Below are 144179 nucleotides of genomic sequence, written 5' to 3' on the forward strand. Positions count from 1 at the left end.
GAATTCTCCAGCTGATGGCAGATTTACACAAAATGATCTACACTTGACCAGGGTCTTAAATTCCCTCTGAAGCCAAATGCTGACACACCCTGAGTATCTTGTCAGTGCAGGTGTTGAACCCTTCACTGAATTCACAGGGTGCAAGATAATCCAAGGTCACTAAGCCTGCTCCAGAATGGAGGTCTAGACACGCAGTGCAAATCAGACTGGAGGCATTATGCATTTAATAAAAGTGGAAAGGAAGAAACTCATCAGGCTTTTTATCTTCCAGGAGAGCGTGCTCAAATAAAGTCTTCATTTATTTGTGGCCAGTGAAGTACTCATCAGCTCAGTGATCCTGAACCTTATCCTCCCCTTGCTCTGGAAGTGTTACAAGTGAGAAATTAACTGACAACTACTAATGGGATTAAAAGCTTTTAATCTCTAGTCACCATTTCTATATCGTCCAAATCCCAGTGACTGAGAAAATGACCTGATGTTTTTACAATCTAATGGGGTGTGTTGACTCACTCAGTACTTCAACGTCTCATCTCCATCCCCACAAGGACATGGACCAAGATTTGGGAGCATGCAGCCCTGCACTACTGGCTTACCTGTACAGCCTTTGTCAGTCTGTCACTGCTGAAATTCCACCTTCAGATGAGCAGGTGCAGTGGTGTTCTTCATGGAGGACAAGTGCAGAGGTGAAGTTCCTGGTCCATTAAAGTCAATTAAAACATACCATCAGCTGCTCGTTAACAACATGGACATCAGACTTTGCTGGCAAAGGTGGCCCATCCAGACAGCTCTAATATAACGCTGCAGCACTGTTCATGAGCTATTTCTGTTTTGACAGGAAGAACCAAGAAACCTCCATCACCTGCCACTACTTTCCTCAGTCAGTGAAGTCTTGAGCAGCACCGCAGCTTCTGCAAACTGATACAGAAGCACTTCAGATCCAGTTGTTTTTGACCCTCCTCTTCCCTTTACCCTAAGTGTATGTTAAGAGCAGCCCATTCTCTGAACTACCAGTATTGGGCATGTAATTAAAAAGGGGAAATGGAAATCAACATTTTCTACTCACTGTAAAACAAGAAAATATTCTTCCCTGGCACAAAAGCAGTGGTCCTAAGTAAAGTGTCTTTTTGAATAACAACATAATTAGGGCAAAAATCACCAAAAAAAGGTGTCCCTGCTAGGGCATTTACCTTCTCTCAGATGCATTCCATATAGCCTGTGGCAGACATCACCGATGACCAGATAAACATCACTTTTAAAACTCCCCCAAATACAGTCACTCTCCAGATGTACACATATATGACAGAGGAAGAAACAAGCTGTAAACAACAGGCAGTTTCCACCCGCACTATGGCAATCCCCTGCTAAATATGACCAAAGCCAGGGAGTTCCCCAGCCTGTCAAAATCTTCAAAATCTAAAGAACAGTTCCTGTCTACAATAGCACAGAGGAAACCACTTAGCAATTGCAAAACTTCAAGGACAACAAACCCACAAAATATTAAAAATATATATTTAAACATGAGCTTTGATTAACATGTTTAATAATCTGCTACTTTACAGGACAGTTATCTAAAAGCTGGGCTTCAAGAGAAACATTCAGCCTTAAACAGGTCCACACCTAAGACCCTGAGACATCAAAAGCCGGGTTTGTTTAGCCTACCAAAAACTTCACAAGAAACTCAGAGTTGTGGTTTTGCTAAAAACGGACTTTGTACATAGGGAAGGGGGTCACTGTCTTTCCACAGTGCACTGGATCAGCAACAGCCATTCTCAAATGTGTGCAACACCCGCAGGCAAAGGCAGCACTCAGTTCCATCACTGTTCCCTGTTTCTGGAATTGCACACTCACATTTCCTCCCTCCAGCGAGGTCTCTGGGACTGCTCTGCAGTGACACTGCTCTTCCCTCCCACAGAACAAGGTGTTACAGACACACATTGGGGGAAAATCCCCACTCAAGGAGTAACCCAGACCTGTGCACAACTTCTGGCTGCACATAAATTCACAACTTGGTGCTTTCCAGGAAGGACAACACACAGCTGCAAAGAATTATCACTCTCCCCTCTCCTGACATGACACGTGAGTGCATATATACCACAAATTAAAAATTAACCTTTTCCTATTCCCAGGAATAATTTGGGAAATTTAAACCAAATAAGAAAAAATAGAATTCTATTTATTTCATTTGCTCCTTCATTTCAGAGAAGTTAAAATAAGTGTCAATACAGACACAGCAATTTTTCTTCCATAGGACAGCAAGTCTGCTGTAGCCATGCAATTCAGAACTGCATTTCATGCCTGCTCCATCATATTAATGCAAGTCAGTCCAAACCCAAACCTCCAAAGACAAAGGAGGAATCCACGTTTTGGAGAAAATGAAGTCAAAAAAGAAGTCTCCACGTTGCAAGGTTCCTAAGCAGAGAGCAAGGGGGTCATTTCCATCCTACCCATGGTATGAAGGGCTGGTGCTCTCTGCTCTGAGTTCAGTGCTGCCCATGCAGGACATGGCCAGGTGAGGGGCTGTGCCAGACTGCAACTCCGACTGTCTGGAATGGCGTGCACCAAAAACAATTGTAACAGTCATCTAGCTTGAGTCCCCAGAGGAATTCACTGTAGGAAAAACAAGACTACAGGAAAGATTCCCAGACAAGGCGTAAGCAGGGGAAGCAGCCGTCACCTCCTCAGCGGGTGGGGAAGCCCCCTCGATGGGTCCCTCCACGGCCCCCTCTGAAGCCGCCCCGCTCACTGCGGAAGTTGGTTCTGTTCCTCTCCCTGCCCCTTTCTCCTCGTCCTGCTGAAGTACCTCCTCTTCCTCCTCCCCTGGGAGCACCTCCACCCCGGTCAGACTTGGACTTGGGCGGCGGGGACTTGGGCCGCAACCTCTCGATCTCCTCAGTGCAGCCAGTCAGGTGGGAATTGGGAGCCGTGAAATACGAAGAATACGTTTCCACGTTGAAGTTGCTGTTTGTGAGAGTGGGTCCCACTGTCAGCCAACCTCGGGAACAAAAACCACAGTCAGCAGAAACAACAACAAACTTCAGGCTTCAAGGCCACAGTTAAATTTCTCCCAGTAAATGAACACTCAAGTGACAGGGAGAAACACTCACCTACACATGAGCAGCACTGAACAGAATGAAAAGTTACCTCTAGAGTTGCTACAAAGTTAAGATTACAGTTGGGTATTTCTAAGGGCTTGTTTTTCTTTTTAAATTTTTTATTACAAATGGCTGTGGCAACATTCACACTGTGCTTTCACAGACCCCTACTCCTTCTTCTTACACCACAACACTTCTTACACTACTTGTCCTTACACCACAACAGTGTTTTTAAAAAATATAGAAATTCAACCAGAATAACTTGATTCTGTAGACACTGACATACAAGAATCCACTGCAGCAGCACTGAAGGAATACCTGAACATGTGTCCTGATCCATGTATTTCTTGCATTTTGCATCATGCCAGATGCAGCACCCACTGTGAGATACTACGACTTCAGACACTGGCAAGAGCATTAAGCTCATAGGGGTTGAAAATCAGTTGGAAAAAGAAATCACTTCTCTGAGAAGCGTAAACATATGGGAGAAAAGGAATCTCAACTAGATTTCGTTATGCTCACTGATGAATTAAACACATGGATAGGCAAAAATATTGGTTAACAAAAACCTCTCTTCTGGAAAAATTATAGAACTGATAGTTCTCATAAACTTTCTGAACAACAGTTCTGTGACTGACAGATCTTACATCCACCAAAAATCTATCTCCTTCAGATCTGCTGTCTGACCCGTGACATACATCTGGAAACCTCTTTAGGACCCTGAAATGAATTTTACTGTTTGATCAAAAACAACATAGCAGTTACCTGGTCGAATTGTGCTGTCTCTCCCGAAGAGGTGAAGCCGCCGTCGCCCAAGGCAGAAATGCTCAATGATGTGAAAAATCTCCACAGGTTTCTCTATGTTGCCGATTTCAGGCTCCTCAGTGATGATGAGGTCAATGTCAACATTGGCATGGATGAAGTCCCCGTCGGTGCTGCGGCGCACGGTGCCCTTGATGCCCATGAGGCAGTGCTCCTGCAGACACAAAGAGCTGTCACGTGGCACACCTACTGCTGTGCCAGGTAAACACAAGGGACAGCAAGGGCAGTTCTAAGCACATCCCACTCCTACAGGAGAGAAAAGTCCTAAACATGAACTAGAGCAGAAAAGCTGGAGCTACCAGAGGAGACAGTTGAGAACAAAGCAGAGCAGTACTTTAAGCTAAAGCTTGATAAACTACACTATGAGGTGGTAAAACTCAAATCAAGGCTAAAGTCAGCTACGTGGACTTCTTCAATTACAGAACTTTAGGCTGGAAAGGCTGAGAAGTCTCCACAAGGCAAAAGAGAAAAATGTGATGGCAAGAGCAAGGAATGGTTATTAATTATGATTAATACCTGTCTTAGCTTTCTGATCCTAGCTTTATTAATATAATAATTTTTAAAGTTTTCAGCCATGAAACAGAAAGTGGAAATAAGATGTACTTTTTCACACTGTACCTATGTTAATAAAATGACCCTCAGAATTCCCCTCAGATTCCTTTCTAGAAGATATTACTGCATAAAACCCCACAACTTCTGTCACACTCTCAGGCAGCTCATCAACATTAGAAGTGTTCTTGAGCTGTAACATGCATTGTTTTCCTTCCTTCTACAACACTGCAGGCCCATTTAAGTGAGTGATATGTGGCACCCATGAATGAGGATTGTTCCAGGATGAAAAGAGGCTCCTACATACTCATTTCAGAGCTCTGTTTCTGGGAATATCAATCTTGGATGAGCGATGTTCCCCAGGGTCAAATGCTCTGACTCACTAAGCGCCCCCAGATGGCTCAGGAAACAGTCACAGACAAGAGCACATAATCATTCCCGAAATTTGGAAAGGGTTTGTAGAGTTAGTAGGTAAACATGAAAGGTATAACATCAGACCTGTCAAATCTATGCAGATGGTACTGCACTCATGCAGCACGGGTTTGGAGCTACAATTTACCTAAGTGAAAGGCAAAACATTGCTAAGCAAATCACCCACCAAACCAAGCCTCCTCAGTCTAGTCCTTAGGAGAACTATCCCAAACATTTTACTTCCATACCACATGGTATGTCATTCACAAATACTGGGATTCTCTGACAGGTGGCACAGCACCGAGCATCCATGGAGAGATGCCTCAGCCAAACAGAACAGAACACATATGCTGCTCTAAGCACTGGCAAACACAGCTTGCAGCAGTGTTTGTTTGTTCAGAGCATACTCACTCCATTTTCAGTGCTTATCACAAACAGTGAGTTCAGCTCAACTCTCGATCGATAAACAAAGGAATTCCCCCATATCAGAAACTATTTTTCTCTGCTAAACAAAGATGCAAAGTCCCCTCAGATCCTCCTGTGTTAGTTTTAACCTTGCCCTCATGAGCAAACTGCACATATTTGCAATACTATATGCAAGAAACACACAATATTTATACTTATAAATATTTATAAGTAATACAACATGCTTTCAAACAAACTTCAGATTAATGTAAATGCAAGTCAAAGAAAGATTCCAGATATCCTAAAGGGAAGTTTATACTCCTAACAATGGCCAATTTGAGACAGACTTGAGGATGTTTAATGCCAGTGAATGATTAATGAATGACGAAGGACTCCTGAGATTCACTGACAACTTAAAATGAATAAATTGCCAACCAGCTCTCTGTACTCAGTAAAACTTCCAGTTACACTCACATATACCCAAACCAATTATTTATGAGTCCCATTTACATTTCTCTAAGTTTCTGATCAACAGACATTTGAGTCGCAAACCAGAAGACTTTTCTTTCTCTGCACCTCCTTCAATACGCATCCTCCACAAAGCATCTTAAAAAAAAAATTTGGTTTAAACCAAGCTGACCCATTCTGTCACTTGTGCTATACAATCACCTCCAGGAAGGCAGGAGATGCTCTAGTTCCCCCAGACCTCTCTCTGGTCCAAGCTCTGGGCGCACACCTCGTGTGCATTTAGAACCAACAGCCAATCTTCTATACTTATTTTTATTAATAGATTCAGTTAAAATCTACAGATTTAAAAGACTTCTTTTGACATTGACTTTAGTCAAATTCTATTGCTAAGTTTAGTTAGCAATAGAAGTTCCAAAAATTTTTGTTCCATAAGTTCCACATTTTTAGTTCCATAAGATGTACTTTGCAGAACAGAACTTGCAAGTCTTCCTGTTGGCTTTCTCACAAGCCAGTCACCAACACTGGCTGCTGTCATCAGCACAGAGAGGCAGAATGGAAACAGAGGAAAAATGGAGCTAATCCTTTACCTTGGTTCTTTGGAAGACAGCCTTGGGGTCTAGAGTCTTGGTCTTGCCAGGGTTGTTCTTATTTGTTTTAATCCAGCAAATGTCCTCACATCTTCTGTAACCCCATTTGCGCAGACACTAAATGTTATAAACAAGTAAAACAGTTCACATAGACAAAAACATCAAGTGACCTGAACATTCACTTAGGCCCTTGACTTTTCTTATTCAAGGACTGTCCAGCTACTATAAACCTGTCTATGACCAAATCCAACCTATCTGGCCAACTTCAGACCGAAAAACAGCCAAAGCAAACAGATCAGTAATCACAGGCTGCCCTTAAACAGTTGTCTGTGAATTGTTTTCATGGAAAGCACTGCTTGAACTAAATAAAGAATGTTTCAGCAGAACAGGAGCCAATTGGGAATTCTTAGTGCAGCATCCCCAACACAAGCAGCATTTCCCTGTCATGCAGAAAGATGACAATTGTATCTCAATTTATGAAACGGTAGGACCTTTCTCCTAGCATGAACATTTCTGGCAGAAAACTACTGAGACTTCTGTTAAAAAAGCTGTAACTTGGCAACCTGCTCCTCTGTCAACACACATACATCAAAACCACGACCCCAAGGAATTATGCTTCCTCACATAGTCAATGATGACTCAGCTGGACATTCACTGTATCTAAACAGTTAATGCTATTTAAAATCACATATCCTTTAACACAGTAACAAAACATCCCTCAGTAGTTAGGGCTGAGAATTCTATACAGAGAAAAGTCAAAGATAAAAATAAACTCTTAAGCCTGTCCCTGATAAATTGAATTAAAACAGCATCTTACCACTCGGCCGAGATCCAGACCCTCGCCTGAGCCGCACCACAGAAACACAAATGACCTTGGGGCTGCAATTTCTTCAATTTCCAATTTCATGATCTAGTAATAATAAGTGCAATAAAAGCATTTCTGAATTAAATACAAATCACCAGTTGCATCGGGAAGAATACTAAGTCTTGACGCATTGTCACAGAAACCATCAGGAAGCACAGCTGGGGACCCAAGGGAAGCAGGGAACTAATTTCTTGTTTTGTTTTGCTTGTGTGCATGCTTTTGCTTTCCCCATTAAACTGTCTTTGTCTCAAGGTTTGAGTTTTCCAGCTTTTACCCTTCCAATTCTCTCCCTGATCCCACTGGTGGGGGAGTGAACAAGTGGCTGCCTGAGGCTGGGCTGCTGGCTGGCATGACCATCAGAAACAGAAATTCTACCTGTGTAAGACATTCTAGACTTAAAAGACCAATACAATCCACATTATCTTCTCAAATCTCTGCTTCATTTTATCATTCCACTGGCAGCAAAAATACTTAATACAGAAGCAACAGTACTCTGTTTCTTTTCCTCTCTGTAAGTACTTATATGAAAATCTCAGCTTAATTCCTATCACTAAATAGGAAAGACATTCTCGCCATTTTCACTTTCAGAAAAAGCAGCCAGAATTTATGAGAACAGAGATTTAACAATGGCAAATGAGTAACATTCAACATGAAATAACTTTGGAATGCAAAACATATGTTAGTCATCACAAGTTGAAAGGATTAATCTCTAACTTGCTAACACATCAAATCAAGCTCTATTCAATGCTATTCTGAGGAAAAATAATGCAGTAGGAGCCATTCTAAGAAGCTGTAACTCCACACTAGGAGGATGAGTCCTGCCTCCCACACTCCAGTTTTTCTGTTAGGATGGAATGTTTTTTCCCTGGGCACCACTGCCAGGCATCATTTTTTAATAAATACAAGAGAAAGACTTCCACAAGTGAGGTTTATCTATTTTGTGAAGTTTCTAGGGATTGGTTTGACCATCAAAATTTCCTACCCAATCAATACTTGGAGAATGGAGGAATGTCACTAAAGCAAACTAACCTGCACTTTTTATGAGAAGACCAGCATATTAAAAAGCATGCCTTAATAATCTCAAGAATTTCAAGAAACAAGGGAATCTTTTCAATGGACATTCAGTATTTCAACAGCCAAAAATCAAACTGAGATCTCAGTGAAGGTAAGGGCAGAGAGAAAACCCACTATTACTAGGTTCAAGTTTTCAGCCAGGCTCAGAGAGAACAAAAAGTTGTATTTACTAAATTAAACCCTCAAACTATTTGCTTAAACAAATGTATGAAACATTCTTCACAGCAAAACGGGTACTTACGTCATCCCAGGTCCAGCATTTTTCATTGGCAGTAATGCCAGTCTCTCGGTAATATTCTTCCAATGGTGGCTCCAGGAGAATCACATCAAATTTGGACTTCAGTTCCCTAATATCGAAGGCTTCCAAGTCTGCTTGCAAATACCTGTTTAAACAGAAGATGCCAGAGGTGCAACAGTGGCCTGAGAACTACACTCCACACAGCACTTCTGTGCAGCCAGTTAAGAGCAGGGTCTCCCGGGTGGGTTGTACATCTCAAATGCTCTAAATCCAGAGGAGATCCATTACACATCCTCACTTAATTGAGGCTGGATGCTATTGCACTGTGGTTTTTAAGTAGTCTTAATAAACAGTTTTTAGGCTTCTAACTTAGCAAGTAGGAAACAGATACCCATGCAGACTGTACAACAATACCTAGTGCATACTCACTGCATTTTCTGTACAGCCGTGGACTATAATAGATAATAGGAGGAAACATAAACATTTAAGAAGCAAACACTCATTGCCTGGCTAACTGCGAAAGTGGCATATTTTTAGAAGTATTCCAAAGATTCTAAATGCTGGAAACATTGTTACTTTTTATATAGTATGTATTTCTCTATTCTTGTACCAAGCAAAATCCCCCCCGCCTTGATTCTATTAAATACATGCTCACACACACTCTTATGACTCTCCTTCACACCTGCACACCATTCACTGCTCTATCACTATCAAATAGACCACCACCTTCCCCTCCCCAAAAAGTGTGTGGAAAAGATTACATGTGTACTTGGTGTTGTCAGAAGACAGCATTTGATTACTGGTTTTCCCTGTTTTGTACTTTAAGACCAAAACGTGCCTAGCTTAAAAGAGCAGGTTGAAGTTCTGCAGTTTGCACTCAGTTGTTCAGACAACTATTTCATAGGGTTTTATGTGACTATCATTAAATAAGGTGGATTTTTGTGGTACAGATCGAGACTATTGCACATGACAAGCCTACAATTAAGTTCAGAGAGGTCTGAATCCCTGGAGTAACATGCTGCACACTGAGGCTGTGTCTGACATTAAGCAAAAACAAGGACAAATGACTTTCAGTCAGCCTAAACATTTTTGTCTTAAACTCCAAAATAACATGTTATTGATGTGGACACTGAGATAAGAGCTGAACACAATACAAAAACCAGCTGCTACAAGAAAAGCTAAGGTTATATTAAGAGGCAATTTTTTTAAAGCTCTTCTTGTTATCATAAACCACATGATAACGTGAGTTTCACCACCACATAATATTCTCTTAGTTCCCAAATTAAAGCCTGCAGCTAAATCAGTTGACAATTTGGTCTTAAAAAATCAAAGCTTTAGAGACTATAAATAATCACACACTGGAAAGAAAATCTGGTTTATACACTGTATTAAACATCTAGATTAAACTAACAAAACCAGAGTGATCTTATTCTTCTATGTTTCAATTGATTCATTTGTATATACAAACAGAAAGAGAAAATGTAAATTCCAAGCAGGTGCTGAAGATAGAGATTTGCAAAGCAGACAGCTAACTTCAAACAGGTCTGGAGAAGAAAGGTATTTTCCACGAGAACACTTACATGGGAGGAGTGTTAGATTTAGATATCAGCTCATCCTTCAATCTGATGAGCTCTCTAAGTTTTGGATATTCTTCAAACCTATCTGCTAAGCCTAAGAAGAAGAAAACATGAAGTTAACAACTACTTAACGGAATAAATCTCTATCAATTAAGCATTGTCCAGTATTCTGAATAGGTCCAAATATTAATACTTAGCCTCATTTTAATTTCCATTAGAACAAAGCAAACCTTTTAAAGCAGTTTCTCTGTTCAGTACTTGACAAAAAGCCTCCTGCCCTCACCCAGCTAATCAGGGCTGTTAATGATTCAGGGTCTATGCTCTGATCTTCTCTAGAGCACTACAGTGGATCAGGAATTCACAACTCCCGTTACCAGAAGGAAACAACCTTTCATTTAAACTGAAAGTGCCAGGATGATGAAAGAAGTTATTTTGGCTTTTCCCCATCCATAAATTTCTATTAAGATCTAATTAACATTAATTCACAGCACAGTCTGTGTAATCTTTGACAGCTGTTTCCAAAGAGGCACCTGGGGTGTGGCTGGTTCCCTGAGGCAACCCTCACACTGGGATTTGGTGCTGTGGTGGCAGTCATGAAGATCCGAACACAGTTCCTACATTTAGCTTTATGATGTCAATTTTCCAACCTTTCATGTGCACAGAATGCAAAGGAGAGAGCCCTCATTAGATCTTTTGCAGCAAATGTTGTAAAAAGGAAAATATACTTTGAAGTATATTTCATTCTCCCTTAGAGACAATGGGTTTGCTACTGCCAGCAGCAGGTTCAGCATATACCAACAAAGTGCCATTCCTGCTTCCCAAGCAGTATGACTTCAACGTAAGTAGGAGTTATTCAAAAGGCTTCATGTTCATTTAAAAGTACAACTTGGAATGGTATTAATAAATTGGTGGAAAAAAACGCACCCAAACCCACAAACCCTTCATCTCTCTCCTTATTTTAATTCAAACTTCTTAAGTTCCAATCCTAGGAATGGAATGATAAAAGCAAAATTCTCAGTACCTAACCTTTACTATCTCTTGCTACTTGTGCATAAAACATCCAAAAGTTATTTCATCCTTTTCCTTACATATAACAGCTTAAAGCTACTGCTGTGTTCTCCCGATTTCCACCACTGTGCTGCTTCCAGCTATTGTGAGTCCAATACCCCTGGGCAACAGCAGCTAAGCAATAGACGCAAAAGAATTTTCAATCAAAAACCCTCGAACTAACCAAACGCAGACCCACAGGTCTCTCCCTCTTTTCCAACAGCAACATCAAAAAGATACAGCTGGGTGTTCTCTTAGAACCACTTGTTTTCCTTTGGGCCACGTTCATTCACATATAGCACCTCAGCAGAAATGTGATCATAGTGTAGAAAACACGTGCTCACCAGTGTGCAGCAGGACACAGCTCAGCCCTGTTAAAGGCTCTGGTCCAGCTGCTGCTGCGGCTGGGTTCATCTCCACACCAACACCTGCCTGCCTCTCCTGTCCCTTCCCCACCCATTAAACAGCACATAAGTCATGGCACACAACAGGGGCTGCTGTTTCTCTGTACTCATTTCCAAGAAGATGGTAGAACTGCCTCAAGTACATAACTGTGAAGGCCAAGGGCTTTTGAGATAAAGATCCAAATGAGTCAAACCAGCCCCTTTTTCTTTAAAAACATCCAAATGTGTTTCATAGAATCATTCACAAAATATAGAAAAGAATAAACTAAAAGCCTCTGGAGGCAAACCAAACCTCTTTGGGCTGCCATCTAAAAACAAACCCCCTTGCCTTGGCAATCTTACACTTGATAAAATACAGAGAATTGATGCATAAAACTGCAGAGGGAGATGTTCTGCTCCTTTTAAAAACCAAATGCCAGGCACCTATTCTGGGAAACAGGACCAAACTGTGTCTTAGTTTTAGCAAGTTTAAGTTCAGGCCCAGTGTAGCATCATTTCAGTTGTAAGTTATGTCTGGATACATGTAAACTTGAAAAGCAACGTCCTCTAAACCTGGGCATTCTAACGAGCTGTCAGCAGTTACCCAATTGAGTTGAGACACATTATCCATATTGCTTCCTGACTTAAATGTCAATATTTCCCATACTTTACATGCTTAAGAGGCAATACAGCCCAGTACACAGGTGAACTGCAAACTTCCAGAGGTTTCAAGATCTCCTCATTAAACTCATCTACTTTCTGGAATCAAAATAGCTTAGGTTGGAAAAAAAAAAATCTTCCTGGTGAAATACTTTCAAGCAAAACCAAGGGTAAGAGCAGCCTTGATAATAATGACCTCCTAAGTAACTGAAAATAAAACCATTCAGGTAGATGCCTATAATGATATGTATGCACACTGAGACAAAAACTAGGAAGAGTTTGTGTATCTACAGTTCCCAGAAACTGTAAGGAATTACAAAAGGGGAAGAAAAAGAAGTGCTATTGAATCAAATGACTCATCTTCAAACAGTAACTGGCTGTGACATACCAACGTCTCTGATGAAGTTCTGGGGTCTGTGTCCTGTATCCACAAAGTGCTGGCAGTAATCATTGTGTGGATTTAAGCTCTGAGTGCCCTGAAGAACAGGAAGAAGTTCAGTGAGAGCAACAGGAGATAACTGGACATACACAGACACATTGTATCTGTCAGTCTGATAAATGAGAAAGGAGCAGATTATCTTTTCACCATGCCTTCATAAATTTCACTGGTCAAGACCATCCTTTTAGTTCCAAACCTGGCCCACCATTCCTGCAGCCCATTGCAATGTGCCTCAGAATAATGCAAACACAGTTACAGTCAGATCTGTCACAGGCAACTTCTGTACCTGTGAGTTCCAAGCCACTACTTCAGCCTTTAAAGCTGTATTTCAGATCCCGTCAGTTGCAGAAACAGTTTAAGACAACTAGGCCAGCTTTGACTACACTTCCAATTGCAAAAGCAGCTCACCTTAAGAAAGGTACTGGAATCTTTGTAAATCTCTTCTTCATAAGGCAGGTTTTCTTCATCTTGCTGCAGCTCTACTTCATCCTTGGAAATAAAGCAGGTATTACAAGTGTGCATACAAGATCAAGCTGTTTCTGTCCTTTCCTTAAGAAGCAGATCATAAGGAGAAGTGGACTGTCTACAAACAGCAGATCCAGCTCCACTGTTTGAGTGGGAAAAAAAAATTACCTGCTCCCCAAAAAGTCTGCACCTCTCTCACTAACAAGGAGAGTGTTACTGGGAAAGGCCTCTGAAAGAAGAAAAAAGTAAGAACCCCTTCACTTCCAGCCCCTGACAGTGCTTTACAAGGTGTAGAACATTTTTGTCCCACAAAACTTTTAACTTTTTTGGACTGAATCTGCAGCAGAACTTCTGAGCATTTATATCTACACAGTCATCTCTTATTTTCCAGCCTTAGCAAAGTCCACACTTTGAAGAAACAGCTCATGGTACAAGTCAGTATTTCATCTGGACTGTTCTTAAATGTAACTTTAACATTTCTCTCCTATAGCCCCAGAATTTACATTATAACTAGAGAGCCACCAACTGTTCATTCAACAGATTTCTGGGATTCAGTGATCTGTTACACCGAAGTACTCTGAACATCCAACACAGAACTCAGAGAGAACAGAAGGAGAGACTCACTTCACAACACTTTCTGCCTTCCCACTAATCCTGGATCAACCCAGTATATAGATTTATAGAATGCAGAAGTACAACTGAAGAACCGCCATATTATTACAGCTGTATTTACCCTATGCTACATAAGCTGTCTGAATGCAGAATAAAAAAATCAAGTGCCGTCCCTCCCAATTTTGATCCCTCTAAATGTCGAAATCTTCAAGTAAACTTCTGTTATTTCCACAGTGGAGCTTTAGACTGACTTCTGAAATGCCTGATGCGATAAATAGGTCACAACTTCCCCTTCCCTATTCAGGTGACGAACTTAGAGATACACAGTCTTTTTGCTTGTCTGTTTAACCAGATCAAAAAAAAATATTGCAATCAGAAACAGCAAGAGCGTTTGTAAGGAAAAGAAATGTACAGACAAGCAGTAGCAAGTGTTATTCAGGCCAAAAAAATAAAGCTGAAAGCTTGAGTTTTACTAAAAAATGCTTATGCCATCATAAGTTACACCCATTTCCCTCTTTCATCTTTCTCTTTTGATGACAAGTACCAGTTAGATACCCGAATGATCCCAGTTCTCTTTTTGCCTTCATAAGTAATTTAAAAAGAGTCTTGTGGCCACAAACAAAAGCCCACACCATCAGCTTTCAAAGGGAAAGGACACAATCACAGCAGAGACAGAATGACACCATCAGTAGAACAAGATACTAGGTTCTTGTACATTAATAATTTGTGTTTTCCAAAGCATCTGCTATAGAGCTGCTGCATTAGGGAAACAGAAACGCCCCACAATATTCCAACATAGCTTGTTTCAAATGACTGGAGATACGCAGAATTCAAGATTCAACCAAGTAAGCTTTCTTCAGCCTCCACAACAATGGCACGGAAGCATCCCGAGCCTGCAGGCTGCTGCTTGTACAAATGAAGTAGAACAGGGTAATCTCAAATTAGACAGACAGCAAAACAGAACCACAAGCAGTTTTGTACTCCACACTCATACAGGTTCAAACAGATACTCATACAGGTTCAAAGAATGGAGTCAAATCACCTAGGGAAGGCAACAGGTGGAACAGCATTCAGAGCTCCCAGAGGGTGGTGAAAAGCCACACAGTGGCAGCAGAGACTCTAATCCCATTATATCTCACTTCCAAATACAGACCATGGAGCTCAACTAACCCTGGGACAACTGTTACAATTCCACAAGAAAAGAGTATTTTAGGAGCTCTCCAAAACACAACTGAACTTTCCGACTTTAAAATATCCATTATTCATTGTTCCAATAGTGCATCTCTTCCCTATCACACACCTCCCAAGGCTGGCAAGGCAGAGCCAGGCTCCAAGACCGGAGTCAAGCTGCCAGACTGGAGTCAGTGCTGCCCTTTGTTCTCACATCAGCCTGAGCCTTATGAAGAATCACCACTATAAATTCACATTTATTCTACAGAAAAAACAAAAATAGACACATACAAATTTAAAGAAAAAACACCAAAATTAAAACACATTGCTTTTTTTCTTGTTTTGCATCAGATGTTCCTACATGGCTGAGAAAATTAAAATACTCCACCTTTTATTTTAGAAATTGCTCTCACACAGGTTTGAGGGTACATTCACTTCCACCAAATCTGAAGCCAGGGCACAAAAATTTTAAATAATTTCAGAAGAATTATCTGATCCCATAATACAGAACCCAACACTGCAAGTCAAGGGTACAGACACAAGTCCCTTCACATCAGCAATACCTCTGATTTTCTGAACAAAACTGGCAAACTTGCAAAACTCGTCCACAACACTTCTACTTAAGTCTATTACTGCTTTTGTCTAAGTTGCATTAAACACAATACAACAGGGCTTGACACCTTAACGATCCAGATTTTTGTACGAGTTCATATTACAAGACTAAATTTAAGCAGGCTCAGAGAGATCAGGAAAATGCAGGTGGAATTTTACTGTTCTTATCTCCTCGCCAACAGAGAATTAGCAATGCCTGCAGAAAACAGCTGATGACTCCGCAATAGATGTTCTACTCTGGGGTTTCAGGTTTCTTAAGTCTGTTCATCTACTCGACTGAATTTAGTCTGAGCTACTGTTACTAAAATATTCTTCCATTTCAACAATATAGATGTCTGGCCACTTGCAAGTGGTCACAGCCCACCTCAGAGTAAGTCTTCTCCACAATGATTAAGAAAATCTTAATGATAAGATTCATGTACTTTGCCGACCTGAGTAACATACCCACCTATACTTTATAGGTAATTAACATTTAGTTCTTTAACTATGTACTTGGTGAAGAAGTAAAATTAATTGATATTAACTGATCACTACTGCAAGAATAAAAACACTGCTTCACAAACAGCCTTCTTACTCATGGTGACCATTTCTCTACTAAACAGACTATATACAGACTAACACTTATCATGTTAAAAATAATGTCTGTCCCTTCACAGAGAGACTTTCAAATCAACCATCAAAAACCATCCTATCATACATTAATTTTTTGGTTTAGTAAGATAAAAAGTAGACATTATTACAGGAAGATTTACAAACCTGAACACAAATGTAACATGATGAAGGCTTTGTATTTAAAAAATTACTATTTCAGGCATCCAAGAGAATAGCAGACACTGAACTATTTCATAAATACACTGACATTGATTCAATTTAACCACAGAAACAAGGTTATTAGGACATGGAAAAAAGGAGGAGTACATACACTGCAACCAGATCCCAAACCAAATCATAAAGACAGCTGTATCATAATCATGCCTTTGTTTAAGCTCTATCTCTTATCTTGGCCAAAACATCACATGAGGAGAAAGCTGTCACATAGCTTTGGGATGAGCATTTGAAAAGTGAAGGGCATGAGAGTATGACACTTCAAGGACCATGTAGGCATGGAGGCATTTTGATTTGTTTTTTTTTAACCTAACTCTTCCTGGACATTTTTGACACTTAAAAGAACATCCCAAACCAAGCCTCTTACTTCCAATTCCCTTAGGATCCATTGTTTCTTCCACTCATCCAGAACTGCATTCCTTGGCACTGCACAGATGGGCCAGAAGACACTCTCAGCCTCCCTTGTCTCATCCCATGGCCTGTGCCTGCTGCTAACCGCAGGCTTTCCTTTTGACACAATGAAATTCTGGTCGAGATTCTTTCTGTGTTTTCCCAAGCACTCACATGTAATTTTACCACTTCCTCCCATAGCCAGCCATGGCTCAGTGCTGTTCCCTGTGGGCACTTACTCCTAAGCCTGCCTCCTCCTAGGAGCAGCACTAATTAAGCCTCCTTAACAACACATTGGAGTTTGGTGAGTGTACAGTTCAATGCACCTAGGTCACACCTGAGGTGAACCACATAGAATCTATGTCCTCTCTCTTACACTTCTGCAGTGGAAGGCATCAAGGGGAGATGCCACTGTGGAATATACATATTAAAGGATGTATACGCATCACATTTATTTTAATATGCACACAAAATTTCTAAGTACCTCAGGGACACAACACCAGAGAAAAGTAACTTTTTCCTTTTTTTCTTACCTTATATTCTTCAATCTCTTCCTCATCAGCTTCTCCCTCATCTGGATATTTACGTTTTGCATTTGGTGCAGAAGTATCATAAGCAGCCCTATGAAGAGCCAAAAATCCTCATAAGAAAGTTTCTATCTCCAAAGAAAAGTGTTCAGGAATCTTTGATAATATATCTTGTCTGCATGTTAGGAATTTGAAACTACTTCAAAACATCATACATGAAAAGCTATTCCTCTCTCAGTATATTTGAGTTCAGCACAACTTATTAAGAATAGAACTCTTGAAAAGAGTAATTCCCTTGCCTTTCTCATTTTTCTGCTCTCAAAAGTACAGCTTATTTTAACCAATGCAGTATATCTACAGAATTAAGCTCACTCCCTTCCATTTCTCATTTTTCTGTTCTAAAAGGTACAGCTTTTTTACCCCAAAGAAGTTTGTCTACAAAATTAAGCCTGTTCACACACATGTAAGAATTGATAAGCAGTAGATGCTCTGTCCTAGACATATCTGTAGTTTCATGAGAACTTTCGAACTGAACTGTCCGGAACTGTGCTTAGCAAAAGCATGAAGGCTCTGGGACCCAAGCAGATGGTCCATTCTAAATTCAGATCTAGGTTTTCTTACACAGTAGCTTTTTCACACCAGAAACAAAAGTTAGCCTGTATTTCCAATGTCCTCTTACAAGGGAATAACTAGACCCTACTCGCCTTAGTCGCGGCTCTGATTTGACTGATTACTGAATTTCCTTTCACCGAGTGCAATCCCATCGCACTTCCCGGGCCTGTACTCCTATCGAGCCCCCAGTTTTGCACAGCCACCGCCGTCCGATACCGACCTGCAGGTCTCCCTGGTTTCCGCGATCTCCCGCTGTTCATCCTTGCTGTTGAGCACGGCGCCGATGCTGTCCGCGTTTTCGGCCCCCAGCTGCACAGCGGGAAACACAAAGTCACGCCGCGGCCAGCCCAGACCCTGCCCACACATAGCCCGCGAGCCGCCCGAGGCCCTCGGCCCCGCAGCGCCGCGGTGTCTCGGCTGTTCCCGGCCGTACCTGCTGAGCGAGGAGCTGGCGGCGGAGCTTCTGCCGCTCGCGGATCTCCTGCAGGCGGCTGTTCATGGCCCACACCGGCCCCGCGCTCCCGCGCTCCCGCCGCCGCCGCCGTCACTTCCCGCCCGCGCGTCACTTCCGTGCCGAGCAATTCCCGCAGGGAGTGCCAACACACCGCCCGTTTCCGTGGGATGCGGGTGATGTTCAGGTGTAGATGTCAAGTTCACGTTCACTCAGCCGCTGCGGTGCACGGACCACGCCTGAGGCGACACCCGGCTCAGGCCGTGTCACAACTGTGACCACTTAATCAACTGGTCGGTTTTTCTAAAGTCTATCCTTTATATCCAATTCCAATATCCAGCGTGGTTATTCGTAGGTTAACCTTCCTATCTTGCTTCATCTTCTGATCCTTTAGAAACTTTCGCTGTGAGAGAAGAGAATCTTTGAAGCGCTTTTCATCTGATTTTTGGTATCTTTTCCACCTCCTCCTATTTCTCCTCTCCTCTGTACTGTCTGTCTGGGAATGTATCTATTCCATATTTTATGCTGAGTTTCTGAGAACTATTCAGAATGCAGTGAAGAATGAAGATGGAAATAAAGGCCTGAAATAAACGTCAGTCCCTACTGTCACACAAAAGGAAACTTAACAAAATAATAAAGAAACATTACAAATTATCTCAGTTATAATTAATGCTGATGTTTGCTCTCCTGACACAGACCAATTCTTCCTATAGTTGCCATACTCAGTGATGTGGGCAGCAAGAGCTGAAAAGTGACACTCATGTCCCTGCTACACACAGCATGCTGTTCCTCTGCTGGTTTCTGAGTGGCAGATAATGACACACTTTAGTGATACAAGATGTTATTCTCCTTTTTTTGAATGTGGTTGTCATGGTTTGACGCTGGTGCAATGCCAGCGTCCCCATGAAAATACACCTTCCCAAAATAAATGCTGTGAGATGTTATCAGGAATAGAGCAGAGCAGGCCCAAGCTTAGAAATAAAGGAAAAAGACTTTATTAAGCTACTTCTACTACAAAAGACACACACACTAAATCCAGGATGAAGACCCTCCAAAACACTCCTCCTCCCCCCACCCAATTTCCAACAAACCACAGTGAGACACCACCCGGGATTCCTGATCAAGTTGCCACCCTTCAGATAATCAATACTCAGTCCATCCAGGGAGAGAGGAGTCTCTCTTACACCACAGACCCTAGGAAACACAATTGCCACCCTTCTGTGTTTCCATGTCACACATGGCAACTGCCTGGAGAAAATCTGTCAGTGTGACACTCTCCTTTCCATGTCACAGTGCTCTCACCACCATGCATGGACAGACGGCCTATAGGGCTCCTTTAAGGATGCTTTGCCATGGACCCAAAGAGAAAACAGTTCAGCTTTTCATTTTGGGACCACAGTCCCCCCCCATTTTCTTCCTCCCCTGGGGCCGAGGGTCTCAAGAACAGAGATCATCTTCTTCCTGAGGACAGAAGGCATCACCACACCCTCTTCTTCCTGAAGACAGAGGGCATCACCACACCCTCCTCAGCTTTTCTCTGTTCACTCCATTCCTGTGCTGGTATAGTCGCTGAAGCAGGTCTCTTGGCTCACCATTGCATCCCCCTAAAAACGCAGTCTCTGTTGCAGGAGGAATTGGTTCAGTCTATGGCTAACAAGAAAAGTCCAGCCAAAAGCTACTCCATTATCTCCTCCCACCTAAAAATTTCTTCTTCTAACATCTCAGGTCCCAAACTGTCTCTCCTCTCTTTCAAATCGAGGAGGAGTAACATTTTGCAAAGCTTTCATTTAACCCAGGAAAGGGTTAAAAGTCTCGGACTCCCCGGACAGCTGAAATCTCCGCTCAGGACTACAACTTCCATGATGGCTGGGCACTTCCTCCCCCCCCCCCCCCCCCCTCCACCGCCTTCTCCTTCTCTTCTGCCGGCAAATTCAAAGTGCCTACTTCTACGAGGCCACATGGCTTCCCCTCCCCCACCTAGCCTGTGGCTAAGGCAGGGGAGAGTCTGTCCCGCCTACCAAAGAGAGCATTCCCCTGGGAGTTCTTGCTTTTAACCCCCTGTGTTCTCAGAGGCATGTCCATACCTTCAGTGGTCACTCCAGGTGCCAATATCCAAACCTGACCACTGACTAAGTTAGGCTTTGACCCTAACTTACTGAAAAAATTCACTTCCGTGTCAAACCACTACACCGGTATATATTGTGTACATGACAATGACGTTATGAAGGTCACATGGTCACACTGAAAACTGGGAAAGATGCATGAAGAGAAGGAAATTAAAGAAGTCCAGACTAATACAAAAAGAAACCATTTGCAGCTACTCACATTTCCATACAATATCATAGAAATATGAGGGAGCTTTTGAAATGTTAAAATCCTACAATACCAAAAGTTGTTTTTTTAATATATTTTTAGGGAATACATTACTAGTTATACTGTCTTATCCATGGAAATATTATGAGGAAAGAAATGCTCAGTAGTTGTCTCATGCTACTGTATACTGCTTTGATATTGTTGGCTGTAATGAATACAGTAGAAGTCTCTGTGCAATAACAAAATCACTTCCTCCTGGATGTGATCTGATGAGGTTTGTGGGAGCCTGCACTCCATTTTTAGAACTCATTGCTAAGATGAGCTGATCTTTACAAACATTAATGCTTATGAAGATGTTCTGCTGTATATATGCACTCTTTCAAAACAAAAAAGTTGTATTTTTGCAGAATGCTCCATGCCTTTCTTCTTCTGTGTGCTGTGGTTTCAGCTCTCTGAGCCTTATATCCAGCCTGTGTTTCAGTTAAGGTAAGTATCAGACAGAATTCTTGCTGCTCTAATGGTGACTAAAGAGTTTATGGAACTGCCATCAACTCTGATCCATTATCGAGACTTTTTCCTTCATATTTATGAAGCCAATTGTTTCCACATCCTGTTTTTATTTAGCTGATTATCCCTGAGTTCACTATCTTTCACTTCTCTTTTCTGACACGCATTCAATCTTTTTAGTTATTTCTACTGTTGTGATAATTTTGAATTCAAACTGTCCTCCAGCCTACTTGTAGCTACTTCCAACGTCAGGTGGTTGTGCAATAAGCAGATATTCTCTGCCACTTTGTTTTACGGCATTATAAGACACTATTAACACATTTACGGCATTATAACCAATTATGGCATTTATAAAACACTAACAAATAATGACACAATTTCACACCCATTTGGGAATTGAGTTACACTGACATATATTTAAGTCTAGACTACTCCATTTAGCAAAAAACTGCTACTTATTTTATATCAGTAGAAATTATTATAAAAGTTACACAGAATTAGAGCCAAAATGCTTAATTTAGCACTGTTCTCTCATTTTAATTGTTTTTCATATCACAAAACTCAAAGTACATTGTGCCCAATTAGATGCTGAATAAATTCATAAACTAAAAGCACCAAAGGGATCAAATCGATGAAATGAGAAACTTTGTCTCTGAACTCAAAAAGGATGATTAGAAAAACATAAAATATAAGAACCTTTTATAACAGAAAAACAGATGTTAGCAGGGACTAACAGCACATTCTTCTTAATGTCCGTTTTCCCCATCTTTCAATGAAGTACCTAGATCTACCTCTTTAGCAATGTCTTTATAAATTGTTACCTCAATATTGGAGCCTATTTTGAACAAGTGACAGTATCCCAACACCCAGTGACCGTGACTGTGTTTGCTTTTGTACCCCTGTCTTACGCTTAGGCAAATCTGACTTAATGAGCCTATTGCAAAAACACCACACCCATGAATCTGTACAAGCTCACTGTAGCTTCGTTTAAAAATTCGTTTAAAAATCTATTGGAAGGAACTAAGCAGCAGCAGAGTGTCTATCAGGCGAGTACTGCCTGTCCTTGGTAAGCCCGCAAGCATCCAGCCAAAACAGAGCCTTCATAAACACCCTGCCACTGGCTGTGGATAATTTGCCCGGCATGTGCTGCGATTTCACACTTCATCTAGATCAAGTTGCACTGCCACTTGATCCAGCCTCGGACATGTCCTTTGTGATGGACATCGAGCCTTGATGTTGGAGGTGCTGCCCCTGCACCAACTGATCATATCTGGATATGACCATTGACAGGAATTTTCAAAGAGATTCGGTAACTCCTTTGCTTTTGAATGGCATTGTATTTCATTCTATTTTGTCAGCAAGAATAAGTGACTTGCACACAAAAGTTTAAAAAATGATAATATATTTCTAATTCCCCTACATGGAAGAAACTTATTTAATGACTTGAACTAAACATTTTTCTGGCTTCCTCACAAGCAGAAGAAAACCAGCAGGATTGGAGCAGAATTAGAGAAGCTTTTTGAACAAAACGTTGCTGAAAAATATGGATGGGTCAAGAGAGGGTTTTAAGACCTTGCACTGGATTTGTTTAACTGCTGGGAATAAAAATAATTTCTGATTTTAAAAATTCCTCTGATCAATATGTTTTCTTCTAGAAATGTCACAAATGACCAAAATTATAGTCTATATTCTTAATTCAAGATATCCTGTTTACAGCTATTCAGACGACATTAGGAAGCATTTCTTTAGGAGAGGGTTGTCAAACACTGAGCAGGCTCTCTGGAGAGGGGATCAATGCCCCAGGCAACCTGTCAGTGTTTTAGAGGTGTTTGGACAATGCCCTTAACAACAGTCTTTAACTTTTGGTCAGCCCTGAAGTACTCAGGCAGTTGGACCACATAACAGTCTGGTCTAGTTAATTCTACTCTACAAATTCAGTGTGTTAATTTGTATTGCAAAAGATAAGACTTGGCCTTTTTACATTTCTTCCTTCAAATCCCACTTCATTTGGAGACCACAGGCTTCTCACCACATTCAGAGAATGCTTTTCAACAGAAATGTCTGTGTATATGCCTTAAAATACAGCATGTGAAGAGAGGGTGGAGTGTAGCTTTATGTTGCAGTGCATCTAGCCATGTATTGACTCCTTTTCACTTAGACACTGTCTCCTTAGTGAGGCAGGAGTAAATCTCTAGTTATTATACAATTCAATTATATTATTTGTTCTACTACTGAGCTGAATTGGATCTGCTCAAGGGCAGCAAGATCTAATGACATGACATCTCCTGGCTTTACTGTTACAAACCAAAGCATCAAAGTGTGAATTGGTAATGCTTTGAATAACAGAGAGCCATATTTCTATACCTCTCAGTGTTCACCGACTTACAGACTTAACACTACAAGCAACAAAATCAGAAAATATTATGTATCACTTTCCTGCTTTTTCTATGTTTTTCACAATACATTAAAATTATACTGCCAGTTTTATCTTACAGCCGTAATCTGTGTCCCATCATGGTTGCAAAACAAGACCATTCATTTTTATGTTTACATGTGGCCCTGGTAAACATAAAAATTAATGGGCTTACACTTCCCAATGCACCTAGACTTCACAACAATGAAATGCAGAATTCTGAAACAGATACTATTAAGAAATGCTTTGAGAAATTTCTCTCTGAGCAAAGAGAAGACAAATGCTACAATTCCAGACATAAATCATTGGAGGGAACTACCTGGATTGTTTGTGAGAGAAGAACACTGTCTCAGAGCTGGTTTGTTTGTGCTGACTGGCAGTAAAGAAGACTGAATGATACTGTACAGAATGTGACAGGATATGGCAGCTTTGTACACTGAAAACCTCCTGTGTCTGATGTCTCCGTATTCCAGAAAACTCATCCTTATTTATTACCTGACATACTCAGTACTTTGGTTTTCAGTATTATTTAGTGTCTCCTGGCTACCTCCCCAGCTAACTAAATGAGGTATTTTCCATCAGCATGTTATTTGTACAAAGTATTTTAAAATATAGCTCTGAATTTATCGTTTATCTTCTTGTTACTCCAGAATATAGCTTGTAGTTAAATCTTAGAGAAAGGAGTTTTTCACTTTTCCTGGATCCTAGGAAATTCAGAGAGAAATTCAGGAAGAAAAACCCACACATACAGGAAAAAAAAAAAAAAAAAAAAAAAAAAGTGAACACATGGACTACAGATCAATGAAATAATTTTCCCTGGGAAGTGGTGGATTTCCCAACATTGGACACTTTTAAAAGTGCTGAACCATCTGTTTAGGTTGTGTTTTTGCCAAGAAAGTTTGGATCAGATGGTCCTTGAGGTCCTTTCCAACATGGTGTTCTACAATCCTATGATTCAAATTGCAAGTCCACCCTCTACAACTCCCAGCACAAGTTACTTGATTTCTAAGGGCTAAATGAAGGCTCTGCTGAAACTAATGGCAACATTCTGAGACCTGGTTCCAAAACAGAGTAAAAATCATAATAAAGCCAGGAGAGGTTTGAAAGTTCACAATTGATAAAGTTAGCAGTACTTCTACTTCAGACAACTGGACATTTGGTCTGGTAGGATTTAATGGCATACCATTAGGAGGCATTGTGTAAAATAACAATGTTTAAAAGTCTAAAGTAAAAAAAGTAGAGTGTATTGTAATACAGTACTTATTCAAAAAATAAATGGAGTGCTAAGCAGATCAATATGAAAACAGAAGTCATTATCTATGTTTTGTATAGCTCTACCTATAGAAAAAAAAAGTGTTCTTCATAATCCAATGAGCTTAATTTTAACTTTTCCTTTTACTTGACATATCATTATGTCAGCCAAGATGGCTAAGTATGAAAACTGTAAGTTGGAACATGTAATTCCACAGAGCTGTTAGATTATCAAGGAAATAGCAATGGGGAAATAATAGGACAAGAGGGATCTGAGGAGATAAGAAAGTCAGAAGTGGAGATGAATAAGGGAGGATTTAGACAACAATGATGATTATAAAAAAGCTCTTTGTTTTGCCAGTAGTTCCAGCAGTGGAACTTTCCTGCTTTGCGCCCTTGTCATCTGTGACCCTTCCTACCTGCATTCTGTGAGAATGAAGGCAATCTAAGTGCCAATGTCTGTCACAGGTCTGCACAATGCCAGTGCTGTTCTAACTACAGGAGACATAATTCAATAGTGCAAAGATAACTCTGATCCCATCTGGTACAGAAACTCCTCAAAACTGTACACAGGATCCCCACCTTATTTATTTTAAAACATATGTGTCTGCATTGTAAAATTTCAACTACATTGTTGAAAGGAGGCACAAATAGCAAGTATATCTCTGTGTATCACTTTATAGCAATCAGTGTGAAATGGTTGCTGCAGCTCTGCATATATTTGTGAAAGGAAGCTAGGAACTACTGGGATCTGTATTTTTTTAAATGGTACCAATATAGGCAACCTAAGGCATGTATTCATAATGCACAATATCTTCTCACTAACATCAGAAGATTTCAAGGTAATTATTAACCTATACAGCCAAGAGACCGTGGATTATAAACACTCATCAATATATTCCCCTCCTTAACAGTTCCCAATAATTCAAGTAAAACAAAAGGCAATTTGAAATTAGTCCTCATACTTTCAATACAAACCAATAAATCCCAGTCTCCCTGAGTCAAGTAAGTATAAACTGTTTTTTTTAGCTTTCCCTTCAGTAAGTATGAGAATATGTGTTCCTTTAAAAAAATAATAATATTCTTATCCAAAACCATTACTAATGATAGAAGAATGAAGCCTCTGTCTTTCTCAGAAAACAAATATATATAAAATAGGTAGGATTAAATTCGGGTAATGTTGACCAAGGATCATTGCATATATGTAGCTCAGCACTAAATTAATTCCTGCATCACTTTGAAACTGCTGTTGGAGATAGTGTAGCAAATAGCAGAAATGCCTCATTCCACTGCTGCTAATGGGAAGCTGGGACTTGAGCTAGGTGGAAGACAAAAACACAAACCAACCCTGCCTGCCTCACTTTCTGTGGTTTGGGATTTTCACTGCACTTACACTTTACAACAATGAAATGCAGAATTCTGAAACGGGTATTATTAAGAAATGTTTTGAGAAATTTCTCTCTGAGCAAAGAGAAGACAAATGTTACCATTCCAGACATAAATCATTAGAGGGAACTACCTGGATTGTTTGTGAGGGAAGAACTTATTTAAACAAGTATATTTCTAAAGCATTGTTTACCTCAGGGAACCTTCTACACATGAATGTCAGAGGAAATTGTAGAAGGTCATATATCTCAGCTCTGTGAACCAGTTGTCCTCAGTGACATGGGATGTTTTGTATAAATAAGACTTAATCCTGCTCTGTGGCAGGCTTACCTAATATTGACTCATTTGCAAGGGCCATCTTCTATATGAAAAAGAGTCCAAAACATATGTTTTATGATAAAGAAAACTTTTTTTTTTTTCACATTTTGTGTCCCTTAAAGGACTGACTCACTTACCAAATCTTACATAGACTCAGGGTAGTGAGTTTGGAACCGAAGTTCCATTTCTTAGCAAAAATCCACGAAGCTTGTTTGTTAACAAATGTGATTTCCTATACCATTTCTTCAAAATATCCTCCTTGGCATATTCGTGCCTCTTTAAATATACTTATCTATAGGCTGACTACACAGCCTCTCCTTTCACCCATTTAACAGTCTGCAACATATGGGATGTTGTCTTTACTTCCCATTGTGAGCATCAGGAGATAAAGCAGCACCTCTGCTGCATTTTCACAGGCAGGCTGGGGCTCTCCTGCTCTCGCATTCCAGTCTCACTCCCCATTCTGCCACATGGCACCGCACACTTGGGATCTGCTTCTGTGAGAGGAGCATAAGGAGTGCTTGGAGGTTGCTCAGGGAAGCAATATCAAGGCAGGCTCAAACCTCACAGCACTGGGAGTGCATGAACAGGCCCGTATGCTGTGCCAATTGCATGTTCCTGGGTGTTGCTGAAATAGTAGCAACACCATCGACATTCTGTCTCCAGTGCTCCAAAGTGTTATACCTGGTACTCCTGTAACCTGCTTTACACATGCAACAGAAACTGGTCCCCAGTTTTAAACCTTTCAGTTTTAACTGCAGTTACTTCTTCATGTCTGTGGAACCCAGTGTTGAGCACATACACACATATGTATTGAACTCCTTCAGGAAATCAAGTTTCCTTATTGCCTTGTTCCAGGAAAACAGGTTCGGTATTCCCTTATAATACGAACTCAGCTCCCTGAACAAGAAAGCACTTAACACTTTAAAAAAGCTTTTTCTGTGATCTCATTACTGTGCACACTGTGTTATGTGTTAATGGAAACCTCATCAATTACCATCTGTTCAGCTACATCCTGTGCAATGCAGGGTCACCCTATGGAGTTTATATGGAATTAGGGACAAAAGGCCTATTCTCTTCCACATAAGCACAAACCCAAATTAATTTTGAGTCAGACTTGACAACATTTCAAGTTTCTGCTGCTCATGTAGTTAAAAAGAATGACACTAATGAATAAAATTATTTTATAAGAGCGCTGACTTACATCCTAAAAATATTGACTCATTTCTGCACCCGTTCCATGGCTCATTTTGCACATGGAAGTCTCCTTTGTGTGAAGCTTTGCTTCCTCTCCTAGTCCTGACTTCAGCCTGGTATTTGATCTCACCCAGTGCCCACTAGGTCATGTGTACAAGTTCTTCCATTTATTCCAGCACTTGATCTATTTGCCCCAGCCTAGTTAATTATATGAAAGAAAAAGTACAAAATTATAAGCTAGACAGTAAGGAAATAATTTCATTTGGTGCCTGGCAGTTTGATTATATTTTCTCTGCTTTGTACTTCTTTCCTGGGAGAACTTTTCACATAGCTCATTGCCTGAAGTCAGCTCTTGGTCTGAGCTGTGCATCTGTGCTGCTGCTTGATGCTAATGTGGGCAGGAGAGAATGCAGGAGAGAATACCTTGGATAGGGCTATCAGTGGCAGTGAGACAGGACTGAGTCACGCCTTTACTTGTCACCAGTATTTTAACTGAATTTAACAATCAATTAACTGAATCAACAGCTGGAAGTGCTCAGCTTTTCTAAAATCTCTGCTGACAGCACACTGCATGAATGACTCAAAAATAAAGGTAAGCAGTTTTACTGAACACAGGAAGAGGCTAATCAGTGAATTTTCCTATTGATTCAAATGGCAGCAGAATTAGACTGATTCTCCAGTGGAATTTTAAATGCCGGGTATTAAATGTTTTGAAATGCAGGACTACTATTTTTGTACTGTTGACCCTCACACATCAGATATTTTCACCTATTCACATGAACCACTCATTGAAAATTAGTCCTCTAATAACCTGTATCCTCACACGATGCAAAATCAGAGCCAGCCACAGGGAAGAACTATCAATTGCTTTTAGAAAGCTATTAGGATGAAGGAAGCTCTTGAGTAAGTTTCCTTTAAAGCCTTGCATATTATGAAGAACCCACACTGCTCTGTATTATATGAATATTTCCATTATTTCCATTTCTTGGGTAACCTAAGGAATCTATGCACGGAAATGTGAGGAGAGCAGGGGGTGTTGAAGTGGTCAGATCCATTCATAACTATGAATTATTTATTATTCTTTGTTTTATCAACAGTTTGGTGTTGGGACTATCAAAAATCAGTAGAGAAAAAAGCAGTCAACTCTGTGGAATTGTACAGAAACTAAAACCTATTCTGGCAGATGATTTCCAACTGCTGACAAGGAAGTTGCTAGTGCACAGCACAGATTCCCTAGCTTTGGTCATGAGTGTTGGTCTATGGGACTGCTGTCAAAACAAGCTAAATACTGAGACTAAGTATTGGAACCATTTTGCAAAATGGGGAATGGGCCTCACCTGGAGCCAGTTCACCCACTGTAATGTCATCGTAATGGATTATGTTCCCTACCAATCCCAAAAGACCATAACAAGCCTTTGCTTTCCTATAAAAATACAGGCCTTGTTAAACACAGATTACTGACTTACAATCCCCCAGTGCTGCAGCAGGAGTTTAACTAGCAGTTTCCAAAGATTTATGATTTTTCAGCACTTTTTGCCTTTTTTTCCTGAAAAGCTGGATGCTGTAATTTCAGAATCCAAGTTATATGTAACACCCAGATTGATTTTGAGGTTTCCAAAGAACTACTTGCCTATTTTCCTAAGAAAACATATTTTTTCTTTCCTTTTCATTTGCAATTCCTTTTTCATTTGCATTTCCTTTTTCAAAAGCAATTCAATTTGTGAATGAGTTTTCAACAATTTTGTAAAGCAGAGAGAACACTTTTTAAGGCGGCTAAATGCACTAAGAGCATTTCATATTGGCATCTTTCTAGAGCTATAGCAGAGTAATAATCCTCTGTTTCTTGTTTCTAAATATGTGAAGGTAAAGTCCACCCTTAAAGCATAGTGCAGTTTTTTACTATTATGTTCCAAAAGAATCAATGTTCTCAAAACCACAGTCTATAAATGTAACTCTTGCTTTGTCTTTGCTCTTTCTAATAACTTTTGAGTGATTGTGACTACATGTGACAGAGGCAGAAGTCACAGAGATAATGAGCTTCCTACAAGTGTGATAAAAGCAGTCAAGCAGATCAGAGTGATTCTCTGCATGGCACCTGTAAGTGCCAGAGCCGCAGGACAAACTGTGCATGTGCTCACACTGTTCAGACACCAGAGAAACCATATGGGGGAAACACTCAGAAATGCTCAAGCCAAGACAGAAGCTGCAAGACAAATGCAAAGCATACATCCTGCAAAAAAAAAAAAAACACCTCCATCAGCTCCAGGATTCCTTAGAAGAGTGCCCTTCCTCTTAACAGTGAGTTTACTATCAATGTCTTGAATGGACGCCAGACTGAGTCCCTAATTTGTAAATTGTAACAAAACCTTTATTTCCTGTAGCATTAACAGACCTCATATCATAGGGGAAGCTCATTTATAGTTTCTAAAACAAATGAAGGCTTCTTCTTATAAGAGCAGATCAAAAAGAACAATCATGATAAAAATTAAAATTGTCAAGAGTCAATCTGTACATGTGGATCCTTCCATTAAACCTGAACCCTGTCTTGGGAGTGAATCATTATGACACTGCTTTTTTTCTTCTTGATGCTTTTTTGAAATTGTAGTTACTTCCAAACCTTTTTCCCTGAGTAGCTTGCCCTCTTTTCCCCCACCTCCTGCTGAGTACCATTTTGCAAGCTCAAGCACAAATACCTCTACCCAAATAGGTAAAGAAGGTTCACTGCACAGCCCACACACCTTGGGGAGGCCAATGCAATCAGAATACATAAATACGTTCCAGGCTTAAAGCTTTGCCCGAAGCACTTTGCAAGACTCATCACACTCATTTGTTTTCTTTCCCCTGTGCTGATCAAGAGAACCCTTTTTCTTCCAGGCTACAGAGGGTTGGAAAAAGAGCTTAGGTCAGGGAAAATGAAATATTGCTGTTACTTGATGCCAAAAGGTGTTTACTAGGCAATGAAGGAAACCTTAACCAGCTAGGCTGAGCATGATTTTAACTGGTCCTTCCCAAAGGATAAAAGCAAGCAACTTGTCATGACAGAAACAGAATTTCAGACAATTTAAAAATGGCCATAATAAGTTGTTTTCAGGCTAATGTCTTGTATATAGTCAAATACTTTGAAAACAAATGAAATTCTCACCAGTCTTGATGTTTTTTAAAACAATGCATATCCATATCCCCAGAAGAAATCTTAGCAAGAAAGAACAATCTGTGTGTTTCTGTCCACAAAGAAGTGCAACAGACGCTGTGATAGCATAGTTTTCATGTTGCTGTAGAAACCCCAGCAGAGTATGCTTTAACTGTGTGAGTGATTAAAATGCAAACTGTAATGCTGCAATAAAGAATTAACCACAGATGAGCAGAACTAAGATGAACACAGGCAATCCCAAACACTGTGTTACCTGCTTTCCTTAGCATTGTAGCTCTTGTTCTTATAAACAAAAGTTTAAATTGATAAAGTTGCATTTTGCACCTTTTGAACAGTTTGGAGATTGCTAAAAGAAGGGCACAGTTCACTGGATGTATGTGGCACTCTACATGGAAAGGAGAAATCACCCTCTTTCTTTTAGACTTTTGTCTCAACAAAAGATAGTGGAAATATTCATGTGCTCACTCAAGAAGCAGATTAACACTTTCCAGACAAATAAATTAGAGAGGAAAAAGGATTTTATGGAGAGGTGAATCAACAGACTCACATTACAGACAAATTGCCAAATAAAGCGTATGTGCTCCATGAGGAAGAATTGGACCTCAAGAATGAACGGCAGAGATTAAAACCAGCAGTAAAGTAAAACATAGTAACTGACCCGAACTAACAACCGAACAATATGAGACAAAGAAGCCATCTGACTGACAGCCATCCCGGTGGGACAAGGAAATCAGAGATGATCAGGTCATGCAGACCTCTGCAGCGCTCAGAAATAAGCAGATTATTACTCAGAGCACATGGGACTGGGATAATGTTAAACCCTCGAAGACATTTCACGGCATTTGTTTCCAGCCCCTTTGTTCCCCGCTAACACGTCTGGGGATCTCTCCATTCTCTGTGCTGCCCCGGACGGCGCAGAGGGCCTGCCTCTTCCCCGGAGTTGCGCGCCCCAAGCCAGGCTCTGTCCCGGCTCCTTCTGCTCTTTGTGAGGCTATCGGAGGTCCCGAGAGAGACAGGCACGGGACGAGGGCAGAGAGGGTAGCTGTTAGGGGAGTCCCAAGGCCAGGGGTGGGACGAGCCTGCGAAAGCTGCGGTGGGACCACTGGCAGAGCAGAACCCGGAGGGACGCCGGCGAGGGTGAGGGATGGTAGAGAGGTGGTAGCCCCGAGGCTGGCGGGGGAGCGGGAGGGAGCCCCGGGGCCAGGCTCGGGGGACGCACCCCCCTGTAAACCCCGCCGGGGATGCCCGAGAGGCCGTGCCGGTGGCCAGGCGGCCGCTCCGCTCCCCGCCGCGCTGGGCAGGCTGCGGCAGGTAGGGAGCCGGCAGCGCCGGGGCTGCGCCTCTCCGCGCCCGGCTCGCCCTGCCCCCGCGGGCCGGGCAGCCGGGGGCGGGCGGCAGGGGTGTGCGGCGAGGGGGATTAGCGGGACGCCGCGGCCCCGCCTTCCCTCTTCGCATCCCGGGAGCGATGAGAGGGGGAGATGGACCCAAGCCGGCGGGACTGGCACCATGACTTTCGCCGGCTTCGTGGTGGCGTTGGTAATAGGGGCGATCCCCGGAGCCCGCGGGCCGGGGCAGGTCTCCGCCGGCCTTCCGGCCGCCCGCGCCCCACAGCCCCCCGCCGGCTGCCCCGCCGGGGGCTTCCCTGCGGCCCAGTGCCCCTGGGCACCGACGGCACCTCCTTTACCGCGGCGGGGGGCGGCGGGCCGGGCGCCGCGGGGCCGCCGCAGCTCCTGCGCCCTACCCGGAGGCGCCGAGGGGCGACCCGGCTGCGCCCCCGGGGCCGGCCGGGGCGCGGCGGAGCGCGGCCGCGCTGATTTCGAGCGAGGTAAGCGGGGAGGGGGCGAGACCGAGGCAGTGGGTGGCGGCAGAGCGGAGCGGGAGAGTGATGGGGCTGCAGGACGCGGCGGGGGGGAAGACAGACACTGAGAGAGCCTTAGCCGGGCGGCGGCGTTCTCCCATCCTGTACCCGGTTCCCTGCCGCTGGAGGGAACGGGGAACGAGGGGACGGACACCGTCTGCCGAAGTGACAGCCAAAGCCGTTCGCAGAGGAGAGTTAAACTCGTGCATCAGAGGATGCAGGGGAAAGACGAAGGTCCCGCCTGGGTTTATTCCGCCACTATTCTAATACTGGGTAGGTGAATAGCGTTTCAAAGCTGTGCCATAAGCGTTGAGTAGGCTCAGTTTGACAAGGCTGACTGGCATTCCTTTTTTGTAATCGGGTTCACTTACCGGGAAAGCACTTGGTCTACAGAAGTGAAGTGGCAGAAAGAGAAATAGAAGGATGCCTGTCTCCAAAGATGAACTGTTTACACAGTATGACTTTCTTTTCCACTCCCACATCTTAGGATAATGGGGTTCACAAGTTAGTGCTGGTGCTCAACAACATCCGTGAGCTGAGCCAAGAGACTTGTGCTCCCCTCACACACTCCCCTGCTGAACTCCCACTGACTTCAGTGGAAGTCTTCACTGTGTAAGGATTGAACAGCAATTTCAGCATCCAGCTCTTGATCAGCTTTACATTTCATCAATGTTGGCATTAAATAAATTGATGAACAGTCCGGTTTTGAATGACTTCACATTTTCTCCTGCATTGCTCTGGTATTATCTTCTACCTAATAAGAATTGTGTCCTATCTATAGCTATACTAAACATGACCAAGTGTAATTGTTGAAATGAAAATAAAATTCCCTGTTTAATTGTCCTTTTTACATCTTTTGTAATGGCACAAAGTCAGCAAGGAGGTTGATCATTAATATTACTGTTTTTTCTGAAAGCTGACTTTGGGTTGTGAGGGTTTTTTTAAATTAATTTACTTTCAGATGACTGAAAAGGATTCCTATCCTTCTCTTCCAACAGTATCTATAGAACGTTTGTGAAAAAAAAAAGCTAGTTTGAACAACATGAAAATTATACATATTGGTACAAAATACCCCATGAAGAGGATATGGAGGCACCAAGGTTCCTACTGATCATTTACACATTAAAAAAATGCAGCTTCCAAAGCTGTGCTCCAAGTCAAATGTACTCCTTCAAGAAGACAGAATGATGTTATGCAGTACAGATGTTTCCCTGAGTAGAATACCTGGCAGCTGTTGGCATGGAGGAGAAAACAGATACCTAGACACAGATGGAAAAAAAACCCAGAAGCCTTCATGCCCTTTAACTGATCTCACTTTCAGAGAGGGAACCACAGATGCTTCTCTAATTTAGCCCAGCATATTAATAGTTTTTTTAAGAATTCTTCAGTCTGGTTCCCAAAATACTTTATGAGGACTTGGTCTAATATAATAGTGAAGAACACAGCAGTTTATTGCTAAGAACCCAATCTTGCACTTAGTAAAGTAAGTTTCAGAATCCCCTGTGAGTTCAGCATGAAGGGGATTTAAGCAAAAAAACAAAAAACAAAACAAAACAAAACCAAAAATATTACATGATTTGGGTTTAACTGTGTCTCTCCAGTCCTTTCAGAATGCTGCTTTGTTCCCCCAGAAAAAGGAAATCCAGACTGGCCCCTGCTAAGAGGGCACAGCTACTGCACAATAGCTAATACTTTGTAATGGACAGATCATCTGTTCCTCTTGGACTCGGTGGTAAACTCCAGTGGCATCACCAGGGCCAATGTCTGTCCAAAAGCCTCCATGGGGGCAAGATGAAAGAATTCGAGAGTTTGTGAGATGGCTAAAGGTGGAACATGGACACAAATCAAGCCATTTGTCCAGAAATAAAAGATTGTTGTAACATTCCCCCTGAAATATGTTCCTTTCTTACAAGAAGCAAAAAGATGCCAGTGAGGCAATGCCATGATGTGGTTATAGCTAGAGAGGGACAGACTGTTCAGAGAGAAACTCACTGCACCTCTTGCTTTAGTACCTGAGCTAAGGAAGCCTATACTCAGTGTTAGGCACCTGCCACAGCTAAATACAATACCATATTCAAAGGCTTACCTGTAAATCTCAGTTTTTTTCTAGCTCAAATATTATGACTTATCAGCAAAGTTAATTGCTAAACTTTGTGCCTATGTATATATTAAACTGTTTTATATTTAAACAGTAAGAATGAATTCTTTTAAAAGTGCCTTTGCAATTATACTGTACAGTACTAGACTAAAATCAGTTTTACTGTTTAAAATAATAGGTTTTGGTGTTTCATTTCCTTCCTTCTAAAAATATCTGGGTAACATTACTTATTCATGCCTTGAAAGCAAGTAAATGAAATACAAATATATATAAATTATCATGATTAACCAAGGATATCAGAGAGGACAATAAATGAATATGAGAATACTCTCTACACAAAGCCTGTATAAGTCCACCAGAATTTAGTATTTAAGTTGCTGCTAATAACAACTTACCTGTGGTGTACTCAGGTTCCAAGAACGAGGCCTACCTAGCTCAGTTCCTGGGAGCAGCTGCTGCCCTCACAATGTTTGTGTGGCACATAGTTACAGTTTTCTGCATATGTTGTTCATGCTATGTTGTTACACATCTAATTTAAAGCACTTTGAATCAAGTGGGTTAATTCTTTGCTCTTCTATTATGAAGAGGAACCAATACAAAACAGGGTAAATGCCTTTGTCAGAGGTCAGTGGCAGAACTGGAAATAAACAACACATCTCCAACCTTTAGAACCTTTCCATTAAAATTGCTTTTATCAAAAGGTGATTCCACTAATGTCAATCAAATAAAGCTTCAAATAAAACTTTTGTGAGAGAAGAATCAAGCCTCAGGCTCATAATCTAAAAACTAGATTATTCCCCCTACCTGTTATACTATAGCCCAAGCAGTTGATGGAATGACTTTGGGGCTTTGGTTTTTTTTAACTTATGATTAGAACTGAAACCTGAATGTCCATATTTTCCTTCTAAGAAGCAGCTCCTCTGGAACCATTCTTACCAGAGCTGCACAGGGTGAGACCCCTCATTTTCTCCAGCTCTGCCCACATAAGACAACTGCAGTCCTTCAGAGCCCCTTACATTGCTCAGTTTCAGTTTAGTTTCTCAAAGCCTTAAACCATTGATTGCTGACATGATGGATCTCAGTGCTGCAGAGGAGCCAATGCAGCACATTACACACTCAGTGTATACAATATTTATGAAAGTTCTAATATAAGGATCCTTGAGTATGCAATACTGCTAGTGATCCTCAAGATAGTTTTTAAAAGTAGTTCTACTGGAGGCACCCTTTTTCAAGGTTAAAATGCCTGGAGAAAATAACTGTAATTTTAGACTAAGAGCAGTGCTCAGGAAAGTGATAGACAACAGCATTCATTGATCACAGTGAGCACCGTGCATAATTATGCTGAAGTTAACAGGATTCATTTATTTGATTTTAGTCAGGCCTGATCCTGGAAGGGAAGTTTCCATTCATTTGAACCAATGTTAGGTTTTACCTGTGCTACATGCAGCTTTTTACAAGTACCTCATACAAACTAGTGAACTAGTTTTATTCTGAAACTGGGATAGACCCTTTTGTATGTATTATGGATCATCCCCATGTATTCTAAATACTACAAGTAATACTGTGGTCCCATGGGAAACTCTCACACTTGATGTCAATTTGGACTTTCTGTAGCACCATCCCACATTGGAACACCTTGAACAATAGGGCAGAAATAAAAATATTCGTTGTTTTAACAGATTTCCGACTTCTTTTGCTTTGCTTTAAATCTGCCATTTCAGAGCACACTGCACCAGGGTGAAAGGCACAGGCAAATTTTACTTCTGATTCCTACTTTCCCAGCCTACATTTACAGCCAAATTGCAAACCTTTGGACAGGTGTTTACCAAGAAACTGTGGCACGCCTTTAGCCAACACCATAAACACTACTGCTGCAGCACTAACACATACAGCAGAAGTGGGAGTGATTCCCATTCTATTTGCAATTCAGCCACACAGTAACGATGCTTGTTCCCAGTGAAATGTAAAAAATAAAACAGGGTTTATAGTTACCCAGCAACTCTGGGTATACATGAGAATGTATAGGAAAAGAGGCCAAGCACAACAGTGTAATTCCTTTGAAGTTCTTCTGCTTTTTTGAGTTAATTAAAAGTTGGCTGGGTGGTTTTCCTCCCCCTGTTTTCCCAAGTGTCTCATCTTCAGCCTATATGGCAGGTGTTCTGGAGCAAGTCTCAGCAGACCCACTGGATATCCTTACTTCCTTGCATTTGCAAGTATAACTTAATCTCCTTTCAATGGTGATAGCAGATAGGAAAGACTCTGACTTGGGCAGATACCAGGACAACTAAAATTACCAAACTGTATGTAAACAACAGGAATTGACCGTCAGTAACCTCAGCTAAAACAAAATTACAGTAAATGCATACATACTTTCTATGTATTTATACTCATTTTTATAAATGAATGAGTTTCTGTCAAGACAGCAGATTGTATTTTTTAATAAAGGGCTGAATTAAGCCTGTCCTAAGACCACAGTATGTGTCTAGAGCTGTCTCATAGGCCTGCTTTGTGTCCTGTGCCCTAGTTTCTAACTACTGTGGGGTCACATCACCTCTCCTCATCCTCCCTCTTCCTAACCAGTGCTGAGGAGGGCAGAGCCATGGGCAGGATCCTGGTGCTACTGTTCCCTGTTATTGAGCTTTGTGTTGAGGCAGGGTAGGTTTGATAAGCACTTTAAGCAGAGGTTTGATACCATACTGAACTGGTGGAGAGCAGAAAGAGTAGATATTATTGCATTAGCTCTACTCCCAACAGGTTTAGTTTTCTTCAGCAACTAAAAGAGCTGAAAAATTATAGCTTAAAATTTTGAGATGCTACTATATCTCTGACTCTAGAAACCTAGAGCCTCCAGTGTATACACTTAAGCCAGACATGTTTTGTAAGAAGGAACGCAGACACTCCTCTGCAGAGTTGTGCTCCAGGGGCAGCACAGAGGAAGCCCCTGAGACATGTTTGGCTGCTTGAGGCGTTACATTGGAACAGCAGTAGACTTAACCAGTGAAAATAAGAATTAACCTATATCCTTTCAATCATGCTAAATATTAAGTTTCTTGCTTCCTATGAAGTGAAAAAGTATTTCCTGGTTATTTTACAAAGCAAACACTGACTATCTTGCAATTAAAATATTAACACATAAACAGATAGTTGGTTATACAGCATAAACACACACGATGGCAGATCATGCTGTTATCCTGCAATTCCCTAGGATCAATTTACACAGGAAACACAGAGCTGTGTTTCATCATGAAGAAAGAGTTTTATATACTGGAAAGAAAAACTAAGCTACTGTAATGAAAAGTCTTGAGGTTGTGTTTTATGAGGTATCACTACTGTAACTAATGTATCTCTTGATCTGGTAATATAACTACCAGGTGTCTGAATACTGCAACATTTTGAGTAAACAACAGAGAAATAATTTTCTCATTAGTACCCTTTGATATGTTTGCTACATAACTTAGTCATATGACAGAGGTTGATACATACTTTGAAGTGTATATACATTATATTTGGTTACCTCCATTAAATGGCAGGTTTGATATTAGCTACATGTAAAAATAGGCTTTTTATTTCTTTCTAGATTAATTTGTCAGGTGAAAACCAAGAATATTTACAATTGGTTACAAAATTACCTTTAGCAATCCTCTTGTGTGTTTTGCTGTATATACATGGCTAAGTTCTTCCACCACTGTCACTGGGAAATCTGTAAATACAGAAAGAGGAGTGAGTCAAATTATGCCATGGAGACTTTAGAAGAAAATTTTATTCTTCAAGTATTCCCTTATTCAAATATTTGTATAAAAACATTATGTAATGTGTACTCAGGAAGCACTGTATTGATTTCAGTAGGTGTCATGCAGCACTGTAAGCAATCATGCACTAAAGTAAACTTATTTTTGGAGATGACATCTTCAAACTTGCTTTCTGGTATATCAGAAATCACTTTGCTATGAGTGTAGTTGACGTTTCAAGTGAAAATAATAGTCTATACAAAAGTCTGGTGAAGAACAGAAATAAACAGAATTCCAAACTCTGTCTGCAACACATACAGAAAAACACAAACAGAAAAATTCTAAAGACAGATAAATGATGTGCAACATGTCTACAGTATAGTTATATTTGACTCAGTAATAATCCTCTCTCAGGAATGATAGCTCACTCTATAACATGAGTCGAATAAATGTTGTTTGTAATTTAGTGCACAGTAAGTTACTGCTGAGAAAGTAAATAGGAGGTGAAAAGGAACATGCCAAGCTTAACATGAGGTTAATTAATTCCTTGAGTTATTTGGCAGTTGTTTGGTTCTGTGGTTTTATAAAATACACTGAATTAAACCCAGGACAGAAGCTGAGAAGAAAAAGTGGATCTACCTATTATTATTATTATTAGTTACACAAAGATGAATACAGACACAATGAAATGTAGGCACAAGCACTGACTATCTTCATCCCATTGCTAAACCCCTGCAAACTGGATGATGGTGTAGCTTCTAAGTAGTCACAGAACAGAGGCAGATGGATTAACTGGGATTTCAGGCAATACGAATTCATACAGCTGGGCTATGTTTGATAATTTAACAGAAATGTTTCTTGTTGAGTTACTGCTCTGTCATGATTTTTTCTGTTTCTGTGTAGTTATCCCTATGACCAGCTTTTTCCCATCTTTGCCAGTGGCACTTCAACAGTAGATGCATCAGACATCTCAAGTAAAAATACAAAAATGCAAAATCTGCTAATTTTCTTAGATTTCTGTGCTCTGTAGCTCTCAAGAAACACTTTTTTCTTACCCACTTCTTTTAGACAATTCGTTATGCTTTTTAGCTTGCTTTGTCTGAGAGCTTGGTGAAGACCTCTCATGAATTAACAGAACTACATGCAGTGCTTTTGTCTGAGAAAAGTATGAACAAATGCATTCTTTGGATATAATAAACTGCTGTCATCAGTGACATGCATAATGTAACATGGGTCAGAGCAAAAGCTATGCAGTCCATGTGGTTATTTTCTGATTCCCTTAAGGTCAATGCAATTCTGTGAAAGATAAAAGTATAGCATATTTTATACATACATACATACATACATACATATATATATATATATACATCGTATATATATATATACACGCATACACATATATATACATACATATATATATTTTGCTCATTTGGGTAGAGGAAATCACATTTCAATAATTATGTGTCTATAAATACTTTGTTAGATCTTTAAGCTGTAGCATCAGAAGGATCAAAAATATGATGTAGTTTCAGTATGAGGAGAATAATGCTTTCCTCATGTTAAAAAAGTGTTCTCTTAATTTGTGCATCACTGTATGAGAATGTTAGGTGTGCCAGAACGTTTCTTGGAAACAGCTCAGTATCCATGAAACAGGAACTCAGGGAAAATGAGGTTCAGAGTCTTCTGTGTGGGATGCATGGACCGAGCAATAGAGTATCTTGGAGGTGTAATTGTTTTATTTTTAATTTTTGGTAACTAGGGTCAGTGAGACTCCAGGGAGGCAAGAATGAGTTTGAAGGTACAGTGGAGGTTTATTTGAATGGAATCTGGGGAACAATCTGTGGGAACCATTGGGACAATAACGACGCGACAGTTGTATGTCGACAGCTTGCACTTGGGTAAGTTTCAGTATAATCTACTTTGTAGATCCTGAGGGCTTTTTGTGTTTGATGATTGCTTTTTCTGTTTGAAAGTGAATGCTGAAGTTGTTCTGCTCAGAATACTTTGCTGGCTTCATCTACATTACACATCAAAGAGGACAATCAGTATTTCCTCAGAAAGCTGAAGATAGGCTCTGGACAGGAGCAGACTGCAAATGCTTCGCTTTCAAAGTGAAATGTGTGAACAGGGCAGCAAGCTTCAACAAACTGCTCTACTGGACATCTGGGAGATGTCCACATGGACAGAATTATGTAGTCCAGTCCTGATCTCACACATCTAAGTGTGAGATTAACTAAGCCAATTAACAGCTCCAGTGAGGTTATTGAATCTATAATGATGTAAATGTGGCCAGGATTAGACTCAACATGGGCTCCTAATCACAGGAAAATTCCTAATTCTCAGGGGCAAGGGGTTATCCTAGTAATCACCCAAATGACACCTGGAACTCATCCTACATTTTTGGCATATGGCAACACTTTAGAGCTACAGTCATACTGGACAGGTTGAAAATCCCTGCACTGTCCTCGCTGACCACTACTTCCCACTGCTGCCAGAATGGAGTTAATCAACAGCACCCTTTAGCATAATTTGGCTGCCTTTATTGCCTTTCTAATATTTCTTTCACTCACATACCAAAGCATTGGTTTTGCTTGCTACAAGCAGTAAGAGGCTTTTATAGCAGACTTGCACTGTGACATTCCTAATGATTAATCCACTTTTTCAGACTGCTAGCCAGAATTAAATCTAAGCTGGTTTATAATGTTCAATAGTAATCTGGATGCACCATACCAACTTATAAAAATATAAAGATTAGATGAGATAAAAGTTCAGCCATCTGGAGGCTGTGATTTTGCTTATGACTTCAGCTGTCTACGTGGAGTAGCTTCTTCCCTCATTTTCATGTAAGTCCTATCTGCTTTCCATACTCTGAACATTTCAGGTGAACAAGGCCGCTGTTAGCAAAAGTAGTTCAGCAATATGGGTGAATGGTTTTGTCTTTTCAACAGAAATAGCTCAAAGCTGAACCCAGGCCAAAAAAAGCCCCAAGTAAACACTAGCTAAAAGTTGGAGCTATCTTGAATGTTTTGCAGAAATTTGGATCTCTGTACTACCAGGTGAACTCATGAGGTATTACTGGTGCTTTTCAGGTGCTCCATCTATCTATTCCTTTGATATCACCATATTTGGGCTTTGTTTTAATTAACTTCATTGTGCTTTGCAAGGAATAGAAGATGGCTCTGTAAGTGTTGCTGTAGATTCAGCATAAGAAAGAGGGCTGTTTATAAAATGTTCTAGGTGGATGGGAATGGCTGAGTAAAGAAAAATGGATGGGGGCCTAATCTAATGGAGTGTGAGGTGGTTGCACTACCCCATCATCACAGCCACAATACAAGGCATTTATGGGCAGAGCATGGTACATCTTCATGGAGTAAAGGACAGAATAAGGGAGAAAGGCCTGATGGCATTACCCCTCCTGGAATTGTAACTGCAGGGGGCTGGTACTGTAGATTCACCTATGGACTGTGGACTCTCCATTGGATTTTGTAGTTAAGAACTGGGAGAGCATGAATGTAGCTGGCTCTGCAGCAATACAGTCACTGTACTAAAATATCCCACAACAAAATGATGAGAACTGGGTCACATCTGTTACATTTCTTTGTGCAGAAGACAATGCTGAATTGTATGAAAATGTGATGAATTTACACTACTGAAGAAAGCTCTTTCTTTTCTACTCCAAGATTTTTATATGAGAAAATGTTCCCACTTCCCTTCCTCCCACTCTGATGCCCTATCTTGATTATTTTTACAGGGAAAAAGGTACAGCAAAACACATACCCTTTTCTGGATTAGGCCTTATTCCTGTTTTTTGGAGTGAAGTGCATTGTTGTGGTGATGAAGAAAATATACTGTTATGTGAAAAAGACACCTGGCAAGATGGGATATGTCCTCAAAAAATGGCAGCTGCTGTCACATGTAGCTCCTCCCTGGGTAAAATATACATATGTTTTTCTCAAGTCCTTGTTTTATTTAAGTAGAAGTTGTAATAATTACAGTAATTAAATTAGAAAAAGTGTTAAAATTTCTTGGAACAGATTATACAGATTGAATAACTGCATCATAAACTGCTGCAAATACCTCAAGCAGCACCTAGCTTAGCAACTTTTTACCTTTCCATAAGCAACAACAAATTGTTTCTTTCAGATGTAGGTTGTGAGAAAGAATAAAGTAACAAGAATCTCTGGGTGTAAAATGAGGACTGTTTCCCTGTGTTTTTTTAATGTCAAAATTATATTATTAGGAAAACAAATATCATTAATGTTTTTAAGATATTTGATACTATATTAATCTACATGCTAACTAAATGGGCGGGCATGCCATCAGATTTAAGATAGTGCTGCCTCGAGGAGGGCTGGGCTGGCAGTGCTGGGGAGATGGCAATGCCAATCTCTTCAGCTGAAACCAAAACGTGTAACTGCAGCCAGTTCTGTGCTGCCTTTCTTCTCCTACTTATGTTTTTATCCAAAGAAGTTGGGTGCATTTTTATCCTAAAGATTTATTAATAATGAGCAATATTTTGATAAATGTTTTTTAAAAGAAATTTTTTGTCTTAGAAAACTATTGAGTAGAGGGAAGGGAGAATCTTTTCAAGCTAGGAGACAAAGAATGAAAACAAAAAGAGTTTTACCTAAAGAAACTGAAAATTAGAAATGTTTTTCACATTTTTCAGGTTCTATTGCAACTAGCCTTTAAAAATATTTACAACCCCCCCCATATTTCATATCAGTGACACACTAATGTGATATTGGAGAAATGCCCTCAGTATTGTTGTTTTGGGGGTTTTTAATAACCAAGAATTAAATAGTAGCATTAATTGGTTGGACAGTTATACAACTATTACTCAAATTTAAATCATTTGGATGTTAAATATGGTGGAACTTTAAAATAACCTTGTTCACATTACAGCAAGTATGGGGTTTTATATGGCTTTAAACTGTTTCTATTCATATAGATTTATTTAGTAGTGATGCTTTCAAGACAGTTTCTTGGTACACCAGAAGAGAGCTACGGATTTTAGAAGACTGGAAGCAAGCAGGGAACAATACTTGCACAATTCAGCTGACACTCCAGAGTCAAAGAGATTTCACTGCTCTGACTGGATTTTCTAATGGAATGAGAAAACCCAAGGATTAATTTTTATTTCAGTGTCTGTCACATAATTTTTACCTCTTCAGATTTTATCCAACTTTGCTCGTACTTGTAGAAAAGTAGCTCTACTGACTGATTCAGTATTTGGCCTTACAGTGCTAAGTGTATGTGAATGCTGTGACACTTAGGTAATTCGATCAATATGGTTACTTGTATGTGTACAATTTTTCAGCTTGTGAGAGCGGAGCATAACGGAACTCACTTTACTTTCAGATTTTCTATCTAAGTACAAAAAAGAAAATGTGGTTCTTGAGTGATGTCAGAGAAACCATTAAGCCATCTTCCTCCTTCTTTACTATCAGAATGATATTTTAGGACATGAATGACCTGTTCTATATCCTGTGTTTGCTCCCAGGCCCTGTGTTCACTCCGATCCGGCTGGCCGGTGGGAGCAATGCCAACGAAGGAAGAGTGGAAGTCTACCATGGTGGCCAGTGGGGCACAGTCTGTGATGACCAGTGGGATGATGCAGATGCTGAAGTTGTCTGTCGGCAGCTTGGCTTTGGGTTTGTTTTTCTACATGTTTGTTATTCCAACAGCAAAGCAGGAGAGTTATCAGACCCTCAGCTGAAGCTAGGAGAAGCGTAATTGTCAAAAAATGCTCCTTTAAAAATCATACTGATACTTTGGAGCAGTAACTAAGTTTATTTATAGAAGATTCAGGTACAGTGACATTAATTTCAATTCCCTGGAACCAGTTTTCAGTGTCATATGATAGGGCCTATTTTGTCTGTTTGGCCAGACAGATAAAGAATGTCTCAGAATAAATGTTGACTTTGTAGTGAAAACTCACTACAATTCCTGTAAAGTTTCAATCCAAACCTGTAGGTGAAGAAATTTTTGACTGTTCAAATCCTTACAATCCATTTTACTGCAGAGTCTGACAGCCTCCTGGCTTTGGCACAAGAACTCTACTTTGTCAGGAAGGGTATGTTTTTTGGCATGCTTGTGAGAATCTCTCTAGATTTGTTTAAATCATGCATCTCTGAAGATTGTCAGTTTGCATACACTGAGCTAGAGATCTCTTTGAAGTTTTGACAGTTAAGCTTGTCAGTGATTTTGTCTGAACTAAGCATGGTCCGAAATACAGCTACAGCAGCGGAACAGGATTTTCTTGATTCACTTTCTTAACAGCCGGGGGGATTTTGATACCCCATGGAAGATAAGTATTGGTATTTGCAGAAAAATGCTGCAGAGGTGGGAGACTAAGAGGAAAACTACTGGACCAGAGAGGAAGGAGATGAGGACAATTGGGATGGAAGGGCAGTAGGGTTGAAGAGGGAAAGAACTAGGAGCAAGAAGCAGAGAAGATGCTGGGTGGTACCCCATGCAGGAGAAGGGGATTATGTCTGAGACAGATTGGATGAGAACTAAGCAGGTAAATGCAGAGGCGACTGAAACAGAAATTGCCTGTTCAAGCCTGCTGGGACTACAGTGAAGTGAAAGAAGTGGTATTGAAGGTAGAAAGTTCTGTGGCATTAATGGGTGATTCCCAGAGTGTACTTGTTTAGTAACTGAGGCCTTGAGCTGCCCATGCCACCCAAATTAGCCCAGAAGGATGACAACTGTGGACTAGTCTAAAATATTGTAGATCTCCTGCTGAGCCAACACAGGAACCAATATGCTTCTCTGACACCAGATTTTTTCCCCCCAGCTTATTTTATGTTGTATTTCTATATTCCTGTACATTTTCAATTGGGAATACCTAATGGAAAGTCTATCTTCTTGCAGGCTTTTCTTGCTTTTGACTTGAGCTGCTATTAATAGGTTTGGGGAGTTATCAAGCCCTGCTTTGCATTTCTGTATACTAATGACAAGTGTAATGCTCTTAGCCTGCATCCTCCCTGACGACACTAAAACTTTTTATTACTTATATTTAATCATCACAAACTGCAGTTCTGTAATGCTTCTAATTTTATTAGTTTTTCTGAGTAAATCAATTGTATCAAGATGGTGCTAAACCTGCTAAGTCTTTCTGAAATATGTCTAGAGATTTAGAGATTTACAGAATTTCTCAAGTAAGCAAGATGTCACAACAAACATGCTAATTAATATGAAATGAAACCAACTTACCAAGAGTGGCAGTAGACCTGTTCTGAAGAACTAAAAATAATCCAAATTTGCATACTGTTAATACATCTGGAAACATGCCAGAAACTGTAAAACTTCTCAGTAAGTAGGTTCCCACACCCCTTTAACTTTTCTGTAGCACTCCTGTAAAACTCCAGAATATGAATCTACCATTAATAGGTGGAAAATAATGGTAACATCTTTTATTATTTGGTTTCCTAAATAATTTTTGCTTGACACAAATTCCCCTGGTTATAATGTTGGGATGTGTTGTATCTGCCTAACTCCAGAGACTCTTACTGGAATATGGTATTAATTGTAAAAGCATTCAGAGCAGTCCATCATTATATCTTTGATTTCAGCCAGATGCTTTGAATAAAGATTTTTTCCTTAATATTTTCGATATATTTCTGCCAGCATTTTTATCAGATACACTGGAAAAACAATATGTTTTTTTAGTTAATTTAAACTAATGCTTTAGATAGGTAAATCATTACAGTCCAAAATTTAGACATTTCAATCTTGCCATTTCAAACTAGAGTGAATATAGGAACAGAGAAAACATTGAGTCGAAAGAAACCAAACCATGGCTAATATTTATATATTAAAGACATGATATTTTAAACAGAATTAGAAAAATCCTGATAGATGATATAGGGTTAAACACTGCATAATTTCTGTAATTATAAAACAATGGAGTGTTTTCAATCAACATAGTTTTTTGTGCTCAAAATCCGTTCTGCTGACAGAGAATATACCCCATACAAGGCTAGTCATTGATCTGCCTCCTGTTCTTATTTCTATTGCTGATGGGTGATAATGACACTTGTCAAGTCACTTAAGATCTCTTTGCTGTGGTTTTCACAGGACTAAATAGGGAACAATCACATTTATCTGGGTATATGATTAATGTGCTTTGAGGTCAACAGGTGAAAGTCACTTTAGAAATATATATTGGATTATTTTTACTATATATAGATATTAAATGAGTATTAAAATTAGAATCCTCATACCCAAGCTGTTCATCTGTAATCTCTCCTAGGAAAGTTAAAAGTCAAAGGCACAGGAAAGGAAAATCTCCAGCTTGCTTCCTTCTGACTGGGTGCTCCTTGCATTTCCACAGGGGTGTTGCCAGGGCATGGAGCCAGGCTTACTTTGGAGAAGGCTCTGGCCCTGTGCTGCTGGATGAAGTACAGTGCACAGGAAATGAACTCTCGATAGAACAGTGCCCAAAAAGCTCCTGGCAAGAACACAACTGTGGCCACAAAGAAGATGCTGGTGTTTCCTGCACACCTCTCACAGGTACTCCAGTGTTGAATCATCACAGGAAAAAATGGGACAAAGGCAGAGTTCACAGCTCTGGAAAAAACTTCTGAAGTTTGCAGAGGCACAAACCCAGACGGGATGCAGTAAAGGCAATGTTATTGATTTTGCTTTAGAATAACAACGAGATCTAAGAAACACTGATCCTTGTTTTTGTTTTCCCTTGTTACGGGCACAGATGGTGCACTGCGGCTCACAGGTGGGAAGGGCAGTCACGAGGGCCGCCTGGAGGTCTATCACACAGGGCAGTGGGGCACGGTCTGTGATGACGGCTGGACAGAGCTGAACACGCAGGTGGTTTGCTGGCAGCTGGGATTTAAGTAAGATTACTGGATATTGGATATCTGACTCTGTGACTTGAGCATGATGACAAACAGTTACATGGACCCTATTTAAAGAGTCTGCTTTTTAATATTAGCTGAGTGCTTCAAAGAAACAACCAAGTTAAAATCCATTAAAGCCTGCTTTCCTCAGTTTCACAGAGGTATTTAGGCCTTAGTTTAGGTAGGAAAACCTTCAACAAGCATGATTTAGCAGCCTTTATTCACTGAGTTCCTTCCAATTCTCTTTCTTTGCTGAGATCAATGCAGGTGCTATAGAGAAGAACTGATTTTGATTTCTATTTCCCCTATAAAAGTTTGCTTCTTCTAAGTCTTTGCTTGTTGTACAGTCATTAATGACAGACATTTTCAAGGTGTAAGTCTTTCTGCACTACCTCAGAAAAATCCCATTTGTTTTATGCATTCAGTCTTCCTTACTTTTCCTACTGATCTCTGGCTACAAAGATATACTCTCAGTAGGTGACTGAAGTCTTGACTTCAAATTGTAACAGCTGACATTCAAAAAAGGATTTTGTCTCAGACTGTGACATTTAAATGTATACAGAATACTAAGAACATGCTTAAAGCCTCAGAGTCATTGAGCCAGCCATATGCTTGGTTGAAGAACAGCCTTAATCAAAGGCATTACAAAGTTTATACTAATGTAACAGTAATTCCTTAAAAAAAAACATTACTGAAGAGGCAGCATATGGTGCTCTCACTGAATTTAGTGCTAACTGAACCTGCTTATTGAGAATACTTGAGAAATCTTTATTTCCTCAGGAATATCACTTTCTTTTCTCATGCTTAAGCAACATGTGTCCTCTGATCACTGTGGACCAAAACATACCTCTATGTTGTGCAGGTATGGGAAAAGTGCAGGTATGGAAAAAGAGAGCTACTCAGAAGGAAGCTCTGGGCCCATCTGGTTGGATGATGTGATCTGCTCTGGGAAGGAGACAAACCTTCTGCAGTGCTCCCGGCGGGAGTGGGGGAAGCATGACTGCGACCATCAGGAGGATGTCAGACTTATCTGCCATCCAGAAAACGACAGCCACAAGCGCTCACTTGGTAAGGAAGATCTTTGCTAAAGTCACAGTATGAGTATTGCTGTGGATACAGATCCAACCAAAGTACAGGATACTTAAGGGTTCTCAAAATCCTGGTATTTGTCAGATGGGTGCAAGGAAAGAACAGGAAGGGAAAAAAACTAACTTTTCTCCTAAAGATCACAGGAAGTAATCAAGTTTTGTTTAGAATGTAAGCCTCCAGAACATTAAAGCTCAACCCAGATTTGCAAGGTAACAAAGTCACATTCCAGAGATGTTGTTGTCTCAGTCTCCCGTAGATTTTGAACGTATTCAGCACTTCCTGATGGTGTACTTAATTTTACTTGGCACTTCTCTACCTTCAAGTAATGCTTGGTGTCAAATGCTGGAGACATACCTCAGCACTGAGGAATACAAATCAATAGTACATCCTCCTATGGCTTTGCACTCAGACAATCCAAAACAAGGGATATGGAGAAGATGGGAAGTTCAAAGATAGCAAGAAAGTAGGGTGAGAAGCATGAAATTATTTCTGTGTTACTATTGCCTATCATTTATATTGGGTCTAGGTGAATGGGCCCCACTCACTGACCAGGACAGAATGAAACTACACACCCAGATAAGAGTTAGTTCCAATGTCAAAGACCTACAAACTTGTATGAAAATAAAGAGAATAAAAAGACTTATAAGAAATGATAGAAAAATACCAATGACACAGTGATAAAAATATAAACAAAATAATATAGAAACAAATATAAACAAATAAATGTCAAAGATGCCTAAATCCACATGCAGAAAATTAAACAATAATTCTGGCTATGAGATATGTGCAGTAGAAACTACAGGGGAACAATGGGTTGCACAGCGATTCTGAAAAAGTTTCATTTTTACAATTTGCTACATGAAGTGTGTAGCTTGTCAGTATGTAGTCTTTTATAAAATTGCTGCCAATGCCGTTTCGCTTAGCCAAGAATATTTCAGTTGAATTTGAAACTGGTATTATATGCCTGTTTCCTTGAAATCACAGTCTGAAGGTTTATCCCACAAACTACAACATGGTTTTATTGCACAATGTTGCTACTTGTTATATCATTCAGCACTTCCTTCCACATGTACTTTTTGAGTCTCTCAGTCTTTACAGGCTTATTCTATATAGCCCTCTCACCATCCAATGAATGTTTTGTGTTGCAGTACATATATCAAATCCTATTTGTTAGAAAGAATTCCCTCAAAGCAAAAATAACAAGAATTCAATTCATGACTGTTGTCTTTCCAGATGCAAACCATCTGTGCCACTTTGCTCAAATTTCTATAAAATATCTCTGCTGAAGGAGTCTGGTTCAGTTAAATACATCCATATGGTTACATTCTCACATCCCCACTACCAGAATGCTATATTAATTTTGTGCTCATAAATATATATATATGTTTTCTAAACCACAAGAAAATGAGACAACAATAAAATATTACTTCAAAATAAATAAATAACAATAAAATATTAGTAGTATTCTGTGCCTCTATTTGGTTAATAGAACTATAATTCTCACCTAAGTTGTATTCTTCCAGAACATATCAGTTCAACAAGAAAATAAGACAGTTTATCTGACATTTCCTAGGAGATTTCTGATTGGAAAGTGGACAAAGTGTTGTTACCATTTACTTCTCAGCATTTGAAAAAGCATTTTTTTCCCATAAGGATAAATTCAGTGGAAAACAAAAAAGAAATTAGTAGATGATAGGACTTAAGGAAACACAGAAATTACAGAGCACTAAAAAGGAGATAGGATATACTACAATAATGACATTTGTTCAGTAAGATCATGACAGCATAAGTTAACAGAATGTTGGTGAAGTTAATCCTTGTAACTGTCCAGACAGTTTGAACGCCAGCATAAACAATATGCTATAAATTACATCGGAAGCAAACATACTTGGATTTTATCTTCAAATATTTTCCCATTAATGTAATGCCTTAGGCCAGATTTAACTAGATTTAACAGATTTAACCCTGACCAGATTCATGTTTGGTATACAGAAGTTATGCATACCCTAAACTAATCTGAATTAAATATCAAGTGCAGCTATCTCAAAATACTGCTTTTAGAGTGCAATTAAGTAATTCCTCATCCTCACATATTTAGAAAAGATTAGGAACAGGTTAGAAGAATGAGGAAGAGTCTTTTCCATTATTCTAAAAAGCAACTCTCATGAGTATATTAAAGATTATAAAGTATGCTATACAAAAAGATTGAGAAGGTGATTCTCCCTTGACCATTACAAAGAGGCCACAGAGGAATTCATAACTGTTTTAAGGGTATTTGCATTGCTTGCGGGCTATAGAGGAATTTTAGAGTAAGTAAGAATTAATTATGTACTTTGCCTAATGAGTCAAAACTTAACTAGAGGCTAAGCACTGCAGAAACCATGATCAACTAAGTCTGACTAATCCACATAAGTGAAATTTCATATTATGAATGTATGTGAATAAACAATCAATTTAAATTGCTAGAAAAAGAATCTAGAATAACATGCTGCAGAACAATGTGTATAATGATAAGGAATAGTTGAAGTTCAACACAATGCTGCGGTATTTTTGCTGAGACAGTGGTTAGGAGGAGCAGCAGCAACCAGTTTGAGAATGGATTTACAGACTGAGATACAGTTACATTCACCCGTAAAGTTACTGTAAGGAAAACCTGTCCAGCTTGTATGGGTATCTTATCAAAGGCATCTCAGGTGTTTTCTACCATTTGTATAGAATTGCAGTCAATTTCTGAACTATGTCACATATTGGCTTGGAATGAAGGAATCAGCTGAAGAGTAAAGTACAGTAGTACTTAGTATTTGTCTTGTAATTTGTACAAACTGCTTCATTTTGCCAGCCAGGATGAATATGACTACTTTAACCACTGATATTCGGCTTGTTGAATGTAAATATCAGTTGTACTAAATATAATGAAAATAACTAAAAGTACCAGTTCTTGCTTCTGTTGCTGTGAGCTGACAGCAGTAATTTATTCCCAGGTCCTCCCATCAGGCTGATGGATGGTGAGAATAAGAAGGAAGGACGTGTGGAGATTTTTATCAATGGCCAGTGGGGCACAATTTGTGATGATGGATGGTCTGATAAGGATGCAGCTGTAGTCTGCCGACAGCTTGGCTACAAGTAAGAAAACTCATTAAGCTGTTTGTCAAGTTATGTTGTCTGTATCTAAAAATCTTAAGTTTCTGCAACCAAATACCACAAACATGTCTAATAAGATAATGTATGTCTTTTAAAACTTGTCAGTTTGGCATTCATGTAGAAAAATGTATTCCTACTATTTGTATGAAAATGAGTAAGGCTATGTCTTCAAAAAGAATGTTCATTAAGTAGCATAACTGGGAATGGGAATGTCAGTATTCAAAAGTGTGTCAGCCTGACTGGCAACAGAAATGCAAGTTAGTGCAAGTTATTAAATATTTTTCATTAGAAGTTAAACATTTCAAATTATTAAATCTATTAAATAAATACAAAATTTAGTTGTCATATTCGTTTCAAAAACAGGTCAGTGTCCACAGTCACGAAGCGTGGAAATGATGACTGCAGATTCAGATGCAGGCACACCAGCTACTGAATTCCTAATTTAATGGAGTTTTTCCTTCATTTACTGATCTGGCTAGATTTGATGTAGCTCAAAGATCTGATGAAACTGTTACACAAGGGATTATGGCTTCAGTCTGCATGACAGTAATTTCAATAAGCTTCATTTAATACAGGGATAGACCTGACAGAACAAACCCACCCTCTAATTAAAACCACTGCAACATATGTGTCACTTTTGAAAGAAATCACTTAATCAGGCTTACACCACTCATCAGCATTTTTCTTCTGGATACCCAAGAGCAGCAAAAAGATAACAACTACAGGGCAGATATATAAATAGCAGTACTAATAAGACTTGAAAAATACCCAGAATAGTAATGAAATACAACAGGAAATTAGTGAAATGCCTTCTCAGAGTGTATCTATAAACAAATTTGAGCTGAAGAAATACATATCATATTAACTGTTTGTTGTATCTAACAATGTGAAGTTTGTCCAACCAATATCATCACACTGTGTCTGAACACACAAGATATACCTTGTAAAAACTCCCTGGTATTCATTTAGTAAAAGCCTGTTTAAAAGCAGTACTCCAATATGGCTTCAAAATGGCAAAACTTGACTTACAAATCAATATATCACTCTTACAAGTTACCTAACTATTTAATTCTAGCATAGGTGTCCATCTATCTTAATCCACTCGATTTCCTCATTAACAATATCATGAATAATAATAATAACAATACTTCATCTGAAAAGCTCAGCATTGTTATTGTGCATGGCCTTTGGTGTGGGAAAACTGAGAGGAAAAGACCTGAAGCCACTTCTCTCCAGGGATAGATATGAATAGACAAAAAGGTTGTTTCTCTGAGGGTCATCAGTGCATAAATAGCTGGCTTGGAAAGCAGCAATTAAGGGACACATGTTTGTTAGGGGTGCACTAAAGCCAATTGTAAGGGCACATTCCAGCATGTAACAAATACATAGATTTGTACAACATTTGTATCTTCAGAGATTTCTCAATTATATGAAATAATTTCATCCATTTAGCTGCACTCCTTGCTCAAGAACACCACGATTTTTTACAGTTGTTTCCTGAGATGTTCTTCAGTGGGGGTTGGTTTGGGTTTTCTCTGGTGCTGTTGGTTGCTTGGTTAGCTGGGTCTGAAAAGCTTTCATTCCCATTATCAACAAACTGAGAGACTACTGATGCTCAGTAAGAGATAGATTGTTTTCATACAAAGGTAGGAAGAAAGAGGTAGTGCCCTTATTAAGTAACTGATAAGATTCGGAGAGAGAGAATTCTGTACTAAACTGCAATAAATACTTCTCTGGGGAAGGATAAGAATACTGTGGTTGGTGATTGACAACAAAGTAGTTTTCAATATCCTGAAGAACTTTAGAACAATGTCCTAAAGCAGAAACTTTGTTATTTGACAGAGATACCAAAACCAGGTAAGAATTTACAATGAGTGCCTGTACTGTGTCACTGTGTTGTAACAGCAAACATGGACACATGAGCAGCCCAGAGGTATCAGAGTTGGACTTATTTTTTTGTAGTTATCTGTAATCAGAGTATCCCTCACAAAAGAAAAACATTTGGAGCAAGAGTCAAACTATTTGGGACTGACAAGTCAAATAATAGTAAACTCATTAGGCAGAGATTGTCCTATACTGGTTCCAAAGGCAGTTATGGCTTTGGATTATCTAGCAAATATCTCCTAACCATGGTAATTGAAAGTATGTAAGGCCTTGTGGTATCGTCTCTCACATAGCATTTCATGAGCTTCTCTTTCCTAGCTTTTTATAATTTCTGTATTCTAACCAATGTTCCTTACTTGGAAATCCTGACCACCTACTCTTCAGTACATAGTAAAAAAATCCGCACAGGCAAAGCTATCCAGGTGCAGAAGTTTCAAAAGGGAGAAAGCTCCTGTGTTACTTTCATGTTTCAGTTAGATGGATGTGGCAATTGAGAGCTGGTTCAGTTTGAGCCAGCCACACTTCTACTGTGACGAAGTTTTGAAAATGGTTTGACAAATCAGGATTCCTCCCCAACAGACCAAACCCAGCTCAGGAAGGGATGTAAACTCTTCATGCCATTCTCACCTACCTTCCCCAACACTGCAGGTATTAAAGAGCTACAAAAAGAGCTGTAATGGGAGAGAAATACTTTCTTGCCGAATACATTTTCATAGTCAAATTCTCTTTCTCTGCTACAGCATTTCATCACATCTGCAGTTACAGTTCTGTATGCACAGAAGCAGTACTTAAACAATATACAATTATAAAATATCCTTTAAAAGGAAAATCTGTATTTTAATTTTATGGAATTCCATATATCCTTATCCCAGTAAAATGTCAGTAAATTGCTCTTAACCAATAGGTAAACTTGTACTTCAGGCACACTTAGAGGTGTCTGTGGCTTCCCGCCGCACTTCTCTGTATAGCCAGTTGGGTGGTCTCTCACTCATAATTCCTTCTGCCTGTTAAACCATATACAACAAAACATCTATTTATAAATTAAGACGATTACTGTAAGTAATTAACAGTAATACTCTATCACAGGAGCTGTCAAGTGATACGTTTAAATGCTACACAAGCACCAAATACTGGGTTCCTCCCAAGAACAGGGGAGTGTAGACACTGAACTGGTCTCCAGTCACATGACATTTTTAGACCTCAAATATGAAGTGTCCTGTAAAAGATAACATGATAATAAAATATTTTAATAACTACTAACAACTGATGGGTTTGTACATCATCGCTCCTACTGCACCGCAAGTATTTAACTGGCCAGTCTTTCTGAGGGAATCAGACCTGAACAAATTATTTTTATCTCTCACAGATGCTTGACTTTATATGAGGATTAAAGAGATTATGAAAAAGCTTTCACATATTTTGTTTTATGACAAAATGTAATGCTGATATAATGTAAAATACTTTGCACACTGCCTTCTAATCAGATACACAAAAGCAGTTTTTAAACATCAATGAAATGTAGCAATTTTGTCACAATTTTATTTTTTCTACATACCAGAATAAGAGAGGTGGTGAGAAGGTGCTTGTTATCAAGTGAAACAGTGACAGGGTTTTGGAATGAAACCTCAATGTCTTTGACTGCTCACTTGGAAATTTGAGTAAAATGTAGAAAAATGGCTCAAAATGTTTAATAATAAAAAATATGCTCTGTTTGCAGAGGTCCAGCTAGAGCAAGGACAATGGCCTATTTTGGTGAGGGCAAAGGCCCGATCCATGTGGATAATGTCAAGTGTACAGGAAATGAGAGATCCTTGGCAGACTGCATTAAGCAGGACATTGGGACGCACAACTGCCGGCACAGCGAGGATGCGGGGGTCATCTGTGACCATCTAAGCAAGAAAGTCCCTGGGAACAGTAATAAAGGTGAGGCCCCTGTCATGAGGGGCAGACCAACAGGTCCAGGTGAGCAAGTGTCATGGTAAGAAGAGACAGACTTAACCATCTCACCTCACAGAGGAAACAGTTTTATCAAAAACAATTATAGAACAAAAGGGGTGTGAATCCTCTCTGCTGACACTGTATGAGCTTATTCTTTGCAGCTGCACAAAGGAAGCACCAAGACTACTCAATCAATACAGGGTATTTGTTGCCATGGTTTAAAGCAGCCACGTTCATTAAGCTGCTTGAGGGACATGATGCAAAAACCTAAACAGCTCCTTTCAGCTTTTCAAGGTATAGGTTATCCTCAGATAAGGACTGGGACCTGTGTGGTTGGCCAAGGTCTGCTTCCACTTACAGGAAGTAAGGAAGAGCCCTATAAAATCCTACATGTAAGAAACAAATGCATAAATGACTCTGATCACAGTCAAAAGAACTCAACTACAAAGCATTTCTTGAACGAATTCACTGTATTTTCCTCAGTCAAAAGATCTCACCTCTAAAGAATTTCTATTTTCCCCAATCAAAATTTGCCTGTTAAAAACTACCATGAAACAGAGTTTTTTTTAAAAGTTACCTCTCATTGAATATTGGCCACTTTTCATGTTGAGTTTAACGCTCTCTACATCTCCCTTTCTGGTTTAGATTCTCTTGCTTCTGTTTGTGGGCTGAGGTTACTCCATCGTCGACAAAAACGAATAATTGGTGGGAGAAATTCTTTACGGTAAATAATTGGTAAAGACAAATAATTTTGAATATAAGGCTTCTAAGACATGTATTTGCCAGAACTGGTTTGCCAATTTTACAGTTTTATTGTAGGCTTGTTGTTTGTTTTTCTTTTGACTTGTCATGATGTAGGAATAGAAATATACAAAAAGCAAATTTGGCAGGAAATGAGAAAGTATTAATTGCTAAGTACTTGCAGCATTAGTTGAAAATCTGTAGATGCTTGAACGGGTTAAATTTTTAACTTACAAAATAGCTATTTTACTTTTATCAGAGGATATCTTGATATCAGGACGTGAGCTATAAAAACAAAGCTATGAATGTAGTACAAGGTTTTAAATGCCACCTACACAAAAAAAAAAAAAAAGAGGCCTGGGTATGATTCATTGCCTAAGACCTTATTTTCTTTCATAAAATAAGCCTTGATGATGACTCAGCTAAAAAAACAGGAGGCACTGACTTTACTTTTTTAACAGTTGTGACTAATCACACACACAAAAAAAATTCACACAATCTTACAAAAGGCATTGTAAAAAATACACTAACAGCATCATTACATGGCACTGTGCAACCTGTTTCAGGGTACATACACAGCACTGATCAATCCATTTCTAAGAAGACACTGCCCAAGTGGGAGAGCTTCAAAGAACAGTAATAAGAGGGAGCCCAGAAAAATATTTATCATAGCCAGATAAAGTAAAGTAGGATGATTTACCTTAGTAAAGAGACAAATGAGATAACAGATAATGCATAGCACAGGAAGAGACTAAGAATTCTTTCCTCAGAATATGAGTTCTAAGGACACTTGTTGAAATGCAATGGTGACAAATAATGTATTGCACAATTCAGTCAGAGCAAGGAAGGTGGTCTTACCATAATTCAGTCCAGGGATGTTAGATGAAGCAAAAAGGTGATAAAAATCCAACAGTGCATGAAGAAATGCTTCAAAAGCAAGAAAGGGAGCATATGTATGTATCAGAAAAGGACTCAATGTCACAAGAAGTCATTAAGACAAGGAACTTGAGGAAATTTGAAAATAACTGGCTACTTAAATATGTACCAGCAAATCCAAAGCTGTCTGAATCACCTCATTTTAGAAAAATATATTAAATCCTATCTTTCAAAATGGAGAAGTGTCTAAATTGTTTTATTCTTTATGGGAAGTAAAAACATTTGGCACGGGTAACTCTGAGATGCTGGACTAGATGGCCCCTGGCAACTCTTGTTGTCCAGCACACCCATTCAAGTTGACAGTACTCAGAAAACACTCAGACTACCTGTTGCATACTCTTGGATGCTGCTGTTGCTTACAGGTGCATCCCTTTCCCTTACCCTTCTCTGACTCCTAATGTATTAAACCAGCAAAAAAGAATCCATCCTGTATTCATATGTATGCAAATATGGCCAGATCTACAATAAAAAACAGATAACCACAGGCTGAAAAAAGGTGCTCCTCTGTACTTGAGACTTCTACAGTTGCTTTATACTTCTTGTATTGCCACTTTCCTTTCTCATGAAGACAGGGATGGATGCTGGGTTCAGCTTTTCAAGAAATTCCCCTTTCCCCTCTCCAGCTGACAGGAAATTTCTGGTTTGTTGACTTGGACAGTATTTGGCGAGGAACCCACAGAATGTATTTTTGGCTCAATGAATGCAATCTGAGAAGATAAAATTCAAATAGCTGACTGTGGGAGGAAGCACTTAAGAGTGCTGGATGTCCAAATTCTCTGTAAAGTAATGTGGACCATTTTTAAATGGAATTCTGAATGTTGCCTGGATTTAAAATATTCACCACCCTTAATAAACAGCAGATTTTGTAAGTAAGCTGTGTCAGTCAAAGAAAGCCAACCTGATGCATATTGCAGGTAACCTGAGCTCCCCACTGCTGTACGCTGAACACCTTGTGTCACTCCTGCAGGGGCAGCTGGCCGTGGCAGGTGGCACTGCGGCTGAAATCCTCTCATGGTGACGGAAGACTCCTGTGTGGTGCTACTCTCATCAGCAGCTGTTGGGTCCTCACTGCTGCACACTGCTTTAAAAGGTGGGTCTCTCTTCAACAGTGCACTGTGTTTTAATCTGTTTTGTTGTTCTGGGCATATGCAAAACCATTACAGTTCAAGCCCATGGAAAACTGTTCCAAGAGTTGGCCTTTGGTTTTAAAAACCCCTACCAACTCAACCTCCTTTCCCTCAAAAAAACAAAATACCCTAATGCATTGAAATTATTTGGGTGTTATCTTTCATGTGATTTATATTCACCACTTCAGCATTTTAATGAAAAAATATAGACAACACTTCGGACATTTTAACTTCCTATTCCAAAAAAACGCAGCTTTTGGCTTTTAGATTATAGTGAAGACAACCGAGCAGACACCAAATATAGGGACTGGAATATTTTAGATTAAATTTGGTAACAACAGATCTTGACAGTGATAGACCTTTTTACTGTATCACAGCAGTGACTGTGATACAGACACAGTAGTGCAGGACTTCGCTACTGATGAAGTTACTGAAGTATAAAAGCATCAACTTGCACAATAAGGAAGCTAATCTTGTAATTAGTGATTATTTCATTGGAGTAGGGTGGCAAAAAAACATAGAGGAGTACTACAATTTTGAGAGTATTTGCTCAAGTGAGCTGCAAATGTTTCAAATTTTGATTTTGAGCCTTTCTTTTTGCACACTAGTAACTAAAATGAAGAGTCAGATACACTTTTACTCAAATACAGTGTGTATTACCTTTGCAGTGCACCAGATGCACATCTTTTCTTGTGTCCTGAAATCACAAAGGACTTTCCCTGGTAATATTTTAAGCTGAAATAGTCAAAGTTAGTAAAATTTCCTGCTATTTCAACTGATGCCCTAGGTACATCTGTAGAACTATGGAAGCTCTTTAGTTGCTTTCATCAAAATTATTAGACAATGGCTTCCTATTTCCCTGTTCATTATCTCTGCAGTGATTGTCAAGGATGCTGCCTGAGGGTCTTGAGAAAGCCTTTGATTACAGGCTTGAAAACTGAATGTGGTGCCAAGGATTGCCAATTTTGGATACTCTGCTGAGCACCCACAGGATAGGGCAGCAGCATGGCTGGAGAAAAGTACACTGCGGTACTTCCAGATTGGTATTTCCAGAGGGGCTATCATAAGCTACCCTGAAACTGTTACCTGTGGTCTCAGGGACCAAAGTATTGTTTTGTCCCAGAAGTTATGTTTAAACTGCAATTAGACCTAAGCATGCAGCTCCAACACCCTGTGGATGCACTACTGTTCACTGTAAATGAGGGAAGCCTTTAGCTCTAAGCTGGCTTTGGACAGGCTGGGCTGAACTTCCAAATGATCTCACAGTGATTTTCAGGGATAGGTTTCCAAGAGCTATCTATAGATCAAGTGCCTTCTTCACATATTTTCTGCAGATGGACAAGAGAAAAGCCAGTATACCATTTCTCATATCCTGGAAATTGGAACATCAGTGTGGGCTCATCTATACTAGGAATAAAAATTAAACATAATTTTATGCATTATTATTAGAATTGCTCACCAGTACTACAGTAGAATTATTGGTTTCTATACTTTGGCAGATATGTTATTTAAGATAAAATGTTTGAAGCTATTTTTTGTTTTATAACTCATCCTCTTCTTGAGTTATTCCAACAGCTATAGTGAAATTGGAAGGTCTATACACATTAAAAAAATAACTGGATAATTAGAAACATGAGGCATAGGAAAAACCCCTTAATGTATCCTATATAAAAGGTCATCTTTGGATGAAGGGATGTTTGTTCATAGCCTGCAGCTCTCTCTCCATGAAGCCTAGAAGTGAATTTTTGCTCATGGAATACTTGAATGATTAGACCAAGAAACTTTAAAGGCAGCCAGGAATTCAACTCACAATTAGAAGAAATATTCAGTGGTACAGTTATATATTGTGCAGAAAACTATAATGCTTCTGCTTTGTCTGCTGCTCCTCAAGCAGGCTTTAACAAGCAATGGAGACCAGAACATTGCCGGATGGTATAAAAAGAACAGGCACAGGTTGAAAGGTGATGGGCCACTGTGGGCCACTGTGGGTGGCCCATCTATTATCTCCAAACATATTAGAAATTTCCTGTTGAAGGCTGTCCTTTTCCTATTACGGAAAGGGAGAAATAAAAGGAAAAATATTTCTGTTAGCTTAGCCATATTTTAAAATAAATACATGCACCCAACAGTACTCCCTTGTTTGCATTTTGCCTGGGAAGGGCTGTATGTAATACAAAAATCTTCAAAGACATGCACAAAAAATTGTTATTTCAGCCACAGTAGTAATCTCTAATGTATTTACCATTTAATCCACAATGTGAAAGAAACTGGGGTTATATCAGATGCAAAACAAGCCTAAGATTTACAGGCCTCCTGTCAGTTTGACAGTAGGTGCTTGTGATGCACAAATGCTTTTGTTATCCTTATTATAACTTCAGTTGATGTAACAGTTTTTTATTAAGTTACCTAAGCCTCTAAAGTTCCTCAACCAACCCACAAAGCAGGCCTGAACACTGTTTTCATTCCAGTAATTATTTGGAGCATCACAGTGATGACAGTACTCAGGTTGTTGTTGCAATTACTGGCAGTTTGTATTACCCTTCCTAAATAAATTTATAATGCACACCTTGTACATTTGAAGTGCCAGTCATGGCAAATGGCCATAAGAAAATTGCCTGTGAAAATATTCAAAAAGAACAGGACACAACCTGAAACCTCAGAAGAAGGTTTTTGTATTCTTTAGGACACACTGAAATGTCAGTTTAAACATTTAAGAAAGCATTTTTGCTCTTTAAAATAATATTTAGTTAGTTATGTGAACAATAGAGAAATTGATGAACTCTGTTAGCATGCTCAGAATGTGACTTTGCCTGAGCCAGTCCTGTTCGTTTTCACCTCCATCTCAGGTATGGCAACAACACTCGCAACTACGTAGTGCGGGTTGGAGACTATCACACACTGGTGCTGGAGGAGTACGAGGAGGAAATTGGAGTCCAGGAGATTGTGGTGCACAAGGACTACAGGCCTGACAGCAGCGACTACGACATTGCCTTGGTGAGGCTGCAGGGGCCCGAGGAACAGTGTGCAAGGTTCAGCACCCACGTTCTACCTGCCTGCTTGCCACTGAGAAGGGAGCGACCACAGAAAACTGCTCCCAACTGTTTTATCACTGGATGGGGTGACACAGGTATAATAATTTCCATGCACCAATCCAATTATCTGAGGCTGCTTTAAAAAATCCTCAAATAATTAAAATAAGAAAATGCTCAAAATGAAAGTATTTTACTCTTTTTTAACATAAGTGAATATTTTCTCTCCTGATCCTTAACCAGGAATGACAGTATTTTGTTTACTGATTATAACTGGTATTTGCATCCAAGCGGTGATTAACCACGCCACTCTAAATCACAGACCTTGTCAGTCAAGTGGCCTCATTAAGAATTACAAGCAGGAATAAAAAGCTTATTTGTTGCTAGGCCCACCCTGCACAGCAGCTTATCACCCCCTGCCTCAGTACATAACTAACAGCTCTAACACATTTAAGGTTTCAAAGGTAAGGACCATGAGTATTTTAATTTTAAAAAGATTTTTGAAATTACAATACTTCAATAGAAAAATGGATGGAAAATATGCACAAAATAGAATTTCAAATAACATTTTAGTGTTCCCTGTTACCACTAACATTTTCAACCAGCTTTGATTTAAATAACAGAACATCTTGCCAAAATTTACAAGAGCCTCAACACAATCTGCACTCCAGGCTTCTACTTGCTTTTTTTGGTCAGTACAAGATTCTTTCTCTTCAAAGGTCTTTGTCCTTTAAATGTTTCACAAATTAATAACCATGTTTTACTTTTATGTTTTTGTGGTGCTGAGTACAGTGCAAGACAGCAACCACACTTGAGCCTTTGTTCCAGTGACTCACTAACTGCCAAGGAGACAAGGCATGGCCAAGTATCTGCCCCTCCTCTTTACACGCACTAAGCTGTGTGCACAGATGTCAGGGTCACTGTACTACAATAAATGAGAGAGATGTGTAGGGTGGGGTTTTTGCTAAAAACAATTGTTAATTCATTGCTAGCTCTGTCTAGCCTTTTTACATAATTCACTGAAAGTCCTGCAATACTGTTAGCTTAGGACATCTATTTTAGGAAACATTAACCACTGCAGTAATTGGCTTCAATTTATGGTAAGAAATTACATAATTGCAGTACTTCAGCTGACATTTTGCACTTACTATATGAATCATAATTGCTTCACAAGTTAAAAAATTTTACTTAAAAAAAGGCAAAACCAACACTGGCTTTCATTTCCCATGCTTTCAACTGAAAGAGGTGTAAGCTATGGAAAAAAATAGACAGATCCATTTGAACGCTCTACTTGGAAGCCACCAGAAGATGCAGCACCAGTTCACTAGATTTGAACTGGTGACATAGAAATAAAGGATTTCTACTGCTTTACTCTCAGCTGCTCAAGACTCCCAAAAATTGCTTCCACATAGAGGTATTAAAGTCTACGTTCTTCTGTAGAAGACACAAAGTACTTGGAATAAACCGAACTCCAGCCGTGGAAAGATCCAGAGAACACATGCAGAAAACCTACTTTTTTTAAAAAGCATCTACATTTTACATTTACAATATCTACTGTATTTTAGTATTATACTTAATGCAGAGATTTTTTTCAATAGTCTTGCTTCCAGTAATTTTATGTAATGACAAAGCAGTGAGAAGACCCGAGAGCAAAAATTGGATTAAATCACATCTATGTTTCCAAGACTGACCATTGTAATGAGACAATAATTTGGATCTCCTTTTTAGGATGGGCTTATTCAAGAACACTGCAACAGGCTGCCATCCCCTTACTTCCCAAGAGGGTGTGTGAAGAACGCTACAAAAGGAGATTCACAGGAAGAATGCTCTGTGCTGGAAACGTGCAGGAACAGAAACGAGTTGACAGCTGTCAAGGAGACAGCGGTGGACCACTGATGTGTGAACGCCCAGGGGAAAGCTGGGTCGTGTATGGTGTGACTTCCTGGGGCTACGGCTGTGGGGTCAAAGATTCCCCAGGTGTCTACACAAAAGTATCATCTTTCGTACCCTGGATTAAAAGTGTGACCAAACTATGAATGCCCATAATGAAAACCAAACTTTGAGGCAGGACAACTTGAACAGCACATGCAGCACACAGCTGGGGCCCACAGTGGGTGGAAACAGATCTTTTCCTGATTCATGTGTTTTTGTTTTCATTAAATCCAAGCTGTATACACTCAAGCCTTCCAGTTAGGGATTAATCCTCCCTGTTCCCGAAGTTCAAATATTGCAAGAACAAGTTACCAAGGGGAAAAGTGATAGCCAGCTAGAGTAATACGGGAGCCAGACAGCTGGAGACTTTGCCCACAAGACTGTAGCTCCAAGCTATTTATGCTCCAAGCTTCTCTACAATTAATTACAGATCTCAATTAATCTTTAGTCTAGCTTATTTAGTCTATTATTCCCATGATTTTACACTCAGCCCCCTAAATCTGACTCATGTAGGTTCTGAATCCATTAGTAGCCTGATTCTTGATAAGTAATTCTGAGTATGCATTAAATGCAGGAAGGAAAACAATGGTCAATAATCACATCCCCAGCAAATTGGCAAAATGTTCTCACAGGTTAGTGTGCCTAAAGTACATTCCCAAGTAAAACAGCCAGCACAGTGACAGTTTCCCCAAAACATCCTGTACAGCTGCAAGAGTAACCATTTATTTACTTCACTGAAGTAGCATTTGTCCCATTTCTGAAATTTGCAATTTTGAGTATATACAGCATTTTGGAGATGATTCACTTTTTCTATTTACCACTAGTTGTCAGTACAGTATCAGACTAACCAACATCCCTATCCTTTCATTGCTGGGCTTTGCTCAAGCAGTGCAAAGAACCACAGTCAATCCTACCAAAGTTATACATACAGTGGAGCTGTTGAGCCAAAACTTGTCGGTAAAGGTCTATAAAGTCTTAAACTATGTTTTCTATAAAGTAATATTTAGACAACTCTCTCCTGCTTAGTTGCAACACTGGTTCAGACTGATCTCACAAGATAGCTAAGTTTTCAGTTACTTCTAAAGCACTGACACACCTTGATTTCATTCAATTACGTTTCCAAATACTGTTCCCTGTGCTATGAAATCCCTAACTTTTTATAAAAATGCACTGATAACCAACTTACTGTCCTTTGAGAAAGGGGCACCACACCTACCTAGAACACAGCATATAATCACCACCTTAGTGTAACACTGAAAGGCATCAGTCCGGAAATCACCTGTGAACTGACTCACTGGGGAGGGAGCCACGACAGCTCAGCTCTACAATCCCCATGTATCTATGTATCACGGTAACAACCATGCTCATAAAAACACAATTGAAAGCTATGGGCCATGAAACACTCCAGTGTGACAAGTGTGGCAGATGAATGACACCACATAGTGATTGTGCAAACTGCGACTACCAGTGACCCATTTCCCATTCCCCAAATGGGCCAGGACTGTGTTGTGTGGTGTTTTGTGAAAAAGTGGGGTGCTTGCATTCATGCTGTAAGTGGGCAATCATTCATTTTTGTATTGTTGTGTGTCTCTCTGGTGTTATAACAAATATCCAAGAGTACTCACTTGCATATGAAGTGGCAATGACATTGCTGAAGCCCATGTGATTGAACATTTAGCCCTTAACAACTCTTAAGTTTTCAACGGACATGACTAATTATTGCAATTGGTGCTAAACTAGTACATGAGGTGCTTTAATATATTTCCGTTCTCTGTATTTCCACACTATCTGAAATAGTGTGAAATGTTTTAAAACATCCTAAATCACTGTATTGTGACCACCTACTGTTAGACCAATGCAAAACACCGTGTTAGTCAACTTCAAAGCATTACATTTTTACTTCTATATAGCCCTTAATTACAAGGGAAGTCAGTCTGTCAAAAAGTATCTGCATGTAACATCTGAGTTTTGCTGTACAAAACCCATTGATACTTGTGGTGAAGTAGGTTACAAAGTGCAATATATGCGTTATAAACAGGGGAAGTAATCATCCTTTAATAGTTGCACCACAGAAACAAGATACTTTGAGGGGGAGGGAGAACTAAGCCTGCATACTAAGTGTAGTAAACATTTAGATTTAGTACAGTACTTTATTATTTTTGCTCTTTTAATAGAATGCTTTGTTAGATTTTAAAATGTTGCACTGTTTCCATGCTGAGCATGCCTTTTCAGTTTCTAACATAAAATGAAATTGCCTCCATCTTACGCCATTCTCATTTTTGTTCAGTGAGCCTGATGGTGTACATATATACAATAAAAACTGCCACAATGACTACAATTTCTGTACCTTAATTAATACCGCAGATGTACAAGCAGCTGCTGCAGAACATCAGCTGGGCAAACCTCACATGGGCTGTACCTGAAAAACGGGGTTCTTGAAATCATCAAAGCATATAAACTTAGGGCTATTTTCTCTGAGAGGAAAGTTTGTCTCATTCCTACTGCTTTAACTCAGACCAGTTACGTGGCTGGAAGTTCATCCTACACTTTTAAAGCTGTTTAGTAACTGTGTTAATGGTGGCACAAACCATGAGAACACTTGGCACTTGTTACCAGATAAGATGACCATCCTCAAGAAATGTCATCTCTCCAGGTTCCCCTACACTATAAGGATTTATAGTTAGATACAGCCCTCCTGAACTTCCTAAGTTTCTATTTGCCAGAGAATATACAATACAGAAACATCACAGCAACTGACACACAAAGCCTCCTTAATGTGTATCTTATCTCAACCCCAAGAAACTTCCCAAAATAAAAGGGCCAGTCTGCCTGGCATTTGCCTATTCAAGATAAGCAAGTAACTGCCCTTGCAGAATAGACACGGTAATTTCTACAAGTGCTGAGGTTACTACAGAGGTCCAATGGTTTTGGAGAAAAGGGAACTCACAGTACACACTCCTGATTGTTGGCTAGGAGGCTTGGCAGCCACCACCTTGGAATGCAGAGCAGTAAGCCATATGATAGGGTTCTTAAAAGAAGTGAGTAATCATGCACCACCAGTTAAACAGGTGTGCTATCACTTGTTACAGCGCTGCACAAGAAAACATTCAACTGTACTTCCGCTTGGGCAGAAAAAGTATATGCTTAAAAAAAAAAGGAAAGTTTCCTATCACAGCTCCCTAATCTTCCCACCAAACACAACCACCAGAAGTCATTTCCTCAGATCTAGTCCACACTGCAATTAAGAGTCCACAGTTCTGCTCCATTCACTTCAAGCAGGAATCCTGACCTCAGCTGCCAAACATGCAACAGCAATTACACGGCACGCTGATCATCAGTTCTGGCTTCACAGATTTTGTTTCCCAGTTCTTTCAAACCCTCCCTTTCCCTCTAACTTTTCAGTTTCCAACTATTTGCAACAAATATATTATTATTTGAAAGATACTCCTTAACAGATTTTTCCAGCACAGCTGGTATTCACTAAGACAGTACATTTACTTTTAAGTATTTTGTCTGAGTAGGCAATGATTCACCATCTACTAGATCTCTATCAATTTTCTTAAGTATGGATCCCTCAGCAACTGCAAAAATCAACCTTCTTTAAAGTTGTCATTTCTGCCCTGCAGCACTTACCTCTGATTCAAACCGTACCACTTCTGGAGTGGTTCCCAGACAGTGCATCAGCCATCTGAAACCACAGATTCTGCCCAAAAGGTGTGTCCCCAGAAAAGGCATATTTGGCATGTGTAAGTAATCCTAACAAACATGTACGTCTAGTCTTAGTTACCAGCAGTTTTTCAGGAAAGAAACCACACTTGCAGCCAGTCATGTCTCTTTATTGACTTATTCATACATTTGAATTCTTTACATTCACACAGACACCAAAATTACAGCTGGAGTTTCCACTTCCATTTTCCAGACTTCAAAAACTCACCTGCAGCTTCTGCACCACAGGTACACTCATTGCAACAACCTTTGCAACACTTTGAGAGCAGAGGTGAAGGTGCAATACAGCCACTCAACTACCAAAATCAGTACTGTAATATCTTAAGGCTTAGTGACAGCCCAAAGAGAGAAGCAAACTGTATTTGTCTCTACAGAAGCAGTCAAGGCTAATTTTAGGCACAGTAAGCTGGGTTCCAGCCCCTCTTCATGAAGATCAGATGGACTGCAGAAGCTCTCACTGAAGCTCCAAATTTTAACTCTGTTTAAAAATCGAGGTAAAGACCTAGCCTAAAATTAGCTTTTACTAGCTCTGCTTCACATCCAGAAATATTACTGCTCCCAAAAAGCATCAACTCCAGATGATACACATCCACCCTACCCTAAACAAAAATTAACAGGTTTAGACACAGCTACTCCTAGAATTCACAAGTGGAATTTAGCCTCATCTTCTTTCAAGAGGGTTTTTCCCCTGTAAAAACAAGTTTGAGGCAGTTTAATATTGCTACTGGAAACACAAACAAACAGCAATCATCATCAAACAGTAGGATGCTCTCCCAGAAGTTGTAAAGCTGCTCTGAAACAAAGCTGTTGATATTAACTTCCAATCTCCCTTGTTCCTACAGCTGCAGATTTTCTTAGTACTCATGTGCTTATGAAAAAAAAGACACTCCTCCTGCCCAGGATATCCCTGAAAAATCTGTGCACTTAGATGCTTCTAATTTGGCAGGCAAAGTTCTGGCAGTGTATTTTTTATGCTAGGAATAGTGGATTATGTTTTCTAATGTCTCTACATGCAAACCAAATTCCTCCTAGTCACATTAATGTACTTGATGACTTTTCTGTCCCGAAAACACATAAAAATTAAGCATGCCTTAAAACAAAACACCATGATACCTTGATTTCAAAGGACAAGTCACAGCAGAGTAATCGCTAAACATAAATTATCAAATCGATATTCTTCCTGCCCCAAATCTCACCTCTGAAGAGCTTATTAGGCACAGCCAGACACATACTTTTTGGGAAGAGGATCTTTAACAACTACGTCTCCATGCTTTCAGCTTCTGTACTCCTGTGGAACTGAAAAAGAATAAAGAAGTTTAAAAACTGGGCTGTAACAGTGTACTGGAGGGGGAAAAAAGGGGAGAAACCTGAAAAACCAAAAAAAACACCCAAAAAAGGGGGAGACGGCTAACCCCACGGCAGAATCGGTTTGTTACTTGCCACAGTCAACGACTCATACCCACAAGAGGGTAAAAGTTTTGCCAATTAGCAAGGCCCTGCTCTTCCATGTCTAGGAAGGGAGTGAGCCACAGACGGCAGCTCCCATGGAATCATGGATCTCTGCTTCCCCTACCACCCCCCTCGTCGCCACGTGGCGGCCGCCATTTTCCCTTCCTTTCTCCCTCCTTCATGTGGGCCCCGGCCCCGCGCGGCCGGCTCCCACCCGTCCTCCCTGTAACGCAGCCCACGCCTTCATGGAGCCTACCTTCTGTCTGTTACGCTCAGCTCCTTTGCCGCTGTGGAGGAGAAGGCGCCCGACCCGCGAGTACCGCCGCCACTGGCACTTCACCTTCACCCTTCCCCACCGCTTCCGGCGCCCGTCCTCCTTAGCTCCAACGGCCGCGCTGCGCGCCCGCCCACGCGGAGCCCCATCAGCACACAACCCAGCCTCACGCGCCGGCGGCGGGAACTGAGCACTACAGGGGCCCCGGGCTGGGGGCGAGGCTTCGGGCGCTGGGCGAGGCCACGGAGCGCACGCGCACTGAGCTCGGCCACAAGGGAAAGTTGCGGACGCGATATAGGATCGATCCTTCTTCCCGAAGATACCGAGCAGCATCCCCGGGGGAAAACGGGTTAAGGCATTCTCCAAAATAAAGCAGAGACCTTCAGCTGATTGAGACAGCGATGCTGCTTTGTCTGTGTAGATACACGTGTGTGTATGCTTGGTCCAGCCATAAGATGGCCTTAAATACTACAATAATACTGCTCGTTATTTGAAAACCATGGACTAAAATAAAAATCAGCGGTCGTGAAAGATGTGCTAGACAAATGAAGTCATCTCTCTAGGTGAACACAGATTATTTTCCTTTTCCAGTCCATGTAAGCAACTGCATGCTGGCCAAATGTCCACACTTCAATTTGGAGTCAGAACAGGATAGAACAGAACAGAATATTTCCATTGGAAGGCACCTACAAGGATCATCAGTCCAAATGCCCAACCACCTCAGGGCTGATCAGAAGTTAAAGCCTGTTGTTAAAGGCATTTTCCAAATTTCTAAACACTGACAGGCCTGGAGCATCAACTACCTCTCCAGGGAGCCTGTTCCCTGGTGTCTGAACATCTCATAAAGAAATGCTTCCTAATGTCAAGTCTAAATTTCCCCTAATTACTGTAACTTTCACACCACAGCAGCTTACTGTACTATTATTCGTCATCCTCAGTCCAGGGAAAACTCAAGTCCACATATGTAGCAAGGATCTTTCCCCTTTTCTTATTACCTGGTACTACTTTTTTTAAGAGCATATAGAGATGGGTATTATACAAGAAGCTTAGACTTCTTAAAATTAAAGTTGCATCATTTCTCTGTAATGAATGCAATATTTTGTTAATGTAAGTTTCCTATCTCCCACACTCCTAAGCAGCTTTTACCCAGCTAGATAAGTACAATTTTGTATTCTGTTCTGAATTCTTTGATAATAGTGAATTTTCCTTTAGACATTCATACCATCTTTAGAGATTTCTCCAAAAAAGCTTTTCTCATGTCTGTGTAGGCTGATGCATTGGCACAACTACTGAATCCCCAAGGCAAATGATTTGAATAAATTTTCCTTGTTATCTTAAAAATGGCAAACTCTGGAGATGTTTCTCCAGCGCATTAGCAAGTGCTGGCACAAGAAATAAAAAGTAAGCAGGAAGCAAAAGCAGTAAAACAAGCAGCTGTATAAAGCAGTAATATTCACTCACAGCAAGAGCAATCAGTATTTTTCATTTTTGAAAATATTTCATGCTGCTCCTCTGCTGCTGAACTGTGTTATAGCTCAGCATTAAGCTGCAATGGCTGCTAACCAGCCTGGAAAATGACAACTTCTGTGAACATGAAAGTCACTTCCACACAGCACTACATTTTCTTATCAGAGTTTATTGTTGCACTTCAAATACCATGCCACTATCAGAATAATATCTATTTTTTATTTAAAAAAAACTCTGAGAAAAATGTTTCCAGCAATTTTCATTCAATGTGAATGACAGAGTATTACATCTATAAACATTGAAATATCTATTTAATTTCTTCCAGAGGAAGTTTCACATTTTTAAGCAATGAAAAAGGATATTCTGTACAAGATAGTCTGCAGATCATCCAAACTCATTCTTCCTGCACAAGTAGAACTGGGAAAATGTCACAGGATTCTCAGGAATGTTAGCTCAAATAATTAGGTAATTTCTGATCAGGCTCTGTATTTACACCCCAAATGGTCAATATCTGCTCAGAACCACACATTGTTTTTTAATGGCACTGATGGCCGCATAAAGCAAATTTCAGAATTATGTTTATGAAAATGAAGATGAAAGTCACAAAATCAAACAGTTGTTGAAGAAATTGCTTGTGCAGTTACCTACCAGGGGAACAGAAACCATGGCTATGTTAGCAGTCACAATGAAACATCTGACTTGGACTAGCAAACAGATTTGTTGTAACAAACCTGTTTTTTTAACAGTATTAATACTGATAGTGTACTTCTGGAAATCAAACACTGATTGCAGGTAAGCTATGAACAGAAGAGGTTACACTTTGTTAGGTAACTCGTGTGGTATGACTTGGTTACGCAGCTGTACTCAGGTGCATCCCCTGACACACTCAGCTGCTGTCTGCATGCTGTGCTCAGCCTCCTCCTCCTTCACCAAGTTGGCTGCATGTTAAAAGTGCTTTTTAAAGGTTCCTGTTAAATGTAAGAACACATTTCAATAGAATAGCTCTGGAATAAAACCCCCCCAGCCCTCATACCATCCTTTTACAAACAACTAATAATCCACCCAAGGCCGAGGGCATGCACGTGGAGGATTTATTGTCCCAGTACCTCATGGTGACCACAGATGGGCTGTAAAATTCCCCAGGGGACAATGTGACCAATCTCACCACTCTGTCCTTGACTGCCCACTCATTCTCAATCTATCAGTGCTTTGCTTTCCCAGGGCAAGAAGACAGAGAGGGAATCTTTAAAACAAAGAATGAACTAGGAATGATGCTGAAGGCCATTCCTCCTGCATGTAGGAGGCACTCCGTCTGTGTTCTCACCCTGCAAACATCAGGCACTTGACAGCACCCAAGGTTTTTCCCATTTTCCTCTATTTTATAACGCTGTTTCACTGAAGAACACTGAGTAACTGAGGCAGCAATGCACAACAGGAGCTTTATGCAATCCCTGCATTTTTAAAACATTTGAGTGATGTTACACTAGGTTGTATCAAGAGTAAAATCAATCATGACAGGATGAAAACCCCAGGTATTTTCTCCAGTTATTCAATTTAACTGTAACAAATCTATATGGATGCTTGCAGGATGCATGAGCAGTCCATGGCATGCAGAGTATTTGCTTTTACAGATGTTTAGAATCCAGAGTGTTTCTTTTATCAAATAAGAAATACTTTAAGACAAGTCAGCTTTTGAGACAAATCCATACGACTGAATATTTAGAGTGAAATGAAATTCTCATTCTAATAAATAATAGAAATGTTCATCTTAAAAAATGTCTACTCTAGTAGGTCCTTATCCTTAATCATGCATATTCCCTTAGTAAAAATGTGCTGTGTAAAGAATATTGTTATATACAGCAGATCTGTCTAGATTTTTTTCTTTACAGGCCTATCAAAACCATGTATTACATAGACAAAATCAATAAATAGTAAAGATTACCAGTTAGAGGTACAGTAAGGATCTCCACATCTGTTTTGTATTTAGGGAATAACAGACTGGTTTCCATTCCATTACCTTGAAAGTTAAATTGCATGATTACATAAATGTCGTAAAACAGCACTGAGACATAGGAAGTTCTTCCACCATCTGATGCATGTTTTTAAATATTCACCCTGAAACAAATGATGAAAACATTACAGAGCTCCTGTATAAAGGCTTGCATTTAGTACTGTGGTTCTTTTTTCTTTTCACTAACCCTTCATGCCTTTAGAAACACTCAGAGCCAAAGTTCTGTGAGAAGCATTAAGGCCACACTTCGCTGAAGTTTCCAATGATCTTCCTCAACTTCTAAGCACTATTAATTACACTTTATCTCATGTCTAAACTGATGCATTGAGAGATGTATTGTTGAGAACTATCACAAGTATCTGCCTGCAAGGGCAGATATTTGTGTTTTCCCATGATTTGAGTGTAATTTTCTACCATGACTACATACTGTATTTATTTTTGTCTCCTCTAAAGCTCATTCCTAATACTTAATACCAAACATGTTTAATATATCTGGAAACAGAACTGGTATTTTCATCTGGAAATCTGGTAATTTTTGCAGCTGACGTCATCTGAAGGTTGCAGAAAGATGCTACAATTTTGATGAGGTGGAGGGGGGAAAAGCATAGGTTAAAGGCAAATAAATTAAGGAAAAAATGTGGTGCAAATTAAGGCAATAAAAGTAAGGATCCGTTGCTGCTTTTTAGGAGTTTTCAATTCATTTCAGTGGAGTCACTCCTGACTCAGAGCAATATAAGCCCAGAGTGCAGTGTTCGGATCTGGCTGCTCACAGAACCAGGACTGAAAGCCTCTTCCTCGCACTGCTCCAGTTTGGGTCACAACTGTTTAGGTCTAATACTGCAACTTGTGTGTTTCACACATCCAATCAAATTTCTGCTCAGATAATTCACATCACAGTCAGTACAAAATCAGACATATTAACTACAGACAGAGACAGAGGCCCTTCCCTCACTGGAAGGGTTTGTTGTTACCGGATATAATGACAGGTTCTGTTTTGGCTTGTTTGTGGTTTTCTTTCTACACCAGTGGATTGCAGATGTTGCCGGGTGAATTTGTTGCCAAGCACAGCTAAATGATACATGATAACTGTACTGCTCCCCAGTGTTTGCACACACTTTGGGCATTAGCAAGCTGATTCCAAAGGCAGAAATACTCTGGGCATTTTGTGCTACTTTTAATTATCTTATCCTATGCAACACAATAATCAAATCCTAAGAAAAACTGCCAGTGGTCCAACAAAGGGCTACAAAACCTACATGAGACACAATACTTTAAAACTGATATATAAAAATGTGAATATTTACCATGAAATCGGACAGGTTATGTATCTCTGATGCTTATACCAGTTGTAAATAACTTCCACATATGTGCACAGTAGTCTACAACTCCACAGGCCCAGAAATGCTTATGAGGAAGATTTGGCCCACCAGAGCTCTAAGAAACACATGTATTTTTACAATCCACATGCCAGCATATGGAAATAATTTCTATCCTTTACAGTTTTTGAAGAGGTATATCTTACAAGACCTTCTGGTAGCTGCTGGAAAGTTCAGGTATGACAAGTGAAGTGTGGAAGGAGATTTCAAAACACTCTTTTCCAATGCTATCTCACTTTCTGTAGCTCCTGTCTCAGCCATGATGGCAAGGGTTGTCCCAATTTGTGGAGGAGTTTTGACAGTTCCACATTGTGATCTCTGTAGTAGCTCGACAGAAAGGCCCTGCACTGATGGATACAAAAGGAGAGGTTTTTATTTAATAAAATGCTGTACTGCAGATGCTGTGAATTCGAGGTTTCAAAGTTGGTTTGACCTGTGTGAAAACTTTACTTCCTTTATGCAATTTACATTGTTTTATGCTACCTACTGCATGCAAAGAGCTGAAATCTGAAAGGTAATTTCAAGGGAAACAAAGGTTGTCCAAAATAAACACCAAAGTCAAAGCAAAATTTGATTCTACTCTTAGTCTTGTACATTTAGAATCACACTGAAGGTAATGGAGATACTTCTATTACAGTGTGATTGAAATAACAGCTACTAAAATATCTTTGTATGTAGACTTCTATCAGTTAGCAACCCCCATTTTAAGACTTATTTAGAGTTGAAAAAGACAAGAGTTTGCACAAACACAGTCTTGTCCTATCTTATCTCTGACCAAAATCCTTTTCACCCAATGGTTTTGTATTGGTAGGACTCTACTGAGGTGAAGTTATTTATAATTTAAGTACTGTGAGGAAAAAGTCCTTGGTACATTAATTCTTACTGCTGTTCAAACTGTAGGTTTTTATTTGCATTTTAGGTAGGCTAAATGAAATGGCAATGCAAGACAGAATCTACATGAAAGTTACAGCTAGAATAGGAGACTGAACTGCCCTTGGGTACAGGCTGCAGCATTTGATCTGACTGAAATTTCCCCATTTGAGCATTTGTCTGGGGAAGGTATTTTTGTTAAAATTCATAGGAACAGAACCTAACCTCTCTTAAAACTGGATTATAGGAGTGCCTGCATTACCTGTCACAGTCTAACTTGTCTCATAGACAAATACACCTATCTGATCATGACTGAGAAGAAACTTGCACTGTGGAACTTCTGCTGCTTAAGTCTGTAAGGTCAAGGGGACAGGACTTCAGGAGCAGCACATTTAGTTTCCTAAGGGACGCCAAGTTTTAGAATTTGTGGGGGGTTTTCATTGCTGCTGTTTTTTAATGACTTAATCTTCACATTTGAAATAAAGAACTGAATGTCTATGCAGCCCACAGCCATCTTAAACATTTCCTTTGTAGGGAAAGGTAGCCAAATAAGTAACTCCTACTTAATTTTGTCTTCTCTCCCTTCTCATGATTTTGCTTGTGTCATGTCCTGTATGCACCAACTGAATTCCTGTACAATGCCAATGAAGAGCATGGTTTACCTCAGAATCCATAGCAGGGTATTTTCTGCCTTTGCTCTTCCCAAGACACTTGGTTTTTCCTTCTTCCAAGAGCTGACACCAGAATCCTTTATGAGAATCAAACCTGAAACAAACACTGGGAGGTGTAAAATTTGTGTGCAACCAAATCTAGGAGGAGTCAGATTCCAAAGGAGTGGATGTTACATTCCTGACTGATATAACTGAATCTGCTTTTCAGCTAATGCAAAAAATAAAGAAAAATTATTCTATTTGCTTTCTGTTTCTGCATATCAGCATTCCATGTTCCATTTATGGAAGTAAAATTAATTTTGATCCATTCAAAATTCATATGCAATTCTCACAAAGCAGCACTCTGTCTGTCACAGCTCTACTTCTGTAACAGCCAAGTGGCTCAGTGAATGATTCACAGAAAATTTAACCCCGACTTGTGTTCTGTACAATTCACCCTACCGACAGCTCAAAGAACTATGAAGGGCTTTATTCTGCCTTTCTAGTGAGCTAACTTACAGATTAGCTGGTATTTTAGGAATGTAGGAATGTGTGAAAATGATGAACTCATTAACTCACGTTAGGGCTTCAGAGTAATTATAATGAGGAGAGACTCCCAGAAACTTCTGTACTTCATCCATTACAGTAGATGGGTCACTTCTCAGCTGCTGTCCATCAATAATTAGCAACTACAACAGAGAAGATAAATGGCGGTTTAATTTGAAATTCATTATTTCAGGCTTGCAACTGAAACTTTCACCTCTGTAAAACTCCTTCATCATATGGAGAGTACTGCCCCAGGAAACAATAATGGACCCAGTCTCAATTGTGATCATCATTAATGACCTGGGAGCATCTTAATTAAATCTGAAATTATATTGCATTGGAAGCTGTTGTGACAACAGAGAAATAGCAGTGAAGGATCTAGAAAGATAAGAAATACTGTCAGGAAATTGAAAGAGACTGGTCCAGCTAAGAAAAAATTATACTAATGGCTACTACTTTTCCAGATAAAACATAAGGCCATCAGGGCTGATTCTTCACTATCACTGTGGGACATAAAATCTGGCAAAAATCTGCATGACAATGCATATTATTCAATATTCATGGGTTACTTGTGGAGAAAAGCTAATGAAAACATAATGAGGAGAATTTCATTCAAGAGGATACTACAGCACTGTGCATCTCATGAAGAGAGATACAATGCTGGCTGAAAAAAGAGTATGTGGAGAATAACAGCAGCTAGATGCATCGGAGCTTCCTTGGCACACTCCAGGGAAACAGAAGGTGCAGACTCCAGCCAACTTGTCTCAGCTACAAAAGTCCTGGATAAACAGAAGGTTGGCATTGCAGCCAATCTCCCTCTAACTGTTAGGTGGGGAGCAGTGCCAGACACGCTGCCAGTGTCACAAAATTCCATTCCAGAAATAAATCCCCAAGGAGATAGCGATCATGTGATAGTGTCTGTCTGGTCTGCTGTTATCATATGACATTCAGGGCTTAGGATGTGCAACTTTTGAGGTTTGACCTTACATGGGGCCAAAGGAGAGTAATGATTTGTAGGATATCCCTGAGATCAGCAGTCAGTAGGCAAGACTTTAACAAAGGTAAACTTTTAGGACAGTATATATACATATATACATATATATCTATAGGATGAGGATGTCAAGAGTTTTGTTCACCTGGTAAGGTGGGAAGTATGTGAGCCATCTTTCAATGTGGGTAGCATACCATCCAGGTGCCAGGCATCTCTTCTGGAGAGATCTGAGCTCAGAGGGGGCTCGAGGGCCAGCTGTGATCACCTGATAGAAGCTGAATTTCAGAGCTGTGGGGTCTTCGTGGGATCTCTGATGCTGTAAAAGAAGTGACATTGCTGGAACTTTACAGACCACAAAAGTGGGGAAACAAGGCAAAACTGCTGCTCTTACTGACAAAAATTTTAGTCTATCCTGTATTTTGAGCATGAACTAGATAACTGTGTCTACATACTAATTTCTGTATGTGCTGATTACATTAATTAATTAATTAATAATTTTTATATGCTTGCATTATAGATAACTTGAAAAATTTGTTACTGGTATTTTAACCCTTAAAATATGACAGATAGCCCATTGCTGATCACAGATGGTCATCTGACTATATGGATATATCCTGAGAGGATATACAGAGAGGATTCAGGGTGGAAACCTGGCCTGGTGCCTGCCCATGTTCTCCCAAGTGCATACCTGGTACCAGGAATACGCGCGGTCGGACGGGTCAATGAGGATGGTGATGATTTTGGCCTTGGGGATGAGGGAAGCAGCTCTCTTGGGAGCTTCCTCAGAATGGAAATAGTTGGCACTTTTCTCAAAGAGGAAGTCAGTGGTGACATTAGAAGGAGTTGGAAAGAAATCCATGTACCTGGGAAAGCAACATCATCCTCAGAACTACTTAAAAATCACAAAAAGGCTGCTAAATCTGTTAAGCATACTTTAATTCTAGAGTACTCAATTAAAATATAAGCCCAAGTGCAAAAAAAAAGAAAGCAAACCAAAGCTTACATTGTATATTTGATCATATTTTACTTGGTACTAGCTTGCTTCTCACTACATGTAACTAGACATTGCAGCTATTTTTTTTAACTGGATAAAAATATTACAGTATTTATGTCTTTTAAAATTTGCAAGTTCTCACTTTTCAGTCAGAACAAACTGGTGAAGACTAAAGTAGAAATTGAGTTTTCCAAACCTGGCCTTTTGCTGACACCAATTGAAGTGCAATACTGTAAGAAAAAGCTACTTAGTATCAACCAGAATTGCTTTCACTGAGAAGAGGCTGTTTATATTGGGAAGATGCATTGAAGCAATCCCCCACAGCTTCATCAGGTAGAAGGCTTCTGAGCAGTGACAGAATTCACTTATTTTTCTGTGAGTCACATTTTTGGGGAAAATTGGGTTGTAGTTGTTTTAGAGTTTTTTGCAAGCTTTCCACATCCGTCATGAAGTTGTAGTTAAATTCCTGCAATTGCTTTGTCATATAAGGACTTCTCTATCCCTGGCCCTCAGACCACTTTTTGTTATTGCTGGGGAAAACAATAAATAGGAAATTTTGGCCATCTTGACTTTTCAGTTAACCTGTATTGAGAAAATAAATGTTATTTAAACAGCCTCTTCTGAAAACCATGTTAAAGGACCGAGATTTCCTCCAGTGCTTAGACTTTTCTCTATTCATACAAATGAGCTACTTCCAATATAGATGACGTGCTCTTGTTGGCTTTGAAATTGTAAGCACTGAAGTCAATGGACTTTTATTTCCCAGAAGTGTTAGGGCTGATTTGATGAGAATGATGAAGCTGAGAAGGCTTTAGAGAAACTTGTCCAAGAAACCTGTAACAAAGCTTACATAAAGAAATGCAAGACTGGTCTGTTTAGACTTCTGCGTTTTAACAACAGCAAGATGAGTTCTCATCTTACTATTCTACCATGTCTGTTGGAAGCCTACAATTTACATCTACACTGTTTTCAAAAGGACAATCCTGAGGTTCTGAAGGCTAAAAGAACCCTCTTCTGCTTCTAAATTTGGCCCTGCTCTAAATCCAACCTTGGACAAAGACTACGAGTCAGCTCACGGATAAAGCCCTATCTCCACAACTGTAAACAAAATTGAACTGATTGCTATTTGTGATTCTTGCAGGAATCCCAGCCAATTATTGGAGTAATGAGGAGAGCCCTTGTATCTAATTACAAAGTGGCAAGCTCATTACAAGCCAGCATTGAAACACACTATCAGGCTAGCTGGTCTGAGAGATCTGCCGGCAGACAGAATGCAAATCAAAGAATTAGGCAATTACACCAACAGGGAGTTCTGAGGATCTGAGACTTAACTGTGGGAACCTGGCAGGAGTGGTGGGGCACAGAGTGGATGCTGTGGTGAGAACCTGTCAAAGGGCTGTGCCTGCTTTAGACAGGCTGACCACTGTGAGCTTTACGCACCAGTGCCACATTAAGATGAAAGTAATCCGACATGTGTGTGGCAGCCACATTGTACCTGCAGCTTAGGGAAGCAGATAAGGCAGGAGGAAAGAGAGAAGCAGCACAGTAGTTTTCCAGCAACATGAAAACATTGATTTTGTGGAAGAAGGGGCTCGCTGTACTTTAGCTGCTCCATCAGCACGGAGCTGCTCTGCCTCGCCTGCATGTCCTCCTCACTGACTGCAAATACACCTCAGCAGCAATTTCCCACTGCCAGTCATTCATCCAGCACCTCTCCACTGGCACAAGTGGCTGACTCACCGCCCTTCCCAGCAAGAATGTGCTGCAGCAATTACGACTCTGGGAAAACACGTGGCGTACAAATAAATTGGATCTGATGGGTCTGCACTGAGATCACAGAACAGCGTTCACCCTTTTCATTTTATGGATGAATACAAAGTCAAAGGCAATGAAAGTGTTCTCCCTTAAACTGGGGGCAAAATGAAGAAACATGACAAGAAATCAATAATCCTTCACTGGTGCTCCCCAGCCACTACAGCATGTCACCAGCTTTCATGCTGCAGAGCTTTACAGTGCAGCACTTTGGGAAAACAGAGGAATCAGGAGTGACCTTCAGGTGCAGCTGTGCCTGGTGATTCCCAGGGAGCCACAGTGAACGTGGCAGCAGGGACACAGGCTCTGTCTCAGCACCACTTACTGACCCACACAGACACATTCTCCTAATTACCTGATCTTTAAAGAACATTTACAGAGGCTTTCCCTGCCCCCATTTTTTATTATTTACATTATTGCTATTGCTATATCCTATTTAAAGGAAGAAATGCCTCTTCCTGATAGTATCTTTCTTTTTCTCTTAAGAAATAAGATTTCCAACAAGAACATAACTTTTGTGTCCATATATCCAACTACCAACCATTACTGTCCCACTTTCAAAGACATGTGTAATGAGAAATACATCATTTTGTTACTGCTCTGCACATATCCATATCTGGCTATTTACAAGAAAGCCTCACAAAAGTTAGTGCATTTAAGATATTCTGTAGTAAGATCATTATTCACTTGCATTTATTTCTCATTTCAGAAAGACACTGAAGGTTATTTCTTATCTCACTTTATATATGCACAGTTACCATTACCAACAGTAATGTCATTTTTCTATTGTTCACAATATATAAACTTTTATATTTATACTAATAACCCATCTTACCAATCAATCCCCCTGTGGTAGTTATTTCTATTAAAGAACTGTACCTCCTCAAAGGTTTTTGGGCTGGGGGAGTTACTAATGATGGAAGGATGCATGATCAGGAACAAATACAAGGCTGTAGTACCTGCAAATAGGATAAAAGTCCAAGATTTAAAATAAAAATACACACACACACATATTTTTGGAGGGATCTTAGCTGCAGATGGGACTAAATCAGCTTTATTCCATTTCAATTCACTGAGGGGATGTTGATTTATGTCACCTAAGATCCTGCACTTTCTGAGCTTTTAGAATTAGGACATTTAAAGAACTGTAACTAGTTAATACAGAGTAGTTAAAACTGGAGTACCAGTGTTGAAATCTGTTTTTCCAACTTAAAATAGTCATGTTTCAAAAAATAATGATTTATGTATATGAGACTGTCACAAAAATAATTTTAAAATGTTGCATTCAGTAGCTTTTGGGGATTGGTGAAGATGAAAGGAATTTTGCAACTTTCTGATTACAGAGAAGAAAAATAACCATTGAGTAAATTTATAAACTAGTGCAATCTTGTAATGAAAACTGTCCATTAGGAACTTCTTGACTTGAAAAAAATGACAAGAAACAACAAGATTCTATAAACAAGACACATGCAAAAATTTGCAGTTCAGACTCCAACCCATTTGAAAGATGTCTCTGTCCTGTCCTTTTCCTTCTTCCACTTTGACAAGAGCTTGTCTGTCTTGTTCACCTCTTTATCAAAGTTTACTAATTTTGACTTAAAGCCCAAAAAAACCTGACACACACCTGAACCCTGCACTTTCAATTTGTACCGACTGCTGTTGTAACTCACATGATTAAGCTATATTTGCATGGTATCTGAACATAAAAAAATGCTGTTAGGTGATCTCTACACAGCAGCCTGAATCAGCAGTGATTAATTGTTTTACTTATTTGAACTTACACACAGCCTATCTGGTTGGAATAAAAGAAAATCTCACCAGTTTTCTGGGGTCCTACAACCAAGAATTTTGGTAACCGATCACAGGTTTTTTCCTTAGACCAGATATCTTTGTGCCGTTTGTCATCACAGGGGTTCTAAAACAGAGAAGAAAACTCAGAATTTTATTGGCAATCACATTTGAAAAGGTTCTTAAATTGCCCTTATATATAAATTACCTATTTTTCGCCCATGTACAAATATTCTTACCAGAAATTATGATTTTTGCTTATGACCAAAAACCAACACATTCCAGAACTATTCCAGCGATTCAGAATGGTATTTCCAATGTAACCAGGTCAGAACCTGATTTGGTGAAGTGTCTGGAATTTATTTTAAGGGGAAGCATGTTGTAGAAATATATCCTACACATACATAATTACCCCATTCCTATAACAGCTACCACATTATATATGCTGCATTTTAAAACTAAAAGAGTAAGTTGATTATGATTTAAGGCTTTCTATTCACAAATACACATTCTGATCTTCCAATACAAATCAGTAGCTAATATTAATCTTTAATCTTTGCTGCTTCACAATTGAATCGGTTTAAATTTGTTCTGGGAATGCTACTCATAAATAATTTTTGACGTTGTTTGGCAACACTGCACTGAGATGAAGAGAATTATCTTCACGTACCCCTCTGAGGTTTAAGAATATATACCTGTATTCAAAATCACATCATTTATGGACAAAACACACCATGTCTTAGTCACTGTAACTTAAAAATGTCTTTTCTAAGTAATTATAATTTTTCAAGTAACTTGGCTACAGGCTAATTTTCATTTTTAAAATTATTGTCTCTTAGTGTTATGCAAAATCCTTGACATTTCTCCCCTCTAGTTCAATGTTTTCTTCAAAACCAGCATGAATTTCAAGACGCATATTTAAGTACAAATTTGCAATCTCAGACCCTAAGTTGGCAATTCAATATTCAATGCTGGAAAACATTTTAGTAAGCAAGCTTAAATACATTTTTATGTTTGATTTAGTAAAGTTTGCTCCTTAGAGTATTTCCACCAAGCCACCTTAATAAGATTTTATTTGGGTTAATATTATCACTGTCAGGACTCAGGTATCTACAGCTTCTTGGCAAACTTCCTCCTTGGGCAGCTCCCAGACTACCGTGAATAACTTCTGATGTATCTCATCTACTTTCACTTGGCTAATTAGGGTATCCATGAGACCATGGATATGCTCTTTTCTCTTTTTGGATGCCCTCTTCTCCTTACAAGCTTGGAGAAAAACTCATTTCTTTAACTGCTAGAAGATGCATATAAATCTGCCTGTCAAATGCTTTATTCCTGTTAGTTCCAAAAGGAGAAGAGAAATAATACAACATGCACTTGCCTGCCTTTGCCCACATTTTTAAAGGCAAGTAGTGTCACAAATAAAACAAATTAGAGATAATTTTAATTACACATCCTAATGTATATAAATTTCATGGCCTTTTACAAGCAACAGGGACCACAATCACATTCTGAAGCTTCAGTTGCCTGTTTTATGGAACTAATTTAGAAATATACTGCTTTTCTCTATGAGAAACTGAAACAAAGAATTAAAAAAAAAAAACAAACACCAAGACAATTTTTCTCTGGTCTCTTGCTCAGCCTTCACCTGCCAGAGAGGGTCCTTCTGCTCAGGGAATAACTCAAAATACTTGTGAGCCAGCTGGACCGGGGGAAGAGTTTGCAGTTTCAGGTTTGTCCAGGTATGAACGAAGTTGGCCAGATTCACAAAGGTGTACAAGCCCAGACGGTCGTTCCCATAATTAGACAAGTGTGTCATGAAGATGCTGATCTGTGGGAGACAAAATGAAGAGCCCACCTCGAGTCCTTGCATCACTAGATGGCAGTGCAGCCCCAGGTAATGTAAATCTCATTTGCATTTTGCTATTAGAGCAGCAAGCCTTTGGATCACATTCACACAGCCCTTACTACCCTGGCCCTTGACTGAATTACATCCTTCTCTCAAGTCAACTCAATGCAAGCAATGAGGAAAACGCTGGAGCAGGTCCCATGAGCTCTGTGAGCTGCAGGATGTGCAATGCTACCCTGGGGTTGGGCAACACTGACAGCACCTTTATGTGCACTTACTTCATGGGATACAGCAAAAACAATGCCCGCTGCTTTACTTTAATAGGAATACAAATGCAATGTTAAAAACATAATTTCTGTTCTCATGGAAGAGTAAAGAAGTCACAGACTAGAGAAGCAGCTGAGCTCTATTGCTGTGATTTTAATCTCGTGGCTGCAGGTCTAAGTTTTCTACAGTGCTCATCTCTTCTACACAGGTATTCTGCAAGCACTGGCCTGACACACAAAACAGTCAAAAATCTGAAACCTGAGTACTTTCAAGTAACTGTGCATGGCATATTCCCAAACAAAAAACACCAAAAGTTTTAAGGCTGCTGGTATTTTACTTTTCCAGTATCTGACTATGAAGGTGATACCCAGATACACCCTCCCACTCCAGCCCGTGCTCCAACTGCACTCCCAATGGAAACAATGCTTCCGTGAAAGTACCTCACAGGAAGGGTATCTTTGGATACACCTAAATCGAGCTGGTGAACAGAGCAGGAATACATAGACTGCAAGGATGAGCTCTCTGGGACTGAGGAAGGGCTGCAGACAGAACCCCCTGTTTTCTACAGGGATCCCTTTCCAAGGTAATTTTTTACTGATGCAACAGTTTGCTCTTACACTGAAATCTGCAAACCCTTGCCTCTCCACCAGTGATTTGTTTCTTGAAGTTCTTTTTAAAGTAGAACTCTTCCAAGATAAACTCTCCAGACTAATTTCCATTAAAAAATTAGAAACATGACTCTTTTTATAAATAAATCTGCTAATACCATGAATGAGCAATTTCTATTTAAAGTAAAATCTGATGTAAGCCACTTCAAAAAAAGAAAAGCTTATAAGTCATAATGCTGAAATTAATTCAGGAACTGAAGTTAATATTTTGTAAAGGAATTCTAGTCCTCAGCTTAAAGAAAGAAAAAGAAAATAATGAAAAGCTGGTATTTACTGTAAAAATCAGAAGATACACACTGCTAAATCACTAGGAGATGATCTTTCTTTGTGGGTAGGACTGAGAGTGAAAACCCTTTCCCTTTAGTCACCTTTTCAAGTTTCTTTTTTCATTTCAGTTCACAAAGCAGGAACAGAGCACCCACAGGACTACGTTGTTCTCACTAAAGTTACAACCAGCAGGTTTCCATAAAAAAGGTTAACCTGCTTTCCTGACAGCCCCTTTCTTTCTTGCACATGAGCTGACCTCTGACATTTTTAATGTCAATTCACCTCCTGACAACTCCTTACCTGCCAACAGCTACTGTACTGCCATGAAAGAAAAAGCAAGAGAAGTTGAAAAGATTGCTAGTTCATGGAAAATATAATTACTCTTTCCCTGAAGAGAATATCACTGTAATTTCAAGAATGTTAGTACAGGCTGAGAAATTGACTGGAGACATATCATCATAAATAATTTCCAGTATATAAAACTGTGTCAGTGAAGGGGAAAAATTACCAGAGACCTAAGCTCCCATTTTAGCTATATATTTTTAAGTCAAATATCTCATGGTTAATTATTTACAGCACAAAGATGATCAAATGCTGATTGAAAACTTAAATGGCTGAATCTTGTAAAGAAATCCCTACTTAGCCAAGCAGATACATGACTTTACATTGTAGAAAAAGACTCTTCTAGGTGGCATCATAAATATCACAGATCCGCTGACAGGGATGGTGGACCACTCCCCACTTCCCCTTCCATGTGTGGGAACACACATCAATCCCCTTCCATCTGCAGGTGGTGCCATACTGGGTTTATGATGCGTTAATTTCCTCTATCATACCACATCCTGAGTCATTCAAACAAGTTCTAATTAACAAGAATCATTATTCTTTCTCTGCGACTAATAGCATGCTGTGCTTCTAAAGAGTTACTCTCTTGGAACCACCAATCAAGGAGCTCTAAAAGGAATCCTTTGTGGCCATCTCCCAAATGGCCATAAATAACATAAATAAATAACACTATTAAATAAATAACACTCATAAATAACACTATTTGTTCAAAAATCTTCCACCTCTGGGAAATGCTGTAAAATACAGACAGAACTTAATATATTTCCTTATTCCTTCTTCAACAGGGAAGCAGCTGTGAATAGATTTATATTTACTCTAACAAGCATTTTAACCTCCCCTTCAGATAAAAAGAGCTTATTTGATTTTATTATTTCCAGCACTCTTCTCAAATAATTTCTTTCAGGCACCTCAGCATTTTCTTTATTTCAGTGCAGAAGGATCACCCTTTTTTAGCTGTTCCTCATAAACAAACCATCATCTTGGTTGCACTTCAATGCACAATCTCCACAGGATTTAATATCCTTCATGAGGGAACTGAAATGGAATGCAGACAGTTTTTAAAATGATGGTTTGGGACTAAATCTGACCTCTGGGCAGCAGCTCCTTTCCTGCTCTCACATATTTTCAGATCAGAGTTGCAAAGGTACTCTCCTGTGCCCTGCCTTCTCCTTCCAGCTTCTCTTCAGGATTTTCTTGTTCCCCAGAGTGAAAGGACAGAGATCTCTTCCCCCAGTCCTGATTTTATTTGGGATTCTGACTGGTACTGCAGAAATGTAGGGAAATGAGAACAAACACTCAGGAGAAAGCCTTTATCTTTTTGACTGATCATTCTATACAGTGTATTTCCTTACTACAACATATCCCAGCTAGATGCAACAGCTTTTAGGTCAACAAACTGGAGTTGAGACCAAGAAGGAGCTGCTGCTATTAAGTCATGTCTCAGGAAAAGATGAACCAGCTTGATCTAATTTATGTATCAAGAACAGAGAGATGCTTGACAAACAACTTGCACAGAATGAAACAATGCAACAAGTCACTCAACTTCTAGTGATGGATGTTAATTGGCTGGGTATTTTAAAAATTACTGATCACTACAAAATCAAGATTATTAGGATGATGCACCTATTGAAATTATACAACAAGGCCACTACTCAAACTAAGCTTCTGGAGTCTTGGTAACTGACAAAACAGAGGTGCCTGCCTCCCAAAGGAATGATATTACCACTCCCAGGAGTGACTAGCCCTTCCTAGGGCTCCTGGCTTCTTCCTCTGAAGTCAAGGGGTCTCTCTTAAGCTGCCAGGATCAGACTCCAGAGCAGAGAGAAGACTTTTTTGTCAGACATCAAGTGCAGCAGTAAGGGAAGTGGAGGGAAGTCTGAGACTTGCAGGACACTGACGATCTTGAAGAGTTTAATTATTTTGGCATTTCAAATCTAGAACTAGAAGAGTTGGTATAAGAAAAAACAGGTAATGAACACTTATTACATACTGGACAGTTTATTTTTTTTTTTTTACCATATATATATCTATTGCAAGCAATTCCAACTTGAATAAATTCCTTCTAATAAACCAGTCATCAAAGTACTTTAGTCACAGGCATTATGTCACCCTCCCATCTGTGCAACAACATTACAAGGTAGCATTGAGGCCTCCCAAGTTATGAAGTTATGCACAACCCTTGACAATGAAGTTAAATTATGATTGATAATTAATTCTGTGGAGTTGGCTAGGCACTCACAGCAGATGCATTACCAATTTGGAATATTGCTGGTATTTTAGCTACTGAGCACATGTTTACAGGCCATGAGAGTACATCCAACTCTCAGAACACCTATATTCCAATTAATTTGGCATTGTGCACACTCTGTTTGCAGTCCTGCTATCGTTTCCAAGTTATTCCGAACCGTTTTGTTTCAGGTATTCACAGACTCAGTAACAGCAGGTTTTGCTCCATTAGACTGCCAAAGTGATGGAATAACAAATCAGAGCAGAGCCTATATTGAATAAGTATTTTAAATAGCTGAAAGACGGTCCTTTCAGACCTGGATGTTTGCAGAAAAGCTGTATTCAATTCCACCACGGAGATTCCAGCTTGCAAGTCCCTTTTTAGCCCTGAGGTTGCCCTGCTGTTTTCACAGCTGCCACGAACCTGTCCTCTGCATTTACATAGTGGTGTTTCCACCATAAATACAATGGAGCCAGGGAAGAGTTACGAGCTCAAACATAATCATGTATTTGAGGTAGTTCTAAATTGTTGATCAGACAGTCAGGAACCTCAAGTTTATTCTCTGCTGCTGCTCATTCCCCTTCTGACTAAGTAGTGGTACTGTTCAAGAGACTTGCTTCACTATAAACCACTGGCACAAAGCTTTCCATTCAAGAATTTTAAGGATCCCAGACAAGTAAAGATTTCTGATTGCCGCAGTTTCAATGCATTTCCTGCCCAGTGTTACAAGGAATCAACTCTAAAGAGACAGCTATTCCACAGCCTCCCCACACTGCCTGTTCACATAGGAATTTTTTTTTCCTATTCCACCCACAAAATACCAGACTCTGTCTGGCTTTTATGGGTGGGTTTTGAAGAACTGATAGGAAGGCAAAGAATACTTGTGCTCTGCAGTCAACCAAAATGCTTGGCCAAACTGATTTCTCCCCCTGCCCCAACTGATGGCAATTATTGCTGGAGTTACAGGCATGAAGAGGACAGGGAAGAGATGAAACTGATGCCTTTCTCACCCATGAAATGGGGCAAGCCTGTCAACCTGAACCATCTTTCCTGCTTCTCACACTCAGTACAGTTAAATATGAGGTTGTGCCAAGCAAGATGGACAAAAAGGGAAGATCTGAGTCTGAATGTCTTTGATTTTGATTTTCTTCTATAGTGCCAGTTCAGGGTCACATTAAGATACATACAACAAGTTCTGCTGATGCTCATACAAATCCTCTCATTTTCAGTGCTGAAGGAGATAATTTCTCCCTTGCTGCAAGACAATTAGCTTAATAACAACTCTACTCACTACAACTGAGAGGAGGGAGAGGTAAAAATTAGAAGAAAATAATACTTAGAAATGAATGCACACAAAGATTACAATTATTTTAAGATCAGTCAATGTGCCTAAAGCATTAACAGCCTTTCCTCTTCATCAGCACTGCTGTAACCACGTCAAGACCACACAGCTGGCTACACATTAGTTTAATTTTTGGGCTGTCAGCCATTTGAAGGCTTTCACCAAATTCCTCTCCACAGGACATTTTCCCTTTTCTTTCCATCTGCAGACACATGGTACTTTGCAAGAAAGTGCACATAATGCAATTACTGTATTCTGTTTGGTTTTTTAGGGGCAGAAAAGGTATAGAAAAATTTCACGAACTGTTGGTTACCCTTCAACATTCATTTCATAGTATAGAAAAGCTCCAGATCTGTATCTTCTGCAGTTCAAAGGATCTGAGAAGCAATGGTACAGTTGATAGCAGTGCCTATACTGGCCTCTTCATTACACACAACTCAAAACCTAACAGCTCACTTCCTACAAAGGACAGATTTAGGAAACTGCTACAATTTCATTCTAAGAAACACTGAGCAGAGATTTGTTTTACTAATCCAAGAATGTAACCACATATTGCAGAGAGATATGAATCTGAAATCACTGAAGATTCTAACTAGTTTATCAGGAAAAACACTTGCTAAAATGTTTTAAAGACAGTACAGTGGTATGAAAACCAGTAACAATGTGAGACAATAAACTAGAGATGTGTCTGACTGGATAAGATAATCATCACTGCACACTTCTACAATGCACATTTTCCTTGCGGCTTTGCCCCAGAATTCCCTGGCTCAATAAGTGCAAGTCCCTCAACCTCCCTGTAAGTCAATTATTCAGCTGATAATGTGAGAGAAATAATGCCAGTTTACCAATAATACAGGCTGGTGAAGCTTGCTTTTTTGTTTCCTGTGAAACATTTTGTGCAAGATCCTGATATAGCATGATCTCGCCCGAGGGCTGCTGTAGCCAGCAAGACCTCTAACAGGAGACAGACACGCAAAATATTACTTGAAGAGTGGGTAATAGTGTTCTCTTAGTGCCTGGGCTCTTTTTCAGCTTGGTGGCACTTCAGAATTTGGGACAGCTTACAGGAATAGCGGTCAGGATCAGGTCCCAGCCACCAGTACAGGGGTACCAATGCAAACCACAGGAACACAACTTGCCAGCTGTGATATTTGCTACTCCACCAAGCCAACTGCTGGATCCCAGTTCCATAAACAGCATCTGCAGAGCAGGATTTCCTGAGGCCTTCCATACCTGCAGAATGCCTGCCTGTACAATGCTCTGGGAACAGGGCCATCATGCTGGGTCTCATGAAAAAAAACCCACAGCTGCACACAGCATCCTGTGGTTTTCTGTGGTTTACCCTGCACATGGTGGCTGATCAAGCACACCGTAAGCAGGCAGAGACTCTCTTACACCGCTGCACAGCCAAAGCACTGAGAAATTTTGGGCTTCATTTCATTGTTAGGGGCACTTATTTCAGAGTAGGGTACTCAGTTCCTGAAGTCTCAGCCTGGTAACTTACACTTAAAAAATGATATTCACTTCCAAATTAAATATAATGAAGAAATTTGTTAAGATTAACATTTAATCCACACTCACATTTTCCAGGTTTGGAAACTAACTATTTATGTACTCATTATTGAGAACGTTGTTTAGCTGACATTGTAATGATTCACGGGTGATGTTTTCCCTTCTCAGTTTTGTATCGGTGAAAAATAACATTTTGAAAATGCCTCATAATGGAATTTTTGCATCCTCTCAACAGCTGTGTGTTTCACATAAAGAAATCCCAGCAATTTTAATGAAGACACAAGAAAGCTTATGAAATCCAAAATGCTACTCCATAATTAGACAGACTCCTAAAGCTATTTGATCTTCATTTTAATGCCTAAATTTTTGCCCAACTCTGACTTGCAAACTATGACATAAATACATGCAAGACCTAAACCCCACCAATATACAAACCTCAGTCTTTAAACTGACTATGTGCCAGGCTAATGCTTAGAACCTCAGGAACTGTTTATAGGCAGATATTTTGAAACCAGATGCATTGTCTTCTCAAAGGCATTCCTTAGAAGGAGTCTTGGGCAGATTTTAGCCTAATATTCATTTACAGTTATATTTAGAAAACACTGCATTTAGCTTCTGTTCTTTTAGCCTGTATTGTATTTGGGATATCATAATTTTCAGAAGTAGGTGATCACACAGTCTACACAGCAATGCATGAATCAAAGACCTAATTGTAATGTATTAAAAGACATTACTGTCCTCTCATTTCAGGTTGTCAGGCAGACATGATCAAACCTCCATGATGAATATCAAAAATCAGGGATGTTTCACTGCTTGTCTTCCCTTCCATTTTCTTCATTCTTTTTATTTAAAAGGCTTATGCCTCAAGCACTCATATTAAATGTTGCTGTTTCCTTACATTGTAAAATAGTTTTTGGCTGTTGTGGCTGTATTTCAAGGTGAAATATTTTTCCATTCTATGACTGATTCTGTGCTGTGCCTGGAACGATACACATCAAAGCCAGGACTGCAACCACTGCCACCCTCTAGAAGGGAAACCACACGTGTGATAAAGAAGTTAAGTTTTTATTTCCCAATTCTGCTATGTGAATGTGAAAAAGAGGAACAAAACACAGTAACTGCTCTCAAAGAGCCAAAACTATAGCCTGAAAGAATGTGAGGGTTGAAAAATGCACCCGCATATAAATTGCTGAAATAGCTTTCAGAAATTATTTTCCTTTGGACTGTATTACATTGCAGAAGATTAAAAAGGGCACGAAAAATTTAGGCTGTTATCCCAAAAGATTTGAGTGGAAATATGTTTTGTTCCCTTTGGTATTCCCAGTGACTAAATTTCCATAAAACACCAGAATTTTATTTATATGTTTGATTTGGATCCCAAATGAAAACCTCATCTAAAAGCTTGTCTAAAAGGTCAGTTTTGAGGCAGCTGACCTAATCCCACACCATTTTTCAGTATTACACTGCTCCCTTCTGTCAGTGTTCTGTAGTTTCATTGCCTCACTTCTTGTTTATCTTCTGTTAAAGAGAAACGAAAGGTTAAGCAGATATGGTTCCTTTACTCAGATCTTTTCTTTCAACTGTGTGGCTCTTTTACTTGGATCTCTTCTTTGAAGCTGCTATGAGAGAACAACTGAATTTTCTCAAAACTGATTGGAGCCCAAGCATTCCTTTCTTGCAGCCTTCTCTCCTCAATAAGTGCTCCCAACACTTGGCATCACGACTTTGGCACAGCAGAGAAATGAACTTTACCTGAGATACTCGTAACAGTTCTTCACACTCTATTTCTTTGAAATATTAAATCTCAGGGGTCTTATTTCATGCAAAAAAATAAGAACAAGACAGTCTGGCACTGCTGCATTATAACAAAACAGATGTCAAAAAAAGGTGGAGACTGCTTTGTACAACTAACAGAACATATATAATATTAGATCTTAATTTAAATAATTGAAAAAGCAAAAGAACTCACTGTCAGTAACCATTACTGTTTGGGAGACTCAGCTGATCAGCCTTGGAACATTCAGTAACTTTTTCTTCAATTAATTTTTAAAAAACATTTAAAAATTCCACTGTACTTACTGGATTGAGAATCACTGTGAAGAACAACTCTCCTCCTTGAATACTTTTGTCTAATTCCTTTGGACCTCCCGGATACTCTTTATAGAAAATGGTGTGGGTGAATAAGCCACAAGTTTGCCTAGGAAGCACCTGAATTTATGAGAAATACATTAAAAGATCAAGAGCTTATACTTCTAATGAGATTATAAAAGTCAGAGAAGTAACATACAACAGATAATTGCTGGGTATATTTGGCCTCTCAACTTTGCTGGAAATCAACACTGATATAGATGAATTATTATCACTAAAATCATAACATCTAAAACTTCTTCATGTTTTGTTTGAAATTGGAGACTGATCTCTATCACCAAACTACAATTCTGAAGCCTCCTCAAACTCATTCTGTCCATAACACCTCATCCTAAATCCAAGAATTTGAAATCTAAAGTTTTAAAATAATGTGAAAGATAATCTAAAATATTATCAGTCTGTATCATATCAATCAGTTCCACTTTTATCTGAATGATGGCTTTGTTGTAAACTTAAACTGTAATTGGAAAGGCAAATTGGGTTTTCTTTGGCTTAGGTATCACCACCAATAAGTCTACTCTGACATATGAGAAAATTTGTCAATAATACTCACCTTGTAAGAAAGATTTACTTCTCATTCAACTGTGCTATTTTTTAAAAACCGGTTGAAATACGTAGTACAAGCAAAATTATTTTTAAATCATTCCATGCACAAATCTTTTGTTCTTGAATATGAAAAACTACTAAATGCAGTTATGTTTTTCAGAAGAAACTCAAAATATTTTCTCCTGAATTCAGAAAATAATTTACTGGAGAATATTTCAATTATGTCTATTCCTTATGGTAACTCAACAGCTGAGTAGAGTACGCATGCTCATGTATATTGCTTAACTGGGATTCTTATGATAGATTAATTTTTAAGCATACAAATGCCTTATTTAGCACAGGCTATGGTTTTCTAGATACTCTTTATTTCTTGCAGTTTCGTTTCTCAACATTTTTTTTCTTGTGATGCAGAGAATACTGTGATCAAGGATTGTAAATTTTGTTGTCAGAAACTGTATGGAATTTGTACATCTGCCATAGACTTGCCTAAGTTTTTAAAAAAAACTTTTGGATTTCATAGGGGAAATACAAGAACAATTTTTCAGAGGCAGGGAATGAAGCTGTACTGGATGGGAGGTGCTCTGACAAATCTTACACAACAATGTTCCTACTGAGTGTGCTCATTACTATTAGCCTGCAGATGTAAAATATTGATGCATTTGCCCTGGAGAATTGAAAGTTTGAGTCTCCCTGAACAGGTAGTTTTATAAGACTGGTTTTGGAAATAGATTTTTGGCTGCAGTGTCCTTGTGTTAAATCTCATTATGTGTCTTCAAATGATGTGTTTTACAAATATTTATGGAAGGGATTTTTGGAGATTCTGAGTCAATCTGTCTTCCCCAACTGCTTTGTGCTCCCTAAGCACATCCACAAACCCCTTATTTCACATGCAGTGATTGCTTTGAGGAGAACAAACTGTAGCTCAACCCTATATTGGTGTCAGTTTTGCTCCTAGATTTCTGTAGATAATTTTCATTTGCTTCACCCAAAAATAGATCAAAACATTAAAATACTACTACTTAGCTTAGGAAAGTGGTATCCATGGCAACTCAAGAACAATACCAGAATTCTGTTCTAAGTATCGTGCCAAGACTCTTGACCTCCCAAAAGCGCCTGTTGCAGCCAAAGGTACAAGGCCCCCATTAACTGCTCTCCCACATGCTCCAAAAGAAAGTTACTTGGGAACATGCCACCAAGTATTTTGGAAAGCTGTTTTGAAACACTTCTGAGGTAATACTGATGAGATGTGAACCCAAAATAGCCTCCACCCCTGATGGCAACAGCACAACGTCTTCCATGTCAGTTGTGTACAAGCCCTTCCTTTGGCAAACGTGGCTGTCAGTGACAGTGCTGGGAGTTAGGTAATTCAGGAAAACAGTAGGATTTGAGAGCACTTCAGAAGCCTGGAGGTGGTGTGGGGGGTGTCTTCCTTCCCCGTAGCTCCTGAGGCTCTGGGTTAAACCAGGCTGCAAAGCCCAGCCCACATTTGTGTATGGCAGGAAGCCAAACAAGGGCAGCCATGCACAGTTCATAGGGAAGACAAAAATATGTACCCACCCAGATGCAGATTCTGAGGTGGCATAACCGGGCTATACTCTTTTGCAGTTAATATTACTATGTAAATTCAAAAGCCAATAGAAATCTAACCCAGCATATTGTGTTAAATGATGCAAAATTGACTTCTTCCTTGAGCTCTTTGAACCAGCATTAACCACAGGACTAGAACAGTTAACAGCCTGTTAACTGTTGTCAGCAGGGTGCCTGGATGCCACCTTCATCAGCAGAAACATCACCAGCAACAGACTGATTTTAATTAACAAGACACTGTGAAATATACCTTGCTACTTATGCATAGCAATATGTGCTTCTCACAGTGTGAACTCTCAGGATACCCTGCTTTTCCACTTAAAGGAAATTGTTCATGAAATGGCAGAGTACAAAATGAACATCAGCAACACAACTCACCATGATGTTTTTGTGGATGAAGCCTCGTCTATACCTTGCAGGTTTCAGATGTGGGTATTCTTCTGTGCTGGTTACTCTGATGTTCCAGACCTTTTTCCAGGCATCATAAAGTTGAACATGTACTGGATAGACTCCTGAGTGGTGTGGAGCCACTGCATAGCCCAAGTCAGTTGGAATACCATGTTCCTAAAACATGACAGAACAATGGCTACACTCAAAAATGTCTTGGCATTTCTCAAATGCTTTGTTTGTGAAAGACCAAGAACAGGTGTGAAATGCAAATAACAGTAATATCAAAATATGATGGTCTGGAAAGAGATGGAGGGCAGTGTGGTGAAGATGAAACACAGGATTTTAAGACAAAAGCCTTTTTAGAAAATAATTTTGTGAGTAGTCAGGGAAGAAGGATATAAATGCATTTTACATTGGTTTCTTCAATCTACATGAAACAAAAAGCTGCACACCTTCAAGTTCTTGCAAGGAATTTGCTTACAAACTCCAATTTCAGAGAGATAAACACTGGTACATACTCAACACAACATGTAGCATTTGGCAGCTACAAGTACAAAACCACAATTTCCACTACATGTCCCTTCACAATTACTTGGATGAGGAGCCGAATTTCAGAGTCACTGCATTTCCCCTGTAGTCCATTCAAAACATAAATCCATTTTTATAAAACAGCTTAACTATTTTAGTGTCATGTTAAAAATAGAAGAAAGATAACCACTTGTAACAGTCTACAGGCAGATGTTACACAGTAAATCCTTCTGTAGCACTTTTGCTGTTTATGAAGACTGCTGGCATTTATTGTGTGTACATACCTTGATGCCATTACACTCTCTTCACATTGAATGCATTTTCCTTCAGGTTACTTCTCAAAGGAACAGTCTGATCAGCAGAATGCACAGTCCATAAGATATCATTTTGCCATGATTTAGGAAGACTGCCCCTGCACTGCCTTTGAATTCTTAAGAGTTTTTAATATGGCTTGAATTGCTACAGCCATCCTCACCATATTTCCTAATCATACTGTGTGTGCAAAGCATTGGCTGCTACCTGGACCTCTTCCTTTGAATAAATTAGGTACTGAGGAACATGAAAATCTCTAGAAAAACTGGTGTGTGATGTTAGTAAAACCATTTATCGTGTGTAACAGACATGCCTGGTTCAATCACAGTGGAGAACCCTGAGTTCTTTATGTTTAAAGAATTGTGAAATTCTTGGTTCCCTTTAGGAATTTATGGCACACATAAGGGGCAACGTGTAATCGGCCAAATAGGAATGAGTAACATCTGCCCTCCTGGTTGTACTGCATGAGAAGATAAAGAGTGGATACTCCATCAGTTACGCTTCTTTACATGACTTAATTCCATCACAGATTATCCAATTCTTCTTCCTTTTATCTTTCCTACTGCCCTTAAGCATGCATAAGCATCAGAAAGGAAAATATTCATAGATCGTGTAAGAAATTGCATTTTCTAACATCCCACTGCATCTCCTTCATTTATCTATAAACAAAAGTCTGATTTTTAAGGCTACTCCCCTCAAGTTTCACAATAGGCAGTAATAAGTATGTAAACTAAATCTTTCTCTCTAATAAGGGGCCTATCATTTTCAATGAATTCGTGTCTCCATTATTCCTTACTGACTGTTATTTCCTAGTTGAGCATCTCCCACACAATACACACATTGAGTGAATAATGCACGAGGCATCGGCAATTTCGGCCTCTTTCAAACAAGTGGCTACTTCTCGCTGTTATTAATTTAAATGCTCTGAGCAAATGAAACATAGTGAGTAGCTTCATGTCTGTATGTTTAAACATGAAAAAAAAATTAATAGAAAGTATCTGTAAGCATTAAGAGCATTAAAAGTAGTGAAGAAAATGGCAATTGCTGAAGTTACATAAGCCAGGGTTGAAAATGCATTATCCTTGTAACACTCTTTAACGATTCCATTGGGCACACTAATCCCAGAGGATGTCTTATGTTGCACCAGAACTACAAGGACCATTTTATTTGCAGTGGAGCTTGCACCAGTACATAGAATCATATTAAAAGGGCAATTCTGGACACAAGATTTTTAAATTTTCAGGAATCTAACACCTACTGCAATGCTTTCTCAAAAGGAAACATTAAAGTAGAGCTGTCCTGTACTCAGTACAACTACAATTTACAGCAAACTTGGAGAAGTCTTTGTTTGAAAGAAAGCACGTATTTTACTTAAAAGCCAAGTTTTCAAATACAAACTTTAATTGGCTGATAGTCCAGTCTATCCTGTTCTACACTCACTGACACATGACCATTAAGTGCACTCTTTGTTGTTCTGGTATTTCAAATCCCCCTGCTCCTTCCAGAAACAAAACCATCACCTGCCAGCTAAAGAGCACCCAGTGGATTTTGAAAAGGAAGAAGTAAAATTAGGGTGTTGTAAGAGCAAAAACAGTTCAGCCAACAATTTGTGTCTGCTGATCTATTTTGATACAATTAGGTCTTAACACCAGACACCTTCTTCAGACAAATAACACATTTACGTATGGTAATTTTGGTTTATTGTATGGATTTAACTGTCATCTGTTTCTCCAATATCCTCAGACCTAAAATCTGCTTTGATTTTTTCTTATAGTCTCACTGAAACATTTTGATTCAGAGCTTTGCTGTGAATAAATAATTAGTAAAGGCAATGCTTTTCAAAACAAGTTTACATAAAGTTGATGCAAAGGGAGTATATAAGATGTTATTTGGTATCACTGCAGAATTGCATCTTTGAAAATGCGGCACACTTACTTAACCCTAACATCCAGTGGGTTCACAAAGTCATTTGATACCTTTCAATACAGTATTTATTCTTTCAGGAACTTGTTTTTTTTTTTTCCTCGTCTAAACAGAATAATGGTTTCTGAATACCTAAATTAGATAAAAAATGCAAAAATGTAACTCACTAAGGCAAATTTTTTGTTGAGGATCATCTGCTCCACCAGTGAAGACTCATTGTGGAAGAGGTGTGGCTGCATGTGACTCCACATGTGGGGAAACCACCAGAACTCATCCACAGATCTCAGCAGCAGGTCATCGCCCTCATCTTCCTCCTCAGTCCCTGCAAAGGAAATTAGAAAACAAACCAACAAACAAAAAAAAAAAAACACAAAAAAACCACCCAAACATTTCTACTTCAGTAGAAGTAAAGTTTCTACTTTTATTATATTTTTACAAATGTTTGAAACAGTAAGAATGATATTAACATAATAAACTGTGACCACTTAAAATAATTCTTGCTGAGGCACTGGTGACAAGATGGGACAGTCAGGACCATTTGGCTGGCCCACATCCTATTTAATACTCTTTCTTTTATCTCTCCTATTTCTATATGGTTTTTAAACAAAACTATTTTAAGGGATAATATATACTGCTATATTTCTACAGTAGAGATGAAACAATCACAAGGATGAACTGTGGTAGCTCAAAAGACCCCTCAGTGAAATCAATACAAATTTTTTTGTGATTGGTGGAATTTACCACTCAAAAGCAGACTGAAAGGAACTAGATTTTAATAAAAGGGGGGAGGCATTTAATCTGTTCCACACCAGCCACTAATGCAGGAACACAGCATACTAAAGTTCTTAAGACTCTATCATTCCTACTTGTCCTCACACTATACAGAACACCACCAAAATCAAAGTAATTTTAGTGTTTCATTCTTACCTGTGTGATAAAATTTTCCTGAAAATCCCAGGTTGAAAGTAAAATTTGTAATCTGGGCTCTCAAAAGATTCTGAGTATCAAGCAGGGCCTGAAAAAGAAGTAAACCAGCATATAAACATACCTGTAGAGAACACAGCCTGGCACACAAACTTAATGCAACAATATAAATATTTTTACAGTTACGTGCCTTTTCAATTGGTTTTGCTATTTTAAAAAAGCTCTTTATGTATGTCAGAGAAGTACAGATATTTTTATTAGCACATAAAGATTAAAGACCACATGAAACTCCTTCATTTTCCTCATGAAGATGACCAGCTATTAAATGCTGGGTTACTCCCTGAATCATGAGATACAAAGGCACACACAGAGAAAAGACCTTCCACCGGTCACTCAGTAAACCTGGGCCAAAGCCAGCAATGCATTTCAGATCTCTTGTGCCCCCCCAGCACTGCTCCATTCACAAGGGTGAAGAGCAACTGTCAGAGCTACATTTCTCTGCATCAGCTCAAGTACATCTATAGCATTTCAGTCATGTTTCAAAATCATGGGCAATGTGAAAAGAAAATCTAGAGAGACAGCAAGAAGCTAAATCAACCCTATTCCACATCAAAGAACTGGATCGCAGATTCCAAATTCCGACTCATTTCTCAGACAGCGAGCATACTGACTGTCAGCATCTGTGTACTTGCACTAAAGCAGTACTAACAAAAAAGCAGCATGTAGGAAGAAGGGGGAAGCATTATTCATCAGGTAAAGCTTCACTCTTTGGTTTCAATATGCTCTTCTTGATTTGTTACTCCTAAAATTTACATATCACATTCAGGAGTTCTTTCCCAGATTCTTACACCCTGCTGTTCCTTCGTTCAGTCTTTCAGGTAGAACACAAATCCAGCTTTCCAAACTTTGCAAAGCAAGAACAAAACAGACGAACAAAGGTCATAGAAAAGTTTTCCTAGTCAACATATAGTATAGCACAATGATTTTAATAAAGTGGTTGAAAACATCACTATTGTCAGAGAAGCATAACTGTGTTATGAATGGGGAATGTATTTAGCTGCACAAAAAAGATTTAAATGACTGGAGATTTTCCAAGGTTGAAAGGTCTAGCAGGTGCCCTACTCTTGAAATGCAAAGACAACTTAGTGCCTTGAAAAATATGAGCCAGTAATTTTAATTACTTTTCCTGGACATTTTCATTATATAAGTGATTTGCCTACAATTATATGCCAATGACAACAAAACACCAGAAAGTCCAGTCCAGTTGAGGTATTAAGTATAGTACACGCAACTTACAATTCTTTAAAATATGACCCATTTTACAGATTCAGGCAACATCCACCTTATTAGAGCACACAAGCTCTTCTTCAGGTCTTTCCCAGGGCTCACCTGGTAAAGACGATCATCTTTCATTGCAAAGCCTGAAAACTGTCCTGTGAACAAGAGACATTCTAAAGGAATGAGCAAAATGAAGCACAGAATGGAGATAATTGAAAATAAGCTCCAGACTTATGAAGCAGAATATTAAGTGAAAAATCTTGCAATGCTGTAACAAGGGCTTTTGCACAGGCTGAGAGTGCAAAGATCTCCAAGGAGGCTTCTTATTCTAATAAAATGCAGCAAATCTGCACAAGATTTATATGAAAACCCTGGGCTGCTCAGAACCTATTAAATGAAACAACTTTATCTCTGTGTGGTTAAAAAGGTAGGAAGCAAATCCAGCTATTCCCCTCCTGTGCTGAGGGCACATATTGTTGAGGGGAAGAGATCCTGAGCACAGCCTGACAGCGAGGTGGCATGAAGGGCTGCTCACTTCTTTCCCTCCACATTAAGAGCTGTGAGCATTTTTTGAGCTGAAGGTTTTATGCTGTACCTTTCTAACACTTAACACCTTCCCAGCTTGCCACCCCCAATTTGGTCTCCATCCAGCAGGATGGAAAACTAGAATGACAAACAGGCTTTTAAAAGGGAGGAGGGAGAAAGGTGGCAAAAGGTTCAAGACATTTCAACAATTGTAACAAGGCAACACAGGGCTCACTTCTTCCCTGGGAATTAATTTTGCCAGTGTGGTTCCCACCTTCTTGCCTTGTGTTGGGAATGTACCAGCTAATTTCAAGGGTGTACCTGCTCTGCCTGCAAAGACAGAGGCCACAGACCTGCTGTGAACCACTCTGGGTACAGACAAGCTGAGCGAACATTTGAGTTGTTGTGCCTATGATTATTTTCTGGGCGACCTGACATTTTACTCATCTCTCAGGTTCTAAAAAAAAAATGTTAAAACTCATGAAAAATATATACTAGCAGATGGCAGGGCGTATTACTGTGACTTTCCATCAGAAAGACAGAAAGAGAGAAATGTAGGGGTACTAAAAGCCTGAAATTTCATTTTTACATGCTGTTTTATAAGCTGAAGGTAAACTGCTGGTATTTTCTGGATATTTTGTAACTGTTTATGAACAGCACCTCTGGGTATCTGTATGAGATGTTATATAAATACATGAGTACTGAAGATTGTATTTTAAAACCATCTAGTCAAGTCTTCATATGTTCATAAATAACTAGTACATGCTATATTTCTGCTGGTACTATAAGGAAAATAAAGTGCTGGCTGCATAATCCCTTTCATGTACACAGCTCCAATGGAGTACTCTCTTTTGAACTTTTCCTAAGCTCACAGACTAGGTTTAGGAAATTCCTAGTGCCAGAAATCAAATGTAAATGTTCAATACATGATGAAAGACACCTTTCTTCACTAACAGTAAAAATAAAAATCTCAAAAAAAGGCCCTGTTACAATTGAAGGGATAGACACAAGTTATCCCAACAGCAAAACAACAGACTTTCTCATCTCTCAAACAGAGGACAGAGGCATGGACAGATGACATGGGCTGTCAAAAGTTTCTTCAAGTAAATCAGCTGAAAAGCCAAAGATAAAACTCCTATCTTCAAACGTGCTTCCCACTTCCATAGCCAGGAAGCCATCTTGCCTCCTGCCCTCAAATACCTCAATGTGATTTCACTTCAGAATCTGCTACAGAAAAGGTACAAGTGTCAGCCTGTCTTCAGCAGACAGTTATAATTTCTTCAGCATCAACACAAATATTCAGACTCGAATGCCTTGACTGATCAAAGGAATAAATCAAACGTGCCTTGTTGAACTCTGGTTCACCAAAGAGGAATGACACCTTCTTTGTGCAGTCACACCAACATATTTATGACTATTTTCCTGCTGAAAAGCTGCTAAAGAACTCAGGCACTTGAAAAGAGAAATAGTTCAGTATGCTGGTAATTCTACTTGCAATCGCGTACATTTCAACTAAATTGGCAAGCAGACAGACAGAGCCTCACAGTGCTGCAGCATTAACATCTTACACTTCACACCAGTACATGCTTTCATGTCAGCAACAAATGCAAGAGGAGCTTCATCATTTTCCAGAGAGCCTCTCTTCTCCTTTTTTTGGGTAACAGACCTCATCTCTCAACGCTTGCTTGCTTAACTGTTTTACTGTCTGAAAATACTATCAAAGGAGACATTAAATTAGGAATTATTTTGCTTTTGAGTAAAATTTCTAATGTTGTGTTGGCTCTTCAACAAAGGCAAGGACTTTCTGAAAAGGAAGGACAAATTAATAGACAGTATAATGTGAAAGCGCCTGAGTTAAGCAGAGCAAGCCCCTCTAGGGGAGCTCTTTCAGAAGTAAGCTTTAACTTTTCCATATTGTATTTCTTCTGTAATCCCTGCAAGAGAGGGAAGAACCAGAAGTAAAGCCATTTTCTGAGTGGAGCTCTTGGCGTAGAGAGGTTTAATGAGCTGTAACTGATGCCATGTCCTTTAACTCTGCACTTTTTGGGACACCACTTTGCCTTTTCCTGTTCTGGGAGTGCTGCAGCAGAAGCTGCTGCTCAGGTACTGGCACACCACCTGCCTCCCTCAACCTTCCCCTCCTGCAGAACCTGGGGTGTGGGGAAGCAGCACGACGAGCAGCAACAGAAGACAGTCTCAGTGAAGGTTCCAGCCCAAATGTCTGGGAATCAGGATTTTATTGGACTGTTTTGCTTCTGAGGAAAAATGATTCCGTCATGATAAATTATATATTTGGAACATCATTAAAATGCAATGACTACTCTTTCTGGACTTCCAAGATTAGCAATTTGACACCCATTACCATAAACATTTAATCTATGCAGAAGAACGAATAATTGCTTTGGGTATAGGGATGTACCCGAAAAAAAAAAAATTATCTATCCTTCAAACAAAAGGACAAGAGAACTTCATTTGTCTTTGTGTACTCTCTTAGCAGAGCTGACACTACAGAGAGGGCAAGAGAAAAAACAAAGAAAACTTTTGGCTTTTTCTGCAAAGAGTTTTGCTGGCAGAGAACAGGTAACCCAATTTTCCCTCTAAGCGTCAATAAAGTATCAGCCTGAAGCCCAATTATGTGCCCCCTAAGTTTTTCAGTGTCCAATAGAAGAAAAAAAATTCAGGAGCCACAACTTCACCTTAGGGTCCAAACTTATGTGTCCAGTGAAGGATCCTTAAAATATAAAGAGCCACTTTGGAAAATGTTGCTCAAATGATTTCAATAAAGTTTTTTCATCAGGATACAGTTTTAAATGCCACTGTGTGTTCCTTTAGAGTTGTTTTTTTATCCCATACAATAATGATCTTGATGATAGTGCAATTACTATTTTCAAATAATTAGGCTCTTTCATCTAGGTAAAACATTTGTACAACCAAGAGATTTAAAAAGTATTTCTAACTTCCTTCACCAACTTCTCACTTCTTGGAGGCTGAGGTACCAGCTAATGAGAACTGAGCTAATTATGGCAAGGTAACTTGAAGGTTATAAATACTTGCTGCCAACAGTATTTAATAAAGCAAAGTAATTAGCATGCTGTTTTCAGGGTTCTGTCTGAACTTTGGCTTTATTAGCCCTTAATTAAACTGTACTTAGATGAAAGAGGTTAATGTTACTAAACAGCTAAACAATCTCATTATTTTGCAGTTAGCAGAAATAAAATCCTGAATTTCTTTTAATTAAAGGTCAAAAAAAAATCCCAGGTTAGTTGAAACGGAACTAATAAAACATCCTATTGCTACCTATTTTCCCCTGGATTCTGGTCAGACAGTTTTCAATAGAAACCTTGCTGGCTGCATTTTTACCTAATACCTGACCTACTTATGTAACACCAAGTATTAAGAGTTGAGTTCTCAGAGTATAAAAGAACTCAGAGTAAAACCAAAGTGGCTCTAAAATCCATTTAGAATCTCCTGGTATTTTAAAATTCTTGTGATCTGGTGATGGTCAGTACAGAGAGAATGTGAGGTTTTTTAGCCCCAGTGGAAGCACTCCAGTAGCTGAGCTGCAGTCACACACAGCCCAGAGCTGCCTCAGTCCTGAGCACGACAGGCCATCCCTCAGATGCTGTTCCAGGTCACTTCTGGGCCACTCTGCTCTGCCTGCTTCGTCTGGCTTGTCTCCATTGCATCCAACCAGCAGCAGATAAATTCTAAGGATTTTTCATTGATTTGTGACACTTGTCTGGCTCCCATGAAATGTTAGGCATTACACCTCTGCACCCCTCATTAGCCAACCCACATTTCTGCAGCTTCACATCCTGTCTGCAAGGGTGCACAATATTCTGTCACAGATAAAACAGTGACATAGCTGTTCGTCCAACTGGACATGTATTTTATAGTTACCCAGCTCAGAAAGGACAGAGGTTGTGATCTGAGCTCCCACCTCCACATTCATTATCAACAGCACATTTGCTCCTTATTTAATGCTTCCTCGCAGGCCAGCTGTAGCTGTAGCTCCCACTGCAGGCAGCTGGCTCAGCAGGCAGATCTGGCTGCAGGACAAGGAGGGCTGCCCATGAGCTCTGGGACTGCAGCACATCCCAATTCCTGACTGGACCTTCTCACCCTGCCACTGGCAGCGAGTGGCTGGAAATATCTGCAAGGCTTAGCTCTGGAAGAAGATCAAGGCCTAATCTTTGAGCAGCAGAGAGCTCGGGGGCTCAGCTGATGTGCAGGCAGTTGCAGCTGGGGCACTGCACCAGCTCTGCTCTGAGAAGTTTGTCTTATGGCCACGTTACTCTGCCAAAGCACTGACATCTTAGAGGTGCCATTTCAGGCCTACCTATACGCCGTGGCTCACGTATGAAAGGCAACGTTTTGTAAAACACAGTTTACCACAAATTTGATTCCAAAACTGCCATTCCCAAGGTGCAATAGCCAGCAGTTCCTTTCATGCTGCTGCCTAGGATCTGCTCTCCATGTCAGGCTTCTAAAGCACCTCCTTCCCTTCTCACTCTGCCCCACACGTCCTACCCAGATAAGAAAGGAACAGTAACCTCAGTCCAACCCCCTGCCAAGGACAGGGATACCTTCCACTAGACCAGGTTTCTCCAAGCCCCATCCAACCTGGCCTTGGACACTTCAAGAGGTGGGGATACCACAGCTTCTCTGGACAGCCTGAGTAAAAATCTCCACCCTCACAGTAAAAATCTCTCCTTCCTGACGTCCAATATAAATCTACCCTCTTTCAATTTAATTCCTGGACTGGCAGAGGCAGATTGCGAAATAAAAAAATAAAAATCCATTTCTTTAGATAATGAAAGTAAAAATGTAATGTCAGTGTTACATATATCAAATCCAAGAGAGTGTGAATATGGCCTTCTGGAAAAACCTCAGCCTTACTTTTATCTTCAGTGCCAATATTCTCTGGACCTCAAAGCCTGAGCCTGGACAAACTAAGACCCACTTATCTCCAAAAGGCCTACAGGTTCTGCTTCCTGCTCAGCATAATATTAAATAAACAAGATTTCAAAGTCTGGTCTATATCATTATCTAAACGATCAGAGCTCAAGAGTGACTGAAATTTATCTATTTCTCAAATGCACACAGAATTCAAAGCATTTAAATTTCAACAGTGTTGTAACAATGGCCACACTTACAATATAAATCTGTTACATGATTACAGAAAAACTCAACTCCACAGACCAAGGTATAACAAGCTGCTATTTAGGTACCTTGGAAGAAGTATTGGAGACTGCAAGCTATGTCTAAAATGCTGACACCAAGCAAAGAGAAACACCTCGGGGTTTGTTCACCTCTCAGCTGATACTTGTCCCCCCCAGGTAAGACTACAGTATTGGTGTTAATGCTGAGTTTTATTACTAGAGAACAAAGAGAGTGCAAATGAATGAAGACTCAAACCCTGTAATCTAGATAACAATCAAAATAAACTGGTTGCTCTTCCTGCTTACCAAAACACAACAAAATTACCACATCACTGGCATATTAAATAAAGATTATTCCACACACTGGGCAATGCATCCATGTCACAGTCCATTCACAAATGCTTCTTAGATGTTCTTTTTTTAACTAATACAGCGAAAAAGATTCCTCTGCTTCTAATGCTCTTTCTGAATAAAAATAGCTATCCACCTCTGTCCCTATGTTTCAGGTGAGCTAAGAAAAACCAAAAGCTCTGTTTCCATGTTTCACCTTTACTGACAGAAAAAAACAAACAAAAAATTTTCATTTTCTCACTGTCTGAAAGCTCCAGATAAGATACAGCTGGGAATTCAATGTTCAGCTTGCTCACCAGCCAAGGGTCACAATTTATGTTTTTCTCCTTCTCTTTATGAGTAGTTTTAAAGCTGTTGAATGAAATTCCCCAGCTACAGCACCATTGGTATCAAAGAAATTACAAAAAAAAAAACCCCAAGAGAAAGTTTCCACAAAATAACAAATACACCTCTTTTCTCAAACCATACTTTCATGATTATATATAGCCCACACAGAAATAACATAAAAACTTATTGCAAGTTAATAAGGACCTTGACAATTTCATTGGCTCCCACTTAGTACCAAGTCTAAAGGATGTAACTGCAGAAAATCCCAAGACTTCCGAGAAAAAGCGGGGGTGGGGGGGAGTGAATGATTTTATTATAGTGTTAATGCACACCTTACCCTAAAAGACAAGATTACAAAAGCTAGGTGTGCCTAGATAAACATCCCAGCTGGCAAAGTCTACACTTCCAGCCTCAAACCAACACAGGAATCCAACTGAGCTCTGCATTTGATTTACTGTACGAGACTGAAAACATATCTTAATACAAATCCCCTGCCAATATTATATTCTTTGCAACAGCATATTTCATACTCTTTTGCCAAATCTAATTTTTAAAGACTTCCATAATCCTTCAACTTCCTTTTGGATATTAGCCTCTGTTCTGCTGCTATAATTGGCTATTCAGCCTACACTTAAATATCTCTGTGCCTTACATTAAATATTTTTATCCACCCTCACTGTTTATACCCTGCAGACATCTGCAGCCCATTGCTTTCTGCTTTGGTTATTGTTACTTACTGCATTCTTTAGCCTTTCTTTTTTCATTCAGATGTTTCCTGACTATTCTGGTGTCTCTAAGAACTCTCCAAATATTTCTAATCCAGTAGTAAAGAATTGAGCACAATCTAGAAATCTCCTCAGTCAGTAAGATGAAGTACTTCACCGATGTAAAATATTTTTCATAGTCTGTTGGAATTTAAATGCAGCTTACATTACAAACTCAGATAATTTTAGTATTCATCTTGTTTTACGAGAGTCTCAGGATTACCATTTTCAACATTTCTATTACCTTTAACAATGGCAGTGGAAAAGGACAAGGAATAAGAGGAACATTTTGCAGCATAAAATAATATTTTTTACAGAAATGCAAAATTGATTTTCAGCCTCCTTTTGAGTGTCATTAGCATTCTATCGAGGACAACTCTGAGGTATCTTTAGTCCAAGGCCAATTTAAAATGGAGAAGAGACACTTGGCTTATTCCCAGGATTGCTAACACTAAAAAGGCAAGTAAATGGAAGCTTGAGGAAGAGCTGTGGCTTATTAGTTCCACAAAAATACAACCATTGTTCCCAAACCAAATCAAACCTGGCTCCTCTGGAGAGTCTTTGTCATGTGGATGTACTGACCTGGGTTGGAATGAATTTGGGGAGCATTCCTCTGCACAGTCACAGGCTTTATTTGTCCTAACCACTGTTTCTATTTTCAAATGGATTGCAGTATAATTTCTGCAATATAAAGCCACTTTTAAATTTAATTTATTACTTATCTCAGATATGAAGCTACACTTTAAGGAGTAACAGTAACTCTTCTCCAGGACTGCAAAGTGAAAGAAGGAGTCTCCTAAAGAGTAACTACTTCTAAAATTTGGTCGTAAGGTTTTTATGGTCTGTGCACAGAAAATAAACTGGAATTGGAAAGAGATAGAGAAGAGAACTGTTATTCCATGAGGGGCTACACATAAACTGGCAACCAACTGCTTTTCCTTCACATGGTTTTGTAAGCATGGTCACCTAGAACCAGTCATGCCACTGCACTGACCTTCCAGGCTGAAGAGGAGAAGCAAGGCCACTCCCCATGCTGCTGCACTGTAAAGGAAATGAATGAATTAGGAGTCCCACTTCCACTCTCGTTTTTCTCTTCTCACTAGACTGTGCCCTGTGATGTGACTAAAGAGCAGTATGGAGGAAGGTTCACTTTTGGTATCGTGTTTTACAGTTAATGGCTTTGATTTCCAGATCTGTCTGCAGTTTGTTCTTTATTTGTCGGCTGTAAAAGTTTTATTCCGTTCTGTTAGCAGCAGGAAGTGGATGGCTAACTTGTCACTGAAAAAGCCCAGAATAAATCTTGCAGCAGCCACTTGTACGCTGCTGATGAATCTGTGCAGTTCTGCAGGAAGCTGTAATGCATCATCATTGTATTATTGAGGTGTTTGCTGAACAAAAAGAGCCTCTGACCAAGAGAGCTCGCAATCCAAGCAAAGAGAGGGACTGACAGGATAGCAGATTTTGTTTCCATGGCCAGGTAGATCGACCCAACTGCTGCAGTGTTTAGGTTATGCTGACAACATGCTGAAAGTGTGCAGAATCACACACATTTTTTTATCATGCCCATGAAAATACTCACCTACATTCCTAAAGTGTATACTTTTAAGTAGACAGAGGAAGACAGACCTTGCTAACCACGTGGCTGTGAACCAAAAATGATCTCAGTGCAGGCTGGCACACTGGGTGGACATAAGCATTTCTTATGGATTTCTTTGGATGGGAAGCCTTATGCTCAAGAGTAAAGAAATCTCTGCATAATATATAAGTCAAGGGAAAAACCAGAAACAGCATTACCAAGTATTCAGAGTTAGATCACTTGATCTCAGGTGAGCGTCATTCATTAAGTTTCATTTAAAAGAGTTCTTGAATCAGAGAACTCCATTGAGAACAGGAAGACACTGTTGTCACATTAAAACTACGGATAGCAAAGTATTCACCACCATAGAGAAATATGGGGAATTTAGAAATGAAAACAAATTACTCTCACTTTCTGGAAAGATGCAAAAGACTGAACCCACAGTGCACATCATCTTATTTGGGAAAGCAGCAGATCCATAGAAGCCATGATTTCCTTACTTTGGTTCTATCCTGAAGAAACCAAGGAATGTATAAACAATAGTCCAATCAGGTGCTGGGGTACAAGAGCTTGAAGCAAATCAGCCTCATTGCCCTAAAAGACCTAATGGGATTTACCATGCCAAGAAACAGTTACTGCAGTCTCTCTGACAATAAAAAACTGCAACTCAAATGCATTTTTCTTCTCTTAGCTACCTGCTACTGAATTTATAACCGCGAGTGATGGTGCAATCCTTGACATATCACTGTCTCAAGACTCAGGTCTGCATTAAATATTTTTAGGTTTTCATGTACAGTGTCAGAAAATTACAATTAAAACCAAAACTAACTAAAAACCCCGTCAGATTCAGTTATTCCAGTATTGCAAAACTAAAGAGAGGGGGGAAAAAAACCGCAGTAATTTATTTTTCAAAGAAAACCAAATACAAAATACCTGACGAAACAAAAAAGAATTTCAGCAAAAGCACAACTAAGGCAAACCACTGAATTTACAGGAATGAAGGCTGCAATACCAAAACTGCATGCACAGTTTTTGTCCTCATCCACCATGGATAAACTGCTAAATTAAACTCAGCACCAAGCTTATTCCATGGATTTGGTTTTGTCCAGCTCACACAGGTAGAGAACAGGAGGAAGAGGCCCACGAGGAATTACCAGCATTGCTCTGGCAGCCCCAGAAGTGTCATATCAAAGCAGAACCAGCTCCTCTGCATCCCTGTGGTCCCTCTGCAGTCCCCTTGCTCTGGAAGAAGATTTTTATCCTGCTTTCAACTTCAAATAGCAGCATGATTTTAACAAAAAGAGCTAGGCTCTGTTGAGCAGCAGTTGTATCCATCTTACTAGAATAAAATTCACAGAGGCTGGCATATGAACCAAACTGCTTTTAGAAGTTAGATGTTACGGTGACTGACTGGTAGAGTGTACTACATGCTGGTAGCAGCCCATAAAATATGTAAGACAATTTTTATAACTTCTTTTAAAATTTCATTTTAGTTCTGAAATCTAATTCTAACTCCACTGTCCCACAGTGTGCAATATTCCTACACTACTACAGCTGACACAATATGCACAAGTAAATCAGTCTTCCTAGGGCATCAGAAAGCTACAGAGACACCCCAGTCAGTAATTTTCCTTCTCCTTGACACTTCTGAAGAACTGAATGCACTTTTTACTTGCTATTTCCAACAAGTGAGAATGAAATACCTCAGGAGCTTCAGGTCAAATTAAGAAAGAACATATGTACACACACAGCAGACACATTCCACAATGGTATACAGGTATTACAGCTAACTGACTGGGAATACAGAATGATTTAGCAGAACAAAAGTTCATAATCATTAATTTCTTATGTAATTTAAAGACGTGATTAAAAAGATTTTTTGAATTTCCCCAAAGGGAAGATTTATGGCTCAGTGGTTCTGCAGCTGACATATTTGATGACATATCTGTCATGTGTCAGGTTTTCTGATAACCTTCTATGGGATCCTACAGATAAAGAAGCAATTAACTTAGAGAACTAGACTTCCTCCTGTGACAGGGACCATCCTTTGTCTTGACAGTTCAGGCTTTCTGCCTGAACCTTCTAACCCTTCTGCCTTAACACAATATATATGGAAGATTCTCTCCTGAGGCAAATATTTAGGTCATTCCTATGCAAGAAAAACTGAACAGCCATATGACTGGATTTTTAAAATTTATAGCCAAGTGGTCTGTTTTGCCTTGGGAAGTTCTGGTTTCTTTCCATGTATGCTGCAGAGGGTGAAGAGATACTTAATGGGTTTTAAATAACTGCAATAATTTAAGCAGTGCTGAGGAATGTGGATGAATTTAATGGAGGGAATATACAATTAGCTCTTAGTGGGAAAATCTGTTATTAAACAGAACTATATTAAACAAAAGGTTAGGCCACCAATGTTACTAAGAAAGCAACAAAACAGTGACAGCACTGGCTATGGAAAACGGAAGAGGACTGATCTGACCAAATACAAATGTTTATATTTGATGTTACTCACTCTGGAAACGGTTTATGAACAAAGTCACATACTTTTAAGGTGCAATTCACTTAACCAGTGCCTCCCTGAAGATGTGCTGTTTTTCTGTGTTTAAGTCTACTGTGGCAAGTTGAGCAGTAGCTCCATTAGAGGTGTCTGCCTCTCAACATCCGAGCAAGATGAGTGACTGTATGGAGACTGAAGGGCTATGAAATTGATTCCTTTTGGCTGAACCTTCTCCATTACCAGAACAATGTTTGGCACAGCTTTTTTCTCCAATTCTCCAGCAATTAATGCTAGAAGACTGCAGCCTGACTCTTGCACTGCCCCCTGCAGTGCACATATACACTAACAGATGCACTGCCCAAGCACTCCCAAACCAGAATGATACATAAGGATCTATCCTTCCAATAATGGATATGGTTAATATGAAGACTTTTCTTTGGCATTTATAAAGAATAACTACAGGTACAGAAACAGGTTAGGTTTATCTGAGGAGATCCCCATCCTGACTTCGATTCAGTCTCTTTTGAACTCACACAAAGGTCCAGACAGTCAAGAGAAGCTCAAACAGCTAATTATTAGGAAAAAATAATTTGTCAGTGTTCTAACTTTTCCTTTGAAAAATGTGATTAACTCTCCAGGAACTCCAGCAAGTGCATTTACTGGGGAAATGAAGGGAAAGGTAGATGGCCTAGACCACCAGCACAGAACAAACTGTCATCAGGAAAAAAACCCACATTTAATTTCCCCTCTTTTATCACCTGCTTCTCCCTTGAAAAATATCAATGCTTCATAGTAATAAAAATTTCACAAAGAGTAACTGTAAGAAAAGAAGATATTAAATTAGTAGACTGTCAGCCAGACAATCACGGTCTATTAAGATAAACTTATTCTGTGGCTCTCTAGATAGATTATTCTCTGTATGTCCATTTAAATGAATTATTTGCACTGCACAGGCTCTTAAGTCCTTACAAAAGAAACAAGGAAAATATAATATAACATTGCCACAGCTTAGTGGTCCCTCCTGCCTGACAGACAATAGGAGAGAAAAAACTTACTGAAAAATGAATGTTGAGTTGATTATTACCAAGCTTATTTTCAAAGTGGGAGGCAATTAGACCATGGAAACATTCTCTTCCATTATTTCTATTATACCAGAGGAAGATAAAGTACATAAATATAAAGATGGATGGTTATTGTTGATGCACAGTGACAGCTACTCAGTATCTTACATCGAAGAACTATGTTCATCAGCCCAGATGTTACAAAGAGACAGGCAAATCTCTAACAGGTATTTATTCTAAAAATCTGAGCCACTGTTTCAAGTTGTTTGGATCCTTTTTTTATTTGTAATTGAAGCAGCTGTGGTGAAACTAGAATAAACTTTATCTGCTGTTTAACAAAACAAAGCATTTACAACAGCATTTAGGTTGATAAACTATATTTGTAAAACATTTTCAGAAGGGCTCTTCACACTTGTGTTCCTGACACTATAGGTACTCGAGCTGAAGTAGCACCACTTTGCCTCCTCTTCAGAGGTACAGAAGACATTCATTTTGGAAGGCCTGCTTTTAATCTGACCTCTTCTGAGGTAAATATATAACACTGATAAAAAATTACCACTAAACCTTATAATAGTAATTTTTCTATTTGCTTAACTCCAATTCACACACTTTAAAGGAGAGGGAAGTTAAGATTTTATGGGTTAAGGCCTCCAATATTAACTATTCTGGCCACATTGGAAATCTATTTTAGATCTCTAAAGAAGAAATTCCTTTGAAACCACGATCTTACATGCAGTCAGGATCTCTCTCCTTGGAGAGACTGTCTCCTTGGAGACAGTCAAAAGGCACCTGGCCATGGCCTAGCTTGAGCAGGGGGTTTAGAGCAGATGACCACCTGAGTTTTGCTACTGGTTCTGCATTAACCTTCCAATTTCTGAACTGTGTCCTATCCACAGAGCAGTCAGAACCAGCCATAGAGGTCTTCTGGCTCTTGGGAGATTCCTTAAGTTTCAGATTGATTAGCATTAATAGAATACTGGTAGAAATATTCACCTTACTCTCCTCCAGCTCACAGGCCTAGCAGCTCTGAGTATATCCAGCAAGTATTAACAAGGTGATTGTCAAACAAAATTAAATCACAAAAGAGCATCCTCCTTAATTCTATATTGCCAGTAGTTAAAATGAAAGCTTAGTGGAAATGAGCTCGTCTTGAGTACTGAAATTATACGAAGTCTACATTTAGAACCTCTTTTCACACTTGCAGCACCCAATTCTCCATCACAGTCATTGCAGCAGAACTCAGTAAAACTCCTATTTAATGAGATGTCATTTATCTGCAAATACACTTTACAATAATGTATTTCCAACTACTGCAAACTGATTTTGTTTCTTTCCTTCCACATGTCATTGTGCCACCGAGGATAACTCTTGTGATATTAATAGTAATGAAGATGCATTGCATCTGACAGCCCTAACAACATGTTTAATACAACATTTTAACTACAAGTAGATAAAGAATCAGAAGGGAACTCTTTTTTTAGATTCCATTGCTTCAGAACACAGTCCTGTATAAATGAAATTATCCTACTTAAAAGTTATTTCCACTTTGATATTACTTCTACTTAATATAACAGTTTTATTTTGGGAAGAATACTTTCTGACATACTGCAAATTATTTTCCCCAAACAATATGGTTTATCCTTCTGTATCTGCTGTAATCAAATTTATCTCAATAGTCTCCTATTTCTGCTATGTAACTCTGGCAATTAAACATTCTAACTTATTTTAAAATGACAATCCTAAGGTGTCACTTGCAAAGAGAAACAAAACAAAACATGCTGTCTCTGATTGCTACTGTACAACACAGTGATGGATTGATTCAGGCTTTATTTCACCCACTTTGTTACCAGAAAGTGTTGCTTCTGCAGAACAACACATGTTCTGCCAGTGATGTTCATCAGATCTGACTTTTTTCCTGCCATCTGAGTTTGCATTTAGGAGACTCTCCAAGCATGCTCCCTCATCTAACTCAAACACTGCAATTATGTTCTCCACAGGAAAAGCATTTAGGAAGCTTCACCTTTATTTCTGCTCTCTCCCATGCGATTTGTTTGCCTAAGGAAAACATCTACTTAATAAGGAGGGAAATCTCATTTACAATTGCATGTACAGAGGAAAAGAGTGTATGCTGCAATTTTAAAGCAAATTAAAAGTTTAACTGCAGGGTCAAGCCTTTTGTTTAAGGAAGCACTGCATGCAGAGCTGCTGTAGCTTGACAAATATATTAACACTGAAAAAGCCCAAAAACATGGTTAAAAATGAAACAAAAATAATCCACTGCATGTGGTGCTGTCCTTGTTTTTCTTTCTTGCAGATCCTCATTCCATTAACCAACTTCTAAGAAAACATTCTCCCTTATTTTTAGCACAAACAGGGCAACAATCAGTATGTTACAGATTATTAGCTTCTAGACCAAGTTGCGAAAGGTGACCTCCTACTACCTGCTTTAGGACAACACTCCTCACAAAAAGCACAGAAGAAATACTTACAGGAAGACATAATGTTAAGATGTTAGTGCTACTGACCAACAACTATCACCTCACTTGAACAGCACAACAGAGTGGAAAAGGACCTTCAGGAATGTACAACTCTGAATATAAAAATGGAAATTGTCATTTAGTGACAGAACGAGCTTTTAAGACCAATAGTAACACAAACCCTCCTTGCAAGCAAGTGCCATAAAACAGAGATGAAAGAGGTGAAATGCTGCAAGCAACTCCTGACATCCAAACCCATTTCAAACAGCCAATAATCCAGTCCACTCTTCAAAGTTTATGCTGACATTTACTGTTGCTCACTGCATTCACCTCCTGCTTGTAAGATTCTCAACGTATGCATTAAATACGAACAGCTCCAGGGTGGAGCCCTGAAGTTCCAACTATGAACAACTATTCACTTTCAGGTTAAAAAAAAAATCACTTTGCTGTAATGACCATTAGTCTGTGCACATACTTTACCTGTACATCGTTGGTGTTCATCCTTGTTCCATCCTTGCCAACGAAGATATCATCTATGTCAACCAGAATGTACCTATCCAAGGCTATTGTGAGCTTCTTTCCAGAGAGGAAAGAGATGGCATCTATGAAAATCAGCTTGTGCAGCCAAAAATTCAAGTTATTGCCGAAAAGGACTCGTTGAATCCCATCGTGGAGCCCCAAGTCATGAATTACCGTGGCATAGAGAGCACCTAGAGCAGCAGGTGGAGAAAGGTTTCCTGGTGTCTTTACTTTTGCAAGTATCACTGGTTGGTAAGTTGTGTGATTAATCTGGAAAACAGCCCAGTCATTTCCAAGCAAGGGCCCTTTCTCAAGCTTAGAAGGTTTAGTCACATGGAGCAGCAGGGAATGAGGGTTAATGCAACAGTCCAAAATACCCAGATTGCTGTGGACATGGAAAGGAAAACCCTTCAACTGAAAGCTCTGCAAGCTGTTCTCATTGCCTTTGTGAAATCCGATCACACCTACACCATATTCTACACAGTACTTATCTAGAAGGCCTCTGTTCCAAGAGTCCATATTCACGTACTTGAGAATATTTTCATATACTATGAGAGCATATTTGCCTTTGTTTTTGTCTATAAGCACTGGGAGGTCACTTTTCCCAGATGCAATCTCAATGTGAAACTGAAACCTGCTGGATTCCAGAATGGTTATTATATCTTGGCCTAACGTTGAGTACTGGCTTTCCACAAACACCAGCACTACAAGGTCTGTCCTCAGGGGACCAATAGGCTTCGTGGTCTTCATCTCCACCAGCTTGTATGGCAACAGTTGAGGATCACCACATTCCACTTCTGAAGAGGTTTCAGGAAGTTCATTTTCCTGTTTGTAGCCATTATACAAGTAGTAGGCAGAAATAACTATGCTCACCATACAAAAAGTGGCCAGCAAAATTACTGTTCTTTGAAAATGTCTGTGAAGTTTCAGGATAAAACTCATGGTGTTTACTTGCCTTAGACAGCTCTCAAGAGCAGCATGAAAAACAAACACAGATTCTCAACAACTTGTTCCAGTCCTCTGAAATATTTATGTCACCATTGCAGCACACACATCTATATTCCACCGAGCTTTACCAACGGTTGTAGTCTAGGAAGAAAAGAAAATCAGAGATTTAATTGAGGCATCACCTTGTGAAGTATCATCTGCTTAAATTCATGAGGAGCAAAGAAACCACTGCCAGCCAGAGGTTTCTGTTGGTAACAACTGCTCAAAATTTTGCAATAATAATTTTTTTTCTGCTCCCATTGCTTGCCATGTCCATTTGAAGGTCTCTAAATCTCACAGGTTCCTCAACTCAGAGGATCAAATAAAGCAGGCAGAGGCACTGAAAAGCAAGACATAAAAGTGAAGAATTTACAGTGTTTTAGAAATTCTTTTTACCTAAAGATAAAAATTAACTCCAAGTAGACAATTGCTAACAACCAAATATTGGAAAATGTATAACCTTCTTCCTTCAACCCCTAAAAAGCTGGGGCAATATGATTAAACAAATTCTATCTTGTATTAGTTTTTCAAAGAACCAAGAACATGCACATCTTAACTGTTGTACAAACATATACTGATACACTCTATATTATATCTCTCATAGGAATTTTTTTAAAGCAAACCTTCCTTCCTGCAACATGAGAGGAAATCCAAGCATTTTTCTGGACTGTGGAGTTTTGCAAACTGTTAGAAGTACTTTCTTTGATTTTTTTTTTTTGTTAGAAGCATTTCTTTGCATTAAAAAAAAAAAGAAACATAGAATAATCAAGCTCTTAAATCCGAGAAGAGAAAGTAATAAATCAAAAGTTAAACCTAACAGGCAGATCACCTAAGGATATACTTATGCTCTATCTTGTACTTAAGGAAAGAGTAATTGTTCAAGCCAGCAATACAACTGCTGTAAAAACTCCCTAGTAAAACAACTGGATGATGTGACAAGGATAAAATAATGATCATAAGTCATAAACAAAGGTTCAAAGCAGATTTTGAAAAATATTACGTGTGTCAAGATCTAGAACATGTCACTGTAACTTCAGTGTAGTTTGCACCCAGGTCCATTTGAAAATGGGATTAGGATAAGGTGTGGCATTAACATGGTCATTTCCTAAATGAGAGCTTAATCCTTCCATTCCTGGTTGGGTTTTTTTTATCCTACATTGTAAGCAAACTGGTCTTTCACTTCAGATTTTAAAAAAAGCTAAAAAATATTATGTACTTAACAGTACCTATGTAATGTCCACAAATTTACTTAAATCCTGAAGACAGATCTTCCTACTGCCATGATGAGCATAAAGCAAAAATAAATGAGTAAAATCAGATGAGCAGAAAATGAAACTCAAGTCATTCTGTTCATCAAAACTGCAAAAGTCAGCATGAAGAACAAGTGTATGTGAGCTGTCTCATTCATAGTTAAGATTCATAGCAAGATTCCTTCTGTCTGGATAGATTCTACTCTGGATAGATTTCACTGTCCTCATCTTCTACTCACAGATAACTTTATGAACCCCTTCTCTTCTGGGAAGACTTAATCCCAGCTTTGAACCTTACCTGCAGCTGCACCAAGTCCTGCTCAAAGCTTTTGGGCAGGAGACCTGTCTTTCACCCAGGCTCACTAATTAGTGTTAGACTAAAATAACATAACCCCAGCTTCCCGGTTTCTATCTGAAAAAAAACCTGAAGAATGCATAAAGACCAAACAACAATATGGAAGTATCTTTAGAAGACCTCAACATTCTTAAGAATTGAAATGTCCAATCCTTGCCACACTAGCTTCAAGAATATCAGTCTGGATGGCATAACAGAGATATTTAACATGGTAACAAGTCAGGTAACAAATTCCATCCTGAATGAGTTAACACCAAAGAGAGGTTTCCAGACAGATGATTTTTCATTACACACACAAAGGGTTTTCTTCATTTTGCATTTCCAATTCAGCTGCCTGAATGCCAAGAAACACATAATTTTAGTGCCTAAAATTAACACTGATTGCATTCTGTAGAAAAGCTGTACACACACCTATTTCTCTTTGATAACCACAGATCTGGTTGGTCTAGATACAGAAAAAATGAGAATTGACACTGACTTAAGCTCATAGCAAGGAAGGGCTGTTTGAACTGGGTATTACACAAGGGTTGCAACCCAAGAAACATTTGCAGCAAGGACAAAGCTCCTAATGCCATTCCATGCAGAGGAAAATCTGGAGCCAGCCCAGAAACCTGTGTTTTCTTCAAGAAAAGCCCTGTCATTGTAGCCTCAGCTCCTAATTGCAGGTGCCCCCTGGGGCTACAGAGTGCAGCTGTTAAGGAGGAGTGGCTGGAACTGCCAAGACAGATGTGAGGTTCGACTGTGAGGAATGAGGAATTCTCCGAGGCAGCAGGGCACAGCCAGACTTGGCACACTCCCTGCTGAAGACAGTCAGGAAGTGGGATGGAACAGAGCAAGACACAAGGTTTAAATGCACACTCTCTTGTATCAGCTTGAGGCTTAGGTAATTTTCACTTGCTTAAGGACTGGTTTGCAACGCAGGAGTTCAAAAGAACATAGAAAGAAGAAAACAAACATTTCAAAGAGAACATATATTTTACAATATCAACAGTCTCAAAGCCTTGACAAGGTACAGTTGCTTTCCTTGAGGGACAGCAGCATTTTCCCCTGAGCAATAGTACTTGCTGGATACTCTAGTGCTGTATTACAGCAGCATGCTAAAACAACTCAGAATGTGCCCCCTTGACAGTGACATCCTTGGGACACACCACGCATTGTGGGACCTATGGAGATTGTGACAGTGACCTTTATCACATCTCTAGATATGGCTTCAGGAAAGATGGCCCTTGCTTGCTATAATTTCCTACAGTAAAACCAGACAAAAAGTGTAATTCTCAATGTACCTACAGTGAGTAAGCTGTGAGAAGAGGCATTTCAGAATAGGACAGTACTTGAGGAGTCTTACTTTCATGACCAAAGAATGCAATACTTTACCAAAGAAAGGAGAAGTCATGATAACTTCAACATCAATAAAAAATATCCAAGTATAGAAAAAGACTTAAAGGAAAAAAACAAAGAGTCTAGAAAGTCTTCATAAGAGTTCAAGCTTGTTAGTATTGTTTCAGTGAAAAATAATGAAAAACACCCATAGATAATATCAGCAGTCTCAGCTCTTTTTTATTTCTACAGTCATATGGAATACTGTGACAGAGGAATATGGTCCCACCTGTACCTCAAAGTACTTGAAAACAGGTGTCAGATATTATACGAATCCAAAGTTCCATAAAGTTGATGGTGCAATAAATTTTACCTATAATTTGTATGGTATTTTTCTGTGGTTTGAAGCAATAAAATTTGCCTGTTTGTTCTTCTATCTGGAACTTTATTGCTTTAGAAGAACCTGCATTTGATCTCCTATTTTGCATTTTCATGCCACTGTATTAAAATTCAGACCAGGACCTTTTACCTCCGCTGCTCAAAGTAGGAGGTACCAAAATGCTCCCTTAAGGTGAAAATTAGTATCTTTGAATATTCAGAATTTGCTTTTTAACTTACAGACTCACTATGGAGAAGATCTTGCTGAGAGAAAGCTGAGTCACAGAAGCAAATTTTACATTTTGTTATGAACACAGACAGCAAGGCTCAATGTTCTTGTCATCTACAGCAGTAGTTTCTGCAGCCCAGAACCTGCTCATGTGAAAATCTTGCTGGTACAGGAAAGAAATATCACCTTATTAAGCAGAAGATTTACCATTCTGAACACACTGCTGGGCAGTCACAATTACAGGTATCTGCAGGCAACCAGCATGACACAGATGAATTTGAACAGAGATCTTCAATTTGGATTGGTTTGGGGGGTTATAATTTGTTCTGCTTGTTCTGTTTCAGTTTTTTTTAAATTACTAACAAAGTAGCACTGATAGAATAAATATTGTGAGGAGCCCCAAAGACCCGAAGCACACCATAAGTTCCTACCACTTGCAGCTTTCTTTAGTTCGTTGTTTCATTGCTAAGCATAAATGACCAAATTCTTGGCTTCTGTAAATAATTTCCCCCTAATAACCCTAATAGAAGCTCTTCCAGGAGACAACACAGGCTGGGAACGCAGCCTACTAAGTTCTTCACAGGGGTTCTCAATCCAGTAAAAACAAATGGTCAAGTAAGAAACTGCACAGGCACATAAAACTGGACAGAATTTAAAAAAAATACTATTAAAGTTGTATCATGAGTATCAACACAATTTTTAAAACTAAAAGAAACTTTTTTATGCTGTCTTAGTATCAAGATTAAAGCAATAGGCTCAACTAAAATATCTATAAATAAGTGAGAAATTGACCTCAAATCAAACTTATCAAAGCCCAGTAAGAAAATTCTGCTTTAGTCTTACCTCAGGCCTGTGCAACAGGGCAACTGTTTACTGTGACCCTTGATTAGAAACAATAAAGTTGGGTCATACTTACAGGTAAAAAACATACTTTTAAAGGGTAACAAAAATCCTTTTCATTACGAACTACTAAAACAGAGCTAGTTCTGGATTGAGTAGTCAGCAATATTATTCAGGTATACTATATTTATCTGGGGACATATATTTAAAAACTTTCTTCTAATCATCCCCATCACTATATTCCCATTCTGTTCTTTACCAGTCCGGATACTACCACAGTGCTGGTGACATGCTGGTGATGTATTACATGAAGGATGAGTTTTAAATGAAGAGCACAAAAAAAAAGAGGCATATTGTTTAGCATGCTACTATAGACATTTAAATCTCCACTGACTAGAATGCTGCTTAACTGCTTTGAACATAAAGGTCTGCTCTGATCAGTCACTATGAAATATTATTTCAAAGGAAGTATTCTGAAGTCATTTTAGTGTTACTAAAATGGAAAACTTTGGATATACAAAGGACCTGGTAGGAAGCAGCAAAGTACAACTGAACACAACCAAACCTGGGGTGAACAGCAAGGCTGATTTTTAAATCAGTTATGAAAATACCAAAGTAGCCTCCAAACACTGAGTACCCTTGTTTACAGCATTATTTTACTTACTAAAAATTCAAGCATTAACAGCTCAAATGAGTAAATCCAGGCTGAGAATGAGACCTTACAACTGCATATCAAAAAAATATTTTCAACTTGTAAAAATGGTGATATGAGACATAAACTGTCAAGGGAAGTCTTTGCGACCCTTTAGTATCACATAACAAATCCTGGAATGTGTAATTATTGAAAGGCATACATTCCCTCATAGATGTTAGGAAAAAAGGGAATGGCTCAGACAGCACAACAATTCCGGTGGATAGAAATTCTTTTCCATGTGCTTGAGGTAAGCAATTCGCAGTTTCTACTGTACCTGTGATATCCTTAGCTCCATGCTGCATTGCCTAACACAGTGCTAGAGACCCTTACAGGATAGGGATTCAAGCATTACAGTTTGTCAAGAAAAAATATTTATAAAGATTAAATATACAGTGTTTATTAATAGTTTAAAAGAAGGTTTTAAAGACTTCAACAGAACACAGAAGTTTGGCTTAGTCTTCAAATTACTCTTTACCTTCACACAATACTTTCTACAGACAGATCTTTAAGCTCTTGACATCACACAATTTTTCTGAGATAAACCCTGTTATTTTTCAGCAATTGCAAAAACATCACTATCTAAAGAGTAAATTATTTGCTCAAGGTCTCTGCGATAAATGTCCAGCACACTATCTGGTCCATGCCCATACCATCACCTCCCCTCTCTTTTCTCCCAGAACTGCCAAGTGTAGAGTTAATAAGGCAGAGTTCAGCACAATTTCTTCGAGACACCTGACTGGAGATACTGACAGTGAGAGAAACCCTATTTCTTTTACTTACCGTTCTATTAGGAAGAGAAAACCCCACCATACCAAAACCTGAAGCAAGTATCCAGCACATCAGGCATCGAATTGAATAATATAAAGTTTTCTGCCATTTCCCGAGGGTTGCACATGACAGCTGAGCCGAGCAGCAGCACACATCAATTTCTGGCAGGAATGAGGGAATCCAAGCAGCTATAAGCACCTGAAGTTATGAATAATTACTGCACTAGGCTGACTAATTCTGTCCCCCAACAGAGCCGTAACTAATTTCCGGAAACACTAGAGGGCAACAGCGTCGCGCAGAACTCCGCGAGGAGAACGAAAGGGAAAAAGCCCAGCCACTGAAGGGCTGGTGCGGGGATCGCACCAGGCAGACGCTCAGTGCGCCGGGAAACAAGAAAAACAAACCCAAACCCCAAGAAACCCCATAGAACAACCGCGCAAACGCTGCCTCCGCAGCGGGAGCCTCAGTGCCGGGCAGCCGCCCCGTCCCGCCGCGCTCCCGGCCCGGGCAGTGTCCGCAGCGGAGCGGGAGCCTGCGGGCGGCTCGAGAACAACTTTGCCGGGGGCACGGGGCCGGCGAGCGCGGAGCTGTGTGGTTTCGCGGCGCCGGGCCCGCGGGCACCGCCCGCCTTGCTCGTTACCTCCAGGCGCGCTCCGCCGACACGTCCCCGCGAGGTACCTCAGATCCCGCTGCCGTCTGTGCCCTCCGCAGAGCCTGCTCCGGGAGAGGCGCCGGCACCCGGCGTGCGCGGAGCCGCCCGGAGGTGAGGCGAGGCTGCCTCCGGGGGTGCAGCAGCGCCCGGCAGCCTCGCCGCGCCCTCCCGGAGGAGGAGCTGCGCTCGCCGGCGAGGGGCGGGCGGGGGCTCCGCCGCACCGCCTCCCACATCGCCCGCCCTCCTCCGAGGTTCGGCCGGGCCGGGGGCGGCCGTCAGGCTGATGTCTCCGGCTGCTCCCGCTTTCAGCGACCCGCCGGGTCCGCTCCTCACGGCACCTGTGGCGCCCCCCTCCCACACGGGGGCCCGCGCTGCCTCAGTTGAGACATTCTTAGTCCCTGTCTTACATAAAGTATGATTTTTAATTTTTTTTTTTTTTTCGCTCATCCGAATCCAATTTAGAAAGCCTCTGCTGCAGACGCGCTGACGGGAAGTTTAACTCACATCCTCCCGCCAAATCCCTCGTTGTCGGTGCAGCTTTAGGTATGGCCGACTTCTGAGCCGGTCTAAAGGTAACACACAAGGGCGCAAATTCCGTGCGGTCAATTACATTTTGTCAAGACAATGTAGGGTTAAAATCTTGAGAGAATGCCAGTTAATGTATTTACAGCCTCACTGCTTTTCTTCATTGAATTTTCTAACCCGATGTTAAACACAGTCCCACTGTATTTTTCACTGATACCCTGCATCCCTCGCTCTGGAGATGGAGCTGCTCCATTACTGCAGCTGAGGGAGTTACGATTCCCTGTGTGAACTGCATTAGCTTTCACAAATGAGAAATAAAATGAATAAATTTTACAAGTGCCCTCTTGATCTAGCTAATTTACCTTGCAATTGCCCAGTGATTGTTAGCTCACCTGACGGCTGACAGTTCAATACATCGGATCAACTCCATCCCTGGTGCTTGTCTGCCCAAACCTTCCTTTCTGTGACTAACTCAAGGTAAAAATGCAAAGGAGAAGAGCTACAGTCACCTGAAAGTTGCTTTTCCAAACATCTGGAGAATTTACAGCTCTTAATTCAGGAATATTGTTATTTGCTTTCTCTTCCTTTTCTCCCTTTTATTCTCATGACACACTAAATACCCCAAATTTTACTGTCTTCTAAGCTAAAAAACAGTGCAAGGTCCATGAGCTAGACTTAGAGCAGAAAAGAGAACTTGTCACAAGGGCTTACTATGCGTGAGGTTATTAATCCCTGGAAAAGAGAGTCCATCTGAAATCCTGTTGCCCTCTCAGTATTCTATAGAAAGGGATTTTCTCCCAGATTAAGCTTCTCGACTGGGTGACTATCCTGATATAGTCTTTTTTTGGGGACTCTCTATTACAACAGATTTTTCCTACAGCAGGATAGGAAACATGGGGTGGAAGTCAGCCACAAGTGACTGAAGTTCTCAGCTGTGAGTTCAAACTCATGGTTTCCCTCCTACCCTTCTCTCTGAGCAGCTGTTTTTAGGTTATTGCTGGCCAACCTGGTCAGAAACGTGTCAGAGCGCGCCTGTCCTTGGAAGCACTTGGTTGCTCACAGAGATGTGCTAGACGCCTCACATCTGAGGGCTGCAGCACTGCATGTCAGCAGCTGCAGCACCGAGCGCTTCTGGCAGGAATATTAACAGCTTTCATCTTTCTTGGTGCTACTTTTCAGGTTTTTTGCTCTTGAGCTGTCAGTGCAGCCTGAACTGGGAATAATGTCTTAGCCATTCTTTGAGCAATACATCTTAAGACACTGCTGACTGCACTTCTGGCCAAGATTTCTGCCTGGCACACAGTATTTCACAAAAAAATAGGAAGATGAGTAGTAAATCCAGACAAGAAATTAGGGAAGAGGAAAACCTACTGAATTGCAGGCAAACAGAGACACATCTAGACAACTGCTACTCTCCACCATGAACCAAGGACTCAGCTTTCTGCCTTTCTTACTGTTGGCCTCAACACATGAATGCTCCCTTTCCCATTCATGTTTTTCTTCCAACTCAAGTCTTCACCTGTGCTGTCCTTCTGCTTCATCAGCAACCTCTCTTCCTCAAATGACCTGAATCCCACTTTGTCTCAGGGTCTTACCAATTTCAGTCAATTACTTTAAGAAACAGTTCTAACCATTGCATGGTTCTACATCTGCAAATGAACTCTTGGTCCTGCTCAAACCTGTGCAAAATTTGGTTATTTTTGGTATTGTTTTTTATTTTTATTACTACAACTCCCAGCACAAATTTCTCATACAATGGACAGACTGATTATACTGCACATCAGGAAGGTTATTGTTTGAAGCATTACTTGTAACAGCAACACTTTTCTATTAATAAAGAAATATTTTATCCAGTCCTGTCATTTCCAAGTTTAGAGATATCTTTTAACCAATCACTCATTATTATTTATATTATTTTTGTTGGCATTTTCTTGCAGGAAGCAATTAAATTGAGATAAGTATTTGAAAACAAGGAGCATCAAGGCAATTGCCTGTTATTAGTAATTTTGTGATTACTTTTTTAAAGCTATTACAAATGCTACTAGCCAAAAGGCAAACTTACTATAGACTTATAATGCTCTTTGGATTAATCAGAAGTTTGTTAAACTGGGAAATGTTTTCTTTATATGTCTCATCTATATAATGAGGAGAAAAATGTGGCCTAAGATTTAAGAAATGCTTGTGGTCAAAAATGTAATCAGCTAAGAGGCTATCTCGGAGAAGAAAAAAACCCAACACTGTTCAAGTTTATAACTGAACTACATTTTTCCAGTATTGTTATCACAATACCCTTCACTTGTGAAGTGTGTAATGACTATTCTGTAGCAAACAATATAGGAAGCCAGCCACACTTAGAGATTTTCCCTATAAAGCCACTATCTTTCAGATGGAAAACCCACTTATTGTTTCTTTTCAGACCTTTCCATTTAATTTTCAATACCTTAGCCTAAAAAAATCCCACTATCTGCATACATTGCAGTAATATCTTTCAATCCAGTGGAAGGAAGTTGCTAATTACATGCCGTGGGCACTGACTGCTTGGCAGCAGCAAGGCAGTTTTATCTCCAGTCTTAGAATAAACTATTGTTATAAATATGTTTTGTTCCATGTTAATCCGGGAATCGAGACAATTGTCATCTTTGTACAATGATCAAATGGGCAGCTCAGAAATTCATTAGGTGTCTCTGCTTTAAGCTGCAAACCCACCCTTTACCGCTCAAGTCATGCCATGTGAAGTGTAAGACAGATCCATTAATGAGGAGGACTGAGCATTTTCTGTTGCAATTTACCAGGAAATTTGCTTATGAAAAGAGAGAAAAGACTCTTCCTTCCCATTATATCAGGTTCAGAGGTTCCAAGTTAATAAATATACCAAAAAATAGCAGCACTGATTCAAAATGTATTTATTTTAGTGAGCTGTTTTGAATGTATGTCAATTTGAGTGAAAGTTTCTTACCAATACTGAAATTGCTTACAGGAAAAGGATAATGGGGATGGAAGAAAATGAAAAAGAAACCAAGCCTCTATAAGCACAGTCAACAATCTGAAGCATCTTTGCCCTTTTAAGGAAAGCAACATGTAATTAAAACTTCTGTTAAAATTTGATTTTAGAATATATAATAAAATAGGGCTGAGAATAATTTGTATTATTACCCTAAAGTCAATTCATTTTCCACACCAGTAACAAAGGAAAAGTTCTAAAATGGTCTTGTAATTTGCAGAGAGGGAAAACATTAAACTGCTATACTTCAGTGGAACAATAATCCAAACACTTCCCAAAGGAGAATGTCATTCACAGTCAGCTGGAAAAATCATCATAGTTTCATCTTTCTTTTCCCTTAGCAGAAGTAACTCTGGAGAAAATGCGTAATTTAGATGATTTTTTTTTTTTGAGAAAAGCACCATGCTTTAGCACTGCCTTCAACTTCCTCATACCCCTCCCTTTCTTCTATATAAAAAAATCCCTCCTGCCTTCTGTGCTTCTGAACACCCAAAGCACAGCCCGGCTTCCCTGTGGCAACAAAGAGCAATAACCAGAGGAGTTTGCACAGAAGTGAGATGTTACTCAGCATGCAAGGTAACACTGCAGGATCAATGACATGACTGTCTGCTCCAGACTGAGAGCTCATCAGCTGGGAATCACTGAGGTGAGAAAGGACATGGGGACCAGTCAAAGTTAGGAGTGTCTGTCAGCTGCCAAAGTGATGTGTCTGGAAAATACTGCAGGCAGTGCTCAGAGAGGAAAAGAAGAGGTGGATATATGAAAGTGTTGATGCTATTTCATATGGCTGAGGTATACCCTCACTTGGAAGGCTGGTTAAAGTTCAGGGAGAGTGATTCCAAGTGGAAGAGGTGGGGAGAAGAGCTGTTCCCATGATCAGGTGAATACACAACCTGTCCCATGATAGTCAAGGGGAAGGTTGAGAGGTGATATAGCTGCAGCACTCAAGGGCGAGACATCAATATGCAGTGGTAGCTCACAAGTATTTAAGGAAAAGAGATTTTAGGCATAATAATGATTGGTTAAAACTGGTGCAGAAAGTTAAGATGAAAATTAGAAGAAGCTTTTAAATCACCAGAGTGAAGCAGACGCATTCTATGAGTAGTGAGGGCAAAAAGAGTGGTTAATTTTGAGATGGAGATTAAGTGACAATCAGACATTGTTCATCACAGTGCTGAACTGGCCACGATGGCTTAAGAGCATCTATAGATCAGTGACCCCAGAGTCTTTATAGTGCTGTGAGATCAAACCCAGCAAGAACACAAATAAATCTTCATCACTGATGTTGAAGTTGCTATTGGCTGTTTCAGCTGTGGTGGTTTGTTTGTCACACTGGTTGTTTCAGGCTGTCTGTAGGCACTAGAGAAGATGAGCACCTGCACTCTGTTCACATGAATATGAACATCTCACAAGTCATCATTTTTTAATGAAAGCCTGTATTCTGAAACATATGATGTTAGCCTCCAGGGAAACATATCAGCTTGTCATCTGTCCCACAAGTCAACAGGTACAAAAAAAAAAGGCAAGATTGTCTTATTTCCTGCTAGAATTAATTTGAATACCAGATCTTTCTGCTTATTAATATTTCAGTCTCCCCAAACATGAAATGGATTGAAATATCAGATAAGCTGGTAGAACTGTTATGTTTGTCATATATTATTTTGATTTAATAGAAAGAAATTACATCAATAGGTTGCCCATATGTAATCATGCACCATGCACAGAGATCTTAATTACCCTGTTCATCAATATTCATGATAGCCCATATTATCCAGGGTATTATCCTATATTGTTATATGTGATGCCGCATGAATACCATATGGGAGAGGGATTTAAAAAAGGTTACAGGCTAATAAGTGTATTTTATTCCACTCAGAAAACTCAAGAGAAACAGTTCTTTTCAAAGATCCAGAGACTATAATTACATGCAAAATGTTAAGTCACTTTAAAGGCAAACGCTAACCTAGACGGACTGAAGATTAAAATTAAAAGCTAAAACTTCCTACTGTTATTAGTGCCCCACTGCACTAGATATTGTGCAAATATATGAAAAAGGTGACTCCCATCATAATTCTACCTTTCAGCTTGGTTGTTCTAGAGCAGAAATTGTAGTAGTTTTAAGCTAGCAGCTGGTGGTCATATAATAGCAGTGAATTATAATGCTTTATAATGCCAGAAATTTTGTATGTAATTCCCTGTGAAGTTTCCTCGGAGCTGTGCCTAGAAAATGCTGCTTTGGCATGTCAGCCTTACCACTTAATTTCATTTACCCATTGTGTGCCACAGCCCTTGCACATAATGCCTACTCCTGGGCCAGGGCAGAGGCAGCTGGACAACTCAGGGGACTCACATGAAATCTGGATGCTGCTCCCTGCCTACTACGTGCTTCTGAAGTGTCACTGGCATCTGTGATTATATGGATGTGTGAACAGGAAGGGATGCTCCTGCCATCCTTCAGTGCAGCAGGGGGAGCACAGCCAATATCTCTGGCACACCACCACAACTGTGATGCTGTAACAACTCACTGTGCCTTACAACACGATTTGTAACTGTCTCGATAGTGTTTGAAGTCTTGATTCTGCAAACTACTCAAGTGCCACTGTACACACAGGAGATCAGAGGGCTGGACACAAGAGGCTCTGGCAAAGCTGAGCCACACTAAGTTCAGAGAGAAGACCCAAGTTCACCATGAGTGAGCACCACAGCCAACAAAGAACTAAGGAGTTGGGATTTCTGCTGAGGAGCTCCTCCCTCAGTCCACTTTTGAGGCTGGTGTTTTTCACTGAGGGACACTATCAGAACTTCTCAATTCACACAGAACATTGTTAGTTAATTCTTTTCTAGAATTAGTATTTTGCTCTTCCAAACACTTTGCTGTTTAAAGCAGACCGCAGACTGATGGAGGTGCAGGTTTTGCCTGTAGCAAAGCAGCATTCTCCTTCTTTATCTTAACACTGCAATGTTTCTCCTCTTTGACATAAACAGTGTCCAAAGCACTCTAATCCCATCCATGCCCAGTACAAACAGAACAAACAAGGAATGATTTATGCATGCTTGACTGCACTCTGTATCTTATTAGATGAAGATGAATTACTGTGCTGGACAGGGACACATTCTCCTGAAAAATCCATCTTTGTAGATTCTGGTGCTCAATCTCATGCCTTGTGCAAATGCATTTTAGCATACTATTACCATTTTCCACTTGGTGATGCCACACACAGTAGAGTGGCCCTGGTGGAGTACTGAGGGAGGTTCCTTTCCCAGCAGACTGCCATAGCTGCAAGATACAGCTCCAGCCTATCACTTCCAAATAACTCTGCTCTTGTGTTCTAGCACAGGTGTCATTTCCCAACTTCTGCCACATGCTGCAAACGTTATTTAAGCAAAATAGAGAATCCTCTTCCTCTTCCCTTCCATCATTCCATTGTATGCACAGCACTCTCAGCCTTTGTAGCCACTTCCAAGACAAATCTGTCCATTTATACACAGAGCAAGAATTTAACTTTGTTGATACTGGACAGAAAGCTGAGGGTCTGCACCTTATGAGAAGTTTTATGCATGGCTGTGGTATGGAATTGATGCTTCCTTCTAGGGAAAAATCTGTTTTAAAATATGTGAATTGTTGATACATGTTCATCTGCTATCAGAAAAAAACCAATACAGTTTGTCCTTAAGTAACTGGACAGGTACATTAGCCATTGCTCAAACCAAGAAAGCAGTAAATTAACAACGAACAAGCTAATTTTTCCCACTCTTCCATTTTCTTTAGCTTGCATAATGAACTGATCAAACTCAAATTTAATTTGTCTCCTCCTACAGTATCTTACTCTCTACCCATATAAACACTGAATAAAATTAATTTTCAAGCTCCTTCTTCCGAAGGTAACACAGTGACAGCACTCATGTGAGACAAGCTGCATTACAGTTTTTAATAAATCAATCTTTACAAAAGCATTTCTAGAACTCCTCTTCTAGAACTGGCAGTGTAATGAAGAACATCCCTACCTCTTAGTCTCAGACTGGAATATTAAAATACTTTTCAACAGTTTAATTTCTCTGTGAAGTTTTTAATTGCAGTCTGTGTACTTTACTCAGTACAGCTTTGCTTGCAAGAGGCAATACCCTGTGATTTCAGGGCCACAGCTATCAGGTACCTGCTCAGTTCCTGTATCCCAGCTAAGATACCAGACAAAACCCCCTGTGGTGCTGCTGGCTGCTTTCCCTGCTTCAGGCATCCATTGGGCTCTCAACTGAGAACTCTCACTTCACAAAAGCCACAGAACAGCAATTAAGAAAGGTTTATTATGAATCCCCTCTGCATACAAAGCTACCACTGACCTTAGAGAATTTTTTGCATTATAGGACCAGGTCTCAGATGGTGGTGATTTCCAGCAGGTGTGGACATGAGCCAGCTTCAAACATCAACTCTAGAAGCAAAAAGATCTATGAGGGTAATGATGCCCTTAAGACACACAGTTGTATAGGTTTTTCCTTTAAAAAAAATAAATCACATCCCTTTTCTCAGCCTTCAAATAAAAAGAACAATACTTTTCCATATAATTGTAAGGCTGCACTCCCAACATGATCTAACAAGAGTGATGCCAACTCCTGTATGCTTTGAAGAACTATTGCACAGAAAATGCCCCTCTGTTCTGCAGTAGACATTCCCTAGTGCAATATTTTTTCTTTCAGTCTTAATTGAATTTTGTAGCATTTGCTTGTACAAGTTGTTGTTATCCACAAAAGCTTTTCCTTTTTCTCTCTCTCTTTTTGTTTAATTAGAGGTGCCATTTACAATTTGCCTTCTACCAGGTCAAAGAATAGAGCAGAAATCCAACTTTATATATAAACAACCAGCAATTCAAATTGTTAAATCAAGCCAAGAGTCATTATAATGCAATGTTAATTTTCATAGGGTAGATAGAATACAAAATATTTTTATATCCCTAGTCATTAACAGAGTACATTAGGCTTATGTTTTGAAATCAGATTGTTACCAAGAGCTTTGTGTTTAAAACTGTTTTATGAAGCCAAGAAAGGAAAAATCTGAGACTTACTGGGGAGCTGGGAAATTGTCACCATGTTGAACAGTCTGTTATTCCTTCCCTGAATTGGCAGCTTGGGCAATATTCTTATAGGAGAACTGGGAGAAGCTAAATCACATGAACCCTCCTATCATTTCATGCTCAGATGGCTGTGGGCAAAATAGGTATTTAAATTAAAGTGCCTGTTCAGTTAAACTAATTTCTTCCACTGCTGACCAGGAGCAGTAGGATCTCAGGAGTTACCTCTCTGTGGATATTCTCAGCTCAGTCAGAGAGAAAGAGAAAGGTTTTCTAACCAGGCAAGAGCCTGGGAAACAGTTGGGAAAGAGTGTAAATAATTCTCTAATCTACCTTGTTATTCACATTGTTTATAGATATGCTCTGCCACTGTGCGTCATTCACTGCACACCAATGGTGTGACATGTTTTTACTCTAAGACCAATGAAATTAGTCTTCTCGATGTTCTCTATATATAGAGTGGTATATTTGAAATAAATCAGAGCTCATTTTCTTTGCCTTCTGATCTGGAGTTCTCTGTTCTCGTCCTGCTTGACAGCGACACCTCTCCTCTTGTGCTAGTTGTAATTATACATTTTCTGAACTGCCATTCGTACTTTATTGTGCACAAGAGGGAGAAGAGCTCTATCAGCTGGAGGTCTGGGTATACTCAAACCTTTTGTGGGATCTCTAGTGGGTGTCCAGAGATACATTCAGTGCTCAGTGGCAGTACTGGAACCCAGATATGTTATCTTCCCTTTTCCAGCTGTGCTGGTATGCACAGTCTCACATGTGTAGACATGATGGAAAATGTAAAGCACAAGAAAAAACACAAATCAGAAAGGCCTCTGTGCTTGCAATGACAAGCTTCTGAAGCCACAGCATCTGATGCTATTTTGTCCTTTCCAAACTGAAACTATTGGCAAGAGCCTTAAAAACTCTTGTTGAGCTAAGAACAAATTGCACATACAACCAAACCCTATGGCAACCTGCATGCATGTGTTCATTGCTAACCTTCTGTTATGTAATCTGCTCTTCAGGAACCGGTCCCATTTTCTGGAAAACATCCTTGGATCCTTCCTCAACTATTTTGTCTCCATGGCTCATCAATTAGCCTCTAAGGAATGAGATGAAGGAATTTTACACTTTGTCAAAAACCAGATGACCCTTTCTTTGATCCTATTACAAGACAGCAGCATTACTGGGATAAAGTGTCTTTGTTCAAAAACGTTCATAACGTGCACTTCTCCAGCATTCATCAGTTACTGTCATTTTGCTTAATCAAAGTGAATAAAAACATCACTATCATGTTTTTCACAAACTTTGCACTTTGCAGTCACCCACACTTCCTGACAAATAATGAGCTCCCCCTACCTCATATTCCCAGGACTTTTTTTTTTCTTTTTTTTTTTTTTCATACAAAGTAGGACACACACAAAAAAGACAATCTCGTCTGTCAAGTGGCTGAAAAACATCTACTAAGCCTTATCCAAATGTTCCTACCTAATAAAACCTCTCCTGTCAGTCCATGAGACTGAAGTTTAAGTCTTAAAGGCTCATTTTCAATATCTCCTCACGTAGTAGAAATCTAGGAAGAGATTTCTTTTGAGAATAAGCACAGCCTATGCCCATGTTGCTGCTGAATTTCATTTACCTCTATGAGAAATAACTGCCTTCCTTTCTGGGAACTGCAAATAGTAGAATAGTTTTCTATTTTTCTATTGCTATTTTAAATGAAGGTAATAAGACTCAAAATAGGAAGCTTGGACACAGATGGAAAGGGACATAAACTGACAAGAGTAAGCAAAGTCCAGAATAGCAGGCATCCAGTGACACTGGATCTGTTCCGTGAAACTTGGTGGCACTGCTGGGGCAGGCTGGGTGAAGGGATTGAAGTGTATAAACTTAAAGTGGGGGAATCCATAATGAGCCTTGTGGGCTGTAAGGAGATTGATAAAAAGTGTGCTGGACGGAAATTGTTGCTATGGTTCTCTTGTAGTCTATCACACCAGTTGGGCACATGAATCTTTGCTGTCTCCTCCAGTTCTCTGACACACAAATGACCTTATCTGAGACACCGTCTACATAAACAGAGTCCAAGGGAGCAGAGGCAATGGGCACACACTGAAAGGCAGGAGGTTCCCCCATTTTTCACTGTGGAGGTGACTGAGCACTGACACAGGTAAGGGCTGTGGAGTCTCCATCCCTGGAGCTGTTGCTGGGCTGCTGCTGTGGGTGACACAGCTGGAGCAGGGGGGCTGGATGAGGTGACCCCCAGAGGGCCCTTCCAGCCTCAGCCATTCAGCAATTCTGCGACACCAAAGGATTTCACTCTATGCTTGCTGCTGCTGTGTGGGTATTGTGTCACAAATGCCTTAAACGCAACTTCTGTACATTCTCAAAAGTCACCATTCTGTACATGACTCAAAAGTCACTATCTCAAAAGTGAGATAATTGTTTGACTTGCTTGACTTCCTTGAGGACAAATTAGATTCTCCTCATATATGCTTTACCTTTCCTTACATTATTATCTTGCTCCTGTAGACCTTGTTCAATGAGGCAAAACCCCTGTGATTTTAATGACAATATTGCCATAGTTACTGTAGGACTGTGCCCTAGAAAACCATCAAACTTTTATCTTCTTCTTTTTTGTAATTTCCATTTTAGAGGCAAATTACCTGTGGTGCTTCCTGCAGTTTATTTATGCTTCAGAGTGCAGGAATACACAACTTGCAGCTCTTTGGCTTCAAAACCCTTCACCCTGCTGATAGCTGATATGATTGAAACCCAAGCCCTGATGTTCCTAATTCTTGAATTTAGCCTGGTGCCTTGAGAGCAGCCATCCAGTCTCTGCTCTCAGGTATGACTGGAGGGGCCTCTGCTGTGCCAACTTGACAGCTCTAGCCAACCTTGGCAGCCTCTGAGTTTTACAGCTGCTTTGCTTTAAAAGTGAGCTATGATGCTGGGACCAGAATAAGTACAAAATGTGTTACCAATCTCTGAGGCACAGGAGATGTTCTTATAATAATGTTCTGCTCTGCTTTGTTCAGTCTTCCTAGTCTGAAACTTTTGGACTATACCAGAATTGGAGATAATTCAAAAGCTGGAAAAATAAATCTCTTCTCAGAGATACTTGATGTCATTTTCAATGAAAACTTAATTAGTTTTTTCTCTCTGTGACCAAAAAGCATGTCTTTTCTATTGTCAGACCTGGAAGAATTATGAAATTTAAGCACAAGTAGATGTTGTGATGCTAATGAAGCTTTGCCTTAGTTTCAATCCACTCTATGTAGAAGCAATCAGACTAAATCACACTCAGTAAAAATAACCCACACCCAAAAAACTTAAACCAGCCCAAAATCTTATATTCTTGTATCTTTGAGGAAATTAAGGAAAGAGTAAAAAATTATAAGGATTTTTACTCTCTCTTGACCTCTAAAACACATTAAAATAAATATGTAAATAATATTTAACTTAAAGATGATCATTCTTTTCTTCTAGTTGATATTTGACTTATGCTCAAGAAGAGCAGCCAGAAGAAAAGTCCACTACAGAAAAATAAATTACTACAACAGTGTTTTTTTCCATGAATACTTAAGAGAGTCTTTGTTCATGTTCATGAACTATCTATCTCCTTAAAAATAATTTATTTCACGTCATGGTTTTTGGGGAATATCTGTGGAAACACTACACATGGGGATGCAGCTGTGAAATAACTCCTGCTTTTTCTAAGCCAGTTTGAGATAATTAGGTGGAGAAATAGCTATTTCTATTGTTTTTATTTTTAATATAGAAAGAGGGATGTGCACTTGATTAAGATATGAACCAGAGGACAGGTTTAACTCTGAGGTAGATAACTCAGAGTTAAGGTCAGTATAGAAAGCTTTAGGAAATACCATCTTTGTATGTTCATGTACTTTCATGCCATGCGTAGAATTTAAATAATTTCTTATATTCATGTGGTAAATATGTGCTTGGTGTTATTTCCTTTATTGCACAGATTTTACCTTTCCAGCTTGACAGAATGTTGGGATGGCTTCCCTCTAAAAGCAAGTGGGGATGGTGTCTAAATTGCTCTGAATGTACAGAGGGAAAAGGAGAGAGGAATGACATCTCCAAACTTCATTACGATGATGGATGTGGAAGGCTGGTGATTTATGCAAATAAGTCAAGGTTGCCTCTAAGATAGGATGTACCTCCTGCAGGCTGCAAGAACAAGGCATAGGCACTTAGCAGGAAACAGAAGAACAGAACATGTGACCACTGAAATGAAGTTGTGCGTGGATGCCTTAATTGTTTTGTCTTACCCCTACTGAATACAAGGAACAAGCTGATGAAATGCTCGTGTTTAAACTCAAAATAAGGTTGGAGTTAACAAAATATCTTGGTGTAGAAGTGTTTGAACATTTTATCCTCATATTTATTGCCAAAATTATTGCCTGTAAGCCCTTGATATTGAACCTCTTCACTTTGTTAACTGCTTGACAAACAGAGAACAAAACCAACTGTGTCTGCTGAAGAATGCAAATATCAGAGAAGACATAAATACAGACACACCAAGGGCAGGCAAAAAAACCTGTCCGAAGTCATTCTAATGTTCACAGGCAGTGCAGGCAAAATTAAGAACAAAATAACTGAAGGGGATGAGGGATGAAATAGGAGCATCAGAGAAGCAGGAAGACTCTGGGTTAAGGAAGTTAAGGTGAAGATCAGGGGGCTTCTGAAGAACAGTGAGAAGCTGGACAGAATTTATGAATATGGAAGGGATCTCAGTAATGCCCTCCTCGCTCACTAAACCAGTCAGAAATTAAGAAGCTCTGACTTATACTGACATGTATCTCCTTCCACTGTTCTGATTAAAATTGGTCTACAGTTACTTGTAGCTTTGCAATGTGTTGAAATGAAGAAGGAAAAAAGTACTTTTGAGAGCAGTTAATTTGGAATTAAATTAGTTTCTTCACAGATCAGAAGATATGTACATAGCAGAACCTCATTGATTTATACCAGCATGTAAGAAAGAGCAAAGGACAGTGAGACATTACTCCTCACAGAATTGCAAAGCTATATCCCAATCAAAAGCAATCAAAGCAGGAGAAAAAAAGAGTATGAAAACAATTTTGCCCTAAAGGATCTTTTTTAAAAGAAATTTTTTTAAAGGAAGGTAAAAATAAAACAGTTTGAGGTTCCAGAAAGTAGTTTTCAACACAGAGTTCATTCAAGGAAGCTAGCATTTTTCCACTGACTTCAGCAAGGGCCTTTCAAACCTAGAAGGTACCACAGCCCACCTGGAGTAAGTCAGCTGTGCCTTGAGGGTGATGCAGAAGGTTGGATAAATCACTGGACTAGGCACAGGCTGTTGCCTGAGGAACAGGGATCTCGACCCTGCCAGGTCCAGCCTGAGAGAAAAGCATTCCAACCCAAACACATATCCATATGTAGTTCTGAGGGCTTCACTTTCCAAACAAGAAGAAAATATGAGAGAGATGGAATGAGAAGAAAATTCATGCAGAAAAACATGGCTAAAACTTATTTAAAATCAAAGCCATCCTGTGACAAAGGAAGAGAACTCCAGGCAACTTCTGGTTCGATAAAGAAATAAAGGCATCAATAAAAAAAAGCCTACTTGTAAATCTAGGGATGGAATAAATGAGATGGACACCAGCAGAAATGACAGGCTAGAGTATAGGAAGTTCATATGGCTTGCTAAAGACATAAAGACTCAAATTCATGATGACCAGAGGCATATACCTACAGCTGTCAACCGAGATAGAGAAGAGTTGGAAATACTTCATAAATATTCATGAAACTGAAAAAAACAGGACATTGCACCTGTATCCTGTGAAAAAAGGTGCTCTCCAGCCTATCAGTTGTAAAGGGGATGCTAAACTACAACCATGGGGCATGCATGCTTTTTAGTCAGGCAATCTAGATTATTTCTACCCAGAAGCCTAAAATTTTGGGTCAGCAATTTTTACTGATATAAAATTTTTAATACATCTTGGAATACCAGGGCACTGATAGAACACTTAGGTACCAAAATCTTGTACCAATATTTAAAACCTTCTGTATGGTACTCTCTGCAAATGGAGTAAATTCATAAGGAAAGCACAATTTGGGAAAAATCGAAGCGATTGTGATTCAGTGTGGGAGAAAGGAGAGAGGTAAATGCATGCATCTGGCCTGACATATGTTTTGGCTCAGCTCTGTGAAAGGAAAAAGATACATCCTGTAAAAAAATGTCACAAAAACATGTGATAAGTAATGAATAAAGATTCTGCTTTGTTTGTTTATAGAATATCAAGAGCATCCTGCTAGGTGCATTTTCAATTATCATTCATTCTGCACAGCCCTACTGTGATCGCTTTAACCTTGATTTTAAGACAGCAGTAACAGTAATGTGCAAACATATTGGTACAGCCACAGTAGCAAGGCAAGAATGGTGAAAAGTGTATTTATAAAGCAGTAAAATTACATTAAAACTGCTATGCAATAAAAACTACATTGTAGCAGCATCTGGGGAAAGGGTATTCACAAACCAATAATATCCTATTAAAACTAATGTGCAATAAAAGCAGATCGCAGCAGAATTTTTAACAGTCTTCAGACCAGGGTGCTGGAAATGGGTTTTTGACCTTTCCTAGTACTGCTGGCTTCAACTCAGCTCTTGGGGCACTGAGCAGGAAGCATGCAGGACACAGCTTGGGTTAAGTAATCAGGCTTTTTTCCCCATTAATCAAACAAACTCACAGATCCGGTGAGTTAACCAATTATGCAGCAAGTAACCTTCTTAAAAAGGACACCTGAATCTTAATTAAACATTCCTGACGAAAAGAAAAGAATGAAAATATGTATCTGCTTCAAAATAAGTGTTTTCAAATAGCCCATGGCTATATTTTCACAAATGTTATGCTCCTGCACGCAAACTGCAGTGAAAATAACTGAATTTGAGAATAAATAATGGGATCCTTTTGAATAACTGACTTTGCTTACAATTTGAATCACCTTTGTTGAATCTCCAATTTTTCCCTATGGAAGCTGTAATCTAAAATCCACCAAGTTCATTGGAGTTTTTGCATGTCAGTGAGCAAATATCAAACTCCCTACTGCTCAGATCCTGTTACACTAAGGAAACCTGATACAGAAAACAAGAAAAATTAAAAGTAAACACTGGAAAGTGAAATTAATGTTTGTCAGGGCTGTGGTGGCTTAAATTCAGAGGCTACTCTGCAACTGTAAACAAACCTTCCTCAAGGTAAGCAGCACACACAAAGCCATCAGGGAAAAACAAAGCTCCAAAAATGTGCTCAGGAGACAAAATAACAGCGAGAAAAGAGAAATGTTGTGATGCAAGTGTGATTCTGTGGTGACACGGAGATATAGTGGAAGCTGCTGGGAGACCAAGTGGGTACCAGATGAATTATTCCATTAGGGACAACGTTCTACTGTCATCCACCTCTCCTGTGTTTCCTGAGGGTGCTGAAGAACACCTTGCAGGACATGGGACAGACATGTGGCTCAGAATCATCCCTGCTGACACCAGCACAGGAGCAGGGTCTGACTGTGTGTTACTGCCCCTGAGGGGACTGGGACAGGGCTCCTCGCCTCCTGCATCCCACAGAAACAAAGGCATGTCCTGTGCTCTGCAGAACAAGGGTACTTTTCTCTGAAAGGCTCCCAGAATCCCAGGTAACAACTGGTTTTTCCTCTTCACCTAAGGAGACTTCTGCCAGATTTCTTGAGCAAAATTTAGCACTGCTACTGCAGATGTATCAGGCTCCTTGTTCCAATGAAATTAATAACTACTGGGGACTATTTACCCTCAGTTAATGTCTTAGCCCAAACCAAACCTGGAAATCCACACATACTCATTATGCCATTGTAAGATTCTTAATTCTTTACCAGAAACTCCTCTCATGTACATCACATACATAAATGTGCTGACCTCATGTTTTAAACATTTGAAAAAGCCAATTAGGCTTGTCACTGATCCCATTGTTTCTTTCTTTTATATTAATGCTTCTTTAGAGTTGAGATCCCTACATGGGATATGTCTCCAACAAAAATAACATAAAAACAAGGAGCTGAATTTTATTCCTCTTGTATAATGAGCTTCCAGTATGGTGCTTACAAAGACTCTGTTCTCATGTAAAGTAAGCAGGAGGAATTAAAAGAGCAAGGGTTGTATTTTACATTCACTTATCAGCCGTGGCTCAGCTCTTCCAGGAACTGAATTATCTCATTAAAAATCCACTGACTGTCATGTTGCTCAGTCAGGATATACAGGGAGCTGCTGTTCTCTTCCGTGAGTGACAGGCATCACAAGAAATGTGGCGGGCTGAGTGACACAAGTGGCTGGGAAGCATAAATCCATAACAGCACAATGCAGTGGAAAAATATTCTTCCAGTGTGATTCCATTTATTTTGGCAGAGATTTAGATCAAAGTCCTTGGGACCAAAATTTGGTTTGGTTTCATTTTTTTCCCCAGTGCAAAAAAAACCAACCAACAAAAAAAAGCATAACCTGGAGATGCAGACAGGTCTTTTTTCACTGCAGGGTAAGAACTGAGCACAAGTTAGAGATAAGGACACACGGCCCTTCAAAGCCTGAGCACTGACCTTGAACTTCCTGAGGACTACCATCTCTGCCAAGCTTAGCATAACAGGTTCCCTGGAATCATGTGGGCTGTGGCAGCCCCAGGTACAGAAACAAAAAAGAAATTAAGTGTTTACATATTCATTTATTCTGCACTTTGTAAACTTAAGAAACCACAAGTCACAGCTGAAATTTAAATGGCTTCCTTCATCTGAAAGGAAGCCGATATCTAAGCAAACCTTTTATTTGAGGAGAAGAAACACATTTTGGGTGTTTGGGGGTGGCAGTTTTTACTTGGGCAGGTTGTTTTTATCAGGATGTTGCAGTTATTTTCACTGCAGTTTGCTTTTATCCAGGTCTGCTTTTACCTGAATGTGAAGGTGCTTCCCAGTGAAGCCACAGGTGACCACTCCATGAATGAGCCCTTAATGCACCACCCCAGAGTCCAACATTAAGCATGTGCCCAAGTGCCCCCCTAAACTGATGTATTTCAACAGCCTTTGGCTCAGGACATACTTCCCAGTTACAAGAGAGGTTGCAAATAAAGAGCAGGGATGACATTTGAGTAGTTCTTTAACTCAATTTGTGACCTTATTTTTTTTCCACCAGGGACCACGGAGTTTATGAAAGGCTGGATCTGGGATTTGCACATTCAGCCCTTTCTACTGGATGAGTGCATGTCTGCCTCAGTCTTACAGGAGAATGCTGGTGATTGCAATTCTTTGCTATTGAGATTATTTCTACTTTATGACAGGAGTTTTTTACTACAAAATGTGAAGTAGGGAGGAAAGAGGAAGTTTTCCACCCAAAGACAAAGATAAATGATTGCTCTCCTCGCAGATTGAAGTACTAAGTGGATACATTTGAATCAATGTAGTTCAGGCCTCTGCTTTCTCTAATTATTCCCCCTTCTCACAGGAAAATCACAATGATTTGATTGAAAATAGTAATTAGGAAAGTTGCTGTTGTGTTTCACATAATGAGCAATTAATCTCTATTTTCCTCACCCAGCAGGAGTGAGGAAACTCAGGGCTGCAGAAAGCCAGAGTATGGATTTCCAGGCATCAGAGAAAGCCAACATCAACCTGCTGTTGCCATCAGTGAGCTGCAACACCTCAACCCTGCACCAGCTCCCTGGCCAGGGAATGACTATTTGGAACACAACTTACCCTAAAATTCCCTCTTTCTATATCCATATCATACTGTTGCTGCTGTCTAATTCTTTGAGTAGCCTGACCTCTTTAATCACTACCATCACTAAGGGCCTCATTAATCACTACCATTTCCAATTTTCTCTTGCTCATTGAGCCTGTGTGCTCAGAAATAATTTCCCCAGGGGAGATCTCTCTGCATTTTTTTTTCAGGTTGATTCTCATTTTGCATTTCCAGTGCAATATACTTTTCTCACTAGGCACTATTTTGTTCTTTTATGTCTCTATTCCTGTACTGTTTATAGTACCTGTCACCTCAGTACCACCTACAAATTTTATTAATGTTCTTTTTCCCCTTCTCCAAAATGCAGCTTTTTTCAGTATTTATGATGAAGCATCTTTCCCTACCTGTCCTTACCTACAGAATAAGAAGATCTCTTAAAACAATGACTTGAAGAAGTAATTTTGTTTAATTGCAGAAATATCTCATTTATTTCTTTTACAGAGTCGTTTAAACTTGTCTGGTTCATAAATTTGAAAAGTTTACAACTGAAAAATAGCACTATAATTCAATACTGTGAAGTCTGGAAAACAAGAACTGGTGCACATTTGTACCTAGTGGATGAAATATGTTCAATTTCCCCTAGCAAGGCTCAGACACCCATGTCAATGGCAATGCAAAACATAAATTTGATTGCTTTTCCCTAACCTTGGATATTAAACAGGGCACATCATAATTTTGTATTTTCTACCTAGCTGACCTGTGCAGCCTACTGATACATTCCCACTCTTGACAGTGCCTGACCCATACCTGTGTTTTTCCATTAGGAGTTGATTACAAGCAATGTTTTTCCTACAATCCTCCTGAAAACATTCATACTGAACAATAGCACAGAACAATCACTTAAATCTATGCTAGGAGAATCGAGAGGCTTTATTTTCCTCTTGACTTAGAAGAAATTGCTAAGGTTTGGCAAGCTGTTCCTTATGTAAATGCTTTCTTTTCTCATCACCAATACAACGTCACAGTTATTTAAGGGTTTGCTACAATGCCACAAAAAAGCATATTTTGCAATTCAGAGACTGACAAGGATTATTTTAAAATTGGTAAACAATGCAGTAGAGTGGCTGCAAAATAAAGACCCAGAAAGGAGGAGATAAAAATCAGGTGTTTAGGGAGGTCCAGCTGTGACTATGGGGAGATGCCCCAAAATTTTTCCCTCCAGTGATTTCAAAACAGACAGAACCATCCAGAAGGAAATAACTTTTTCAACATCCCTGCAGCAACAGGGAGCTGCTTGCTACAGAAAGGACAGTGGAAACCTGAGAAATATGAAAGTATCAAAACAAAAAGAGCTTTTAGGGAGGTGCTGTAGAAAGGTGGCCTTGCAATGTAATATTGCCTCTCTGTTACAGGTTTTAAAAATTAACAGCACAAGTTACAGCCTACCAGACACTATGTAGGTAGACAGCACTCTACGGTATCCCATAAACATCAGTTTATTCCAAGGAATAAATATGCTGATAAATGCTACTCTAGAGCACAGAGAGACCCCTGTGGAAGTCAATCTAATTCAGAATTATAGTAATTAAGCTTTGTAGCCATAAGGGGCCGGGAGTTGGGGTGTGGAATTTTTGTAAGGTCACTGCAGATAAATACAGAGAACAGCTTAGAAATGTTGTGCAGCTGTGGAGAAAACATTCCTACACTCCATCAGCCATAGATTCCTACAGAGATGGCACAGTTGAAAAGACACCAGCCTTGCATGGAAGCTGGCTAAGTGCTTTTCCACATGCTTTTCAGATAAAAGCTGACAAAGAAAGCAATGAGAGTTGCAGAACTAACTGATCTCCTGTAACAAAATTCTGCCTGATAGAGACAGAGAACAAACCATCTCTGGGTCTCTAGGAAACATTATTAGTTAGGTTGTAGGAGCTGCTGCCAGCAACATCCCCATGTTCCCAGTGGGAAAAGCCCTTCAGTTGTGTCACAGGCCATGACAACCGAAGGAGTTAAGAGCACCTCACCTCCTTGGACACGACTGTGAACTTGGCACATCCTCAAAACGAAAACTTGATTTTTATCCTTCCTCTTTGGCTAGATTTTTTCAAAAGGCTTTTGCCAGTTGTAAAGCAAAAGCAGGTTCTATTGGAACAGAAGTTTAAAGTCGAAGAAGTCTTGTGTACAGCCAGCAAACACATCAGTGCTGTACAAACCCAACCAAATCCTGCACGGGTACAGTAAGCAGTGCCTATCAGCCCAGGGAGATCATGGAAGTGCAGATGAGCTCAAAGTGCCTTTCCATTGACTTTGCTCTCACAGGAGTCTCACCATCTGTCTTCCCATGACAGGTGTGAATATATGAAGTCAGCTTGCAAACTTCTGATGAAATTAATGGTCTATTTTATTCTGCTTCACGTGATCCAGAGTAATGTGTCTCCATGTATTGAATTGTAAGTATGACCATAAAAGTTAGAGAGGGTATTTCATTGTATGAAACTTCTTTATTGCAATAGATCTACTGGTTTACAACCATGGCTTTATATTCACTATTATTCACTTCTCCTGTCCTACACAACTTTATTCTCCTGGAATAACAAGGACTCTTAATCTATTGGTAGAGTTAAAGGAGGAGTCTCTTATTCCATGAAGGTAAGCTGGAACCCAATTATCCACCACTTGCCTCAGTGAGTGGGTAATAGGATAACACTAGAACCCTCTGAAAATGTTCAGGTAACACTTTAATAGGACTTTCCATAGGCAAAGCAGTGTGAAGAGAAGCAATCCTGTTACCATCTCTGTAAGCAGAGGACATATCGCTACTCCAACATTACTAAAAGAAACACCAAGGCTGAGACAGCAAACCTTTCAAAAAAAAAAACAGATGGCTAAGATTCAAGATTAAATTCAGAATTAGGTGATCAACAGTCACCTGATGATCACATTTCAGTATATTCTAACCCAGTCTGCTTGTTTAGGTATCTGATGGTTTCTGTTTGGATTCTGTCACTTAGTTTGATGGCCTGTATTGTGGTTTTCCATTAAAATTGAATTACTCCTTGAACAAATAGTCACACATTTACAAACTCAAAATTGGTTTTCAGCCATTTAAACAAATGCTTATATATCATGTTTGCCAACTGCGTGCACATTAGGCTTAGTAAAACCATTCATTACACAGTATGAAGAACAGAAGCAAGAGGATGCAAACACAGAAGACAGAGTTTATAGCCCTCAAGTAAAACATCACTGCAGTGCTAGTCCATATTTACACCTCATACTGGACCTCACATGTCTTCAAAACATTCATGTTCCACCTGAAACAGCTGTAAAAATTTATCTGTGTGAGTTTACTAAAAATACAACTGTGTATTTATTTCCCTATCCCTGGCCTCTTTCATGGGCATAAACTTCAAATGGGTTACCCATTGTAGCTCTAGTAATTTCAGTAGTGCTGCTGATTAATCCCTCAGCTTGTAAGAATAATAAAAATATTCCTTAAGAAGTTTTCTCAGTGTTAAATGTATTAAGTTTGGATTAAGCTATTGGTTTCTATTACAACAGTAAATTCATTTCAGTTTAAACTTCAGAGACAAATTAGAACTAATTTTATTTTATGAAAGGAAAAGCTCTAACACCTTTTCAAATCCAGACTTAGTTTGCTTTTGATATATTAAACACAGATTGTGTTCACATTTTAATCTGGACTGTGCTAACTTGATGAAATTACATTAGATGCAATGGGAAAAATGTTCTTCTGAGTGTGAATTATTGTAATGGTATTTGCTAAAAATGAAAGAAAGAAAGAATCAATCACAAAGCACTACCCTGATTTATGAATACCCTGACAATTTAGTAGCCCATCAAATCTTATGGAAATCAAGACAG

The 144179-nt window shown here is 39.6% G+C and overlaps 3 protein-coding genes and 1 non-coding gene across 6 annotated transcripts; 1 reads left to right on the top strand and 3 right to left on the bottom strand.

Annotated features, from left to right (window-relative positions):
• Window positions 1–863: 863 nt before the first annotated feature.
• Window positions 864–68944, bottom strand: METTL14 (methyltransferase 14, N6-adenosine-methyltransferase subunit). Of its 3 annotated transcripts, none has more exons than XM_053976300.1 (14): window positions 68614–68944; window positions 68105–68204; window positions 38403–38473; window positions 18264–18684; window positions 18051–18139; window positions 17225–17312; window positions 13026–13106; window positions 12567–12654; window positions 10092–10182; window positions 8515–8656; window positions 7152–7244; window positions 6335–6451; window positions 3858–4068; window positions 864–915 (listed from the first exon to the last, which is right to left on the bottom strand). In XM_053976300.1, the coding sequence occupies exons 4-14, from the start codon at window positions 18327–18329 to the stop codon at window positions 875–877; spliced, it is 1107 nt and encodes a 368-aa protein (XP_053832275.1). In that variant the 5' UTR covers window positions 18330–18684; window positions 38403–38473; window positions 68105–68204; window positions 68614–68944; the 3' UTR covers window positions 864–874. The 3 variants fall into 3 exon arrangements, with proteins under 3 accessions (XP_053832275.1, XP_053832273.1, XP_053832272.1); XM_053976298.1 differs by lacking the exon at window positions 864–915 and adding an exon at window positions 2153–2992 and having other exon boundaries at window positions 68141–68204; window positions 68614–68943; XM_053976297.1 differs by lacking the exon at window positions 864–915 and adding an exon at window positions 2153–2992 and having other exon boundaries at window positions 68614–68943.
• PRSS12 (serine protease 12) lies at window positions 32259–65514 on the top strand. Its single transcript, XM_053976296.1, has 13 exons — window positions 32259–32642; window positions 40261–40399; window positions 42253–42431; window positions 44005–44155; window positions 46843–47021; window positions 47221–47362; window positions 48228–48433; window positions 51436–51577; window positions 55197–55402; window positions 56063–56141; window positions 58062–58184; window positions 61068–61348; window positions 62979–65514. Exons 1-13 carry the CDS (start codon window positions 32324–32326, stop codon window positions 63284–63286), a joined length of 2454 nt encoding a protein of 817 aa, XP_053832271.1. The 5' UTR covers window positions 32259–32323; the 3' UTR covers window positions 63287–65514.
• On the bottom strand, window positions 68336–68466 carry LOC128806989 (small nucleolar RNA SNORA24). The gene has a single exon (XR_008437004.1). It is a non-coding gene; the product is annotated as a small nucleolar RNA SNORA24 (small nucleolar RNA).
• A 1325-nt stretch (window positions 68945–70269) lies between the features above and the next one.
• On the bottom strand, window positions 70270–115450 carry LOC128806601 (bifunctional heparan sulfate N-deacetylase/N-sulfotransferase 3). Its single transcript, XM_053976295.1, has 13 exons — window positions 114470–115450; window positions 97975–98062; window positions 97215–97369; window positions 94273–94458; window positions 91693–91821; window positions 82785–82967; window positions 81167–81263; window positions 80184–80307; window positions 77231–77405; window positions 76688–76858; window positions 75585–75694; window positions 75018–75120; window positions 70270–73832 (listed from the first exon to the last, which is right to left on the bottom strand). Exons 1-13 carry the CDS (start codon window positions 115448–115450, stop codon window positions 73713–73715), a joined length of 2622 nt encoding a protein of 873 aa, XP_053832270.1. The 3' UTR covers window positions 70270–73712.
• Between the last annotated feature and the right edge of the window lie 28729 nt (window positions 115451–144179).

Source organism: Vidua macroura, chromosome 4, assembly GCF_024509145.1.
Source record: "Vidua macroura isolate BioBank_ID:100142 chromosome 4, ASM2450914v1, whole genome shotgun sequence".
NCBI lineage: Eukaryota > Metazoa > Chordata > Aves > Passeriformes > Viduidae > Vidua > Vidua macroura.

Excerpts from the sequence above, each read along its gene's own strand:
- LOC128806601 (XM_053976295.1), bottom strand. The coding sequence starts at position 115,450 with ATGAGTTTTATCCTGAAACTTCACAGACATTTTCAAAGAACAGTAATT. Across the intron at positions 94,459-97,214 it reads TCAACAAAAAATTTGCCTTA|GAACATGGTATTCCAACTGA; the intron begins GTGAGTTACATT and ends GTCATGTTTTAG. Across the intron at positions 77,406-80,183 it reads TACCACAGGGGGATTGATTG|GTACATGGATTTCTTTCCAA; the intron begins GTAAGATGGGTT and ends TTGCTTTCCCAG.
- PRSS12 (XM_053976296.1), top strand. The coding sequence starts at position 32,324 with ATGACTTTCGCCGGCTTCGTGGTGGCGTTGGTAATAGGGGCGATCCCC. Across the intron at positions 40,400-42,252 it reads TGTCGACAGCTTGCACTTGG|GGAAAAAGGTACAGCAAAAC; the intron begins GTAAGTTTCAGT and ends TTATTTTTACAG. Across the intron at positions 48,434-51,435 it reads CAGCCACAAGCGCTCACTTG|GTCCTCCCATCAGGCTGATG; the intron begins GTAAGGAAGATC and ends ATTTATTCCCAG.
- METTL14 (XM_053976298.1), bottom strand. The coding sequence starts at position 18,329 with ATGAACAGCCGCCTGCAGGAGATCCGCGAGCGGCAGAAGCTCCGCCGC. Across the intron at positions 18,140-18,263 it reads GCCAGCTCCTCGCTCAGCAG|CTGGGGGCCGAAAACGCGGA; the intron begins GTACGGCCGGGA and ends CCCGCTGTGCAG. Across the intron at positions 17,313-18,050 it reads GAAACCAGGGAGACCTGCAG|GGCTGCTTATGATACTTCTG; the intron begins GTCGGTATCGGA and ends GGCTCTTCATAG.